Genomic DNA, 110,937 nt, shown 5'->3' with positions numbered 1-110,937 from the left:
TTATAGCACGGCCTACATGCGCGTGCGTTTTGTGTTTTAGTGTTTGTTCTTGCTCCGCACATCAGATTAGCACCATTGGCTACGTACGGTGCGAAAGAAGTTAGTTTAAATTTCTACATCCGTTAAAGGAGTAGATGATGGAAAATGTAAAACTGAAGTCTCGCGTAAGGCAGTGTGGCGCTTACAGAAAGACACGCCTTTAGCTCGTGCAGTTACAGTCGTCTCAAGGAGACGCCACATGAAGATGCGTGAAGGTAATTTAATTTCTGACGGGGAGAAACAGCGGCAACTCGAAATATAAACCATTCTTGGGAGCCTCCCTTAGGTCAGTTCGGCCTTAAATGAGTACTCGGTTCATTGCGAGTGTAGATTCGGGAGACAAAGACGGCTGTGATTCTGCTTACACGACCACTAACAGCACGCTGCTGGCCTTCATAGAGGCTCACTCGCTACGCTTGATGTTCAGAGCTAAAAGTAGCGAATTGAGTCCCCGAAAGAAGATCTGAGCAGGCCATAAAATAAGGGACAATAAACTCAGAATAGTTTTTTACGCTTTTCATCGTCAACGCCTGCTGTTGTATCATTTCAAGCGGCATTGGTTCAACACAAGCATGTAAGAATTGTTTCAATACCACCAGGTAAATTAGTTGCTAGATGTACTGTTAATGTATGAAGTTCATAGTTTAAATAAAAGTAATCTAATGTCCGCGATTTTGAATTATCCGCGGCTGTCCTCCCTGTCAGCACGAATAATCGATAATCTACTTTATTAGCTGACGTCCAAAGAAAATCCTAAATGAATGAAAATCAGGTCTACGATTGTCATTCAATTATAGACCTGATTGAATGAAAATCAGGTCTATCGTCATAATTACAGACCCCTTAATCTGTGATGATGACGAGGAGTGGCCGCTTTCAAATGGGAAAAGTCGACGCTGTCTTTGCGCGTCAGGTGCTGCCTTAGCACTTGTTCTGATCCCATGCCTTGGTTGGGATTTAAAAAAATGTCTGTTTCCCAGTGGAGCCTGGGACGCGTCACGCAGCCGCCCCTACCTGCTGCCGGTGTGCGGACACGCGTCTTGTGTGGAGCATGCCTGCAGGACAAAGGGCGCGGGCTGCGAGTTTGTGTGCCCGACCTGCAAGGTACAGCTACGACAGTCGTATGGCCACGTTGTGTACGAGTGTGTATGTCAGGGTGTTTGTATCTGCCTGCATGTGCACAATAGTGCAGCGGTTAGCGCTACGCTGCGCTACGAACCCGGCGACACGAGTTCGATTCCCGCTCATGGCCGCCAACACTGGTGACGATTATATGAACCAGTCCTGGACTCCCCTAAAGTTGACTCGGCGTCAAATGAGTACCTGGTACAGTGTGTAAACAACGCCACTGGGGAGACAAAGGCGGCTGGGCTTGATGTTGGCCAAACACCCTCTCGTGCCGTGCCGGCCTTCATGGATGCTACTCACTATCGGCACTTGCCCCAACAGTCTGTTAAGGCTACACGGGGGATCTTTGTCTTTTGTATGTGAACGTGTTATCAAAACGCCTCTCGGCTGGTTTCGTGTGAAGTCCCCAGTGGTGTAACTGGGTGCTACTGCAGTGGATAAAACAACCTGCAAATATGAGCCAAAGATTTATTTGTTAACAGTGAAAGCGAAGTTTTTCAGGCATTGTCAAAAACATTTTGCAAGGGACCAGAATGGATGAATCCGAGTCAACGACACAAGATGTCGCTTGCTTCTGTCTGTGATTTGCAGTTACGAGTTTTACTCACTCTGCCACGTTTGCAATAGTTTCCTTGTATTTGGCAAGCAATCGGAGAGGGACAAACGGTGATGCCATCTTTTTGTACGCTTTCTCTTTTTGAAAATGTTGCTGCTTGACATTTTAATGGTACACTACCAAGCTGTCAGTTGAATATGTAGCAGGCTTTCGCGACCAATGTCCATAATCGAGGTTTTTGGGTTAGATTGCGTAAATATAATAAATGTCATTAATCCCGGCACCACCCAATACGGTCATTAGTAAGGTTTGTCACGTAACCCAAAACATGCCAATTCATGACTAGTACAGCTCATCGTTGAAAGTAAAGATGTATGAAGAATACGGAAAATATATTGTTATCCGGCATTCTCAATCTGGAATGCTCTTCACTAACCAGCATCTGTCGTAAACGGCAATGCGAATCTTCCTTCATGTACAGACAGTCCACAGGTTGCAGAATATCTGACTTAGGAAATCTAACCTAATGGGAATGCTTCCATAAATCATGTAACAATAAAACATCGATATGCAGACTTCTTGCGTTAATTACATAAGCGCAAATATTGCAGCACAGTGAGGTTTGCGGATGAATACCGTGGAGCGAGACGTAAGGCGAGGGGCAACCTTACGCCTCGCTTGAGCTCCACGAGGGTTAAGAGGCATTTATTGTCGTCTTATGTAAATCTTTCATTTCGTAGCATTATGTCCATTGCTTTTTTTATATTCTGAAGCTTGTTTTTCCCCATGTTTCTATTGCTAGTTTTCTTCATTTAAGTTTATTTTCATGAGTTTTTTACTGTATGTACTTTATTTAACAAAATTCTACTTCAGTTGCTTATGCACTCAGCCCAGTATCAAGGAGGATATCTGTGTTGTGTCCAGCCCCATGGCAAGGGGGGGGGGGGTATCTGTGTTTTGTCCAGCCCCCTGGCAAGGGGGGGGTATCTGTGTTGTGTCCAGTCTCGTGGCAAGGGGGTATCTGTGTTGTGTCCAGTCTCGTGGCAAGGGGGTATCTGTGTTGTGTCCAGTCTCGTGGCAAGGGGGGTATCTGTGTTGTGTCCAGCCCCGTGGCACGGGGGGTATCTGTGTTGTGTCCAGCCCCGTGGCAAGGGGGGTATCTGTGTTGTGTCCAGCCCCGTGGCAAGGGGGGTATCTGTGTTGTGTCCAGCCCTGTGGCAAGGGTGGGTATTGGTGTTGTGTCCAGCCCCGTGGCAAGGGGGGTATCTGTGTTGTGTCCAGTCTCGTGGCAAGGGGGGGTATTGGTTGGTTGTGTCCAGTCTCGTGGCAAGGGGGTATCTGTGTTGTGTCCAGTCTCGTGGCAAGGGGGGTATCTGTGTTGTGTCCAGCCCCGTGGCAAAGGGGGGTATCTGGTGTTGTGTCCAGCCCCGTGGCAAGGGGGGTATCTGTGTTGTGTCCAGCCACATGGCATAGGGGGGGTATCTGTGTTGTGTCCAGCCCTGTGGCAAGGGGGGGTATTGGTGTTTGTGTCCAGTCCCGTGGCAAGGGGGTATCTGTGTTGTGTCCAGTCTCGTGGCAAGGGGGTATCTGTGTTGTGTCCAGTCTCGTGGCAAGGGGGGTATCTGTGTTGTGTCCAGCCCCGTGGCACGGGGGGTATCTGTGTTGTGTCCAGCCCCGTGGCAAGGGGGTATCTGGTTGTTGTCCAGCCCCGTGGCAAGGGGGGTATCTGTGTTGTGTCCAGCCCGTGGCAAGGGGGGTATCTGTGTTGTGTCCAGCCCTGTGGCAAGGGGGGTATTGGTGTTGTGTCCAGCCCCGTGGCAAGGGGGGTATCTGTGTTGTGTCCAGCCCGTGGCAAGGGGGGTATTTGTGTTGTGTCCAGTCTCGTGGCAAGGGGGTATCTGTGTTGTGTCCAGTCTCGTGGCAAGGGGGTATCTGTGTTGTGTCCCAGCCCCCGTGGCAAGGGGGTATCTGTGTTGGTGTCAGCTCCTGGGCAAGGGGGGTATCTGTGTTGTGTCCAGCCTCGTGGCTAGGGGGGGGTATCTGTGTTGTGTCTAGCCCCCGTGGCTAGGGGCGGTATTGGTGTTTTGCGATGACGCCTACTCACACCTCGTCTCCTTCGTCAGGTCCCCGGCCTCCTTCTACCTGCAGCCCGACGAAGCGCTTGGAAATTTCCTACCCACGTGAGCATGACCGCTCTCCCCCTTGGCTCTGCGGCCCGCTCGGCTCATCTCCGTGTGCGCGATAATGCGTGGTGACAATGTTGATTGCATTTCTCTTTTTTTTATACTAACGCTATAAACTAAACTTTTTTTATTTTAAGTGCTACTGAACTATATAGCTATTTTTCAGAAGTGACCTGGCTACTGTAATAAAAGACTTCGTTGGTCACTGTTGGTCTCCTTTGGCCTTTTTTTTAGTTTCTTTCTCCGCCACCCGCTGGTCCTGTCCGCGGACCAGCGTCGTCTAGCGCGTGCCCCGCACGCGCGACCTCATCGGCTCCTCCACTCTTCCTCACACCCCGCTAGTCCTGACAGGGGACCAGCGTCTCCTCGCGCGCGCCCACGCACGCTCCTCCGTTAGCTCCTCCACTCCCGCACTCCGCTGGCCGACGGCGTGCTGAAGGTCCTTCGGCCACGTGGCCGATGGCGCGGATCTCCTCTCACCACCCAACGTGGCTCAGCCTCTTTACTCCGCAACTCCCCCGATCTCTTCCGAGCTCCCACTTCTATCCTCTCCCCCACGTGACCCTGACTCCTCCCCTTCCGATCGTCAGATACGGCCTTCCCATACTGCCCTGCTGGCTCCACCCCCATTCACCTCGCTTCCAATTGGAGCCGAGGTGAACGCGGCCCCTCCCACACGCCCCCCATACCGGGCTCCGCCCCCCAATAACCCGGGCCGTGTGATTGGGCCAGAGCCCAGCAGCAAACCCCATTTACGCTCTCATTTCACTACAAATAATAGTTCAACGAAGGGGCTTATGTGCAAATTTTAATTAGCCAAATACTATTAAGGCATCTTGAATCTAAATGTAGAGGGGAAAACCAGAGGACCCAGAGAAAATCCACGCGACTGCGGAGGGAACATGCAAACTCCAAATTTACAGCAGGCGTCAGGGTCGGGATGGAACCCACGCCCTCCTGTATACCACGCCACCATGACACTATACTGCCAGCCACCGTCCAACATTCACAAGGTTCAGAAATTCCCTTCGCGGCCTGCGGAACACGCTGCAGATAAAGTTATATAGGGCGGGCACAGAGTACCCACAGTTCCCAGTGTCCACCCCCTACCTACAAGCCTCACCCTTCCCTACCCACAAGCCTCGTCCCTCACCACTCCCTTATCACAATCCTCACCCTTCCCTACTCCCTACCCACAAACCTCACCCATCCCCTACCCACAAGCATACAGGCACCACTCGCGTGGGCGCAACGTGCACAGGTGCAATGCAGGCAGGCCCAATACATAGTGGCATTGCTCAAGATTGCTTTATCAGATCCTCAGTAAGTCTGCACTCCAGCTAACATTGTAGATCGCGGCGCAGACAGCCGAGTTACATGGAAGCGCTAGAGTTTGCTCTACACGGAGCGTTAACGGCCCGCCTCCATTCCGAGCATGCGTGGAAGCGTGCTCAGCAGCGTCAAAGCGAGCCGCCGTGAGTTGGGCAAGAACGTTGACAGCCCTGACCATGTGGAACATGGCTCGTTCAGATGGCGCGGCGACTCTCGATCGCGAGCTTTCACTCTAGCGGCGTTGTGACTCGTTGGGGCCGCTCCGTGTCAATGACCCGCGGCGGTCTCGACTGTTGCCCAGCCCAGGACTCTGGGCCTCAATAGCCTATGCAGAGCCAACGCCCTCCAAAACGTTGACCTGCAGCATGTTGCGTGGCAGAAAGGGAATTGCTGAATGTTACGAGGAATGTTGGACCAGTGGCTCGTGGTATGGACTAGAGCAGGGGTCGGGAACCTTTTGACTGGGAGAGCCATAAAAGCCAAATATTTCTAAATATATTTCATTGAGAGCCATATAGTATTTTTAACGTATAATAAATTAAATATGTCTTACTTTTAATGCGACTTCTGGTGCTGCATGGTTTTGCTGATGGCCTTGTAGTCTGGTTCATACGTGGTGAGGTTGAGCTTCATGCAGGCGTGACCCGTGAAATTTATCTTCAAAACTAATTTCTGTTTACTTTAAAATGACACAGTATTATTAAACAATATCACAAGTATTTAAAATCAGTTCCAAACTGATTTTTTATTATTATTATTTTTTCCAACTCAAAATTGTCTGGGAGCCATATGCCGTCACCGGAAGAGCCATATATGGCTCGCGAGCCATAGGTTCCCGACCGCTGGACTAGAGAAACAAGTTTTCCATTCATGAAAAATGTAACGTGATCTATTTGGTGTTTGAACATCTTAAGACATGTTTTATTGCCAGAAAGGGTAAAACTTATTGTTATTCTTTATACTTCGATGCTGACAACAAGGTCCCATGACAAGTTAAAAAAACAATTCCACAAATGACTAAACTCCCTAAGTCTTCGTAACAGCCGTGCTTCATTGCTTTGTGTAGCAGCGCCACCGTGTGGATGGAGCCTCATAGCACTTGGAGTGTGGCATTTTTTTTATTGTGTGTGGACATCGCGTTGCGGCCTGTGTGTGCGGGGCGTGCAGGCTGAAGGAAATGCTGGAGGAGCGATTTGGTGGGAAGCCTCGGCCGCTCTACCCCGAGCGGTCGCTCGCGCAGGGCGGCCGCGGCGCTGGCGTCTGGCACCGATCTTGTCGAGGGCTCTGTACAGCACAAACCACTGCACCTGGGCCACGGCCCGAATCCAAAGCCTCCGTTCTGACGGTCAGATTCAGGTCTGTTCCCGTAGTCGAGTTCACGTTTAAATTTATGGTGGGCAATGAGTTGATTGAAACCTAGAGATGTAAAATAGCAGACAGGTCACTTCTGTCACCAGGCCTTTTAGCTGCGTTCCCAACCAAGGCTTTTTCTATTTCCACACCTCCGATTAGCACAGTTGGCTATGTACGGTGCGAAAGAAGTTCAACATAAATATTCATAAGTTTGTTTACCCCAAGAAGACCTCAAGCTTTCACGACCATTATCCATAATCGAGGTTTTGGGGTTAGACGACGTAAATATGAATGTGTCGTTCAACCCGCCACTGCCAACAGCCAATTACTGTAGTGAGGTTTGTCACGTAATCAAAACGTGCTAATTCGTTACTAGTTCAGCACACTGGTGTGTTCGAGAGTAAACCCCCAACATTTACAATTCAATACTCTTTGGTTCTTTTGGTAAAGTCACGTAGGTATAAAATAAAATTTACAATTCGAGTACGACGTTTTGTCAGTAATTCCAACTCACATCAACAGGCGATAGCCAGGGTTGTTAAGAGCGAAGCAGGAGGCTTTCTCAAGAGATAAATGTGATGTCTCACTTGTGGGGCAATTAGGCCGAAGGCCGGGGGGGGGGGGGTTATAAATGCATATAAATTACAATGGATATCCAATATCGGTTGGGTTATTCATAGGATAATCAACAGACATACATTCACATTATGCATGCACACCATGCATATCCATCCTGCCGTTTTTGGTTGCAAGAAAGACGGGTTTTTTTTATTCCAGCGTTCAGATAGTTGCCCAGTACCAGTTACGTTGCCATGGCGTGTTGTAGGCTGAAGCATTGACGCTAGAGGATGACCGAAACTGAATTTCTGGTTTCGGCCCAAACCGAAACCAGACCGAAAGTTAAATATTGGCTTTTGGCCGAAACCGAAGCCGAAACCGAAAGTTGAACTTCACTTTCGGCCGAGACCAAAACAGAAAGGTTTATAACCAAAGTTACCGAACACAAGATTTATGAAATACTAGCTTTACTACCCGGCTTCGCCCGGGACTTGGATTCACCACGGCCGGCTGCCTTTGTCTCCCCAGTGGCGATGTTGACACACCACTTACTCGTTTGAGGCTGAGTCGACCTAGGGGAGGCCCAGGACCAGTTCAAATAATCGTCACCGGCGGTGGCCATGAGTGGGAATTGAACTTTGGTCGTCGGGTTTGTAGCGCAGCGCGCGAATCGCTACGCAGTCGCTGCCCCCCCCTACATACACACAGGATAAGGACAAAAATCCACCATGTAGCCTGTGAGACTGTAGGGGGCAAGTGCTGTTAGCGAGTACCTATGAAGGCCGGCATGGCACACGAGGGGGTGGGTGGCCAGCACCACGCCATGTTCGTAGCGCTAAGCGCTACACATGCGCGGGTGACATGACAGATGTGACGTCACAGCTCGCTTGCCGTGCAAAATATATGCATTATTGCACCCCCCCCCCCCCAAAAAATAATACCAAAGTGTATGCATGGTGTACAGTATGGAAAGTACCCACATGGCAAATTTAAAGTTTGTTGCATGTCAGGAAGTACGCTAAACATTTTGAACAGACACATTCACAAATTTTCATTTTTTATATATAGGTCATGATGCAATGCTACTTTAATAAAATATGTATCTAGAACTAATCATTCAGAGCCTGCAGTAAGAGTCGTTAAATATCAAATCTTTAGGTGTTACTTAGTGATTATATCTAAACAAACGAATGTTGTAGTTAAGAAATACCAGTTTTTCCGCATTCTCGCCCAGCAGGTTGCTGTTTCTTGCATCAGAATCGACTTTAGTGATTAACTGCTCCGTTTATTAAGTTTAATTTTCTACTTCACTCAGATTCGTAATTTTGTTATCACTAATTCGCTACGTAACTATTAACTAACTGAATAACAATATTGTCAGATTTCGATTTAAAGCTTTCGTGACTGCAGGGATTCATCTTCTTGGTTCTTTCGGTAAAGTCACATAGAAGGGAAATAATAAAATAATAAAAATAAAACATAATAAAATAATTCTCACGACGTTTCGGCCACAACGCAAGCAGCTGTCCTCAGGTGAAGAATTCTTCATTTTTTTATTATGTTTTATTTTTATTATTTTATTACTTCCCTTCTAAGTGACTTTACCGAAAGAACCAAGAAGAATATTGTCAGACTTCGAATCTCGGTATCAACACGCGTATAGACTGAAGAGAACGCAACACATAAGCCAAGGCGGGCAGGCGGCTGGGAACAGACAACAACGGCACTTTGTTGTCGTCCCGCCAAAGAGACTCCACCCACGGATGCAAAAGCAGGCTGCCGTCTGTTGACATTAACAGACCATCGTTGCGGCTGTAACCTCGCTCCCAAGCTGCTGCTGATGTGTTTTTGCAGCCTATCGCAGGATTGCCTAGCGCCGACTGACCGGCCGATAGGCAGAGAGATAAACGTAGCACTAGCGTTATATTCTAAAAATAGATCTTCGGTTGACCGAAAGTCAATATCAGTTTCGGCCGAAACCGAAAGTAAACCGAAAGTAAAAAATGTACTTTCGGCCGAAACCGAACGTATGTCGAAAGCGGCCATTTGCCAACTTTCGGCACCGAAACCGAATTTCGGTCGGCCTTTACTTTACGCATCACCTCTGTGCGACCGACTGGGGATCGCAGCAACTTGAAAAGGTGATCAAATGTACAAGAGGGGTTGGTATGAATCCTATTGCTATTTGGGACTTACCTTGGAAAAACAAAACCAAGCATGTGTTTATCAAAGGATTATTCAATATTGGGCCAAAAAAGGATTGTTGATTACAGTAGACTCTCCATTTTCCACACTAATGACCGGGAGGATGGCCACGGATAATTCAAAATCGTGGATAATCCCAAATATTCATCTTCCGTGGATCTCTATGCCAAAAACCACTAAAGTATAGTGGTATAAGTTATGTTTAAGTTAAGAAAATTGAGTTGGTTAATGAATTAAACTAAAATTGTAGAACTCACGATAGATCGATGCGCGTGCTCAATGATAACAATTTCCTGCTCCCGCGCAGACGACTCGGCCCACAAAGGGGACAGCAACAGAGCCACGTCAATCAACATCAATCATTGCAATGGACAATTTTACGTGATTGCATTTACTGATCTGACCGAGGTGGTGGCACGTGCCTGTAAACTCATGGGGCTGAAAGGTGGCAGTATAGAAAGTTGGGGCACGTGACTTGTCTGTGCGGCCCTGTGAATGTTGTCCCCTTGTGCTCGTGGGCTTTCGCTCATTACTCAGTGCTGCAAAGCAGTGGCAATGGGAGCCAAGTACAGTAGACTCTCGATTATTCGCGCTAATTAGGGGAGGACGGCTGCACTAAGACCCATAGAATCATACACAGACACACAGCCTCACACAGACACCCATTGACTCACACAGAAACCCAAAGACTCACGCAGGAACAATATACTTGCACAATGACCCATAGAATCTCACACAGACACACAGCCTCACACAGACACCCATTGACTCGCACAGAAACCCAAAGACTCGCACAGAAACAATATACTTGCACAAAGACCCATAGACTAACACAGCGACCCATAGACTCACACAGAGACCCATACACCCACATAGGGACAATATACTTGCACACAGACCCATAGACACCGAGACCCAATGACACACACAGAGAAAAAAATCCCACAGAGACCCATAGACTCACACAGATACCCATAGACTCACACAGAGACCCATAACCTCACACAGACCCATACACCCACACATAGACCCATACACCCACACAGAGACCTATAGACTCAAACATATACCCATAGACACACACAGAGACCCATAGACTCACACAGAGACCCATAAACTCACACAAAGACTATACTAGCCCAAAGACCCATAGAATCACAGGAAGACACATTGGCAAACACAGAGACACAGACTCGCACAGAGACACAGACACCCATTGACTCACACAAATACCCAAAGACTCACACAGGGACAATATACTTGCAAATAGACCCATAGAATCTCACACAGACACACAGCCTCACACAGACACCCATTGACTCACACAGAGACCCATAGACTCACACAGAAACAATATACTTTCACAAAGACCCATTGAATCACACAGAGACACAGACATACATCGACTCATAGATTCACACAGGGACAATATACTTGCACAAAGACCCATATAATCACATAGAGACCCATAGACTCACAGAGACCCATAAACTCACACAAAGACAATATACTTGCACTAAGACCCATAGACTCACACACAGACACACAGCCTCACACAGACACCCATTGACTCACACAGAAACCCAAATACTCACTCACTGGGACAATATACTTGCAATTAGACCCACAAAATATCACACAGACACACAGCCTCACACAGACACCCATAGACTCACACAGATACCCATAGACTCACACAGAGACCCATAACCTCACACATAGACCCATACACCCACACATAGACCCATACACCCACACAGAGACCCATAGACTCAAACATATATCCATAGACACACACATAGACCCATAGACTCACACAGAGACCCATAGCTCACACAAAGACTATATTTGCCCAAAGACCCATAGAATCACAGGAAGACACATTGGCAAACACAGAGACACAGACTCGCACAGAGACACAGACACCCATTGACTCACACAAATACCCATCGAAACACACAGACAATATACTTGCACTAAGACCCATAGAATCACACACAGACATTGACTGACACAGAAACCCAAAGACTCGCACAGGGACAATATACTTGCAAATAGACCCATAGAATCTCACACAGACACACAGCCTCACACAGACATCCCCAAAAATGCAAAATGCATTACGAATCATATTGACTGCCAAAACACATGTGGAAGTAGTTGAATATACAAAGTAATGCCCCACTAGACTCTTAACGGACCCAGCTCCCCCTCAAACTTAACGCGATTCCCCCGCACGCCCCTTCACTCACCAAAGTACTTGTTTCTCTCAGGCGCGTCATCAATCAAATTCTGAGGCGGCATCCCGAGGATCTACACACAATTCACACAGAGACAATGATCACCCATACAGTATTGACACACTTGTGTGGAAAGTTCTGTTTGTGAGCACCTACTGATGATGGCACAGCACCCAAGGCCACACCACAGCAACTATTTTACAAATCACTCCAGGTATTGATTTAATGCTGAGTCGATATTTGAGAGGCCAAGGACTGGTCCAACATTCAACACCACACGGTCAGGGTGCTAACCACTCGGCTACCGCTCCCGATGGTTCTCGCATGCAGGCACGGGGCAGTGTTATTGGCATGGCCCAGCAAAACCGTGAACGCCGCACGTTGCAGAAGTTCACGGATCAATCCCAGTGACTGCCCTGGTGTTTACTGCGGTATTAAACCACAAAATACTATGCACCATCTGCCTCATTCACAGCGGAGGTAATGGGTCCCGTGGCGTCATTTGAAATTGCTTATATGGTTGTGAGAATTTTCATCTGACAATTCAAATTATTTGCAGGTGGTGTAGGGTTACATTTGGCCAATCCGTGGCCTCATGCAATAATCTATCACGAGTCATAACACCAGCTCTAAAAATCTATGCGTTCCGCTCACAGTTACCTTGACAGGTCTACGCCTGAGTAATTGGTTCTGTCATGCGGTTGTATCCAACTCAGTAGCTTGTGTGTGGACAACCATGCAACCAGTCGCGAGCAGTCGTACGCCTCTTTCTCACAGAAGAGACGACTCAAGTGGTCTGCTCAGGGAATTGTAAGGAAGTATTTCCTGTCGCATGTTCAATTGGTCATACCAATTCTGAATATTATTTTAATACCCTTGATGCGGAAATACTCGATGAGAAGTGAAAAACATGGTTAGAAGCAATGACTGAGTTGCGCGATTTCAAGAGCAAATTGGTCATGAAATTGATCACTCAATAACGGAATTGTCAGTGTTACTGCTGTGTGGGCAATACCTCCATATAACACGGGAGCTGGTCGTGTTTGTTGATGGCCGGAAAGAGGATGCGCCCGGTAGCCAACTCGGCCACTGTACACCCCAGCCCCCACATGTCAACCGGGAAAGATGACATGTGGCCCAGGTATGCCTCTGGGGCAAGGTACGCAGGGGAACCAAAAATCTGTGAACCTGTGAATTACAAAATACAAACATAACCAATATAACCTTTAACAGCAACACACAGGCACGAAAAAACATGTATACAAACACATGTACTCACCCATAGGTTTGGACGAAAGGCGGCGGTCGAAAGGCGCGGAGAGAGCAGCAGCAGAAGCAGCAGCAGCAGCATCATCATCGCGTGTGGAGATCAGCCGAGAGGAGTGGATCCGAGCTGTGTATTAGTGGTGGTGTGGTAGTAGTGGTGTTAGTGGTGGTGGAGGTGTTAGTGGTGGTGGGGTTGTTATTGGTGGTGGGGGTGTTAGTGGTGGTGGTTAATGGTGGGATTGTTGTTAGTGGTGGTGTTAGTGGTGGTCTGTTAAGGCTATTACGGGGGAGCTTTGTCTTTGGTGGTGTTCGTGGGGGGAGGGGGGCGTCGGGGTGGGGAAGGTACTGGGGGGGAGGGGCTTACGGGCTGTTGCGTCACGAGGGCGTGCTCACCGGGCCCCGCCCCCACTTCTGGCAATTTTTATTTGTCACAGGCGGCGACTCTGGAGGAAATGTCTCTCATGAAATTGTCTTTTCCGAGACCAAGGTTCTCTGCAAACCTCCCGGCTACCATCAAAGGTTTGTACACGAAGCCATACAAATATACAAACACAGACATAATTTCAACCGTGATGATGGGTACAAACTTAGTAATCATTGGAAAGATGTGATCAACCACGCAAAAAAGACTTAATTACACTTTTTTGGACCATCTTATCTGACAGGCACTATTTTACTTTACTTTACCGAGTGTTAACATCCCCAGTGTTTAACAGTACTCTCTTCATTGTTCAGCCAGCATTGGTATAAACATGGGCATTTTCGTTCTTTTTCTATCATGTGTATCAGGCCTCCCCTCCCCCTCTCTGTCCAATGCGTTGGCGTTGTGCAACAGCAACCGCGTCCACGCCGTCGTCCATTCTTTTGGCCCCGCTCACCTCCCCCTCCCGATGCGTTGTACGTGGCACTCCGTGCCGTCTTTGAGCCCCGCCCCCCTCCCTCCCGATACGTTCCATTCATTGGCTACCACATTCTGATGAGCTCCCCCCCCCTCTCCTCCCCCTCAACTTGCTTTTAAGGGATTACATCTTGAATCATTGCCTCACTTGATGCAGCTAATCCGGCTGTGACGGTCCCACCTGATGACGGAGACTTGTGTTGCCTCCGAAACGTCGTGATTTTTGTTTTATTTTTATTAATTTTGATGTTTTACCTACGTGACTTTACCGGAAAAAAAAACCTGTGAGTGAGTGGTGATGTGAGTGGTGAGGACGTGTGTGTGTCTGTGTAGTGTACTGGCAGGAGGAATGGTGGTGTTAGTGGTGTTACTGATAGTGGTGGTGTGTTGTGAGTGGTGACAATGTGAGTTCATGTCAGAATCAGAATACTTATACTGGAGGAGTCTGATGAGCTATACAGCTTTTTCTCACAGATGTGCAGTGTTGTGGGTGAATGGTTATGATGTAAGCTCGTGTTGATGAAGTGAGTTTCTTGTTAATGATGTGGGTCCGTGTTAATGATGTGGGTTTGTGTTGATGATGTTGGTTAACGGTGAGGATGAGTCTGTGATGTGACGTGACTCGTGTTGAGACCCTGTGTGACCCTCGCCTTCGTCTCCCGCTCTCCACGCAGAGACCCGGACCCTGTGAGAGACGCCGCGAGTTCTGTGCACCCTGCACTGTACGTACCGTGTACCAGTCGGGGAGCGGGCAGTATTATTGCGGTGAACACCACGCTGCCCTCCAAGTTCGACTCCCGCTCACGGCCACCAACACTGCTGACGATTACCTCAGCCGCTCCTGGGCCTCCCCGTGTAGCCGTAGCGAGCAGCACCGATGAAGGCCAGCACGGCACGCGACACCAGTGTTGGTGGCCGTGAGCGGGAATCGAACCCTGGGTGGCAAGGTTCCTAGCGAAGCGCGCTAATCACTACACTACCGCACACACACAGACACACACAAACACACAGACACACACAGACACACAACAACAACCGCCATTCGCCACTAAGTGGCGGTGACGTCACCACGACGCTTGTGCCAGGCCATGTGCACCTTGAGGCCACGTGAAGTGTCGAACGCCCGCTGGCAGGAGGTCATGGGGCAGACCCAGGTGCCACGGGTCGACTGACTGAGATGACTGAGATGGCTGCCTGATGCACCACCTGTGCCCCCTACTGTGCCAACTTGCTGTGCTTTAGCCACCCGGCACTCCGCTCGTTGTTGTGAGCGTCGCTCCTCCGTCCTTCGTTGGTGTTGGAGGGCAACTGCCTCCAACTGCCCAGTAGCGTCCTTCACGAGCCTCCTCCACTGAGGCCGATCTTGACACCGCTGGTACCAGTCATCGACAAGTCCACTCAGCTCCACGTCCTCCTGTACCACATCACTCCATCTTTTCTCTAGCCCGTGCTGCGCCTATTTAGCCCCCTCGATCCGGCCGAACAAAAGCTGTTTAGGTATGCGGTGGCTGGGTATGCAGGCTACATGACCCAGCCAACGCAGCCTTGCCTGCCGGAGGAGCTCACCGATGGGACTTTGCCCAGATCTTTCAAGGATTTGTGAGCTCCTCACACAATCCAGCCTGGTTAAACCCAGGATGGATCGTAGGCAGGCCAGCCTAAATGTTTTTAACTGGCGAAGATGCTCCATTAGGGTGGTCCACGTTTCGCAAGCGTAGAGAAGGGAGGGAATGACTGTGGCCGAGAAGACCTGAAAATTCGAGCGGAGTGACAGACCAGGCAGCTTCCACACAGCGTTACGCAACCGATGAAAAGATATTGCTGTTCGACTGATTCGGAGTGAGACCTCCGCTGCCAAACCGGAGCCGGTCATGAGCACACTGCCCAGGTATGGGAAACTTTCCACTCTCTCCACAACTGCCCCATCACCGATTGAGAGTTGTGGGGGTGGAGTGTCTGATGGTACAAAATACCCAGGCAGGTGCTTAATTTTGGTGGGGCTAATGGTAATGCCCCACCTCTTAGTGGCACATTCCAGTTTCAGCAGAAGCGTCTCTAACTCCTCCTCTGAATGAGCAGCAATTACCAAATCATCGGCATACATAACGTGGTTGACCAATAGGGAGCAATCCCTTGACCGCCCCCGGGCATCAATCAGTCTCCCTTTATATCTGTACCAAATGGAAATTCCCCCGGTACAGCTATTGAAGGCTTCACGAACTACGTGGTCAAAATAGATGTTAAATAATGTGGGAGCCAGAGGACATCCCCGTCGCACCCCAAGGTGTATAGGGAATGGCTCTGACTCCCGGCAACGTAGTTTTACCCGGGCCCACTCACCAACATGAAGGTCCTTAATGATCGTGAGCAGAGGGTCAGGGACTATGAAAGCACGAAGAACAACCCAGAGCCCAGGCCTACTGATGGTATCATAGGCCTTGACCAGATCAATAAAGCAGAGATGTAGGTCTTGTTGGAATTCCCTACACCTCTGCTGTAGCAGACAGACAGAAAATATGGCATATGTGAAAGACCTCCCTTTCCTGAAACCGCATTGGGGCTCCGCAAGCCTCTCAGCGTGCCTAGCAAGGCGATGTTGAATAATCCTTGCCAGGACCTTTCCCGGCATACTGAGGAGTGAGATGCCCCTGTAGTTGTTACAGTCTGTGCGGTCCCCCTTCTTAAAGAGGGGGACCACCAGGGCATATTTCTAGTCCTATGGAACCCGTCCAGTGGTCCAGACTGTTGTTATGATGTCATGTAGGGCAGTCTGTGCACAAACGCCACCCTCCCTCAGCATTTTGCTTGGGAAATCATCTCTGCCCGGTGCCTTTCCTGGTCTCAGACTCTGGATCGCCTTCCGTACTTCCTCAACCAATGGCACCTCAGCCAGCCACTCACAGGGGGTGACTTCCAATATTTGAGGCACCGCAGCCTCAGCAGGGTCATCCCCACTTTGTCCCACGTTGTTTTCCTGGGTAAGGGATTTCCCCTACCCTAGGACCTCACAGAAATGCTCAGAAAATCTGCAAACTTGTTCCTGGGGGTCGGAGATTGGATCACCATTCTTTCCCCTAATGATGGTAATAGGTGTGGCGCTGCAGGTTACTTTTGTCATGAAATTAAAGAGCGATTTGTTCTTGCGGGCCACTGAGGCAGACTCCTATCTCCTCAGCAACCCGTGACCACCACCCATCCTTGCAGCGCCTCACGGCTCTCCGAACCTCCGAGCGAAGGCTGCGGTAAGCCTCCTCATTCTCTGATGTGGGATGCTGTAGACGATTAGAGTGGGCCTTTCGCTTTTTCTCAACCATCCTGAACACCTCCTCTGTCATCCAGGGTGTTTGGGGAGGTCTGGACCACGTTCCCAAAGCAGCCATTGCAGCTGCATGAGTCACAGTCCTAAACCTTGCCCATTTACTCTCGACATCAGGAGTGGGGGACGATGCCAACCCCAGCCGCAAGCGTTGATGAAATTCTCGCTTGCAACTTTCATAAGCTAACTGAGACCAGGCCACCTTAGGTTGGAATGGGGTCTTGGATGTACATCCACCACCGGAGTGGAAGAATGGCAGGCGCATCTTACAGATGACTAGTCAGTCGATGGTCAGAGGGCAGATCAGCTCCACGGTAGGTCCTGGTGTCAAGGACATGGGCTCGCATCCACTGATCCGTCACTATGTAGTCCAGCAGATGTTCTTGCTTGGATCCAGCATGCATCCGTGATGTTGTGTTGATGCGCCGATGCCGGAACAGCGTGTTGGTAATTACAAGATCATTGGCTGCACAAAAATCTAGCAGCCTCCTACCGTTGTTATTGAACTGATCTGGCCCATGCCTTTCAATCACTACAGACCAGGTGCAGACACACAACAACAACCGCCATTCGCCACTAAGTGGCGGTGACGTCACCACGACGCTTGTGCCAGGCCATGTGCACCTTGAGGCCACGTGAAGTGTCGAACGCCCGCTGGCAGGAGGTCACGGGGCAGACCCAGGTGCCACGGGTTGACTGACTGAGATGACCGAGATGACTGGCTAATGCACCACCTGTGCCCCCTACTGTACTAACTTGCTGTGCTTTAGCCACACGGTGCTCCGCTCGTTGTTGTGAGCGTCGCTCCTCCGCCCTCCGTTGTTGTTGGAGGGCGACTGCCTCCAACTGCCCAGTAGTGTCCTTCACGAGCCTCCTCTACAGAGGCCGATCTTGACACTGCTGGTACCAGTCATCGGCAAGTCCACTCAGCTCCACGTCCTCCTGTACCACATCACCCTATCTCTTCTCTAGCCCGTGCTGTGCCCGTTTAGCCCCCTCAATCCGGCCAAACAAAAGCTGTTTAGGCATGCGGTGGCTGGGCATGCGGGCTACATGACCCAGCCAACGCAGCCTTGCCTGCCGGAGGAGCTCACCAATGGGACTTTACCCAGATCTTTCAAGGATTTGTGAGCTCCTCACACAATCCAGCCTGGTTAAACCCAGGATGGATCGTAGGCAGGCCAGCCTAAATGTTTCCAACCGGCAAAGATGCTCCATTAGGGGGGTCCACGTTTCGCAAGCGTAGAGAAGGGAGGGAATGACTGTGGCCGAGAAAACCTGAAGCTTCGTGCGGAGCGACAGACCAGGTAGCTTCCACACAGCATTACGCAACCGATGAAAAGATATTTCCACTTGACTGATTCGGAGTGAGACCTCTGCTGTTACACTGGAGCGGGTCATAAGCATACTGCCCAGGTGTGGGAAACTCTCCACTCTCTCCACTACTGCCCCATCACTGTCCGGCAAAACAACCCCCTACCTCCTCGCGGTGCCTGAATGGGCAACACTGTCGTGGACAGTGCTGTGGGGGGAGAGCCAATGCCCATTGGCCTCTCCCCTCATGGCGTCTGTGACCACCACAGTGGCTAAACGGGGGCTCTGGACGGGTGCGATGGGCTGGTAACCCCTCCACCTTCAATTTATTACCACGAAACTACGAATTAAACATAAATATGTAACTAATAAGCTTGTGCCGGAGGCCCCGGGGGGACAGGCGTCTATAACATCTCCTGGCCAAACCCCAATTGGCGGAGCCAGGAGATTAAATCTTCACCCTCGGGGCTCCTCCAGAAACAACGAAAGCCACTATGGATGGCCACGTGGAATGTTCGAACGCTCACTGCGGAGGAGAGGCTGCCACTCCTTTGTCAGGAGCTGGATCGGTACCGCACACACACACACAGACATACAGACACACAGATGAGACACAACATATATCCGTCCTCGGGCCGTGACGTCATATCCGCTTCCGCCCAGTGTGCCGCTGGAGCCACGCTGCGAGCTGCGTGCTGAGGAGCGCCTCTCTGCACGAAGCCTCCTGGAGCCTCTCCCGGAGCAGTCACCATGGAGGCTCATGGGCTGCGCAGTACCTCACGCACCCTCGTGGCGCTGCTCGTGACGAGCTACGCGTTCCTCACGTCTGGGCCCACGGAGGAGAAGAATTTCTCCCCGAACTGGCTGGTTAACCTGGGGGGAGCCTGGGAGGTCCAACCGCCACAGGCCGGGCAGCCTCTACCTTTCGCCAAAGCGACCGTGGCTGTCCACATCAGCGACCGGCTCGCAGATCACGAAGCCAAGAGGGAGCCTCGAGTCGCTTCCTCTCCCAGCCATGGCGTGGAGGTTCCCCAAGGAGGAGGAGGAGAAGACGACGACCCAGCTCCCTTAGGGTGGAAGACCTTCATGGAGATGCTGCACAGCAGGCCGGTGGCCATCGCCTACGAGGTGGCGAGTGCAGGGATCGCCCTCCTCAGCCTCGGAGTGTGGCTGAAGAATGCAGTGGTGAGTGCCAGCTTCACGATTACACAGACCATAGCGTGGCACCGCAACAGACACCACACGCAGAGCCACCACACGCAGAGACGTATCACGCGTACAGATCACTCGCGTAGATATAAGAATCTCACTCGCATATGTAGTAGGTTCAATGAGACGTAGACGACGTAGTCGGAGGCACACTTATTTATTATAATGTTTCACTCAGCACAGGCCAATGTATACAACACTCGAAGGGGTAATGGCCCCTTCACCCGTCTAACAGGGAGACCCCATTAACTCTAGCCCGGCTAGCCTACTCCCAGGTCCTCCACTCGAGAGCTAGGGGAGGCTAGCTGATCCAGCTCTGGCCAGGCTAGGATCACGGCACCCTTAGCCACCAGACCAGCTCTTACAAGAGCATCGGCTCTGGGCTCTCGGGGCCACGCCACTGGCTTGCCCTGGTCGGTCCTTAGAAGGACAGCGATCCAGGGGAGTCCCAGGGCCTATCTAGCCGGTCTTCACTCTTCACTAGTTAGGCTGAATACTGAACCCCGTGCCCACCGGCTCACCGCCTTATATAGCAACTCCCCCACGAGGGGTGGGGCCGTGGGAGATCACAGCGCCGTTACAGCCCCCCAGGGCTAACCGATGCGGACGTGAATATAAGCATCCTTCCGCGTGCGGGCATAACCACCCCTCGTGTGTTTGTTCACCCTCCCGTAACACCCCTACACATACACCACACACACAAGTATATATGACATCCACACACACATCCTAGACAAAGTCGCAAACACCTTGCTCAATTAATAATGCTTAAATATTATCCACTGCAACTTTAAGGGTGTTTTTTGTTACTGGCAGCGTGGCATTTGGGACATGTGCTGGACTCAGCTGTCCTTGTGCGGCATTGGTGAGTTGCCCTGGTGCGGACAGAACTATTTCCCCAGCCAGTAGAGTCAGAATAATACTATTTATTTATGGTTGAGGAATCCGATGAGCTATGAAGCTCTTTTTCACAGATGTCCAGTCGGGGCTGGTAAGAACATTACAATAACAAATACTACAAAAACATGATAATAGTGCAAAGTACATGAAAGGTTAACAAATCACCCAAAAACAAACAAATAAAACTAAACCATCCCCATCATACAAAGCCCACTGAGGTACTAACTTATTTTTCAGACGGAACCTGGTCACAAATGATAGATCAACAAAGTGACATCATTTGGACATTCATAGCAGCAAAATAATCTAAATTATCGAAATAAATGTTTCTAAATGTGGAGGGAAAAACCAGAGGATCAAACTACGCAGGGCCATGGCACATGACCAATGACTTTTGTTTATTTCCGAGAATCCAGCTGTTAGTCAAGGCTGAACTAAAGAGAGGGAAAGATACTTGTTGTCGTGCTGTACATTACAAATACTTGTGCAATGTTTTCAACAGTGGCGTCCACGACCTCCTGCCATGCCAGCGATGGCCGTCCACACCACCAACCTCCCGAAACAAAAGGCTCGGTCGAACTTGGCCGAAATGGTACCTCAAGCAGCTTCTTCTTTAGGCTGTTGGATGACGGTTCCGCAAGATGGAGAATACCCGTCTCCCTCAAGGTGGACGACCTTGATGAAGATGCTGCACAGTGGGCCGGTGGCCATCACTTACCACGTGGAGAGCACGGGGATCACCATTACCAGCCTAAGAGTCTGGCGGAAGAATCAACTGGTAAGAGAGAGAGAGTGTGCTGGCTTCACTGTCACATAGAGAATCAGCAGGACACCACAACAGACACACACAGAGACACCACACCCAGAGAGGCATCGTGGATATAGATCACTCAGGCAAATGTCATAATCTCACATGCATAGATGACACAAATCAGAATAAGAATATTTATACTGGAGGAATCCGATGAGCTATTAAGCTATTTTTCACAGATGTCCAGGAGAGGCAGGTTAGAACGTTACAACACCAAACAATAAAAAATCACACTCACACCCTCGACAAAGTCGCACACATTTATTACAAGCACACACATTGTTCATGCTGTGGATTACAAATAGTTGTCCGATATTTGCGACTAAAAGGCAAGTACAACACCCGTGTTCAATCAATGGTGGTGGTGTGGTAGATGGCAAGTGAAAAAAAATATTTGAGTGGATGTGACCAACAGGGGAAGAAGGAGACTGCAATCTCTTGCCTCTCATACTGATTTTGTTTCCGGTTTTAAACAGAAGTCATCGCAACGTGGACGAGTTTACCGAAGCCGCCACATGAGAGGATCCATGTGGAAATTGGCTCGGGGCAAGCGCCACCCCATGAAAATCAAGAGGACCCACAGATCCCTCAAGACTCGGCTGGATGGCTGCTCCATGATGAATAGCTCTCTGTGTGAGTCTCTGGGTGAGGGTCTCTGTGTGAGAGTCTCTGTGTGAGAGTCTCTGAGTCTCTGGGTGAGAGTCTCTGGGTCTCTGTGTGAGAGTCTCTGGGTGAGAGTCTCTGGGTCTCTGTGTGAGAGTCTCTGAGTCTCTGGGTGAGAGTCTCTGGGTGAGAGTCTCTGGGTCTCTGTGTGAGGGTCTCTGGGTGAGAGTCTCTGAGTCTCTGGGTGAGAGTCTCTGGGTCTCTGTGTGAGAGTCTCTGGGTCTCTGTGTGAGAGTCTCTGGGTGAGAGTTTCTGAGTCTCTGGGTGAGAGTCTCTGGATGAGAGTCTCTGGGTCTCTGTGTGAGAGTCTCTGGGTGAGAGTCTCTGATTCTCTGGGTGAGAGTCTCTGAGTCTCTGGGTGAGAGTCTCTGGGTCTCTGTGTGAGAGTCTCTGGGTGAGAGTCTCTGAGTCTCTGGGTGAGAGTCTCTGGGTCTCTGTGTGAGGGTCTCTGGGTCTCTGTGTGAGAGTCTCTGGGTCTCTGTGTGAGAGTCTCTGGGTGAGAGTCTCTGAGTCTCTGGGTGAGAGTCTCTGAGTCTCTGGGTGAGAGTCTCTGGGTCTCTGTGTGAGGGTCTCTGGGTCTCTGTGTGAGAGTCTCTGGGTCTCTGTGTGAGGGTCTCTGTATGCGAGTCTCTGTGTCTCTGTGTGAGAGTCTCTGGGTCTCTGTGTGAGAGTCTCTGTGTGAGGGTCTCTGTGTGAGAGTCTCTGGGTCTCTGTGTGAGAGTCTATGGGTCTCTGTGTGAGAGTCTCTGGGTCTCTGTGTGAGGGTCTCTGTGTAAGAGTCTCTGGGTCTCTGTGTGAGGGTCTCTGTGTCAGAGTCTCTGGGTCTCTGTGTGAGGGTCTCTGTGTCAGAGTCTCTGGGTCTCGGTGTGAGAGTCTCTGGGTCTCTGTGTGAGAATCTCTGTTGAGAGTCTCTGGGTCTCTATGTAAGAGTCTCTGGGTCTCTGTGTAAGTCTCTGGGTCTCTGTGTGAGAATCTCTGTGTGAGAGTCTCTGGGTCTCTGTGTGAGGGTCTCTGTGTGAGAGTCTCTGGGTCTCTGTGTGAGAGTCTCTGTGTGAGGGTCTCTGTGTGAGAGTATCTGGGTCTCTGTGTGAGAGTCTGGTTCTGGTGCAAGAAACACAAGAATGAAGCCTGCCAATGCCCCCCTCTGCTCCACGTGGCATGGCACTGCAGCAACTCCCCGCCCGTGTGGGCCCGTGCAGTTGCACCGCCTGCACACGCGGCAGGAGACGTGGCCGCTGGTGGTGTGCCGCGTGCTCGTAGTTTTAGTGGACTGTATCGTCCTTGCCCGCACAGGAAATCAAAGGTAATTGTTTATAGCACGGCCTACATGCGCGTGCGTTTTGTGTTTTAGTGTTTGTTCTTGCTCCGCACATCAGATTAGCACCATTGGCTACGTACGGTGCGAAAGAAGTTAGTTTACATTTCTACATCCGTTAAAGGAGTAGATGATGGAAAATGTAAAACTGAAGTCTCGCGTAAGGCAGTGTGGCGCTTACAGAAAGACACGCCTTTAGCTCGTGCAGTTACAGTCGTCTCAAGGAGACGCCACATGAAGATGCGTGAAGGTAATTTAATTTCTGACGGGGAGAAACAGCGGCAACTCGAAATATAAACCATTCTTGGGAGCCTCCCTTAGGTCAGTTCGGCCTTAAATGAGTACTCGGTTCATTGCGAGTGTAGATTCGGGAGACAAAGACGGCTGTGATTCTGCTTACACGACCACTAACAGCACGCTGCTGGCCTTCATAGAGTCTCACTCGCTACGCTTGATGTTCAGAGCTAAAAGTAGCGAATTGAGTCCCCGAAAGAAGATCTGAGCAGGCCATAAAATAAGGGACAATAAACTCAGAATAGTTTTTTACGCTTTTCATCGTCAACGCCTGCTGTTGTATCATTTCAAGCGGCATTGGTTCAACACAAGCATGTAAGAATTGTTTCAATACCACCAGGTAAATTAGTTGCTAGATGTACTGTTAATGTATGAAGTTCATAGTTTAAATAAAAGTAATCTAATGTCCGCGATTTTGAATTATCCGCGGCTGTCCTCCCTGTCAGCACGAATAATCGATAATCTACTTTATTAGCTGACGTCCAAAGAAAATCCTAAATGAATGAAAATCAGGTCTACGATTGTCATTCAATTATAGACCTGATTGAATGAAAATCAGGTCTATCGTCATAATTACAGACCCCTTAATCTGTGATGATGACGAGGAGTGGCCGCTTTCAAATGGGAAAAGTCGACGCTGTCTTTGCGCGTCAGGTGCTGCCTTAGCACTTGTTCTGATCCCATGCCTTGGTTGGGATTTAAAAAAATGTCTGTTTCCCAGTGGAGCCTGGGACGCGTCACGCAGCCGCCCCTACCTGCTGCCGGTGTGCGGACACGCGTCTTGTGTGGAGCATGCCTGCAGGACAAAGGCACGCGCACGCGCGGGCTGCGAGTTTGTGTGCCCGACCTGCAAGGTACAGCTACGACAGTCGTATGGCCACGTTGTGTACGAGTGTGTATGTCAGGGTGTTTGTATCTGCCTGCATGTGCACAATAGTGCAGCGGTTAGCGCTACGCTGCGCTACGAACCCGGCGACACGAGTTCGATTCCCGCTCATGGCCGCCAACACTGGTGACGATTATATGAACCAGCCCTGGACCTCCCCTAAAGTTGACTCGACGTCAAATGAGTACCTGGTACAGTGTGTAAACAACGCCACTGGGGAGACAAAGGCGGCCGGGCTTGATGTTGGCCAAACACCCTCTCGTGCCGTGCCGGCCTTCATGGATGCTACTCACTATCGGCACTTGCCCCAACAGTCTGTTAAGGCTACACGGGGGATCTTTGTCTTTTGTATGTGAACGTGTTATCAAAACGCCTCTCGGCTGGTTTCGTGTGAAGTCCCCAGTGGTGTAACTGGGTGCTACTGCAGTGGATAAAACAACCTGCAAATATGAGCCAAAGATTTATTTGTTAACAGTGAAAGCGAAGTTTTTCAGGCGTTGTCAAAAACATTTTGCAAGGGACCAGAATGGATGAATCCGAGTCAACGACACAAGATGTCGCTTGCTTCTGTCTGTGATTTGCAGTTACGAGTTTTACTCACTCTGCCACGTTTGCAATAGTTTCCTTGTATTTGGCAAGCAATCGGAGAGGGACAAACGGTGATGCCATCTTTTTGTACGCTTTCTCTTTTTGAAAATGTTGCTGCTTGACATTTTAATGGTACACTACCAAGCTGTCAGTTGAATATGTAGCAGGCTTTCGCGACCAATGTCCATAATCGAGGTTTTTGGGTTAGATTGCGTAAATATAATAAATGTCGTTAATCCCGGCACCACCCAATACGGTCAATTAGTAAGGTTTGTCACGTAACCAAAACATGCCAATTCATGACTAGTACAGCTCATCGTTGGAAAGTAAAGATGTATTAAAATACAGGAAAATATATTGTTATCCGGCATTCTACAATCTGGAATGCTCTTCACTAACCAGCATCTGTCGTAAACGGCAATGCGAATCTTCCTTCATGTACAGACAGTCCACAGGTTGCGAAATATCTGACTTGAGGAAATCTAACCTAATGGGAATGCTTCCATAAATCATGTAACAATAAAACATCGATATGCAGACATTCTTGCGTTAATTACGTAAGCGCAAATATTGCAGCACAGTGATGTTTGCGGATGAATACCGTGGAGCGAGACGTAAGGCGAGGGGCAACCTTACGCCTCACTTGAGCTCCACGAGGGTTAAGGCATTTATTGTCGTCTTATGTAATTCTTTCATTTCGTAGCATTATGTCATTGCTTGTTTTATATGCTGAGAGCTTGTTTTTCCCCATGTTTATATTGCTAGTTTTCTTCATTTAAGTTTATTTCATGAGTTTTTTACTGTATGTACTTTATTTAACACAATTCTACTTCAGTTGCTTATGCACTCAGCCCAGTATCAAGGAGGATATCTGTGTTGTGTCCAGCCCCATGGCAAGGGGGGGGGGAATCTGTGTTTTGTCCAGCCCCCTGGCAAGGGGGGGTATCTGTGTTGTGTCCAGCCCCGTGGCAAGGGGGTATCTGTGTTGTGTCCAGCCCCGTGGCAAGGGGGGTATCTGTGTTGTGTCCAGCCGCATGGAAAGGGGGGGTATCTGTGTTGTGTCCAGCCCCGTGGCAAGGGGGTATCTGTGTTGTGTCCAGCCCTGTGGCAAGGGGGGGTATTGGTGTTGTGTCCAGCCCCGTGGCAAGGGGGGTATCTGTGTTGTGTCCAGCCCCGTGGCAAGGGGGGGTATTGGTGTTGTGTCCAGCCCCGTGGCAAGGGGGGTATCTGTGTTGTGTCCAGCCCCGTGGCAAGGGGGGGTATTGGTGTTGTGTCCAGCCCCGTGGCAAGGGGGTATCTGTGTTGTGTCCAGCCCCGTGGCAAGGGGGGTATCTGTGTTGTGTCCAGCCACATTGCAAGGGGAGGGGTATCTGTGTTGTGTCCAGCCCCGTGGCAAGGGGGGGTATTGGTGTTGTGTCCAGCCCCGTGGCAAGGGGGGTATCTGTGTTGTGTCCAGCCCCGTGGCAAGGGGGGTATCTGTGTTGTGTCCAGCCCCGTGGCAAGGGGGGTATCTGTGTTGTGTCCAGCCCCGTGGCAAGGGGGGGTATTGGTGTTGTGTCCAGCCCCGTGGCAAGGGGGGTATCTGTGTTGTGTCCAGCCCCGTGGCTAGGGGGGTATCTGTGTTGTGTCTAGCCCCGTGGCTAGGGGCGGTATTGGTGTTTTGCGATGACGCCTACTCACACCTTCGTCTCCTTCGTCAGGTCCCCGGCCTCCTTCTACCTGCAGCCCGACGAAGCGCTTGGAAATTTCCTACCCACGTGAGCATGACCGCTCTCCCCCTCGCCTCTGCGGCCGCTCGGCTCATCTCCGTGTGCGCGATAATGCGTGGTGACATGTTTATTGCATTTCTCTTTTTTTTATACTAACTGCTATAAACTAAACTTTTTTTATTTTAAGTGCCTACTGATCTATATAGCTATTTTTCAGAAGTGACCTGGCTACTGTAATAAAAGACTTCGTTGGTCACTGTTGGTCTCCTTTGGCCTTTTATTTAGTTTCTTTCTCCGCACCCCGCTGGTCCTGTCCGTGGACCAGCGTCGTCTAGCGCGCGCCCCGCACGCGCGACCTCATCGGCTCCTCCACTCTTCCTCACACCCCGCTAGTCCTGACAGGGGACCAGCGTCTCCTCGCGCGCGCCCACGCACGCTCCTCCGTTAGCTCCTCCACTCCCGCACTCCGCTGGCCGACGGCGTGCTGAAGGTCCTTCGGCCACGTGGCCGATGGCGCGGATCTCCTCTCACCACCCAACGTGGCTCAGCCTCTTTACTCCGCAACTCCCCCGATCTCTTCCGAGCTCCCACTTCTATCCTCTCCCCCACGTGACCCTGACTCCTCCCCTTCCGGATCGTCAGATACGGCCTTCTCATACTGCCCTGCTGGCTCCACCCCCATTCACCTCGCTTCCAATTGGAGCCGAGGTGAACGGCGGCCCCTCCCACACGCCCCCCATACCGGGCTCCGCCCCCCAATAACCCGGGCCGTGTGATTGGGCCAGAGCCCAGCAGCAAACCCCATTTACGCTCTCATTTCACTACAAATAATAGTTCAACGAAGGGGCTTATGTGCAAATTGTAATTAGCCAAATACTATTAAGGCATCTTGAATCTAAATGTAGAGGGGAAAACCAGAGGACCCAGAGAAAAATCCACGCGACTGCGGAGGGAACATGCAAACTCCAAATTTACAGCAGGCGTCAGGGTCGGGATGGAACCCACGCCCTCCTGTATACCACGCCACCATGACACTATACTGCCAGCCACCGTCCAACATTCACAAGGTTCAGAAATTCCCTTCGCGGCCTGCGGAACACGCTGCAGATAAAGTTATATAGGGCGGGCACAGAGTACCCACAGTTCCCAGTGTCCACCCCCTACCCACAAGCCTCACCCTTCCCTACCCACAAGCCTCGTCCCTCACCACTCCCTTATCACAATCCTCACCCTTCCCTACTCCCTACCCACAAACCTCACCCATCCCCTACCCACAAGCATACAGGCACCACTCGCGTGGGCGCAACGTGCACAGGTGCAATGAAGGCAGGCCCAATACATAGTGGCATTGCTCAAGATTGCTTTATCAGATCCTCAGTAAGTCTGCACTCCAGCTAACATTGTAGATCGCGGCGCAGACAGCCGAGTTACATGGAAGCGCTAGAGTTTGCTCTACACGGAGCGTTAACGGCCCGCCTCCATTCCGAGCATGCGTGGAAGCGTGCTCAGCAGCGTCAAAGCGAGCCGCCGTGAGTTGGGCAAGAACGTTGACAGCCCTGACCATGTGGAACATGGCTCGTTCAGATGGCGCGGCGACTCTCGATCGCGAGCTTTCACTCTAGCGGCGTTGTGACTCGTTGGGGCCGCTCCGTGTCAATGACCCGCGGCGGTCTCGACTGTTGCCCAGCCCAGGACTCTGGGCCTCAATAGCCTATGCAGAGCCAACGCCCTCCAAAACGTTGACCTGCAGCATGTTGCGTGGCAGAAAGGGAATTGCTGAATGTTACGAGGAATGTTGGACCAGTGGCTCGTGGTATGGACTAGAGCAGGGGTCGGGAACCTTTTTGACTGGGAGAGCCATAAAAGCCAAATATTTCTAAATATATTTCATTGAGAGCCATATAGTATTTTTAACGTATAATAAATTAAATATGTCTTACTTTTAATGCGACTTCTGGTGCTGCATGGTTTTGCTGATGGCCTTGTAGTCTGGTTCATACGTGGTGAGGTTGAGCTTCATGCAGGCGTGACCCGTGAAATTTATCTTCAAAACTAATTTCTGTTTACTTTAAAATGACACAGTATTATTAAACAATATCACAAGTATTTTAAAATCAGTTCCAAACTGATTTTTTATTATTATTATTTTTTCCAACTCAAAATTGTCTGGGAGCCATATGCCGTCACCGGAAGAGCCATATATGGCTCGCGAGCCATAGGTTCCCGACCGCTGGACTAGAGAAACAAGTTTTCCATTCATGAAAAATGTAACGTGATCTATTTGGTGTTTGAACATCTTAAGACATGTTTTATTGCCAGAAAGGGTAAAACTTATTGTTATTCTTTATACTTCGATGCTGACAACAAGGTCCCATGACAAGTTAAAAAAACAATTCCACAAATGACTAAACTCCCTAAGTCTTCGTAACAGCCGTGCTTCATTGCTTTGTGTAGCAGCGCCACCGTGTGGATGGAGCCTCATAGCACTTGGAGTGTGGCATTTTTTGTTACTGTGTGTGGACATCGCGTTGCGGCCTGTGTGTGCGGGGCGTGCAGGCTGAAGGAAATGCTGGAGGAGCGATTTGGTGGGAAGCCTCGGCCGCTCTACCCCGAGCGGTCGCTCGCGCAGGGCGGCCGCGGCGCTGGCGTCTGGCACCGATCTTGTCGAGGGCTCTGTACAGCACAAACCACTGCACCTGGGCCACGGCCCGAATCCAAAGCCTCCGTTCTGACGGTCAGATTCAGGTCTGTTCCCGTAGTCGAGTTCACGTTTAAATTTATGCTGGGCAATGAGTTGATTGAAACCTAGAGATGTAAAATAGCAGACAGGTCACTTCTGTCACCAGGCCTTTTAGCTGCGTTCCAACCAAGGCTTTTTCTATTTCCACACCTCCGATTAGCACAGTTGGCTATGTACGGTGCGAAAGAAGTTCAACATAAATATTCATAAGTTTGTTTACCCCAAGAAGACCTCAAGCTTTCACGACCATTATCCATAATCGAGGTTTTTGGGTTAGACGACGTAAATATGAATGTGTCGTTCAACCCGCCACCGCCAACACAGCCAATTACTGTAGTGAGGTTTGTCACGTAATCAAAACGTGCTAATTCGTTACTAGTTCAGCACACTGGTGTGTTCGAGAGTAAACCCCCAACATTTACAATTCAATACTCTTTGGTTCTTTTGGTAAAGTCACGTAGGTATAAAATAAAATTTACAATTCGAGTACGACGTTTTGTCAGTAATTCCAACTCACATCAACAGGCGATAGCCAGGGTTGTTAAGAGCGAAGCAGGAGGATTTCTCAAGAGATAAATGTGATGTCTCACTTGTGGGGCAATTAGGCCGAAGGCCGGGGGGGGGGGGAGGTTATAAATGCATATAAATTACAATGGATATCCAATATCGGTTGGGTTATTCATAGGATAATCAACAGACATACATTCACATTATGCATGCACACCATGCATATCCATCCTGCCGTTTTTGGTTGCAAGAAAGACGGGTTTTTTTTATTCCAGCGTTCAGATAGTTGCCCAGTACCAGTTACGTTGCCATGGCGTGTTGTAGGCTGAAGCATTGACGCTAGAGGATGACCGAAACTGAATTTCTGGTTTCGGCCCAAACCGAAACCAGACCGAAAGTTAAATATTGGCTTTTGGCCTGAAACCGAAGCCGAAACCGAAAGTTGAACTTCACTTTCGGCCGAAACCGAAAGTTTAACTACACTTTCGACCGAGACCAAAACAGAAAGGTTTATAACCAAAGTTACCGAACACAAGATTTATGAAATACTAGCTTTACTACCCGGCTTCGCCCGGGACTTGGATTCACCACGGCCGGCTGCCTTTGTCTCCCCAGTGGCGATGTTGACACACCACTTACTCGTTTGAGGCTGAGTCGACCTAGGGGAGGCCCAGGACCAGTTCAAATAATCGTCACCGGCGGTGGCCATGAGTGGGAATTGAACTTTGGTCGTCGGGTTTGTAGCGCAGCGCGCGAATCGCTACGCAGTCGCTGCCCCCCCCTACATACACACAGGATAAGGACAAAAATCCACCATGTAGCCTGTGAGACTGTAGGGGGCAAGTGCTGTTAGCGAGTACCTATGAAGGCCGGCATGGCACACGAGGGGGTGGGTGGCCAGCACCACGCCATGTTCGTAGCGCTAAGCGCTACACATGCGCGGGTGACATGACAGATGTGACGTCACAGCTCGCTTGCCGTGCAAAATATATGCATTATTGCACCGCCCCCCCCCCCAAAAAATAATACCAAAGTGTATGCATGGTGTACAGTATGGAAAGTACCCACATGGCAAATTTAAAGTTTGTTGCATGTCAGGAAGTACGCTAAACATTTTGAACAGACACATTCACAAATTTTCATTTTTTATATATAGGTCATGATGCAATGCTACTTTAATAAAAAATGTATCTAGAACTAATCATTCAGAGCCTGCAGTAAGAGTCGTTAAATATCAAATCTTTAGGTGTTACTTAGTGATTATATCTAAACAAACGAATGTTGTAGTTAAGAAATACCAGTTTTTCCGCATTCTCGCCCAGCAGGTTGCTGTTTCTTGCATCAGAATCGACTTTAGTGATTAACTGCTCCGTTTATTAAGTTTAATTTTCTACTTCACTCAGATTCGTAATTTTGTTATCACTAATTCGCTACGTAACTATTAACTAACTGAATAACAATATTGTCAGATTTCGATTTAAAGCTTTCGTGACTGCAGGGATTCATCTTCTTGGTTCTTTCGGTAAAGTCACATAGAAGGGAAATAATAAAATAATAAAAATAAAACATAATAAAATAATTCTCACGACGTTTCGGCCACAACGCAAGCAGCTGTCCTCAGGTGAAGAATTCTTCATTTTTTTATTATGTTTTATTTTTATTATTTTATTACTTCCCTTCTAAGTGACTTTACCGAAAGAACCAAGAAGAATATTGTCAGACTTCGAATCTCGGTATCAACACGCGTATAGACTGAAGAGAACGCAACACATAAGCCAAGGCGGGCAGGCGGCTGGGAACAGACAACAACGGCACTTTGTTGTCGTCCCGCCAAAGAGACTCCACCCACGGATGCAAAAGCAGGCTGCCGTCTGTTGACATTAACAGACCATCGTTGCGGCTGTAACCTCGCTCCCAAGCTGCTGCTGATGTGTTTTTGCAGCCTATCGCAGGATTGCCTAGCGCCGACTGACCGGCCGATAGGCAGAGAGATAAACGTAGCACTAGCGTTATATTCTAAAAATAGATCTTCGGTTGACCGAAAGTCAATATCAGTTTCGGCCGAAACCGAAAGTAAACCGAAAGTAAAAAATGTACTTTCGGCCGAAACCGAACGTATGTCGAAAGCGGCCATTTGCCAACTTTCGGCACCGAAACCGAATTTCGGTCGGCCTTTACTTTACGCATCACCTCTGTGCGACCGACTGGGGATCGCAGCAACTTGAAAAGGTGATCAAATGTACAAGAGGGGTTGGTATGAATCCTATTGCTATTTGGGACTTACCTTGGAAAAACAAAACCAAGCATGTGTTTATCAAAGGATTATTCAATATTGGGCCAAAAAAGGATTGTTGATTACAGTAGACTCTCCATTTTCCACACTAATGACCGGGAGGATGGCCACGGATAATTCAAAATCGTGGATAATCCCAAATATTCATCTTCCGTGGATCTCTATGCCAAAAACCACTAAAGTATAGTGGTATAAGTTATGTTTAAGTTAAGAAAATTGAGTTGGTTAATGAATTAAACTAAAATTGTAGAACTCACGATAGATCGATGCGCGTGCTCAATGATAACAATTTCCTGCTCCCGCGCAGACGACTCGGCCCACAAAGGGGACAGCAACAGAGCCACGTCAATCAACATCAATCATTGCAATGGACAATTTTACGTGATTGCATTTACTGATCTGACCGAGGTGGTGGCACGTGCCTGTAAACTCATGGGGCTGAAAGGTGGCAGTATAGAAAGTTGGGGCACGTGACTTGTCTGTGCGGCCCTGTGAATGTTGTCCCCTTGTGCTCGTGGGCTTTCGCTCATTACTCAGTGCTGCAAAGCAGTGGCAATGGGAGCCAAGTACAGTAGACTCTCGATTATTCGCGCTAATTAGGGGAGGACGGCTGCACTAAGACCCATAGAATCATACACAGACACACAGCCTCACACAGACACCCATTGACTCACACAGAAACCCAAAGACTCACGCAGGAACAATATACTTGCACAATGACCCATAGAATCTCACACAGACACACAGCCTCACACAGACACCCATTGACTCGCACAGAGACCCATACACCCACATAGGGACAATATACTTGCACACAGACCCATAGACACCGAGACCCAATGACACACACAGAGAAAAAAATCCCACAGAGACCCATAGACTCACACAGATACCCATAGACTCACACAGAGACCCATAACCTCACACATAGACCCATACACCCACACATAGACCCATACACCCACACAGAGACCTATAGACTCAAACATATACCCATAGACACACACAGAGACCCATAGACTCACACAGAGACCCATAAACTCACACAAAGACTATACTTGCCCAAAGACCCATAGAATCACAGGAAGACACATTGGCAAACACAGAGACACAGACTCGCACAGAGACACAGACACCCATTGACTCACACAAATACCCAAAGACTCACACAGGGACAATATACTTGCAAATAGACCCATAGAATCTCACACAGACACACAGCCTCACACAGACACCCATTGACTCACACAGAGACCCATAGACTCACACAGAAACAATATACTTTCACAAAGACCCATTGAATCACACAGAGACACAGACATACATCGACTCATAGATTCACACAGGGACAATATACTTGCACAAAGACCCATATAATCACATAGAGACCCATAGACTCACAGAGACCCATAAACTCACACAAAGACAATATACTTGCACTAAGACCCATAGACTCACACACAGACACACAGCCTCACACAGACACCCATTGACTCACACAGAAACCCAAATACTCACTCACTGGGACAATATACTTGCAATTAGACCCACAAAATATCACACAGACACACAGCCTCACACAGACACCCATAGACTCACACAGATACCCATAGACTCACACAGAGACCCATAACCTCACACATAGACCCATACACCCACACATAGACCCATACACCCACACAGAGACCCATAGACTCAAACATATATCCATAGACACACACAGAGACCCATAGACTCACACAGAGACCCATAGCTCACACAAAGACTATACTTGCCCAAAGACCCATAGAATCACAGGAAGACACATTGGCAAACACAGAGACACAGACTCGCACAGAGACACAGACACCCATTGACTCACACAAATACCCATCGAAACACACAGACAATATACTTGCACTAAGACCCATAGAATCACACACAGACATTGACTCACACAGAAACCCAAAGACTCGCACAGGGACAATATACTTGCAAATAGACCCATAGAATCTCACACAGACACACAGCCTCACACAGACATCCCCAAAAATGCAAAATGCATTACGAATCATATTGACTGCCAAAACACATGTGGAAGTAGTTGAATATACAAAGTAATGCCCCACTAAACTCTTAACGGACCCAGCTCCCCCTCAAACTTAACGCGATTCCCCCGCACGCCCCTTCACTCACCAAAGTACTTGTTTCTCTCAGGCGCGTCATCAATCAAATTCTGAGGCGGCATCCCGAGGATCTACACACAATTCACACAGAGACAATGATCACCCATACAGTATTGACACACTTGTGTGGAAAGTTCTGTTTGTGAGCACCTACTGATGATGGCACAGCACCCAAGGCCACACCACAGCAACTATTTTACAAATCACTCCAGGTATTGATTTAATGCTGAGTCGATATTTGAGAGGCCAAGGACTGGTCCAACATTCAACACCACACGGTCAGGGTGCTAACCACTCGGCTACCGCTCCCGATGGTTCTCGCATGCAGGCACGGGGCAGTGTTATTGGCATGGCCCAGCAAAACCGCGAACGCCGCACGTTGCAGAAGTTCACGGATCAATCCCAGTGACTGCCCTGGTCTTTACTGCGGTATTAAACCACAAAATACTATGCACCATCTGCCTCATTCACAGCGGAGGTAATGGGTCCCGTGGCGTCATTTGAAATTGCTTATATGGTTGTGAGAATTTTCTTCATTACAAGCAGTTGAGATGAAACAACAATAATTGGCGCGATAAATGCTCGTTCATCTGACAATTCAAATTATTTGCAGGTGGTGTAGGGTTACATTTGGCCAATCCGTGGCCTCATGCAATAATCTATCACGAGTCATAACACCAGCTCTAAAAATCTATGCGTTCCGCTCACAGTTACCTTGACAGGTCTACGCCTGAGTAATTGGTTCTGTCATGCGGTTGTATCCAACTCAGTAGCTTGTGTGTGGACAACCATGCAACCAGTCGCGAGCAGTCGTACGCCTCTTTCTCACAGAAGAGACGACTCAAGTGGTCTGCTCAGGGAATTGTAAGGAAGTATTTCCTGTCGCATGTTCAATTGGTCATACCAATTCTGAATATTATTTTAATACCCTTGATGCGGAAATACTCGATGAGAAGTGAAAAACATGGTTAGAAGCAATGACTGAGTTGCGCGATTTCAAGAGCAAATTGGTCATGAAATTGATCACTCAATAACGGAATTGTCAGTGTTACTGCTGTGTGGGCAATACCTCCATATAACACGGGAGCTGGTCGTGTTTGTTGATGGCCGGAAAGAGGATGCGCCCGGTAGCCAACTCGGCCACTGTACACCCCAGCCCCCACATGTCAACCGGGAAAGATGACATGTGGCCCAGGTATGCCTCTGGGGCAAGGTACGCAGGGGAACCAAAAATCTGTGAACCTGTGAATTACAAAATACAAACATAACCAATATAACCTTTAACAGCAACACACAGGCACGAAAAAACATGTATACAAACACATGTACTCACCCATAGGTCTAGACACATGCACACACAGGTGAAGAGACGCAAACACGTGTGCACACACACAAAACGTCCCCATATAGCCTTTAACAAATTTATCTGGCATTTGCTTTTAGCGAGCACCTAATGAAGGCCTGAACAACACACACGAAGATGGGTGGCCAGCACCACGCCCAGCCACCTTTGTCTTCTAAACTGGTGGTGCCTAGACACCGCACATGGTACTCATTTATGGCTGAGTCAACCTAGGGGAGGCCCAGGACTGGTTCAGATATTCATGAACGCAAATTTTACTACAGTCACCAGGATTGTAGTGCTGTCGACTAACCCCAACACTACGGTTCCTCACTGCATAAACAAAGAAAAGTTCCCCCGTGTAGCCTTAGACATTGTTGGGGCAGGTGCAATTAGTGACCACCTATGAAGTCCAAAACGACACTTGAGGGGGGTGGGTGGCCTGCACCATGCCTTTGTCTCCTGAGTGGCATTGTTTACACACCACACCAGGTACTCATTTGAGACTGAGTCTACCTAGGGGAGGCTCACAACCAGTTCAGAAAATCGCCACTCTCACCTGGGTCACCAGTTTCGTAATGCAGTGTGCTAACCACTACACTACCGCTCCTTGAACTGCATACACACACATTCTCATACTCAGCCACACACTCACGACTCACGTTGGCGTCCCACCAAAAAGCTGTTTTCAAAACTCATCATCCGGATGGTCCCTGCCCCAGGCTCTTTAATCGACATGTTCCTCTAGACGATAGGCAGCAGAAGATATTCACATTCAGAGGTCATGATAAATAATGTCAACTTGTATACGCCAATGCCATGCAGTATTCACTCTATCTGGAAGAGAGAGAACCACTCCGAGGCACGAGGAGGGGCCACAGATGATGTTTCACACCATTGGTGTGATCCACCAACCTGCGGCTCTACAGTGCTGGATTACAGGCATGCACAACTATTCAGCCTGCAGCAGATTGGTCATGTAGCAAAATACCACAATAAATATTAAAAGGGGAATCTGAGATGACACGCTTTTGCCAAGGTTATTCATCGCAACTCAAGAGAATGTTTTCTGACGGATGCCACTGGGGTGCCCTTTCAAATGTATTTAGATGAGATTATTCCAATCTCTAATCTCATATAGAGCACTCTGGGGTGCCCGGCGTAAAGGAGGGCGCTCTTATCATACCTGTATGACGATTGTTACAAGAGGGCCGAACGGAGCTTGTAGCTGTGAGTGTTAGTTAGGCAGAAGCATGCACATGCATGAAGTTGGTAATGCATTCTCATGCGCATGAGCAGCATGGAAACAGGTGGGCAGCTGTCAGGTTAAAGCACAGTTGCTTAATTTCAAAGCGTCCTTTTACTTGCACTGGTTTGTGTCTCCATGATTTGGGCAATGCTTTGTTTCGACATGTCTGCTTTTCTCTAGTGCGAGTCCCTAATAGCAACAAAACTTTAAACTCAAGTTTCACCCATATATAACCCTCTGTACAGTTATCATGACCCGCAGCTACTGACAGTTGGACAGAGCAGATGCATTAACGCTTTGATCAATGGGTATAGGTTCTACGAAGACGAGCCCCGAACGGGAACTCAAATTAATGTTGCAGTTGTGCGGAACCTGGTGTCCACTCACCGGCTGGATATCCCCATGCACGATTCCCTTTGCATGGAGATGAATGAGGAATTTGAGGATGGACTTGGTGAAGAGTTTCACCATTGTCATCTCAATGTGCTGGGGTGCCGTGCAATCAATGGCACTTAACAGACGTCTTCTGTTAAGGAGACAACAACACAAAGTCAGTGCCATCCTTTAAAGGGCTGAGTAAGCAATAAAAATTATTAACAATTATTATACTCGTTTATCCATGGAAGCCTCACTAAATGTAAACACTTTTTTCCTGAGGGTCCTGCCAAGTTTCTCCTGTCGGGGTGACATTGTTCCGATGTGTAATCCCAACTGAGTTATTTTTAAGGTATTTTCTCAGCACTGGCAAATTTGGCCGATGCCAATTAAATTATGTGCGAGTGTTTCGCTATTGGAGGAATGTGGAGAATGGGGATAAATTCCATGCAGAACAAGTGGAGAACAAACTCCACACAGACACTTATCCGAGTCAGCAATCGAACCCAAGCTCTTGGAATGATGCACGAGTGTTACCACTGCCGTCACACTGACGGTTGTCGGTGTGGCTATCGAAAAATTAGCAAGGCTGGAGAAGAAAATGGAGTGGAGCAGCCAGCTTTACATGTCTCTGCTCAGACAGCAGGGTACGTACTTCGGTATGAGCTGCATGACGAGGCAGTTGTGACCCCTGAAGGTGAAAAAGTCGAGGATTCTGACAACGTTGACATCATCATTGGCCCAGCCCTGAAGTTGGAGCAAGATGTGGTACTCCATCCACTGGCTGTGGTCTTCCTCGGCACTAAACAGCGGAAATCCACAGCTTCATATTAATTACAATAATTGACCCTTGTAACAGTTTGTCGCTCGCTCTCAAAGACAGTTGTCCTTCACCGCATCTGCGATTAACAGTGGGCTACGTACAGGCGCGAAAGAAGTTAAACATAAATCCAGAGAAAACCCACACATATGAACACCATAACACTACCCACGTAAATATGGAATTGATTTACTGTCCTGCCTTCTCCATGCAAGCCATTGTGAAGTCTTACCTGAATGACTCTCCACATCTTCACAGCCACTCGGGTGTTGGTCTTGTGGTCACGGCATTTGAAGATCTGGCTGTAAGGTCCGACCACCTTTTTCAGCACCTCATATCGGAAATGGAGATGCTCATGCTCGACCTGCGGTGCAATCACATCAACTAAGTATACTGATCCAATCACTGCTCATTCAGTCACTGAGTATGGATGCAATATATGTGTGGCATGTGTAAGAGTTAGTGTGAATGTGTAGGGTATGTTGTCCGCCTGTTCTGCAGATTATTATGGTGTTTGTCAGTGTGCAGACTTTGTGTGTTCTCCACGTGTTACGTGACCTGAGGAGAGTCGTACCGAGACATAATGGTTGTAGACATCATCGTAGCCATGGTTTTGAGTGCCAAAGCCTTTGTTATGGACTCCGAAATACCAGACGTTATTCACGTTGAGGACCTCGCTTCTCTCGGTGGGGGTCAGGAAATCCCCAAAGAGCTTCAAGATTTCTGCAAACATAAGAACAATGATTAATATTGTCCTATTATAATATTGCTTTGTCAAATAAAACATTTTCGTTTCTTTAATTTGTTCACTAAGCAATGTGGTCGTGTTTTTTTTTAATTGCATTTTTAACCAGTTCCGTATTCCTGTAACATGTGAAGAACAGACTGATAACGAATTTGGTATCACCACCTACAGTGAGGGAAAAAAAGTATTTGATCCCCTGCTGATTATGTACGTTTGCCCACTGACAAAGAAATGATCAGTCTATAATTTTAATGGTAGGTTTATTTGAACAGTGAAAGACAGAATAACAACAACAAAATCCAGAAAAACGCAGAGCCGGGCTCTGCTTGAACCGATGCCGTGAGCCCAGCAGCTGTGTAGAAGCCCGCGGCTGTGGGCCGCCTTTGTCTCTCCCCCGCCACTGCTGACGTGTCCACGCCACGTGAGGTTCTCACCTTCAGGCTGAGTGGACCTCGAGGAGGCCCAGACAGCGAACCGCTTCAGAAGTTGGCGCCACTCGCCCCGGCGGAAGCAGCAGCGGGGGAGGGTATGGGGGGGAGGGGGTATGGGGGGGGGGGTATGGGGGGGAGGGGTATGGGGGGGAGGGGGGTTGGGGGGGGAGGGGGTATGGGGTGGGAGGGGTATGGGGGGGAGGGGTATGGGGGGGGAGGGGGTATGGGGGGGAGGGGGTATGGGGGGGTGTAGGGGGGGGAGGGGGGGAGGGGGGGTATGGGGGGAGGGGGTATGGGGGCGAGGGGGTATGGGGGCGAGGGGGTATGGGGGGGAGGGGGTATGGGGGAGAGGGGGTATGGGGGGGGCGGGGGGTATGGGGGGGGCGGGGGGTATGGGGGGGGCGGGGGGTATGGGGGGGGCGGGGGGTATGGGGGGGGCGGGGGGTATGGGGGGGGCGGGGGGTATGGGGGGTATGGGGGGGGCGGGGGGTATGGGGGGGGCGGGGGGTATGGGGGGGGCGGGGGGTATGGGGGGGGCGGGGGTATGGGGGGGGCGGGGGGTATGGGGGGGGCGGGGGGTATGGGGGGGGCGGGGGGTATGGGGGGGGCGGGGGGTATGGGGGGGGCGGGGGGTATGGGGGGGGCGGGGGGTATGGGGGGGGCGGGGGGTATGGGGGGGGCGGAGTTGATAGGCGGTGACGTCACGAAGCGCGTGGTGCCCTGGCCCCGCCCCCCACTTGCCTCTGGCAGTTTGGACGAAAGGCGCGGAGAGAGCAGCAGCAGAAGCAGCAGCATCATCATCGCGTGTGGAGATCAGCCGAGAGGAGTGGATCCGAGCTGTGTATTAGTGGTGGTGTGGTAGTAGTGGTGTTAGTGGTGGTGGGGGTGTTAGTGGTGGTGGGGTGTTAGTGGTGGTGGGAGTGTTAGTGGTGGGGGTGTTAGTGGTGGTGGTTAATGGTGGGATTGTTGTTAGTGGTGGTGTTAGTGGTGGTCTGTTAAGGCTATTACGGGGGAGCTTTGTCTTTGGTGGTGTTCGTGGGGGGAGGGGGGCGTCGGGGTGGGGAAGGTACTGGGGGGGAGGGGCTTACGGGCTGTTGCGTCACGAGGGCGTGCTCACCGGGCCCCGCCCCCACTTCTGGCGATTTTTATTTGTCACAGGCGGCGACTCTGGAGGAAATGTCTCTCATGAAATTGTCTTTTCCGAGACCAAGGTTCTCTGCAAACCTCCCGGCTACCATCAAAGGTTTGTACACGAAGCCATACAAATATACAAACACAGACATAATTTCAACCGTGATGATGGGTACAAACTTAGTAATCATTGGAAAGATGTGATCAACCACGCAAAAAAGACTTAATTACACTTTTTTGGACCATCTTATCTGACAGGCACTATTTTACTTTACTTTACCGAGTGTTAACATCACCAGTGTTTAACAGTACTCTCTTCATTGTTCAGCCAGCATTGGTATAAACATGGGCATTTTCGTTCTTTTTCTATCATGTGTATCAGGCCTCCCCTCCCCCTCTCTGTCCAATGCGTTGGCGTTGTGCAACAGCAACCGCGTCCACGCCGTCGTCCATTCTTTTGGCCCCGCTCACCTCCCCCTCCCGATGCGTTGTACGTGGCACTCCGTGCCGTCTTTGAGCCCCGCCCCCCTCCCTCCCGATACGTTCCATTCATTGGCTACCACATTCTGATGAGCTCCCGCCCCCTCTCCTCCCCCCTCAACTTGCTTTTAAGGGATTACATCTTGAATCATTGCCTCACTTGATGCAGCTAATCCGGCTGTGACGGTCCCACCTGATGACGGAGACTTGTGTTGCCTCCGAAACGTCGTGATTTTTGTTTTATTTTTATTAATTTTGATGTTTTACCTACGTGACTTTACCGGAAAAAAAAACCTGTGAGTGAGTGGTGATGTGAGTGGTGAGGACGTGTGTGTGTCTGTGTAGTGTACTGGCAGGAGGAATGGTGGTGTTAGTGGTGTTACTGATAGTGGTGGTGTGTTGTGAGTGGTGACAATGTGAGTTCATGTCAGAATCAGAATACTTATACTGGAGGAGTCTGATGAGCTATACAGCTTTTTCTCACAGATGTGCAGTGTTGTGGGTGAATGGTTATGATGTAAGCTCGTGTTGATGATGTGAGTTTCTTGTTAATGATGTGGGTCCGTGTTAATGATGTGGGTTTGTGTTGATGATGTTGGTTAACGGTGAGGATGAGTCTGTGATGTGACGTGACTCGTGTTGAGACCCTGTGTGACCCTCGCCTTCGTCTCCCGCTCTCCACGCAGAGACCCGGACCGTGTGAGAGACGCCGCGAGTTCTGTGCACCCTGCACTGTACGTACCGTGTACCAGTCGGGGAGCGGGCAGTATTATTGCGGTGAACACCACGCTGCCCTCCAAGTTCGACTCCCGCTCACGGCCACCAACACTGCTGACGATTACCTCAGCCGCTCCTGGGCCTCCCCGTGTAGCCGTTGCGAGCAGCACCGATGAAGGCCGGCACGGCACGTGACACCAGTGTTGGTGGCCGTGAGCGGGAATCGAACCCTGGGTGGCAAGGTTCGTAGCGAAGCGCGCTAATCACTACACTACCGCACACACACAGACACACACAAACACACAGACACACACAGACACACAACAACTGCCATTCGCCACTAAGTGGCGGTGACGTCACCACGACGCTTGTGCCAGGCCATGTGCACCTTGAGGCCACGTGAAGTGTCGAACGCCCGCTGGCAGGAGGTCATGGGGCAGACCCAGGTGCCACGGGTCGACTGACTGAGATGGCTGCCTGATGCACCACCTGTGCCCCCTACTGTGCCAACTTGCTGTGCTTTAGCCACCCGGCACTCCGCTCGTTGTTGTGAGCGTCACTCCTCCGTCCTTCGTTGGTGTTGGAGGGCGACTGCCTTCAACTGCCCAGTAGCGTCCTTCACGAGCCTCCTCCACTGAGGCCGATCTTGACACCGCTGGTACCAGTCATCGACAAGTCCACTCAGCTACACGTCCTCCTGTACCACATCACTCCATCTTTTCTCTAGCCCGTGCTGTGCCTGTTTAGCCCCCTCGATCCGGCCGAACAAAAGCTGTTTAGGCATGCGGTGGCTGGGTATGCAGGCTACATGACCCAGCCAACGCAGCCTTGCCTGCCGGAGGAGCTCACCGATGGGACTTTGCCCAGATCTTTCAAGGATTTGTGAGCTCCTCACACAATCCAGCCTGGTTAAACCCAGGATGGATCGTAGGCAGGCCAGCCTAAATGTTTTTAACCGACGAAGATGCTCCATTAGGGTGGTCCACGTTTCGCAAGCGTAGAGAAGGGAGGGAATGACTGTGGCCGAGAAGACCTGAAAATTCGAGCGGAGTGACAGACCAGGCAGCTTCCACACAGTGTTACGCAACCGATGAAAAGATATTGCTGCTCGACTGATTCGGAGTGAGACCTCCGCTGCCAAACCGGAGCCGGCCATGAGCACACTGCCCAGGTATGGGAAACTTTCCACTCTCTCCACAACTGCCCCATCACCGATTTAGAGTTGTGGGGGTGGAGTGTCTGATGGTACAAAATACCCAGGCAGGTGCTTAATTTTGGTGGGGCTAATGGTAATGCCCCACCTCTTAGTGGCACATTCCAGTTTCAGCAGAAGCGTCTCTAACTCCTCCTCTGAATGAGCAGCAATTACCAAATCATCGGCATACATAACGTGGTTGACCAATAGGGAGCAATCCCTTGACCGCCCCCGGGCATCAATCAGTCTCCCATTATATCTGTACCAAATGGAAATTCCCCCGGTACAGCTATTGAAGGCTTCACGAACTACGTGGTCAAAATAGATGTTAAATAATGTGGGAGCCAGAGGACATCCCCATCGCACCCCAAGGTGTATAGGGAATGGCTCTGACTCCCGGCCACGTAGTTTTACCCGGGCCCACTCACCATCATGAAGGTCCTTAATGATCGTGAGCAGAGGGTCAGGGACTATGAAAGCACGAAGAACAACCCAGAGCCCAGGCCTACTGATGGTATAATAGGCCTTGACCAGATCAATAAAGCAGAGATGTAGGTCTTGTTGGAATTCCCTACACCTCTGCTGTAGCAGACAGACAGATAATATGGCATATGTGAAAGACCTCCCTTTCCTGAAACCGCATTGGGGCCCCGCAAGCCTCTCCTCAGCATGCCTAGCAAGGCGATGTTGAATAATCCTTGCCAGGACCTTTCCCGGCATACTGAGGAGTGAGATGCCCCTGTAGTTGTTACAGTCTGTGCGGTCCCCCTTCTTAAAGAGGGGGACCACCAGGGCATATTTCTAGTCCTATGGAACCCGTCCAGTGGTCCAGACTGTTGTTATGATGTCATGTAGGGCAGTTTGTGCACAAACGCCACCCTCCCTCAGCATTTTGCTTGGGAGATCATCTCTGCCCGGTGCCTTTCCTGGTCTCAGACTCTGGATCGCCTTCCGTACGTCCTCAACCAATGGCACCTCAGCCAGCCACTCACAGGGGGTGACTTACAATATTTGAGGCACCGCAGCCTCAGCAGGGTCATCCCCACTTTGTCCCACGTTGTTTTCCTGGGTAAGGGATTTCCCCTACCCTAGGACCTCACAGAAATGCTCAGAAAATCTGCAAACTTGTTCCTGGGGGTCGGAGATTGGATCACCATTCTTTCCCCTAATGATGGTAATAGGTGTGGTGCTGCAGGTTACTTTTGTCATGAAATTAAAGAGCGATTTGTTCTTGCGGGTAACTGAGGCAGACTCCTATCTCCTCAGCAACCCGTGACTTGCCCAAAGACCCATAGAATCACAGGAAGACACATTGGCAAACACAGAGACACAGACTCGCACAGAGACACAGACACCCATTGACTCACACAAATACCCATCGAAACACACAGACAATATACTTGCACTAAGACCCATAGAATCACACACAGACATTGACTCACACAGAAACCCAAAGACTCGCACAGGGACAATATACTTGCAAATAGACCCATAGAATCTCACACAGACACACAGCCTCACACAGACATCCCCAAAAATGCAAAATGCATTACGAATCATATTGACTGCCAAAACACATGTGGAAGTAGTTGAATATACAAAGTAATGCCCCACTAAACTCTTAACGGACCCAGCTCCCCCTCTAACTTAACGCGATTCCCCCGCACGCCCCTTCACTCACCAAAGTACTTGTTTCTCTCAGGCGCGTCATCAATCAAATTCTGAGGCGGCATCCCGAGGATCTACACACAATTCACACAGAGACAATGATCACCCATACAGTATTGACACACTTGTGTGGAAAGTTCTGTTTGTGAGCACCTACTGATGATGGCACAGCACCCAAGGCCACACCACAGCAACTATTTTACAAATCACTCCAGGTATTGATTTAATGCTGAGTCGATATTTGAGAGGCCAAGGACTGGTCCAACATTCAACACCACACGGTCAGGGTGCTAACCACTCGGCTACCGCTCCCGATGGTTCTCGCATGCAGGCACGGGGCAGTGTTATTGGCATGGCCCAGCAAAACCGCGAACGCCGCACGTTGCAGAAGTTCACGGATCAATCCCAGTGACTGCCCTGGTCTTTACTGCGGTATTAAACCACAAAATACTATGCACCATCTGCCTCATTCACAGCGGAGGTAATGGGTCCCGTGGCGTCATTTGAAATTGCTTATATGGTTGTGAGAATTTTCTTCATTACAAGCAGTTGAGATGAAACAACAATAATTGGCGCAATAAATGCTCGTTCATCTGACAATTCAAATTATTTGCAGGTGGTGTAGGGTTACATTTGGCCAATCCGTGGCCTCATGCAATAATCTATCACGAGTCATAACACCAGCTCTAAAAATCTATGCGTTCCGCTCACAGTTACCTTGACAGGTCTACGCCTGAGTAATTGGTTCTGTCATGCGGTTGTATCCAACTCAGTAGCTTGTGTGTGGACAACCATGCAACCAGTCGCGAGCAGTCGTACGCCTCTTTCTCACAGAAGAGACGACTCAAGTGGTCTGCTCAGGGAATTGTAAGGAAGTATTTCCTGTCGCATGTTCAATTGGTCATACCAATTCTGAATATTATTTTAATACCCTTGATGCGGAAATACTCGATGAGAAGTGAAAAACATGGTTAGAAGCAATGACTGAGTTGCGCGATTTCAAGAGCAAATTGGTCATGAAATTGATCACTCAATAACGGAATTGTCAGTGTTACTGCTGTGTGGGCAATACCTCCATATAACACGGGAGCTGGTCGTGTTTGTTGATGGCCGGAAAGAGGATGCGCCCGGTAGCCAACTCGGCCACTGTACACCCCAGCCCCCACATGTCAACCGGGAAAGATGACATGTGGCCCAGGTATGCCTCTGGGGCAAGGTACGCAGGGGAACCAAAAATATGTGAACCTGTGAATTACAAAATACAAACATAACCAATATAACCTTTAACAGCAACACAGGCACGAAAAAACATGTATACAAACACATGTACTCACCCATAGGTCTAGAACCATGCACACACAGGTGAAGAGACGCAAACACGTGTTGCACACACACAAAACGTCCCCATATAGCCTTTAACAAATTTATCTGGCATTTGCTTTTAGCGAGCACCTAATGAAGGCCTGAACAACACACACGAAGATGGGTGGCCAGCACCACGCCCAGCCACCTTTGTCTTCTAAACTGGTGGTGCCTAGACACCGCACATGGTACTCATTTATGGCTGAGTCAACCTAGGGGAGGCCCAGGACTGGTTCAGATATTCATGAACGCAAATTTTACTAGTCACCAGGATTGTAGTGCTGTCGACTAACCCCAACACTACGGTTCCTCACTGCATAAACAAAGAAAAGTTCCCCCGTGTAGCCTTAGACATTGTTGGGGCAGGTGCAATTAGTGACCACCTATGAAGTCCAAAACGACACATGAGGGGGGTGGGTGGCCTGCACCATGCCTTTGTCTCCTGAGTGGCATTGTTTACACACCACACCAGGTACTCATTTGAGACTGAGTCTACCTAGGGGAGGCTCACAACCAGTTCAGAAAATCGCCACTCTCACCTGGGTCACCAGTTTCGTAATGCAGTGTGCTAACCACTACACTACCGCTCCTTGAACTGCATACACACACATTCTCATACTCAGCCACACACTCACGACTCACGTTGGCGTCCCACCAAAAAGCTGTTTTCAAAACTCATCATCCGGATGGTCCCTGCCCCAGGCTCTTTAATCGACATGTTCCTCTAGACGATAGGCAGCAGAAGATATTCACATTCAGAGGTCATGATAAATAATGTCAACTTGTTATACGCCAATGCCATGCAGTATTCACTCTATCTGGAAGAGAGAGAACCACTCCGAGGCACGAGGCGGGGCCACAGATGATGTTTCACACCATTGGTGTGATCCACCAACCTGCGGCTCTACAGTGCTGGATTACAGGCATGCACAACTATTCAGCCTGCAGCAGATTGGTCATGTAGCAAAATACCACAATAAATATTAAAAGGGGAATCTGAGATGACACGCTTTTGCCAAGGTTATTCATCGCAACTCAAGAGAATGTTTTCTGACGGATGCCACTGGGGTGCCCTTTCAAATGTATTTAGATGAGATTATTCCAATCTCTAATCTCATATAGAGCACTCTGGGGTGCCCGGCGTAAAGGAGGGCGCTCTTATCATACCTGTATGACGATTGTTACAAGAGGGCCGAACGGAGCTTGTAGCTGTGAGTGTTAGTTAGGCAGAAGCATGCACATGCATGAAGTTGGTAACGCATTCTCATGCGCATGAGCAGCATGGAAACAGGTGGGCAGCTGTCAGGTTAAAGCACAGTTGTTTAATTTCAAAGCGTCCTTTTACTTGCACTGGATTGTGTCTCCATGATTTGGACAATGCTTTGTTTCGACATGTCTGCTTTTCTCTAGTGCGAGTCCCTAATAGCAACAAAACTTTAAACTCAAGTTTCACCCATATATAACCCTCTGTACGACAGTTATCATGACCCGCAGCTACTGCCAGTTGGACAGAGCAGATGCATTAACGCTTTGATCAATGGGTATAGGTTCTACGAAGACGAGCCCCGAACGGGAACTCAAATTAATGTTGCAGTTGTGCGGAACCTGGTGTCCACTCACCGGCTGGATATCCCCATGCACGATTCCCTTTGCATGGAGATGAATGAGGAATTTGAGGATGGACTTGGTGAAGAGTTTCACCATTGTCATCTCAATGTGCTGGGGTGCCGTGCAATCAATGGCACTTAACAGACGTCTTCTGTTAAGGAGACAACAACACAAAGTCAGTGCCATCCTTTAAAGGGCTGAGTAAGCAATAAAAATTATCAACAATTATTATACTCGTTTATCCATGGAAGCCTCACTAAATGTAAACACTTTTTTCCTGAGGGGGTGACTTACAATATTTGAGGCACCGCAGCCTCAGCAGGGTCATCCCCACTTTGTCCCACGTTGTTTTCCTGGGTAAGGGATTTCCCCTACCCTAGGACCTCACAGAAATGCTCAGAAAATCTGCAAACTTGTTCCTGGGGGTCGGAGATTGGATCACCATTCTTTCCCCTAATGATGGTAATAGGTGTGGTGCTGCAGGTTACTTTTGTCATGAAATTAAAGAGCGATTTGTTCTTGCGGGTAACTGAGGCAGACTCCTATCTCCTCAGCAACCCGTGACCACCACCCATCCTTGCAGCGCCTCACGGCTCTCCGAACCTCCGAGCGAAGGCTGCGGTAAGCCTCCTCATTCTCTGATGTGGGATGCTGTAGACGATTAGAGTGGGCCTTTCGCTTTTTCTCAACCATCCTGAACACCTCCTCTGTCATCCAGGGTCTTTGGGGAGGTCTGGACCACGTTCCCAAAGCAGCCATTGCAGCTGCATGAGTCACAGTCCTAAACCTTGCCCATTTACTCTCGACATCAGGAGTGGGGGACGATGCCTACCCCAGCCGCAAGTGTTGATGAAATTCCCGCTTGCAACTTTCATAAGCTAACTGAGACCAGGCCACCTTAGGTTGGAATGGGGTCTTGGGTGTACATCCACCACCGGAGTGGAAGAATGGCAGGCGCATCTTACAGATGACTAGTCAGTCGATGGTCAGAGGGCAGATCAGCTCCACGGTAGGTCCTGGTGTCAAGGACATGGGCTCGCATCCACTGATCCGTCACTATGTAGTCCAGCAGATGTTCTTGCTTGGATCCAGCATGCATCCGTGATGTTGTGTTGATGCGCCGATGCCGGAACAGCGTGTTGGTAATTACAAGATCATTGGCTGCACAAAAATCTAGCAGCCTCCTACCGTTGTTATTGAACTGATCTGGCCCATGCCTTTCAATCACTACAGACCAGGTGCAGACACACAACAACAACTGCCATTCGCCACTAAGTGGCGGTGACGTCACCACGACGCTTGTGCCAGGCCATGTGCACCTTGAGGCCACGTGAAGTGTCGAACGCCCGCTGGCAGGAGGTCACGGGGCAGACCCAGGTGCCACGGGTTGACTGACTGAGATGACCGAGATGACTGGCTAATGCACCACCTGTGCCCCCTACTGTACTAACTTGCTGTGCTTTAGCCACACGGTGCTCCGCTCGTTGTTGTGAGCGTCGCTCCTCCGCCCTCCGTTGTTGTTGGAGGGCGACTGCCTTCAACTGCCCAGTAGCGTCCTTCACGAGCCTCCTCTACAGAGGCCGATCTTGACACTGCTGGTACCAGTCATCGGCAAGTCCACTCAGCTCCACGTCCTCCTGTACCACATCACCCTATCTCTTCTCTAGCCCGTGCTGTGCCCGTTTAGCCCCCTCAATCCGGCCAAACAAAAGCTGTTTAGGCATGCGGTGGCTGGGCATGCGGGCTACATGACCCAGCCAACGCAGCCTTGCCTGCCGGAGGAGCTCACCAATGGGACTTTACCCATATCTTTCAAGGATTTGTGAGCTCCTCACACAATCCAGCCTGGTTAAACCCAGGATGGATCGTAGGCAGGCCAGCCTAAATGTTTCCAACCAGCAAAGATGCTCCATTAGGGGGGTCCACGTTTCGCAAGCGTAGAGAAGGGAGGGAATGACTGTGGCCGAGAAAACCTGAAGCTTCGTGCGGAGCGACAGACCAGGTAGCTTCCACACAGCATTACGCAACCGATGAAAAGATATTGCCACTTGACTGATTCGGAGTGAGACCTCTGCTGTTACACTGGAGCCGGTCATAAGCATACTGCCCAGGTGTGGGAAACTCTCCACTCTCTCCACTACTGCCCCATCACTGTCCGGCAAAACAACCCCCTACCTCCTCGCGGTGCCGGATGGGCAACACTGTCGTGGACAGTGCTGTGGGGGGAGAGCCAATGCCCATGGGCCTCTCCCCTCATGGCGTCTGTGACCACCACAGTGGCTAAACGGGGGCTCTGGACGGGTGCGAGGGGCTGGTAACCCCTCCACCTTCAATTTATTACCACGAAACTACGAATTAAACATAAATATGTAACTAATAAGCTTGTGCCGGAGGCCCCGGGGGGACAGGCGTCTATAACATCTCCTGGCCAAACCCCAATTGGCGGAGCCAGGAGATTAAATCTTCACCCTCGGGGCTCCTCCAAAAGCAACGAAAGCCACTATGGATGGCCACGTGGAATGTTCGAACGCTCACTGCGGAGGAGAGGCTGCCACTCCTTTGTCAGGAGCTGGATCGGTACTGCACACACACACACAGACATACAGACACACAGATGAGACACAACATACATCCGTCCTCGGGCCGTGACGTCATATCCGCTTCCGCCCAGTGTGCCGCTGGAGCCACGCTGCGAGCTGCGTGCTGAGGAGCGCCTCTCTGCACGAAGCCTCCTGGAGCCTCTCCCGGAGCAGTCACCATGGAGGCTCATGGGCTGCGCAGTACCTCACGCACCCTCGTGGCGCTGCTCGTGACGAGCTACGCGTTCCTCACGTCTGGGCCCACGGAGGAGAAGAATTTCTCCCCGAACTGGCTGGTTAACCTGGGGGGAGCCTGGGAGGTCCAACCGCCACAGGCCGGGCAGCCTCTACCTCTCGCCAAAGCGACCGTGGCTGTCCACATCAGCGACCGGCTCGCAGATCACGAAGCCAAGAGGGAGCCTCGAGTCGCTTCCTCTCCCAGCCATGGCGTGGAGGTTCCCCAAGGAGGAGGAGGAGAAGACGACGACCCAGCTCCCTTAGGGTGGAAGACCTTCATGGAGATGCTGCACAGCAGGCCGGTGGCCATCGCCTACGAGGTGGCGAGTGCAGGGATCGCCCTCCTCAGCCTCGGAGTGTGGCTGAAGAATGCAGTGGTGAGTGTGTGGTGCCACAGCGACGGGGCCGCTCTGCCGAGCCAGGGAGCCGCCCGGCTTCCCCCACCGCACTGCCCCCCATCACCCGCCCCACATAAGCACACACCCGCACGCATCCCCCCCCCCCATAGAGCTGGAAGGGAAGGTTACCTGATCGACCGGTTTTTATCCGAGAGACCCTTATCGGGATTAATTCTCACGGTTTCCGGAGATCAGGGAATTGGATGACCTCCCCCATGCTACGTGGTACCGCGGCGCTGCTGCCGGCCTTAATATGGTGTGGTCGCGGCGTGGGGCATTCGGCCACCGCGGTTGAGGCGCATTTCCCCCCACACACACCCCCACGAGTCGACGGGGCAAGCAGGGGAGGCATGAGACAGCATGAATAGCGGGGTCACAGGGGCTGTTGCGCATAGTCATGGAGGGTTTGGATAATTGCGCTTGAGCGCGCAGGCCCCATTGTTAGGAAGGGTAAGGGAGTAATTAGGATGTACGCCGCCAACGTCGCGCACTGATTAGCATATCAACAGCGCCCGGGAACCGCCGTGCGCGGGCTTGGGGTGCACGAGCCCATTGTTCAGCGCAGCATCCCCTTTGAGGTAGGGAGGATAAATAGAGGAGCGGAGAGGGGAAATCGCCCCTTCTCTCCAGGCCAGCGGACCAGCAGGAGTTCCAGCCAGCGACCCGGACGTCCGTGCGACGCATCGAGGTACGCTGTTAGCGCAGAGAGCAGCGAACCTCCGCGGGCACCAAACAGTGAGTGGGGAGGTGAAGTAGGGTATCGTAAGCCGATAAATAGGGAATAGGTACAGGTTTAGTGGAATAGGCCAGCCTCGTCGACTCACTGATTCCACATCAATTCGCAGGTGGCATATAATAAATCATTAATAGCGAAGCGTGGTCTCGCGTGATCTTGTCGTGCAGTGTGAGCGTGTGGGTGCGCTGTGTGCACAGTGGTTCGCCACGTGAGTGAGCGCTGCGCGGAGCTGAGCGCGCGGGTTGCGCGTGGGTACGCAGTGATTCTGTGGTGCTGCGGCTCGCCTCGGGGGAGCGCTGCGCAGAGCGGTGCGAGAGTGGGTGTCGCGTGTGTTCACTCCGTGTGTGATACAGGTGCGCGAGTATAACGTGAGTTGAGTTGGAGTGCGTGGAGCGGCGTGTGTGTGGGCGTGCGTGCGTAATCGGCGTCCCCCAGGTGCGCGCTCATAACGTGAGCGGCCAGCAGGCGGCGAGCGCTGCGCAGAGCGGCGCAAGAGTGGGTATCGCGTGTGGAGCTGTATGCGTGTGTGCGCGCACGTTCACTACGTGTATAATACGGATGCGCATTGGGAACGTGCCGCACAGGGCTATACTGCGAGCACGGCGTTTGATCGACGATGATGTGCGCACGTATGCTCGCAGCGTGGGAGCGCGGCGCGAGGCTGTAACCGTAGGGGCGTCGCGTTCGAATGCCGGCGAAACCGTAGCGGGTAATAGGGAGGTGGGGTAACGTAAACGAATAGGGGATGCAGGCGGGAGGGACCCCGGGGGCCGACGGGACCCCGGGGGCCGACGGCCCCCACAAATTGGTGTCAGAAGCGGTACGGACCCCCGCGTTACCTCACGCTAAAATAAGACTAATATTTACCGGCCGGGGGGCCCCTTCGTGGAAGGCATTCGCCCGCAATCTCTTAGGGGCCAAGGAAATTAATGGATGGACGGACGCGCAGGCAGTACGTCAACTTAATATGAATCTTGATGGGCGGGCAGCCGATTTTGTAGAAGCGTTACCCGCGAGCGCACAGACACAGCTAGAGGAGCTGATGCGCCGACTCGATCAGCGTTTTGGCACGCGTGACGAGGAGGAAGCAAAATCGGCCTTAGAGGCGCGCCGGCGCCAACCTGGCGAAGATCTACGTGATTACGCCGAGGATGTGCGCGAGTTAACAAAGATCGCACGCCCGGGGTACGCAACTGATGTTATTGAGGAACTGGCCGCCGAGAAAATCCAGCGGTACCTGTCTCGCACGGCGTGTTGGCAGCCAGACATGAGCTGCCCACGTCTTCCCTTTAACACCCTTGTCGAGCGCGCACGTAAGTGTGAAAGAATTCACAGCGAACGCGCGCAGCTCCGGGGGCTGGGACGAGAGCACGCCATTGCGAGCCTGCTCTCGGAAGACGAGGAGGAGGAACAGGAGCTCGCGAGGACGGTAAGGGGCCGGGAAAGAGAGCCTCCAGTGTCCCGCGAGACAACCCCGGGATGGGTTGCCGGTATACAAACGGGTATAAAGGATGTCTCCGGCCAGGTAACCCAGGTACGCGAGGAAACGAATAAAAATATGACCCAACTGCAATCCTCCGTTGAGACCATCCGATCCGAGATGGGGGAACTAGACTCCACGGTAGGAGGGCTAACTGGAAGGATAGCGCGACTAGAAGCAGAGTATGAGCAGCAGCGCACTGGGGGAGGAGGGAGTGGGCAGCGAGCCCATTACGGAGCCGCCACCCCTCCCCGGGCATGTTATATGTGCGATCGCCGAGGGCATCTAGTGAGGGACTGTCCTCAGGTCGCCCGAGCTAGACAAGAGCTAAGGTCAAACACTAAGGCCCCCCTAGAGAGGGGACCACCGGGGGGCGAAATCGACGTAGCCCCGACACAAACAAGCTGTGAGAATAATGGCGAGCGAGTGATCTCCACACAGGTTCCAGCAACAACGCCCACAGAAACGGTGACTCCTGGCGACTGGCTGCGGGAGCTGGTGGCGGGGATCACGGGGGCCACGTCGCTGGTGGAAGGGGAGGTAAACGGAGTGCGTACCCGAATCCTGCTGGACACGGGGGCGGTGGCCTCGCTCGTGAGCGCAGCGCACTGCAGCGCGATCGGGGTCGACGTGCGTCACCTGCAGGTACCGGACCGCGCGCTGCACACGGCGAGCGGAGCCGGAATGGGGCTGCTGGGGAGAGCCACCCTAGAGGTCCGCATAGGCAGCCAGGTGTGCACGCAGGAGTTCTACGTGTCGAGTGCGTTGTGTCACGAGTGTATCGCAGGCACCGACCTCCTAGAACGGTTGGGACTCAACGTGCAACCCCGCCAGCGATGCGCCACCATGGAGAGCAACGGCGAGCGGATACCGTTCCTGGGACGAGAACCAACGCGCCGCCGCTTTGCACCTGTGGCCGCTATCCTGGCGACGGCAGTCACCATCGGCCCGCTCACCGAGATGCTGGTGCCGGTGGCAACATCCCCCACCGACCCCGCGCTCCGACCATCAGGGGAGGTAATGCTAACTCCTCACCCGGAGTTGGCAAAACGGTATGGGATAGTGGGATCCGCCACGTTGGTAAACGCAGATGGGGACCGATTGTTTATGCGGATGTTTAACCCCCACAATACCCCAGCGATACTGCGACGGCGCACCCCGATAGCCACAGTACACCCCCTGCACGCACGCCACTCTAACGACTCGGTGTTCGCACTCTGGGCTGAGGACCCCGGTCGTCCTGAGGGTGAGCAGGGCCTGGCCTGGCGAGTCGGCCCGACTCCCCGAGCCGAGGTCGTTCCCCTGCTCGACGCGTTACATGTACCATGGGCGGACTTACCTAAGGGAGGGGCCGATCGGCTGCGCGAGTTACTGCGGGAGTATGCCGACGTGTTCAGCGAACACGACTCGGACGTGGGTCGGACCGACCTGGTTAAGCATAAAATTGACACCGGTGCAGCCCGACCCATCAAACTCCCTGCGTACCGTGTGGGCGCACCCGAACGCGCCCAAATCAAAGAGGCAGTTGGGGACATGCTTCGCGATAACATAATTCAGCCCTCGGCGAGTCCCTGGTCAGCCCCGGTGGTACTAGTAACGAAAAAGGATGGGTCAACCCGGTTCTGCGTCGATTACCGTAAACTAAATGCAGTCACGCTCGGCGATGCCTTCCCCATACCTCGCATCGACGACACCTTCGACAGTCTCGCAGGAGCGCGGTATTTTTCCACCCTCGATCTGGCGTCCGGTTACTGGCAGGTGGAGATGACGGAGGAGGATCGGCCAAAAACAGCATTCACCACCCCGATGGGCCTGTTTGAGTTTCGAGTGTTGCCGTTCGGACTCACTAACGTGCCCGCGACGTTCCAGCGGTTGATGGAGTTGGTGATGCGGGGCTTGCAGTGGGAACAGTGCCTGATTTACTTGGACGATGTGATAGTGTTCAGTAGATCTTTGTCTGAGCATTGGTCCAGGCTTCGAGAGGTGTTCCAGCGACTGCGAGCGGCTCATCTCAAGCTCAAGCCACGTAAGTGTTACATCGCACAACGCGAGGTGGGGTACCTCGGGCATCGCGTCAGCGAGGCAGGCGTGCACACCGATCCGGAGAAGGTACGCGCCGTAGTGGAGTGGCCACGGCCAAGGAATCTGACGGAGATCAGATCATTTTTGGGGCTCGCCACCTATTATCGTCGATTTGTAAAGGGATTCAGCGAGATTGCACGCCCCCTCACCCAACTCACCTCCCCTAAGCACCCCTATCAGTGGACGGGGGCCTGCCAGACGGCCTTCACCACTCTCAAAGATCACCTCACCCACGCCCCCACCCTCGCTTTCCCCGATTTTACCACCGATTTTATTTTGGACACCGACGCCTGCAGCAGCGGGCTGGGCGCGGTGTTGTCACAGGTACAGGATGGGACGGAACGAGTCATCGCGTACGCCAGCCGGACCTTGAGTGGGGCCGAGCTGAACTATTGCGTGACCCGCCAAGAGTTGTACGCCGTGATTTTCGCATGCAAACAGTTCCGGCCGTATTTGTACGGCAGGAGATGTCGCGTACGCACTGACCATTATGCTCTGCAGTTTCTTCTTACATTCAAGGAGCCGCGGGGGCAGATGGCCCGGTGGTTGGCGCAGTTGCAGGAGTACAACCTGCAAATCGAGTATCGGGCTGGCCGGACGCATGCAAACGCGGACGCCTTGTCGAGGCGACCCACGGTGTACGCCGAGACGAGGGCGGAGGAGGCCTGCCCGTGTTTCACGGGGGGACGCTGCCGGCAGGCAACGGACCCCCGAGAGGCCGCGGCCACTGACCCCCCCCCAGCGAGAGAGAGTGCAGTGTGCGCCACGGAAACCCTCACAGGTGGCACTGAGGATCCCGTCGACCGCCCGGCAAGCGCGGGACCCGCGGCTCGGGACCCGATTGGACGGATCCAGGAGGACGTCGGCTGCGCCTTCCCGGGCCTAAACGACGAGCAGCTGAGACAGACCCAGCAGCGAGATCCGGATCTGGCGGCAGTGGAGGCGGCACTGCGGGAGGAAAAGAGCGCCCTACCAGGACCCTGGAGCGGTTTGTATGCCCGGTTGTGTGTGCAGAACGGAGTGGTACGGGAGTTAACCGAGGCCGGCCAGCCGGGGTGCATCTGTGTTCCTGCCCAGGTGCGACCCCAGCTGCTACGGCTGGTGCATGACCACCCACTCGGGGGCCACGATGGGGAACGACGTACTCGAGAGACCCTGCGTCGCCAGTATCTCTGGCCCAAATTGGCACAAGACGTGGCGGCCTGGGTACAGGGCTGCCGCGCCTGTCAGCAGTGCGGGCCGAAACCGGCACGATACCAGGTACCCCTAAGGCCGTTCCGCGTCAGCCGCACGAATCAGCTGGTCGGGATCGACCTACAGGGGCCATTCCCGCGATCCCATCGAGGCAACCGATATATCCTAGTCACAGTAGAGTATTTCACCCGCTACCCCGTGGCAGTGGCCATCCCTGAAAAAACGGCCTTGGTGGTGGCCCGGGCATTTGTGGAACACTACGTACTTAAGCACGGGATCCCAGAACGAGTCCTCACCGACCAGGGTAGCGAGTTCGAGGCCGAGTTGTTCCAGGCACTGTGCCGAGAGTTCGGAATCCAGAAGGACCGAACCACAGCGTACCACCCCCAGGCGAACGGGATGGTGGAGCGCATGAATCAGACCTTATCGGGGAAACTCAAACGTATGGCGGCCGCAAATCAACGGGATTGGGATGAACACCTCCCCTACGCCCTTTTCGCCTACGCCACCACCGTACACACGTCGACGGGAGTGATCTCCACACAGGTTCCAGCAACAACGCCCACAGAAACGGTGACTCCTGGCGACTGGCTGCGGGAGCTGGTGGCGGGGATCACGGGGGCCACGTCGCTGCTGGAAGGGTAGGTAAACGGAGTGCGTACCCGAATTCTGCTGGACACGGGGGCGGTGGCCTCGCTCGTGAGCGCAGCGCACTGCAGCGCGATCGGGGTCGACGTGCGTCACCTGCAGGTACCGGACCGCGCGCTGCACACGGCGAGCGGAGCCGGAATGGGGCTGCTGGGGAGAGCCACCCTAGAGGTCCGCATAGGCAGCCAGGTGTGCACGCAGGAGTTCTACGTGTCGAGTGCGTTGTGTCACGAGTGTATCGCAGGCACCGACCTCCTAGAACGGTTGGGACTCAACGTGCAACCCCGCCAGCGATGCGCCACCATGGAGAGCAACGGCGAGCGGATACCGTTCCTGGGACGAGAACCAACGCGCCGCCGCTTTGCACCTGTGGCCGCTATCCTGGCGACGGCAGTCACCATCGGCCCGCTCACCGAGATGCTGGTGCCGGTGGCAACATCCCCCACCGACCCCGCGCTCCGACCATCAGGGGAGGTAATGCTAACTCCTCACCCGGAGTTGGCAAAACGGTATGGGATAGTGGGATCCGCCACGTTGGTAAACGCAGATGGGGACCGATTGTTTATGCGGATGTTTAACCCCCACAATACCCCAGCGATACTGCGACGGCGCACCCCGATAGCCACAGTACACCCCCTGCACGCACGCCACTCTAACGACTCGGTGTTCGCACTCTGGGCTGAGGACCCCGGTCGTCCTGAGGGTGAGCAGGGCCTGGCCTGGCGAGTCGGCCCGACTCCCCGAGCCGAGGTCGTTCCCCTGCTCGACGCGTTACATGTACCATGGGCGGACTTACCTAAGGGAGGGGCCGATCGGCTGCGCGAGTTACTGCGGGAGTATGCCGACGTGTTCAGCGAACACGACTCGGACGTGGGTCGGACCGACCTGGTTAAGCATCAAATTGACACCGGTGCAGCCCGACCCATCAAACTCCCTGCGTACCGTGTGGGCGCACCCGAACGCGCCCAAATCAAAGAGGCAGTTGGGGACATGCTTCGCGATAACATAATTCAGCCCTCGGCGAGTCCCTGGTCAGCCCCGGTGGTACTAGTAACGAAAAAGGATGGGTCAACCCGGTTCTGCGTCGATTACCGTAAACTAAATGCAGTCACGCTCGGCGATGCCTTCCCCATACCTCGCATCGACGACACCTTCGACAGTCTCGCAGGAGCGCGGTATTTTTCCACCCTCGATCTGGCGTCCGGTTACTGGCAGGTGGAGATGACGGAGGAGGATCGGCCAAAAACAGCATTCACCACCCCGATGGGCCTGTTTGAGTTTCGAGTGTTGCCGTTCGGACTCACTAACGCGCCCGCGACGTTCCAGCGGTTGATGGAGTTGGTGATGCGGGGCTTGCAGTGGGAACAGTGCCTGATTTACTTGGACGATGTGATAGTGTTCAGTAGATCTTTGTCTGAGCATTGGTCCAGGCTTCGAGAGGTGTTCCAGCGACTGCGAGCGGCTCATCTCAAGCTCAAGCCACGTAAGTGTTACATCGCACAACGCGAGGTGGGGTACCTCGGGCATCGCGTCAGCGAGGCAGGCGTGCACACCGATCCGGAGAAGGTACGCGCCGTAGTGGAGTGGCCACGGCCAAGGAATCTGACGGAGATCAGATCATTTTTGGGGCTCGCCACCTATTATCGTCGATTTGTAAAGGGATTCAGCGAGATTGCACGCCCCCTCACCCAACTCACCTCCCCTAAGCACCCCTATCAGTGGACGGGGGCCTGCCAGACGGCCTTCACCACTCTCAAAGATCACCTCACCCACGCCCCCACCCTCGCTTTCCCCGATTTTACCACCGATTTTATTTTGGACACCGACGCCTGCAGCAGCGGGCTGGGCGCGGTGTTGTCACAGGTACAGGATGGGACGGAACGAGTCATCGCGTACGCCAGCCGGACCTTGAGTGGGGCCGAGCTGAACTATTGCGTGACCCGCCAAGAGTTGTACGCCGTGATTTTCGCATGCAAACAGTTCCGGCCGTATTTGTACGGCAGGAGATGTCGCGTACGCACTGACCATTATGCTCTGCAGTTTCTTCTTACATTCAAGGAGCCGCGGGGGCAGATGGCCCGGTGGTTGGCGCAGTTGCAGGAGTACAACCTGCAAATCGAGTATCGGGCTGGCCGGACGCATGCAAACGCGGACGCCTTGTCGAGGCGACCCACGGTGTACGCCGAGACGAGGGCGGAGGAGGCCTGCCCGTGTTTCACGGGGGGACGCTGCCGGCAGGCAACGGACCCCCGAGAGGCCGCGGCCACTGACCCCCCCCCAGCGAGAGAGAGTGCAGTGTGCGCCACGGAAACCCTCACAGGTGGCACTGAGGATCCCGTCGACCGCCCGGCAAGCGCGGGACCCGCGGCTCGGGACCCGATTGGACGGATCCAGGAGGACGTCGGCTGCGCCTTCCCGGGCCTAAACGACGAGCAGCTGAGACAGACCCAGCAGCGAGATCCGGATCTGGCGGCAGTGGAGGCGGCACTGCGGGAGGAAAAGAGCGCCCTACCAGGACCCTGGAGCGGTTTGTATGCCCGGTTGTGTGTGCAGAACGGAGTGGTACGGGAGTTAACCGAGGCCGGCCAGCCGGGGTGCATCTGTGTTCCTGCCCAGGTGCGACCCCAGCTGCTACGGCTGGTGCATGACCACCCACTCGGGGGCCACGATGGGGAACGACGTACTCGAGAGACCCTGCGTCGCCAGTATCTCTGGCCCAAATTGGCACAAGACGTGGCGGCCTGGGTACAGGGCTGCCGCGCCTGTCAGCAGTGCGGGCCGAAACCGGCACGATACCAGGTACCCCTAAGGCCGTTCCGCGTCAGCCGCACGAATCAGCTGGTCGGGATCGACCTACAGGGGCCATTCCCGCGATCCCATCGAGGCAACCGATATATCCTAGTCACAGTAGAGTATTTCACCCGCTACCCCGTGGCAGTGGCCATCCCTGATAAAACGGCCTTGGTGGTGGCCCGGGCATTTGTGGAACACTACGTACTTAAGCACGGGATCCCAGAACGAGTCCTCACCGACCAGGGTAGCGAGTTCGAGGCCGAGTTGTTCCAGGCACTGTGCCGAGAGTTCGGAATCCAGAAGGACCGAACCACAGCGTACCACCCCCAGGCGAACGGGATGGTGGAGCGCATGAATCAGACCTTATCGGGGAAACTCAAACGTATGGCGGCCGCAAATCAACGGGATTGGGATGAACACCTCCCCTACGCCCTTTTCGCCTACGCCACCACCGTACACACGTCGACGGGACAAACCCCGTTTTTAATGATGTTCGGCCGTGAGTCTCGTTTACCCGCAGATCTGCTATTCGGCGTCCCTTCCCCCCAGCCGGAGGAGGGAAGCCGCCCCGTGGAACACCTGTTGGAGACCCTACGAGAAGCCCGAGGCCGAGCATACCCGCAAGGGGAAGCCGCGCATCGGCGGCAGGAACAGGGCACCCAACCCCGCATGGAACCCCCCTTATTCCTGACAGGTGCTAAGGTGTGGCTACACACCCCTCGCGTCGGGGCCGGGCAGGTGGGGAAACTGACGACCTACTGGCGGGGACCCTGGACCGTGGTGCGACAGATCTCCCCCTGGACGGTACTAATTGATGGCGGGGAGAGGGGTCGAGAGACGGTGGTCAATGTCCGCCGCTTAAAACCGTGGAAAGCGGCCCCGGCGAGAGAGAACCCCGTCACCCGAAGGCCCCGAAATCCCGGAGTACCCGCATCCCCCGTGCCCGGGGGCCTCGCGCAGTATATGGGCCCCACGGAGCCCAGGGCTCCGAGGGGCCCCGGGCGGGGCCGGGGGCGACGAGGACGGCGACCCTTAAACCCCACCGCCTCTGAGTTTGTTCCCCAGCCCGCAGGTGCCAGCGGCCGAGGGGAGCCGTTGGAATGGAGGAGGAGACCACCGCCGGAGCCCCAGGAGACGGAGCCGCCACCCCCGAGGCCAGCCACAAGGGCCGGGCGAATCCCGCGGACCCCGCGGCGATACCTCGTGGGGGCAACCCAGGCGAGGTGCTCAAGTCAACCCGGGACGGGGACTGGCACCCCGGGGGGCTATGTGGTGCCACAGCGACGGGGCCGCTCTGCCGAGCCAGGGAGCCGCCCGGCTTCCCCCACCGCACTGCCCCCCATCACCCGCCCCACATAAGCACACACCCGCACGCATCCCCCCCCCCCCCCCCATAGAGCTGGAAGGGAAGGTTACCTGATCGACCGGTTTTTATCCGAGAGACCCTTATCGGGATTAATTCTCACGGTTTCCGGCGATCAGGGAATTGGATGACCTCCCCCGTGCTACGTGGTACCGCGGCGCTGCTGCTGGCCTTAATATGGTGTGGTCGCGGCGTGGGGCATTCGGCCACTGCGGTTGAGGCGCATTTCCCCCCACACACACCCCCACGAGTCGACGGGGCAAGCAGGGGAGGCACGAGACAGCATGAATAGCGGGGTCACAGGGGCTGTTGCGCATAGTCATGGAGGGTTGGGATAATTGCGCTTGAGCGCGCAGGCCCCATTGTTAGGAAGGGTAAGGGAGTAATTAGGATGTACGCCGCCAACGTCGCGCACTGATTAGCATATCAACAGCGCCCGGGAACCGCCGTGCGCGGGCTTGGGGTGCACGAGCCCATTGTTCAGCGCAGCATCCCCTTTGAGGTAGGGAGGATAAATAGAGGAGCGGAGAGGGGAAATCGCCCCTTCTCTCCAGGCCAGCGGACCAGCAGGAGTTCCAGCCAGCGACCCGGACGTCCGTGCGACGCATCGAGGTACGCTGTTAGCGCAGAGAGCAGCGAACCTCCGCGGGCACCAAACAGTGAGTGGGGAGGTGAAGTAGGGTATCGTAAGCCGATAAATAGGGAATAGGTACAGGTTTAGTGGAATAGGCCAGCCTCGTCGACTCACTGATTCCACATCAATTCGCAGGTGGCATATAATAAATCATTAATAGCGAAGCGTGGTCTCGCGTGATCTTGTCGTGCAGTGTGAGCGTGTGGGTGCGCTGTGTGCACAGTGGTTCGCCACGTGAGTGAGCGCTGCGCGGAGCTGAGCGCGCGGGTTGCGCGTGGGTACGCAGTGATTCTGTGGTGCTGCGGCTCGCCTCGGGGGAGCGCTGCGCAGAGCGGTGCGAGAGTGGGTGTCGCGTGTGTTCACTCCGTGTGTGATACAGGTGCGCGAGTATAACGTGAGTTGAGTTGGAGTGCGCGGAGCGGCGTGTGTGTGGGCGTGCGTGCGTAATTGGCGTCCCCCAGGTGCGCGCTCATAACGTGAGCGGCCAGCAGGCGGCGAGCGCTGCGCAGAGCGGCGCAAGAGTGGGTATCGCGTGTGGAGCTGTATGCGTGTGTGCGCGCACGTTCACTACGTGTATAATACGGATGCGCATTGGGAACGTGCCGCACAGGGCTATACTGCGAGCACGGCGTTTGATCGACGATGATGTGCGCACGTATGCTCGCAGCGTGGGAGCGCGGCGCGAGGCTGTAACCGTAGGGGTGTCGCGTTCGAATGCCGGCGAAACCATAGCGGGTAATAGGGAGGTGGGGTAACGTAAACGAATAGGGGATACAGGCGGGAGGGACCCCGGGGGCCGACGGGACCCCGGGGGCCGACGGCCCCCACAAGTGCCAGCTTCACGATTACACAGACCATAGCATGGCACCGCAACAGACACCACAGGCAGAGCCACCACACGCAGAGATGTATCACGCATACAGATCACTCGCGTAGATATAAGAATCTCACTCGCATATGTAGTAGGTTCAATGAGACGTAGACGACGTAGTCGGAGGCACACTTATTTATTATAATGTTTCACTCAGCACAGGCCAATGTATACAACACTCGAAGGGGTAACGGCCCCTTCACCTGTCTAACAGGGAGACCCCATTAACTCTAGCCCGGCTAGCCTACTCCCAGGTCCTCCACTCGAGAGCTAGGGGAGGCTAGCTGATCCAGCTCTGGCCAAGCTAGGATCACGGCACCCTTAGTCACCAGACCGGCTCTTACCAGAGCATCGGCTCTGGGCTCTCGGGGCCACGCCACCGGCTTGCCCTGGTCGGTCCTTAGAAGGACAGCGATCCAGGGGAGTCCCAGAGCCTATCTAGCCGGTCTTCACTCTTCACTAGTTAAGCTGAATACTGAACCCCGTGCCCACCGGCTCACCGCCTTATATAGCAACTCCCCCACGAGGGGTGGGGCCGTGGGAGATCACAGCGCCGTTACAGCCCCCCAGGGCTAACCGATGCGGACGTGGATGTAAGCATCCTTCCACGTGCGGGCATAACCACCCCTCGTGTGTTTGTTCGCCCTCCCGTAACACCCCTACACATACACCACACACACAAGTATATATTACATCCACACACACATCCTAGACAAAGTCGCAAACACCTTGCTCAATTAATTATGCTTAAATATTATCCACTGCAACTTTAAGGGTGTTTTTGTTACTGGCAGCGTGGCATTTGGGACATGTGCTGGACTCAGCTGTCCTTGTGCGACGTTGGTGAGTTGCCCTGGTGCGGACAGAACTATTTCCCCAGCCAGTAGAGTCAGAATAATACTATTTATTTATGGTTGAGGAATCCGATGAGCTATGAAGCTCTTTTTCACAGATGTCCAGTAGGGGCTGGTAAGAACATTACAACAACAAATACTACAAAAACATGATAATAGTGCAAAGTACATGAAAGGTTAAAAAATCACCCAAAAACAAACAAATAAAGCTAAACCACCCCCATCATACAAAGCCCACTGAGGTACTAACTTATTTTTCAGACGGAACCTGGTCACAAATGATAGATCAACAAAGTGACATAATTTGGACATTCATAGCAGCAAAATAATCTAAATTATCGAAATAAATGTTTCTAAATGTGGAGGGAAAAACCAGAGGATCAAACTACGCAGGGCCATGACACGTGACCAATGACTTTTGTTTATTGCCGAGAATCCAGCTGTTAGTCAAGGCTGAACTAAAGAGAGGGAAAGATACTTGTTGTCGTGCTGTACATTACAAATACTTGTGCAATGTTTTCAACAGTGGCGTCCGCGACCTCCTGCCATGCCAGCAATGGCCGTCCACACCACCAACCTCCCGAAACAGAAGGCTCGGTCGAACTTGGCCGAGATGGTACCTCAAGCAGCTTCTTCTTTAGGCTGTTGGATGACGGTTCCGCAAGATGGAGAATACCCGTCTCCCTCAAGGTGGACGACCTTGATGAAGATGCTGCACAGTGGGCCGGTGGCCATCACTTACCACGTGGAGAGCACGGGGATCACCATTACCAGCCTAAGAGTCTGGCGGAAGAATCAATTGGTAAGAGAGAGAGAGTGTGCTGGCTTCACTGTCACATAGAGAATCAGCAGGACACCACAACAGACACACACAGAGACACCACACCCAGAGAGGCATCGTGGATATAGATCACTCAGGCAAATGTCATAATCTCACATGCATAGATGACACAAATCAGAATCAGAATATTTATACTGGAGGAATCCGATGAGCTATTAAGCTATTTTTCACAGATGTCCAGGAGAGGCAGGTTAGAACGTTACAAGAACAAACAATAAAAAATCACACTCACACCCGCGACAAAGTCGCACACATTTATTACAAGCACACACATTGTTCATGCTGTGGATTACAAATAGTTGTCCGATATTTGCGACTGAAAGGCAAGTACAACACCCGTGTTCAATCAATGGTGGTGGTGTGGCAGATGGCAAGTGAAAAAAAATATTTGAGTGGATGTGACCAACAGGGGAAGAAGGAGACTGCAATCTCTTGCCTCTCATACTGATTTTGTTTCCGGTTTTAAACAGAAGTCATCGCAACGTGGACGAATTTACCGAAGCCGCCACATGAGAGGATCCATGTGGAAATTGGCTCGGGGCAAGCGCCACCCCATGAAAATCAAGAGGACCCACAGATCCCTCAAGACTCGGCTGGATGGCTGCTCCATGATGAATAGCTCACCAACACTTAACAGCGCACCCACCAACAGCACCACTCCTACCAACACCAGCACTCCTACCAACAGCACCACTCCTACCAACACCACCATGACAAACCCCACCCCGACCAACATTGCTATCTCGACTAACACCATCACACTTTCAAATACCACCACCTCTACCAATGCTATCCTGACTAACACCACCACCTCTTCCAACCCTACAAACCCTACCAACAACATCTTCTCCACCTTCACCACCACCAGGACCGACACCATTACCCCAGCTGAGCGTGAGTGGTGTCACCTCATGATCATGGCACGCACCAATGCCCGCTGCACTACAATAAGCTCAATTATCCCCACCAGCCCAACCACCAACTCCCCCGCTCCTACCAACTCCACCACCTCGACCAATCCCACGCCTACCAACATTACCTCCTCTACCCTCACTACCACTCCCAGCCACATCACCCCAGCTGAGTATGTGTCCAGCCTCATGATCATGAGAGAAAAGAGATCACTCTTCATGGCCCGGATCAATGCCTGCTCCACCACTCCTACCAACTCCACCACCTTTAGAATCCGCACACCCACCAACACTACCACCCCTCCCAACACCGCTACCCTGACCAAACGCAACTACTCCGACGAACACCACCACTCCTACCAAAACCAACCCTACCAACGCCAACCCTATCAACACCAACCCTACCAACACCATCCCTACCAACACCATTATTCTTACTACTACCCCTACCAACACCAACCCTACCAGCACCAATCCTACCAACACAATGACTCCTACCAATACGACCACCCCAACCGACACCATCACTCTTCCCAACAACAGTCCTATCAACGTTACCTATCCTACAAACGCCAACTCTATAAACACCTTGACCCCTACCAACACCACCACCACCCCAAATAAGAAATAATACAAAATAAATAACATTACAACATCGCTGCACCCTTTGCATGTTAGCGTGCTGCGCTACGAAGCCAGCGACCTGAGTTAAATTTCCGCTCATGGCCAACACCAGTGATCGACTCAGTCTCAAATTAGTGCCTGGTACTCATTTAGCTGAGGCTACCTCGCATGCCAGTCTGTTAAATCTTTACGGGGGATCTTTGTCTTTGACATATCTGTGGGCTAGAGTGTAGCTTGATTTATTGTTCATGTGAGGGATGCGCTTTGCCTGCAGCCGCCACTACATCTCCGCTCATGTGTGTTTAGCCGTGTCAGTGACGCGCCACGATGTCGCTACTGCTGCTGTCACTGTCACGACCCGGTCGGTGCAGGGTGCTCTGGGACGAAATAAAAAAGTGGCACGACGATTATCGCTGCTACTTCAGCAGATCAAGAACGGTTCTCATGGAGTCATCAAAATGCACCTGAAATCACAGCTGACCATCTCAATCACATCTGTGAAATGTCAACGGTGGTGTCCGTTGCCCCTGCTGTGAGTGGTGGAGATGTCCTTGAGCAGTGGTGATGTCCCTGAGTGGCGGTGGAGATGTCCCTGAATATTGGTGGAGTCTGTACAACGCGGCTGCTGTATTCGTGATTAAAGAACCTGAGCCGAGCGTGCTTGGTGGAGCTCAGCAGAAGGTGATGAGCCGGAGGTGTGAACTGAAAGTTCGAGCTCAAGGCGTGAGCTCAAGGTGTGAGCTCGAGGTATAAGCTGGTGATGCGGTCTGGAGGTGAGCACGCGGTGTCCCTGTGCTCACAAGCGTGGTGCGGGAGGTGGCCCGAACTAAACTTTTTATTTACCAGGTAAGGCCCACTGGTCCAATAGCTCTTTTTCAGAAGCTACCTGGTCACAAATAATATCTCAATGAAGTGGCTCATCATCTGAAAATATATGTCAAATACTAGAAACGTATGTTTCTCAATGTGGAGGGGAAAACCAGAGGAGCCGTAGAAGAATCTACGCGACCACGGAGAAAACACGCAAACTCCAAATATACAGGTGTCGGGGTCGGAATCGAACCCACGTCTCCCTGTATACCAGGCGAGGTAGTTGACATCTCTCAATAACTGCCTCCTCATAGCCGTATCTCCACAAAAACAATGCGAGTGGTTCTACTCATCCCGTCAGCCTTCTGAGAGTAGATCTCAGCAGCATCATTGATTCAACACAAGCAGCATCCTGGTGAGGATTGGACACTTGGTGACTAATCAGCAGTCAGGCTTGCTTGAACCAACACTGATGAATTGCCAGGTCCTCTTGGCAGGGACCCACTCTGATAGACATGGATCAAGTTCAGCAAATAACTCTGTCACGCACTGGCTCGAGCCTGGCCCTGCGGATGTCACTGGAGTGCATGGATACACGGCACCCTCTCCTGGGTGAATCTCTGGCTGCGATGGCAGTGGCGCACGAACACAATCCCGAATTAAACAAAATCAACACATTCGTTAATAACCCGGCGGCCTTTAAAGAAGAACACATACAGGCGACGCTACGGACAATGGCCTTCCTGTCCAAGCCGGCAGCTCGCCACTTCAACAGTTGGGACGACTGCCCCGAGTGTCGGTGCGTGGCCTCTACCCGCGGCCTCTGCTCATGGTGGAGGTGGCAATGAGACCAAAACCTCATGAGCTAAATGACCTAAGGGGCTGTCCATAAATGACGTCACGCGATTTTGGACGACTTTTGACCCCACCCTCCCTCGTCACACGGCGTCACGAAAAGTCAGACCCCCCCCCCTCAAATATGACGTCACAAAGCTCTGCCCCCCATCCCCCCACAAAAAATAAAACACGCTTCAAATAGCTTTAAAGTATTGTCATTGTAGTGCGTATTTAATGTGCCGCTGCACTATGATGTTGTAGGATAAAACATTTATTAAAAGTATATTTAATTAAGTAGAACGTGTTGACTATATTTATTTAAAGTTACGCATTTTGATGTGACGTCACATTTCTCAACCCCCCCCCCCTCGTCACACATCGTCACAAATGTCTGACTCCCCCCCCCCCCCTAGGTGCGTAACGTAATTCAAGGACGTCCTCTAAATAACCTAACCAACATGGACGTCCTCTCAATAACCTAACCAACATGGACGTCCTCTAAATAACCTAACCAACATGGACGTCCTCTAAATAACCTAACCAACATGGACGTCCTCTAAATCAGTGCTCCCCAACCTTTTTGGCACCAGGGACCGGTGTCATGGAAGACAATTTTTTCACGGACGGGGGGGGGGGTCATGATTGGGTCTTTCCCCCTTTTCAAAGAAGCTGACTGAGACAAGTGCGCAGTGCGGGAAAGAGGCGCTCACCTCTTGCTGTGCGGCTCGGTTCCTAACAGGCCACGGACCGGTACTGGTCAGCGGCCCGGGGGTTGGGGACCCCTGCTCGTCTCAATGAGCTCACCAACACGGACGCCCGATCAGTAATCTCCACCGCCGCCGTGTGGCCACGTGGTACAACTGCAGTGCCACAGTGCGGGCGAGGCAGCTGCGGCACTCTGCGCTGTCTTCGCCGAGGGGGTCCGAGGGGGGTTGGGGGGGGGCTCTGGGGTGCATCCCGGGGGGGTCAGGAGGGGTGCGGGCACCTCATCGCGTGCCGCTTTCAGATGCGCTTCTGCGGCCATCGCTCTTCCTTCCGATATTTGGAAGACATTGGAGCTCTGCACTTTTAAATGTCTTTGACAACCCATTTCTTTAGAACTGCTTTTTGTGTTTAGTTTGTTGTTCTTCACCAGCAGCCAGCACCTCCGATTATCGCGGTTGGCTACGTACGGTGCGATAGAAGTTCAACATACATGTTGTATGTTAGTGCTGTATGTTGTGCATTGGTGTTGCAGCCAGTCAGAAACCGGCGCGACCAACAATATCCCCAAGCTCTGTGGTCCTACATTGGGATAATTTGTCGATACCGCGTTGGCAGTGGTGCACAAATAAAACTCAATGAACACATTCGTTAATACCACGGCTGCCTTAAGAGGAAAATATATCATGGGCGATGTTTGAGGCAATGGGCCCCATTGCATGGCATATGTTTGCCCAGTTCCATTCAAGAGCGAGTATGCATGTGAGGGGAGAGAACCAACGCGTGCGAGGGGGAAACATTAAATCCCCTCGAGATGGAAATGTCTCCGCTTGCTGCGCTTCCAGACCCTGGATAGGCCAGGAGATGGCGACCTTAGCGACCACGGGGAGTTTCACAACATTTGTGTGGTGATCCACACGTGCACATACACACAGACTCACACACTCACACAGACTCACTCACTCACACAGACTCACTCACTCACACAGACTCACACACTCACACAGACTCACTCACTGACACAGACTCACTCACTCACACAGACTCACTCACTCACACAGACTCACTCACTCACACAGACTCACTCACTCACACACTCACACAGACTCACACACTCACACAGACTCACACACTCACACAGACTCACTCACTCACACAGACTCACACACTCACACAGACTCACTCACTCACACAGACTCACTCACTCACACAGACTCACTCACTCACACACTCACACAGACTCACACACTCACACAGACTCACTCACTCACACAGACTCACTCACTCACACAGACTCACTCACTCACACACTCACACAGACTCACACACTCACACAGACTCACACACTCACACAGACTCACTCACTCACACAGACTCACACACTCACACAGACTCACTCACTCACACACTCACACAGACTCACACACTCACACAGACTCACTCACTCACACAGACTCACTCACTCACACAGACTCACTCACTCACACACTCACACAGACTCACACACTCACACAGACTCACACACTCACACAGACTCACTCACTCACACAGACTCACACACTCACACAGACTCACTCACACACTCACACACTCACCACAGACTCACTCACACAGACTCACACACTCACACAGGACTCACTCACTCACACAGACCTCACACACTCACACAGACTCACTCACACAGACTCACACACTCACACAGACTCACTCACTCACACAGACTCACACACTCACACAGACTCACTCACTCACACAGACTCACACACTCACACAGACTCACTCACAGACTCACACACTCACACAGACTCACACACTCACACAGACTCACTCACTCACACAGACTCACACACTCACACAGACTCACTCACTCACTCACACTCACACAGACTCACTCACACAGACTCACACACTCACACAGACTCACTCACTCACACAGACTCACACACTCACACAGACTCACTCACACAGACTCACACACTCACACAGACTCACACACTCACACAGACTCACTCACTCACACAGACTCACACACTCACACAGACTCACTCACTCACACAGACTCACACACTCACACAGACTCACTCACAGACTCACACACTCACACAGACCACTCACTCACACAGACTCACACACTCACACAGACTCACTCACTCACACAGACTCACTCACACAGACTTACTCACTCACACAGACTCACACACTCACACAGACTCACTCACTCACACAGACTCACTCACTCACACAGACTCACACAACTCACACAGATTCACTCACTCACACAGACTCACTCACTCACACAGACTCACTCACTCACACAGACTCACACACTCACACAGACTCACTCACACAGACTCACACATTCACACAGACTCACACACTCACACAGACTCACTCACTCACACACTCACACAGACTCACTCACTCACACAGACTCACTCACTCACACAGACTCACTCACACAGACTCACACACTCACAGACTCACACACTCACACAGACTCACACACTCACACACTCACACAGACTCACTCACACAGACTCACACACTCACACAGACTCACTCACTCACACAGACTCACACACTCACACAGACTCACTCACACAGACTCACACACTCACACAGACTCACACACTCACACAGACTCACTCACTCACACAGACTCACACACTCACACAGACTCACTCACTCACACAGACTCACTCACTCACACACTCACACAGACTCACACACTCACACAGACTCACTCACTCACACAGACTCACTCACTCACACAGACTCACTCACTCACACACTCACACAGACTCACACACTCACACAGACTCACACACTCACACAGACTCACTCACTCACACAGACTCACACACTCACACAGACTCACTCACTCACACACTCACACAGACTCACTCACACAGACTCACACACTCACACAGACTCACTCACTCACACAGACTCACACACTCACACAGACTCACTCACACAGACTCACACACTCACACAGACTCACACACTCACACAGACTCACTCACTCACACAGACTCACACACTCACACAGACTCACTCACTCACACAGACTCACACACTCACACAGACTCACTCACAGACTCACACACTCACACAGACTCACACACTCACACAGACTCACTCACTCACACAGACTCACACACTCACACAGACTCACTCACTCACACACTCACACAGACTCACTCACACAGACTCACACACTCACACAGACTCACTCACACAGACTCACACACTCACACAGAATCACTCACACAGACTCACACTCACACAGACTCACACACTCACACAGACTCACTCACTCACACAGACTCACACACTCACACAGACTCACTCACTCACACAGACTCACACACTCACACAGACTCACTCACAGACTTACACAGACTCACTCACTCACACAGACTCACACACTCACACAGACTCACTCACTCACACAGACTCACTCACTCACACAGACTTACTCACTCACACAGACTCACTCACTCACACAGACTCACACACTCACACAGACTCACTCACTCACACAGACTCACTCACTCACACAGACTCACACACTCACACAGATTCACTCACTCACACAGACTCACTCACTCACACAGACTCACTCACTCACACAGACTCACTCACACAGACTCACACATTCACACAGACTCACACACTCACTCACTCACACACTCACACAGACTCACTCACTCACACAGACTCACTCACTCACACAGACTCACTCACACAGACTCACACACTCACAGACTCACACACTCACACAGACTCACACACTCACACAGACTCACTCACTCACACAGACTCACACACTCACACAGACTCACTCACACAGACTCACTCACTCACACAGACTCACACACTCACACAGACTCACTCACACAGACTCACACACTCACACAGACTCACTCACACAGACTCACACACTCACACAGACTCACTCACACAGACTCACACACTCACACAGACTCACTCACACAGACTCACACACTCACACAGACTCACTCACTCACACAGACTCACACACTCACACAGACTCACTCACTCACACAGACTCACACAGACTCACTCACTCACACAGACTCACTCACTCACACAGACTCACACACTCACACAGACTCACACAGACTCACTCACTCACACAGACTCACTCACTCACACAGACTCACACACTCACACAGACTCACTCACACAGACTCACACACTCACACAGACTCACACACTCACACAGACTCACTCACTCACAGACTCACTCACTCACACAGACTCACACTCACACAGACTCACACTCACACAGACTCACTCACACAGACTCACTCACACAGACTCACACACACAGACTCACACACTCACACAGACTCACTCACTCACACAGACTCACTCACTCACACACTCACACAGATTCACTCACTCACACAGACTCACATACTCACACAGACTCACTCACTCACACAGACTCACACACTCACACAGACTCACTCGCAGACTCACACATTCACAAAGATCCCCCGTATATCCTGAACAGACTGTTGGGGCAAGTGCTGTTAGCGAGCACCTATGCACGGCACACGAGGGAGTGGGTAGCCAGGACCACGCCCGGCCGCCTTTGTCTCCCTAGTGACGATGTTTACACAAAGCGCCGCGCTAACCGCTGCACCGCCGCTCCCCACTGTTACAGTGCAGCACTGTCCCCAGGTAAGATGGCCGCCCGCCCCCACGTGACTCGGCGTGCGCACTCGGCACGTGGTGTCAGCACCACGTGGTGTCACCCAGCGCGCGCGGTCTCGCGCCGCCATCACTGCTCACGGAGTCGCTGCCGCGTGAGTCTCTGGGCCTCTGTGTGAGTCTCTCTGTGAGAGTCTCTGTGTGAGTCTCTGTGAGAGTCTCTGGGTGAGAGTCTCTGGGTGAGAGTCTCTGGGTGAGAGTCTCCGAGTCTCTGTGTGAGAGTCTCTGAGTCTCTGGGTGAGAGTCTCTGAGTCTCTGTGTGAGAGTCTCTCTGTGTGAGTCTCTGTGTGAGGGTCTCTCTGTGTGAGAGTCTCTGAGTCTCTGGGTGAGAGTCTCTGAGTCTCTGTGTGAGAGTCTCTGGGTCTCTGTGTGAGAGTCTCTGGGTGAGAGTCTGTGTGAGTCTCTGTGTGAGAGTCTCTGAGTCTCTGGGTGAGAGTCTCTGGGTGAGAGTCTCTGGGTCTCTGTGTGAGAGTCTCTGGGTGAGAGTCTCTGGGTCTCTGTGTGAGAGTCTCTGGGTAAGAGTCTCTGGGTCTCTGTGTGAGAGTCTCTGAGTCTCTGGGTGAGAGTCTCTGAGACTCTGTGTGAGAGTCTGTGTGAGTCTCTGTGTGAGAGTCTGTGTGAGTCTCTGTGTGAGAGTCTCTGAGTCTCTGGGTGAGAGTCTCTGGGTCTCTGTGAGAGTCTCTGGGTCTCTGTGTGAGAGTCTCTGGGTGAGAGTCTCTGGGTCTCTGTGTGAGAGTCTCTGAGTCTCTGTGTGAGAGTCTCTGGGTGAGAGTCTCTGGGTCTCTGTGTGAGAGTCTCTGGGTGAGAGTCTCTGAGTCTCTGGGTGAGAGTCTCTGAGTCTCTGTGTGAGAGTCTCTCTGTGTGAGTCTCTGTGTGAGGGTCTCTCTGTGTGAGAGTCTCTGAGTCTCTGGGTGAGAGTCTCTGAGTCTCTGTGTGAGAGTCTCTGGGTCTCTTCTCTGAGTCTCTGGGTGAGAGTCTCTGAGTCTCTGTGTGAGAGTCTCTGGGTCTCTGTGTGAGTCTCTGTGTGAGAGTCTGTGTGAGGGTCTGTGTGTGTGAGTCTGTGTGAGGGTCTCTGGGTCTCTGTGTGAGTCTCTGTGTGTGAGGGTCTCTGGGTGAGAGTCTCTGAGTCTCTGTGTGAGTCTCTGTGTGAGAGTCTCTGAGTCTCTGTGTGAGAGTCTCTGTGTGAGTCTCTGGGTCTCAGTTGTGAGTCTCTGTGTGAGAGTCTCTGGGTCTCTGTGTGAGGGTCTCTGTGTGAGGGTCTCTATGTGAGAGTCTGTGTGAGGGTCTCTGTGTGAGAGTCTCTGGGTCTCTGTGTGAGGGTCTCTGGGTCTCTGTGTGAGAGTCTTTGGGTCTCTGTGTGAGAGTCTCTGGGTCTCTGTGTGAGGGTCTCTGTGTGAGAGTCTCTGTGTGAGGGTCTCTGTGTGAGAGTCTGTGTGAGGGTCTCTGTGTGAGAGTCTGTGTGAGGGTCTCTGTGTGAGAGTCTCTGGGTCTCTGTGTGAGGGTCTCTGTGTGAGGGTCTCTGTGTGAGAGTCTCTGTGTGAGGGTCTCTGTGTGAGAGTCTCTTGTGTGAGGGTCTCTGTGTGAGGGTCTCTGTGTGAGAGTCTGTGTGAGGGTCTCTGTGTGAGAGTCTCTGGGTCTCTGTGTGAGAGTCTCTGGGCCTCTGTGTGAGTGTCTCTGTGTGAGAGTCTCTGGGTCTCTGTGTGAGAGTCTCTGGGCCTCTGTGTGAGTGTCTCTGTGTGAGAGTCTCTGGGTCTCTGTGTAAGTCTCTGGGTCTCTGTGTGAGAGTCTCTGTGTGAGAGTCTCTGGGTCTCTGTGTGAGGGTCTCTGGGTGAGAATCTCTGGGTCTCTGGGTGAGAGTCTCTGGGTCTCTGTGTAAGTCTCTGGGTCTCTGTGTGAGAATCTCTGTGTGAGAGTCTCTGGGTCTCTGTGTGAGAGTCTGGTCCTGGTGCAAGAAACACAAGAATGAAGCCTGCCAATGCCCCCCTCTGCTCCACGTGGCATGGCACTGCAGCAACTCCCCGCCCGTGTGGGCCCGTGCAGTTGCACCGCCTGCACACGCGGCAGGAGACGTGGCCGCTGGTGGTGTGCCGCGTGCTCGTAGTTTTAGTGGACTGTATCGTCCTTGCCCGCACAGGAAATCAAAGGTAATTGTTTATAGCACGGCCTACATGCGCGTGCGTTTTGTGTTTTAGTGTTTGTTCTTGCTCCGCACATCAGATTAGCACCATTGGCTACGTACGGTGCGAAAGAAGTTAGTTTAAATTTCTACATCCGTTAAAGGAGTAGATGATGGAAAATGTAAAACTGAAGTCTCGCGTAAGGCAGTGTGGCGCTTACAGAAAGACACGCCTTTAGCTCGTGCAGTTAGTCGTCTCAAGGAGACGCCACATGAAGATGCGTGAAGGTAATTTAATTTCTGACGGGGAGAAACAGCGGCAACTCGAAATATAAACCATTCTTGGGAGCCTCCCTTAGGTCAGTTCGGCCTTAAATGAGTACTCGGTTCATTGCGAGTGTAGATTCGGGAGACAAAGACGGCTGTGATTCTGCTTACACGACCACTAACAGCACGCTGCTGGCCTTCATAGAGGCTCACTCGCTACGCTTGATGTTCAGAGCTAAAAGTAGCGAATTGAGTCCCCGAAAGAAGATCTGAGCAGGCCATAAAATAATGGACAATAAACTCAGAATAGTTTTTTACGCTTTTCATCGTCAACGCCTGCTGTTGTATCATTTCAAGCGGCATTGGTTCAACACAAGCATGTAAGAATTGTTTCAATACCACCAGGTAAATTAGTTGCTAGATGTACTGTTAATGTATGAAGTTCATAGTTTAAATAAAAGTAATCTAATGTCCGCGATTTTGAATTATCCGCGGCTGTCCTCCCTGTCAGCACGAATAATCGATAATCTACTTTATTAGCTGACGTCCAAAGAAAATCCTAAATGAATGAAAATCAGGTCTACGATTGTCATTCAATTATAGACCTGATTGAATGAAAATCAGGTCTATCGTCATAATTACAGACCCCTTAATCTGTGATGATGACGAGGAGTGGCCGCTTTCAAATGGGAAAAGTCGACGCTGTCTTTGCGCGTCAGGTGCTGCCTTAGCACTTGTTCTGATCCCATGCCTTGGTTGGGATTTTAAAAAATGTCTGTTTCCCAGTGGAGCCTGGGACGCGTCACGCAGCCGCCCCTACCTGCTGCCGGTGTGCGGACACGCGTCTTGTGTGGAGCATGCCTGCAGGACAAAGGCACGCGCGGGCTGCGAGTTTGTGTGCCCGACCTGCAAGGTACAGCTACGACAGTCGTATGGCCACGTTGTGTACGAGTGTGTATGTCAGGGTGTTTGTATCTGCCTGCATGTGCACAATAGTGCAGCGGTTAGCGCTACGCTGCGCTACGAACCCGGCGACACGAGTTCGATTCCCGCTCATGGCCGCCAACACTGGTGACGATTATATGAACCAGTCCTGGACCTCCCCTAAAGTTGACTCGGCGTCAAATGAGTACCTGGTACAGTGTGTAAACAACGCCACTGGGGAGACAAAGGCGGCCGGGCTTGATGTTGGCCAAACACCCTCTCGCGCCGTGCCGGCCTTCATGGATGCTACTCACTATCGGCACTTGCCCCAACAGTCTGTTAAGGCTACACGGGGGATCTTTGTCTTTTGTATGTGAACGTGTTATCAAAACGCCTCTCGGCTGGTCTCGTGTGAAGTCCCCAGTGGTGTAACTGGGTGCTACTGCAGTGGATAAAACAACCTGCAAATATGAGCCAAAGATTTATTTGTTAACAGTGAAAGCGAAGTTTTTCAGGCATTGTCAAAAACATTTTGCAAGGGACCAGAATGGATGAATCCGAGTCAACGACACAAGATGTCGCTTGCTTCTGTCTGTGATTTGCAGTTACGAGTTTTACTCACTGCCACGTTTGCAATAGTTTCCTTGTATTTGGCAAGCAATCGGAGAGGGACAAACGATGATGCCATCTTTTTTGTACGCTTTCTCTTTTTGAAAATGTTTGCCGCTTGACATTTTAATGGTACACTACCAAGCTGTCAGTTGAATATGTAGCAGGCTTTCGCGACCAATGTCCATAATCGAGGTTTTTGGGTTAGATTGCGTAAATATAATAAATGTCGTTAATCCCGGCACCACCCAATACGGTCAATTAGTAAGGTTTGTCACGTAACCAAAACATGCCAATTCATGACTAGTACAGCACATCGTTGGAAAGTAAAGATGTATTAAAATACAGGAAAATATATTGTTATACGGCATTCTACAATCTGGAATGCTCTTCACTAACCAGCATCTGTCGTAAACGGCAATGCGAATCTTCCTTCATGTACAGACAGTCCCCAGGTTGCGCAAGATCTAACTTGAGGAAATCTAACCTAATGGGAATGCTTCCATAAATCACGTAACAATAAAACATCGATATTCAGACATTCTTGCGTTAATTACGTAAGCGCAAATATTGCAGCACAGTGAGGTTTGCGGATGAATACCGTGGAGCGAGACGTAAGGCGAGGGGCAACCTTACGCCTCGCTTGAGCTCCACGAGGGTTAAGGCATTTATTGTCGTCTTATGTAATTCTTTCATTTCGTAGCATTATGTCATTGCTTGTTTTATATGCTGAGAGCTTGTTTTTCCCCATGTTTCTATTGCTAGTTTTCTTCATTTAAGTGTATTTCATGAGTTTTTTTACTGTATGTACTTTATTTAACACAATTCTACTTCAGTTGCTTATGCACTCAGCCCAGTATCAAGGGGTTATCTGTGTTGTGTCCAGCCCCATGGCAAGGGGGGGGGGGGGTAGTCTGTGTTTTGTCCAGCCCCGTGGCAAGGGGGTATCTGTGTTTTGTCCAGCCCCATGGCAAGGGGGGGTATCTGTGTTGTGTCCAGCCCCGTGGCAAGGGGGTATCTGTGTTGTGTCCAGTCACATGGCAAGGGGGGTATCTGTGTTGTGTCCAGCCCTGTGGCAAGGGGGGGTATCTGTGTTGTGTCCAGCCCCGTGGCAAGGGGGGGTATCTGTGTTGTGTCTAGCCCCGTGGCAAGGGGGGGTATCTGTGTTGTGTCCAGCCCCGTGGCAAGGGGGGTATCTGTGTTGTGTCCAGCCCCGTGGCAAGGGGGGTATCTGTGTTGTGTCCAGCCCCGTGGCTAGGGGGGTATCTGTGTTGTGTCCAGCCACATGGCTAGGGGGGGTATCTGTGTTGTGTCCAGCCCTGTGGCAAGGGGGGGGGTATCTGTGTTGTGTCCAGCCCCGTGGCAAGGGGGGGGGGGTATCTGTGTTGTGTCCAGCCTTGTGGCTAGGGGGGGTATCTGTGTTGTGTCCAGCCCCGTGGCTAGGGGGGGTATCTGTGTTGTGTCTAGCCCCGTGGCTAGGGGCGGTATTGGTGTTTTGCGATGACGCCTACTCACACCTTCGTCTCCTTCGTCAGGTCCCCGGCCTCCTACCTGCAGCCCGACGAAGCGCTTGGAAATTTCCTACCCACGTGAGCATGACCGCTCTCCCCCTCGCCTCTGCGGCCGCTCGGCTCATCTCCGTGTGCGCGATAATGCGTGGTGACATGTTTATTGCATTTCTCTTTTTTTATACTAACTGCTATAAACTAAACTTTTTTTATTTTAAGTGCCTACTGAACTATATAGCTATTTTTCAGAAGTGACCTGGCTACTGTAATAAAAGACTCCGTTGGTCACTGTTGGTCTCCTTTGGCCTTTTATTTAGTTTCTTTCTCCGCACCCCGCTGGTCCTGTCCGCGGACCAGCGTCGTCTAGCGCGCGCCCCGCACGCGCGACCTCATCGGCTCCTCCACTCTTCCTCACACCCCGCTAGTCCTGACGGGACCAGCGTCTCCTCGCGCGCGCCCACGCACGCTCCTCCGTTAGCTCCTCCACTCCCGCACTCCGCTGGCCGACGGCGTGCTGAAGGTCCTTCGGCCACGTGGCCGATGGCGCGGATCTCCTCTCACCACCCAACGTGGCTCAGCCTCTTTACTCCGCAACTCCCCCGATCTCTTCCGAGCTCCCACTTACATCCTCTCCCCCACGTGACCCTGACTCCTCCCCTTCCGGATCGTCAGATACGGCCTTCCCATACTGCCCTGCTGGCTCCACCCCCATTCACCTCGCTTCCAATTGGAGCCGAGGTGAACGGCGGCCCCTCCCACACGCCCCCCATACCGGGCTCCGCCCCCCAATAACCCGGGCCGTGTGATTGGGCCAGAGCCCAGCAGCAAACCCCATTTACGCTCTCATTTCACTACAAATAATAGTTCAACGAAGGGGCTTATGTGCAAATTTTAATTAGCCAAATACTATTAAGGCATCTTGAATCTAAATGTAGAGGGGAAAACCAGAGGACCCAGAGAAAAATCCACGCGACTGCGGAGGGAACATGCAAACTCCAAATTTACAGCAGGCGTCAGGGTCGGGATGGAACCCACGCCCTCCTGTATACCACGCCACCATGACACTATACTGCCAGCCACCGTCCAACATTCACAAGGTTCAGAAATTCCCTTCGCGGCCTGCGGAACACGCTGCAGATAAAGTTATATAGGGCGGGCACAGAGTACCCACAGTTCCCAGTGTCCACCCCCTACCCACAAGCCTCACCCTTCCCTACCCACAAGCCTCGTCCCTCACCACTCCCTTATCACAATCCTCACCCTTCCCTACTCCCTACCCACAAACCTCACCCATCCCCTACCCACAAGCATACAGGCACCACTCGCGTGGGCGCAACGTGCACAGGTGCAATGCAGGCAGGCCCAATACATAGTGGCATTGCTCAAGATTGCTTTATCAGATCCTCAGTAAGTCTGCACTCCAGCTAACATTGTAGATCGCGGCGCAGACAGCCGAGTTACATGGAAGCGCTAGAGTTTGCTCTACACGGAGCGTTAACGGCCCGCCTCCATTCCGAGCATGCGTGGAAGCGTGCTCAGCAGCGTCAAAGCGAGCCGCCGTGAGTTGGGCAAGAACGTTGACAGCCCTGACCATGTGGAACGTGGCTCGTTCAGATGGCGCGGCGAGCTTTCACTCACTCTAGCGGCGTTGTGACTCGTTGGGGCCGCTCCGTGTCAATGACCCGCGGCGGTCTCGAACCTTTTTGACTGGGAGAGCCATAAAAGCCAAATATTTCTAAATATATTTCATTGAGAGCCATATAGTATTTTTAACGTATAATAAATTAAATATGTCTTACTTTTAATGCGACTTCTGGTGCTGCATGGTTTTGCTGATGGCCTTGTAGTCTGGTTCATACGTGGTGAGGTTGAGCATCATGCAGGCGTGACCCGTGAAATTTATCTTCAAAACTAATTTCTGTTTACTTTAAAATGACACAGTATTATTAAACAATATCACAAGTATTTTAAAATCAGTTCCAAACTGATTTTTTATTATTATTATTTTTTCCAACTCAAAATTGTCTGGGAGCCATATGCCGTCACCGGAAGAGCCATATATGGCTCGCGAGCCATAGGTTCCCGACCGCTGGACTAGAGAAACAAGTTTTCCATTCATGAAAAATGTAACGTGATCTATTTGGTGTTTGAACATCTTAAGACATGTTTTATTGCCAGAAAGGGTAAAACTTATTGTTATTCTTTATACTTCGATGCTGACAACAAGGTCCCATGACAAGTTAAAAAAACAATTCCACAAATGACTAAACTCCCTAAGTCTTCGTAACAGCCGTGCTTCATTGCTTTGTGTAGCAGCGCCACCGTGTGGATGGAGCCTCATAGCACTTGGAGTGTGGCATTTTTTGTTACTGTGTGTGGACATCGCGTTGCGGCCTGTGTGTGCGGGGCGTGCAGGCTGAAGGAAATGCTGGAGGAGCGATTTGGTGGGAAGCCTCGGCCGCTCTACCCCGAGCGGTCGCTCGCGCAGGGCGGCCGCGGCGCTGGCGTCTGGCACCGATCTTGTCGAGGGCTCTGTACAGCACAAACCACTGCACCTGGGCCACGGCCCGAATCCAAAGCCTCCGTTCTGACGGTCAGATTCAGGTCTGTTCCCGTAGTCGAGTTCACGTTTAAATTTATGCTGGGCAATGAGTTGATTGAAACCTAGAGATGTAAAATAGCAGACAGGTCACTTCTGTCACCAGGCCTTTTAGCTGCGTTCCAACCAAGGCTTTTTCTATTTCCACACCTCCGATTAGCACAGTTGGCTATGTACGGTGCGAAAGAAGTTCAACATAAATATTCATAAGTTTGTTTACCCCAAGAAGACCTCAAGCTTTCACGACCATTATCCATAATCGAGGTTTTTGGGTTAGACGACGTAAATATGAATGTGTCGTTAAACCCGCCACCGCCAACACAGCCAATTACTGTAGTAAGGTTTGTCACGTAATCAAAACGTGCTAATTCGTTACTAGTTCAGCACACTGGTGTGTTCGACAGTAAACCCCCAACATTTACAATTCAATACTCTTTGGTTCTTTTGGTAAAGTCACGTAGGTATAAAATAAAATTTACAATTCGAGTACGACGTTTTGTCAGTAATTCCAACTCACATCAACAGGCGATAGCCAGGGTTGTTAAGAGCGAAGCAGGAGGATTTCTCAAGAGATAAATGTGATGTCTCACTTGTGGGGCAATTAGGCCGAAGGCCGGGGGGGGGGAGGTTATAAATGCATATAAATTACAATGGATATCCAATATCGGTTGGGTTATTCATAGGATAATCAACAGACATACATTCACATTATGCATGCACACCATGCATATCCATCCTGCCGTTTTTGGTTGCAAGAAAGACGGGTTTTTTTTATTCCAGCGTTCAGATAGTTGCCCAGTACCAGTTACGTTGCCATGGCGTGTTGTAGGCTGAAGCATTGACGCTAGAGGATGACCGAAACTGAATTTCTGGTTTCGGCCCAAACCGAAACCAGACCGAAAGTTAAATATTGGCTTTTGGCTGAAACCGAAGCCGAAACCGAAAGTTGAACTTCACTTTCGGCCGAAACCGAAAGTTTAACTACACTTTCGACCGAGACCAAAACAGAAAGGTTTATAACCAAAGTTACCGAACACAAGATTTATGAAATACTAGCTTTACTACCCGGCTTCGCCCGGGACTTGGATTCACCACGGCCGGCTGCCTTTGTCTCCCCAGTGGCGATGTTGACACACCACTTACTCGTTTGAGGCTGAGTCGACCTAGGGGAGGCCCAGGACCAGTTCAAATAATCGTCACCGGCGGTGGCCATGAGTGGGAATTGAACTTTGGTCGTCGGGTTTGTAGCGCAGCGCGCGAATCGCTACGCAGTCGCTGCCCCCCCCTACATACACACAGGATAAGGACAAAAATCCACCATGTAGCCTGTGAGACTGTAGGGGGCAAGTGCTGTTAGCGAGTACCTATGAAGGCCGGCATGGCACACGAGGGGGTGGGTGGCCAGCACCACGCCATGTTCGTAGCGCTAAGCGCTACACATGCGCGGGTGACATGACAGATGTGACGTCACAGCTCGCTTGCCGTGCAAAATATATGCATTATTGCACCGCCCCCCCCCCCAAAAAATAATACCAAAGTGTATGCATGGTGTACAGTATGGAAAGTACCCACATGGCAAATTTAAAGTTTGTTGCATGTCAGGAAGTACGCTAAACATTTTGAACAGACACATTCACAAATTTTCATTTTTTATATATAGGTCATGATGCAATGCTACTTTAATAAAATATGTATCTAGAACTAATCATTCAGAGCCTGCAGTAAGAGTCGTTAAATATCAAATCTTTAGGTGTTACTTAGTGATTATATCTAAACAAACGAATGTTGTAGTTAAGAAATACCAGTTTTTCCGCATTCTCGCCCAGCAGGTTGCTGTTTCTTGCATCAGAATCGACTTTAGTGATTAACTGCTCCGTTTATTAAGTTTAATTTTCTACTTCACTCAGATTCGTAATTTTGTTATCACTAATTCGCTACGTAACTATTAACTAACTGAATAACAATATTGTCAGATTTCGATTTAAAGCTTTCGTGACTACAGGGATTCATCTTCTTGGTTCTTTCGGTAAAGTCACATAGAAGGGAAATAATAAAATAATAAAAATAAAACATAATAAAATAATTCTCACGACGTTTCGGCCACAACGCAAGCAGCTGTCCTCAGGTGAAGAATTCTTCATTTTTTTATTATGTTTTATTTTTATTATTTTATTACTTCCCTTCTAAGTGACTTTACCGAAAGAACCAAGAAGAATATTGTCAGACTTCGAATCTCGGTATCAACACGCGTATAGACTGAAGAGAACGCAACACATAAGCCAAGGCGGGCAGGCGGCTGGGAACAGACAACAACGGCACTTTGTTGTCGTCCCGCCAAAGAGACTCCACCCACGGATGCAAAAGCAGGCTGCCGTCTGTTGACATTAACAGACCATCGTTGCGGCTGTAACCTCGCTCCCAAGCTGCTGCTGATGTGTTTTTGCAGCCTATCGCAGGATTGCCTAGCGCCGACTGACCGGCCGATAGGCAGAGAGATAAACGTAGCACTAGCGTTATATTCTAAAAATAGATCTTCGGTTGACCGAAAGTCAATATCAGTTTCGGCCGAAACCGAAAGTAAACCGAAAGTAAAAAATGTACTTTCGGCCGAAACCGAACGTATGTCGAAAGCGGCCATTTGCCAACTTTCGGCACCGAAACCGAATTTCGGTCGGCCTTTACTTTACGCATCACCTCTGTGCGACCGACTGGGGATCGCAGCAACTTGAAAAGGTGATCAAATGTACAAGAGGGGTTGGTATGAATCCTATTGCTATTTGGGACTTACCTTGGAAAAACAAAACCAAGCATGTGTTTATCAAAGGATTATTCAATATTGGGCCAAAAAAGGATTGTTGATTACAGTAGACTCTCCATTTTCCACACTAATGACCGGGAGGATGGCCACGGATAATTCAAAATCGTGGATAATCCCAAATATTCATCTTCCGTGGATCTCTATGCCAAAAACCACTAAAGTATAGTGGTATAAGTTATGTTTAAGTTAAGAAAATTGAGTTGGTTAATGAATTAAACTAAAATTGTAGAACTCACGATAGATCGATGCGCGTGCTCAATGATAACAATTTCCTGTATAGAAAGTTGGGGCACGTGACTTGTCTGTGCGGCCCTGTGAATGTTGTCCCCTTGTGCTCGTGGGCTTTCGCTCATTACTCAGTGCTGCAAAGCAGTGGCAATGGGAGCCAAGTACAGTAGACTCTCGATTATTCGCGCTAATTAGGGGAGGACGGCTGCACTAAGACCCATAGAATCATACACAGACACACAGCCTCACACAGACACCCATTGACTCACACAGAAACCCAAAGACTCACGCAGGAACAATACACTTGCACAATGACCCATAGAATCTCACACAGACACACAGCCTCACACAGACACCCATTGACTCGCACAGAAAGCCAAAGACTCGCACAGAAACAATATACTTGCACAAAGACCCATAGACTAACACAGCGACCCATAGACTCACACAGAGACCCATACACCCACATAGGGACAATATACTTGCACACAGACCCATAGACACCGAGACCCAATGACACACACAGAGAAAAAAATCCCACAGAGACCCATAGACTCACACAGATACCCATAGACTCACACAGAGACCCATAACCTCACACATAGACCCATACACCCACACATAGACCCATACACCCACACAGAGACCTATAGACTCAAACATATACCCATAGACACACACAGAGACCCATAGACTCACACAGAGACCCATAAACTCACACAAAGACTATACTTGCCCAAAGACCCATAGAATCACAGGAAGACACATTGGCAAACACAGAGACACAGACTCGCACAGAGACACAGACACCCATTGACTCACACAAATACCCAAAGACTCACACAGGGACAATATACTTGCAAATAGACCCATAGAATCTCACACAGACACACAGCCTCACACAGACACCCATTGACTCACACAGAGACCCATAGACTCACACAGAAACAATATACTTTCACAAAGACCCATTGAATCACACAGAGACACAGGCATACATCGACTCATAGATTCACACAGGGACAATATACTTGCACAAAGACCCATATAATCACATAGAGACCCATAGACTCACAGAGACCCATAAACTCACACAAAGACAATATACTTGCACTAAGACCCATAGACTCACACACAGACACACAGCCTCACACAGACACCCATTGACTCACACAGAAACCCAAATACTCACTCACTGGGACAATATACTTGCAATTAGACCCACAAAATATCACACAGACACACAGCCTCACACAGACACCCATAGACTCACACAGATACCCATAGACTCACACAGAGACCCATAACCTCACACATAGACCCATACACCCACACATAGACCCATACACCCACACAGAGACCCATAGACTCAAACATATATCCATAGACACACACAGAGACCCATAGACTCACACAGAGACCCATAGCTCACACAAAGACTATACTTGCCCAAAGACCCATAGAATCACAGGAAGACACATTGGCAAACACAGAGACACAGACTCGCACAGAGACACAGACACCCATTGACTCAAACAAATACCCATCGAAACACACAGACAATATACTTGCACTAAGACCCATAGAATCACACACAGACATTGACTCACACAGAAACCCAAAGACTCGCACAGGGACAATATACTTGCAAATAGACCCATAGAATCTCACACAGACACACAGCCTCACACAGACATCCCCAAAAATGCAAAATGCATTACGAATCATATTGACTGCCAAAACACATGTGGAAGTAGTTGAATATACAAAGTAATGCCCCACTAAACTCTTAACGGACCCAGCTCCCCCTCAAACTTAACGCGATTCCCCCGCACGCCCCTTCACTCACCAAAGTACTTGTTTCTCTCAGGCGCGTCATCAATCAAATTCTGAGGCGGCATCCCGAGGATCTACACACAATTCACACAGAGACAATGATCACCCATACAGTATTGACACACTTGTGTGGAAAGTTCTGTTTGTGAGCACCTACTGATGATGGCACAGCACCCAAGGCCACACCACAGCAACTATTTTACAAATCACTCCAGGTATTGATTTAATGCTGAGTCGATATTTGAGAGGCCAAGGACTGGTCCAACATTCAACACCACACGGTCAGGGTGCTAACCACTCGGCTACCGCTCCCGATGGTTCTCGCATGCAGGCACGGGGCAGTGTTATTGGCATGGCCCAGCAAAACCGCGAACGCCGCACGTTGCAGAAGTTCACGGATCAATCCCAGTGACTGCCCTGGTCTTTACTGCGGTATTAAACCACAAAATACTATGCACCATCTGCCTCATTCACAGCGGAGGTAATGGGTCCCGTGGCGTCATTTGAAATTGCTTATATGGTTGTGAGAATTTTCTTCATTACAAGCAGTTGAGATGAAACAACAATAATTGGCGCGATAAATGCTCGTTCATCTGACAATTCAAATTATTTGCAGGTGGTGTAGGGTTACATTTGGCCAATCCGTGGCCTCATGCAATAATCTATCACGAGTCATAACACCAGCTCTAAAAATCTATGCGTTCCGCTCACAGTTACCTTGACAGGTCTACGCCTGAGTAATTGGTTCTGTCATGCGGTTGTATCCAACTCAGTAGCTTGTGTGTGGACAACCATGCAACCAGTCGCGAGCAGTCGTACGCCTCTTTCTCACAGAAGAGACGACTCAAGTGGTCTGCTCAGGGAATTGTAAGGAAGTATTTCCTGTCGCATGTTCAATTGGTCATACCAATTCTGAATATTATTTTAATACCCTTGATGCGGAAATACTCGATGAGAAGTGAAAAACATGGTTAGAAGCAATGACTGAGTTGCGCGATTTCAAGAGCAAATTGGTCATGAAATTGATCACTCAATAACGGAATTGTCAGTGTTACTGCTGTGTGGGCAATACCTCCATATAACACGGGAGCTGGTCGTGTTTGTTGATGGCCGGAAAGAGGATGCGCCCGGTAGCCAACTCGGCCACTGTACACCCCAGCCCCCACATGTCAACCGGGAAAGATGACATGTGGCCCAGGTATGCCTCTGGGGCAAGGTACGCAGGGGAACCAAAAATCTGTGAACCTGTGAATTACAAAATACAAACATAACCAATATAACCTTTAACAGCAACACACAGGCACGAAAAAACATGTATACAAACACATGTACTCACCCATAGGTTTGGACGAAAGGCGGCGGTCGAAAGGCGCGGAGAGAGCAGCAGCAGAAGCAGCAGCAGCAGCAGCAGCATCGCGTGTGGAGATCAGCCGAGAGGAGTGGATCCGAGCTGTGTATTAGTGGTGGTGTGGTAGTAGTGGTGTTAGTGGTGGTGGGGGTGTTAGTGGTGGTGGGGTTGTTATTGGTGGTGGGGGTGTTAGTGGTGGTGGTTAATGGTGGGATTGTTGTTAGTGGTGGTGTTAGTGGTGGTCTGTTAAGGCTATTACGGGGGAGCTTTGTCTTTGGTGGTGTTCGTGGGGGGAGGGGGGCGTCGGGGTGGGGAAGGTACTGGGGGGGAGGGGCTTACGGGCTGTTGCGTCACGAGGGCGTGCTCACCGGGCCCCGCCCCCACTTCTGGCGATTTTTATTTGTCACAGGCGGCGACTCTGGAGGAAATGTCTCTCATGAAATTGTCTTTTCCGAGACCAAGGTTCTCTGCAAACCTCCCGGCTACCATCAAAGGTTTGTACACGAAGCCATACAAATATACAAACACAGACATAATTTCAACCGTGATGATGGGTACAAACTTAGTAATCATTGGAAAGATGTGATCAACCACGCAAAAAAGACTTAATTACACTTTTTTTGACCATCTTATCTGACAGGCACTATTTTACTTTACTTTACCGAGTGTTAACATCCCCAGTGTTTAACAGTACTCTCTTCATTGAACAGCCAGCATTGGTATAAACATGGGCATTTTCGTTCTTTTTCTATCATGTGTATCAGGCCTCCCCTCCCCCTCTCTGTCCAATGCGTTGGCGTTGTGCAACAGCAACCGCGTCCACGCCGTCGTCCATTCTTTTGGCCCCGCTCACCTCCCCCTCCCGATGCGTTGTACGTGGCACTCCGTGCCGTCTTTGAGCCCCGCCCCCCTCCCTCCCGATACGTTCCATTCATTGGCTACCACATTCTGATGAGCTCCCCCCCCCTCTCCTCCCCCTCAACTTGCTTTTAAGGGATTACATCTTGAATCATTGCCTCACTTGATGCAGCTAATCCGGCTGTGACGGTCCCACCTGATGACGGAGACTTGTGTTGCCTCCGAAACGTCGTGATTTTTGTTTTATTTTTATTAATTTTGATGTTTTACCTACGTGACTTTACCGGAAAAAAAACCTGTGAGTGAGTGGTGATGTGAGTGGTGAGGACGTGTGTGTGTCTGTGTAGTGTACTGGCAGGAGGAATGGTGGTGTTAGTGGTGTTACTGATAGTGGTGGTGTGTTGTGAGTGGTGACAATGTGAGTTCATGTCAGAATCAGAATACTTATACTGGAGGAGTCTGATGAGCTATACAGCTTTTTCTCACAGATGTGCAGTGTTGTGGGTGAATGGTTATGATGTAAGCTCGTGTTGATGATGTGAGTTTCTTGTTAATGATGTGGGTCCGTGTTAATGATGTGGGTTTGTGTTGATGATGTTGGTTAACGGTGAGGATGAGTCTGTGATGTGACGTGACTCGTGTTGAGACCCTGTGTGACCCTCGCCTTCGTCTCCCGCTCTCCACGCAGAGACCCGGACCGTGTGAGAGACGCCGCGAGTTCTGTGCACCCTGCACTGTACGTACCGTGTACCAGTCGGGGAGCGGGCAGTATTATTGCGGTGAACACCACGCTGCCCTCCAAGTTCGACTCCCGCTCACGGCCACCAACACTGCTGACGATTACCTCAGCCGCTCCTGGGCCTCCCCGTGTAGCCGTAGCGAGCAGCACCGATGAAGGCCGGCACGGCACGCGACACCAGTGTTGGTGGCCGTGAGCGGGAATCGAACCCTGGGTGGCAAGGTTCCTAGCGAAGCGCGCTAATCACTACACTACCGCACACACACAGACACACACAAACACACAGACACACACAGACACACAACAACAACCGCCATTCGCCACTAAGTGGCGGTGACGTCACCACGACGCTTGTGCCAGGCCATGTGCACCTTGAGGCCACGTGAAGTGTCGAACGCCCGCTGGCAGGAGGTCATGGGGCAGACCCAGGTGCCACGGGTCGACTGACTGAGATGACTGAGATGGCTGCCTGATGCACCACCTGTGCCCCCTACTGTGCCAACTTGCTGTGCTTTAGCCACCCGGCACTCCGCTCGTTGTTGTGAGCATCGCTCCTCCGTCCTTCGTTGGTGTTGGAGGGCAACTGCCTCCAACTGCCCAGTAGCGTCCTTCACGAGCCTCCTCCACTGAGGCCGATCTTGACACCGCTGGTACCAGTCATCGACAAGTCCACTCAGCTCCACGTCCTCCTGTACCACATCACTCCATCTTTTCTCTAGCCCGTGCTGCGCCTGTTTAGCCCCCTCGATCCGGCCGAACAAAAGCTGTTTAGGCATGCGGTGGCTGGGTATGCAGGCTACATGACCCAGCCAACGCAGCCTTGCCTGCCGGAGGAGCTCACCGATGGGACTTTGCCCAGATCTTTCAAGGATTTGTGAGCTCCTCACACAATCCAGCCTGGTTAAACCCAGGATGGATCGTAGGCAGGCCAGCCTAAATGTTTTTAACCGGCGAAGATGCTCCATTAGGGTGGTCCACGTTTCGCAAGCGTAGAGAAGGGAGGGAATGACTGTGGCCGAGAAGACCTGAAAATTCGAGCGGAGTGACAGACCAGGCAGCTTCCACACAGCGTTACGCAACCGATGAAAAGATATTGCTGTTCGACTGATTCGGAGTGAGACCTCCGCTGCCAAACCGGAGCCGGTCATGAGCACACTGCCCAGGTATGGGAAACTTTCCACTCTCTCCACAACTGCCCCATCACCGATTGAGAGTTGTGGGGGTGGAGTGTCTGATGGTACAAAATACCCAGGCAGGTGCTTAATTTTGGTGGGGCTAATGGTAATGCCCCACCTCTTAGTGGCACATTCCAGTTTCAGCAGAAGCGTCTCTAACTCCTCCTCTGAATGAGCAGCAATTACCAAATCATCGGCATACATAACGTGGTTGACCAATAGGGAGCAATCCCTTGACCGCCCCCGGGCATCAATCAGTCTCCCATTATATCTGTACCAAATGGAAATTCCCCCGGTACAGCTATTGAAGGCTTCACGAACTACGTGGTCAAAATAGATGTTAAATAATGTGGGAGCCAGAGGACATCCCCGTCGCACCCCAAGGTGTATAGGGAATGGCTCTGACTCCCGGCAACGTAGTTTTACCCGGGCCCACTCACCAACATGAAGGTCCTTAATGATCGTGAGCAGAGGGTCAGGGACTATGAAAGCACGAAGAACAACCCAGAGCCCAGGCCTACTGATGGTATCATAGGCCTTGACCAGATCAATAAAGCAGAGATGTAGGTCTTGTTGGAATTCCCTACACCTCTGCTGTAGCAGACAGACAGAAAATAATGGCATATGTGAAAGACCTCCCTTTCCTGAAACCGCATTGGGGCTCCGCAAGCCTCTCCTCAGCGTGCCTAGCAAGGCGATGTTGAATAATCCTTGCCAGGACCTTTCCCGGCATACTGAGGAGTGAGATGCCCCTGTAGTTGTTACAGTCTGTGCGGTCCCCCTTCTTAAAGAGGGGGACCACCAGGGCATATTTCTAGTCCTATGGAACCCGTCCAGTGGTCCAGACTGTTGTTATGATGTCATGTAGGGCAGTCTGTGCACAAACGCCACCCTCCCTCAGCATTTTGCTTGGGAGATCATCTCTGCCCGGTGCCTTTCCTGGTCTCAGACTCTGGATCGCCTTCCGTACTTCCTCAACCAATGGCACCTCAGCCAGCCACTCACAGGGGGTGACTTCCAATATTTGAGGCACCGCAGCCTCAGCAGGGTCATCCCCACTTTGTCCCACGTTGTTTTCCTGGGTAAGTGATTTCCCCTACCCTAGGACCTCACAGAAATGCTCAGAAAATCTGCAAACTTGTTCCTGGGGGTCGGAGATTGGATCACCATTCTTTCCCCTAATGATGGTAATAGGTGTGGCGCTGCAGGTTACTTTTGTCATGAAATTAAAGAGCGATTTGTTCTTGCGGGCCACTGAGGCAGACTCCTATCTCCTCAGCAACCCGTGACCACCACCCATCCTTGCAGCGCCTCACGGCTCTCCGAACCTCCGAGCGAAGGCTGCGGTAAGCCTCCTCATTCTCTGATGTGGGATGCTGTAGACGATTAGAGTGGGCCTTTCGCTTTTTCTCAACCATCCTGAACACCTCCTCTGTCATCCAGGGTCTTTGGGGAGGTCTGGACCACGTTCCCAAAGCAGCCATTGCAGCTGCATGAGTCACAGTCCTAAACCTTGCCCATTTACTCTCGACATCAGGAGTGGGGGACGATGCCAACCCCAGCCGCAAGCGTTGATGAAATTCTCGCTTGCAACTTTCATAAGCTAACTGAGACCAGGCCACCTTAGGTTGGAATGGGGTCTTGGATGTACATCCACCACCGGAGTGGAAGAATGGCAGGCGCATCTTACAGATGACTAGTCAGTCGATGGTCAGAGGGCAGATCAGCTCCACGGTAGGTCCTGGTGTCAAGGACATGGGCTCGCATCCACTGATCCGTCACTATGTAGTCCAGCAGATGTTCTTGCTTGGATCCAGCATGCATCCGTGATGTTGTGTTGATGCGCCGATGCCGGAACAGCGTGTTGGTAATTACAAGATCATTGGCTGCACAAAAATCTAGCAGCCTCCTACCGTTGTTATTGAACTGATCTGGCCCATGCCTTTCAATCACTACAGACCAGGTGCAGACACACAACAACAACCGCCATTCGCCACTAAGTGGCGGTGACGTCACCACGACGCTTGTGCCAGGCCATGTGCACCTTGAGGCCACGTGAAGTGTCGAACGCCCGCTGGCAGGAGGTCACGGGGCAGACCCAGGTGCCACGGGTTGACTGACTGAGATGACCGAGATGACTGGCTAATGCACCACCTGTGCCCCCTACTGTACTAACTTGCTGTGCTTTAGCCACACGGTGCTCCGCTCGTTGTTGTGAGCGTCGCTCCTCCGCCCTCCGTTGTTGTTGGAGGGCGACTGCCTCAAACTGCCCAGTAGTGTCCTTCACGAGCCTCCTCTACAGAGGCCGATCTTGACACTGCTGGTACCAGTCATCGGCAAGTCCACTCAGCTCCACGTCCTCCTGTACCACATCACCCTATCTCTTCTCTAGCCCGTGCTGTGCCCGTTTAGCCCCCTCAATCCGGCCAAACAAAAGCTGTTTAGGCATGCGGTGGCTGGGCATGCGGGCTACATGACCCAGCCAACGCAGCCTTGCCTGCCGGAGGAGCTCACCAATGGGACTTTACCCAGATCTTTCAAGGATTTGTGAGCTCCTCACACAATCCAGCCTGGTTAAACCCAGGATGGATCGTAGGCAGGCCAGCCTAAATGTTTCCAACCGGCAAAGATGCTCCATTAGGGGGGTCCACGTTTCGCAAGCGTAGAGAAGGGAGGGAATGACTGTGGCCGAGAAAACCTGAAGCTTCGTGCGGAGCGACAGACCAGGTAGCTTCCACACAGCATTACGCAACCGATGAAAAGATATTGCCACTTGACTGATTCGGAGTGAGACCTCTGCTGTTACACTGGAGCGGGTCATAAGCATACTGCCCAGGTGTGGGAAACTCTCCACTCTCTCCACTACTGCCCCATCACTGTCCGGCAAAACAACCCCCTACCTCCTCGCGGTGCCTGAATGGGCAACACTGTCGTGGACAGTGCTGTGGGGGGAGAGCCAATGCCCATTGGCCTCTCCCCTCATGGCGTCTGTCACCACCACAGTGGCTAAACGGGGGCTCTGGATGGGTGCGATGGGCTGGTAACCCCTCCACCTTCAATTTATTACCACGAAACTACGAATTAAACATAAATATGTAACTAATAAGCTTGTGCCGGAGGCCCCGGGGGGACAGGCGTCTATAACATCTCCTGGCCAAACCCCAATTGGCGGAGCCAGGAGATTAAATCTTCACCCTCGGGGCTCCTCCAGAAACAACGAAAGCCACTATGGATGGCCACGTGGAATGTTCGAACGCTCACTGCGGAGGAGAGGCTGCCACTCCTTTGTCAGGAGCTGGATCGGTACCGCACACACACACACAGACATACAGACACACAGATGAGACACAACATATATCCGTCCTCGGGCCGTGACGTCATATCCGCTTCCGCCCAGTGTGCCGCTGGAGCCACGCTGCGAGCTGCGTGCTGAGGAGCGCCTCTCTGCACGAAGCCTCCTGGAGCCTCTCCCGGAGCAGTCACCATGGAGGCTCATGGGCTGCGCAGTACCTCACGCACCCTCGTGGCGCTGCTCGTGACGAGATACGCGTTCCTCACGTCTGGGCCCACGGAGGAGAAGAATTTCTCCCCGAACTGGCTGGTTAACCTGGGGGGAGCCTGGGAGGTCCAACCGCCACAGGCCGGGCAGCCTCTACCTCTCGCCAAAGCGACCGTGGCTGTCCACATCAGCGACCGGCTCGCAGATCACGAAGCCAAGAGGGAGCCTCGAGTCGCTTCCTCTCCCAGCCATGGCGTGGAGGTTCCCCAAGGAGGAGGAGGAGAAGACGACGACCCAGCTCCCTTAGGGTGGAAGACCTTCATGGAGATGCTGCACAGCAGGCCGGTGGCCATCGCCTGCGAGGTGGCGAGTGCAGGGATCGCCCTCCTCAGCCTCGGAGTGTGGCTGAAGAATGCAGTGGTGAGTGCCAGCTTCACGATTACACAGACCATAGCGTGGCACCGCAACAGACACCACACGCAGAGCCACCACACGCAGAGACGTATCACGCGTACAGATCACTCGCGTAGATATAAGAATCTCACTCGCATATGTAGTTGGTTCAATGAGACGTAGACGACGTAGTCGGAGGCACACTTATTTATTATAATGTTTCACTCAGCACAGGCCAATGTATACAACACTCGAAGGGGTAACGGCCCCTTCACCCGTCTAACAGGGAGACCCCATTAACTCTAGCCCGGCTAGCCTACTCCCAGGTCCTCCACTCGAGAGCTAGGGGAGGCAAGCTGATCCAGCTCTGGCCAAGCTAGGATCACGGCACCCTTAGCCACCAGACCAGCTCTTACAAGAGCATCGGCTCTGGGCTCTCGGGGCCACGCCACTGGCTTGCCCTGGTCGGTCCTTAGAAGGACAGCGATCCAGGGGAGTCCCAGGGCCTATCTAGCCGGTCTTCACTCTTCACTAGTTAGGCTGAATACTGAACCCCGTGCCCACCAGCTCACCGCCTTATATAGCAACTCCCCCACGAGGGGTGGGGCCGTGGGAGATCACAGCGCCGTTACAGCCCCCCAGGGCTAACCGATGCGGACGTGAATATAAGCATCCTTCCGCGTGCGGGCATAACCACCCCTCGTGTGTTTTTTCACCCTCCCGTAACACCCCTACACATACACCACACACACAAGTATATATGACATCCACACACACATCCTAGACAAAGTCGCAAACACCTTGCTCAATTAATTATGCTTAAATATTATCCACTGCAACTTTAAGGGTGTTTTTTGTTACTGGCAGCGTGGCATTTGGGACATGTGCTGGACTCAGCTGTCCTTGTGCGGCGTTGGTGAGTTGCCCTGGTGCGGACAGAACTATTTCCCCAGCCAGTAGAGTCAGAATAATACTATTTATTTATGGTTGAGGAATCCGATGAGCTATGAAGCTCTTTTTCACAGATGTCCAGTCGGGGCTGGTAAGAACATTACAATAACAAATACTACAAAAACATGATAATAGTGCAAAGTACATGAAAGGTTAACAAATCACCCAAAAACAAACAAATAAAACTAAACCATCCCCATCATACAAAGCCCACTGAGGTACTAACTTATTTTTCAGACGCAACCTGGTCACAAATGATAGATCAACAAAGTGACATCATTTGGACATTCATAGCAGCAAAATAATCTAAATTATCGAAATAAATGTTTCTAAATGTGGAGGGAAAAACCAGAGGATCAAACTACGCAGGGCCATGGCACATGACCAATGACTTTTGTTTATTTCCGAGAATCCAGCTGTTAGTCAAGGCTGAACTAAAGAGAGGGAAAGATACTTGTTGTCGTGCTGTACATTACAAATACTTGTGCAATGTTTTCAACAGTGGCGTCCACGACCTCCTGCCATGCCAGTGATGGCCGTCCACACCACCAACCTCCCGAAACAAAAGGCTCGGTCGAACTTGGCCGAAATGGTACCTCAAGCAGCTTCTTCTTTAGGCTGTTGGATGACGGTTCCGCAAGATGGAGAATACCCGTCTCCCTCAAGGTGGACGACCTTGATGAAGATGCTGCACAGTGGGCCGGTGGCCATCACTTACCACGTGGAGAGCACGGGGATCACCATTACCAGCCTAAGAGTCTGGCGGAAGAATCAACTGGTAAGAGAGAGAGAGTGTGCTGGCTTCACTGTCACATAGAGAATCAGCAGGACACCACAACAGACACACACAGAGACACCACACCCAGAGAGGCATCGTGGATATAGATCACTCAGGCAAATGTCATAATCTCACATGCATAGATGACACAAATCAGAATAATAATATTTATACTGGAGGAATCCGATGAGCTATTAAGCTATTTTTCACAGATGTCCAGGAGAGGCAGGTTAGAACGTTACAACACCAAACAATAAAAAATCACACTCACACCCTCGACAAAGTCGCACACATTTATTACAAGCACACACATTGTTCATGCTGTGGATTACAAATAGTTGTCCGATATTTGCGACTGAAAGGCAAGTACAACACCCGTGTTCAATCAATGGTGGTGGTGTGGTAGATGGCAAGTGAAAAAAAATATTTGAGTGGATGTGACCAACAGGGGAAGAAGGAGACTGCAATCTCTTGCCTCTCATACTGATTTTGTTTCCGGTTTTAAACAGAAGTCATCGCAACGTGGACGAGTTTACCGAAGCCGCCACATGAGAGGATCCATGTGGAAATTGGCTCGGGGCAAGCGCCACCCCATGAAAATCAAGAGGACCCACAGATCCCTCAAGACTCGGCTGGATGGCTGCTCCATGATGAATAGCTCTCTGTGTGAGTCTCTGGGTGAGGGTCTCTGTGTGAGAGTCTCTGTGTGAGAGTCTCTGAGTCTCTGGGTGAGAGTCTCTGGGTCTCTGTGTGAGAGTCTCTGGGTGAGAGTCTCTGGGTCTCTGTGTGAGAGTCTCTGAGTCTCTGGGTGAGAGTCTCTGGGTGAGAGTCTCTGGGTCTCTGTGTGAGGGTCTCTGGGTGAGAGTCTCTGAGTCTCTGGGTGAGATTCTCTGAGTCTCTGGGTGAGAGTCTCTGGGTCTCTGTGTGAGAGTCTCTGGGTCTCTGTGTGAGAGTCTCTGGGTGAGAGTCTCTGAGTCTCTGGGTGAGAGTCTCTGGGTGAGAGTCTCTGGGTGAGAGTCTCTGGGTCTCTGTGTGAGAGTCTCTGGGTGAGAGTCTCTGATTCTCTGGGTGAGAGTCTCTGAGTCTCTGGGTGAGAGTCTCTGGGTCTCTGTGTGAGAGTCTCTGGGTGAGAGTCTCTGAGTCTCTGGGTGAGAGTCTCTGGGTCTCTGTGTGAGGGTCTCTGGGTCTCTGTGTGAGAGTCTCTGGGTCTCTGTGTGAGAGTCTCTGGGTGAGAGTCTCTCAGTCTCTGTGTGAGGGTCTCTGTGTGAGAGTCTCTGGGTCTCTGTGTGAGAGTCTATGGGTCTCTGTGTGAGAGTCTCTGGGTCTCTGTGTGAGGGTCTCTGTGTAAGAGTCTCTGGGTCTCTGTGTGAGGGTCTCTGTGTCAGAGTCTCTGGGTCTCTGTGTGAGGGTCTCTGTGTCAGAGTCTCTGGGTCTCGGTGTGAGAGTCTCTGGGTCTCTGTGTGAGAATCTCTGTTGAGAGTCTCTGGGTCTCTATGTAAGAGTCTCTGGGTCTCTGTGTAAGTCTCTGGGTCTCTGTGTGAGAATCTCTGTGTGAGAGTCTCTGGGTCTCTGTGTGAGGGTCTCTGTGTGAGAGTCTCTGGGTCTCTGTGTGAGAGTCTCTGTGTGAGGGTCTCTGTGTGAGAGTATCTGGGTCTCTGTGTGAGAGTCTGGTTCTGGTGCAAGAAACACAAGAATGAAGCCTGCCAATGCCCCCCTCTGCTCCACGTGGCATGGCACTGCAGCAACTCCCCGCCCGTGTGGGCCCGTGCAGTTGCACCGCCTGCACACGCGGCAGGAGACGTGGCCGCTGGTGGTGTGCCGCGTGCTCGTAGTTTTAGTGGACTGTATCGTCCTTGCCCGCACAGGAAATCAAAGGTAATTGTTTATAGCACGGCCTACATGCGCGTGCGTTTTGTGTTTTAGTGTTTGTTCTTGCTCCGCACATCAGATTAGCACCATTGGCTACGTACGGTGCGAAAGAAGTTAGTTTAAATTTCTACATCCGTTAAAGGAGTAGATGATGGAAAATGTAAAACTGAAGTCTCGCGTAAGGCAGTGTGGCGCTTACAGAAAGACACGCCTTTAGCTCGTGCAGTTAGTCGTCTCAAGGAGACGCCACATGAAGATGCGTGAAGGTAATTTAATTTCTGACGGGGAGAAACAGCGGCAACTCGAAATATAAACCATTCTTGGGAGCCTCCCTTAGGTCAGTTCGGCCTTAAATGAGTACTCGGTTCATTGCGAGTGTAGATTCGGGAGACAAAGACGGCTGTGATTCTGCTTACACGACCACTAACAGCACGCTGCTGGCCTTCATAGAGGCTCACTCGCTACGCTTGATGTTCAGAGCTAAAAGTAGCGAATTGAGTCCCCGAAAGAAGATCTGAGCAGGCCATAAAATAAGGGACAATAAACTCAGAATAGTTTTTTACGCTTTTCATCGTCAACGCCTGCTGTTGTATCATTTCAAGCGGCATTGGTTCAACACAAGCATGTAAGAATTGTTTCAATACCACCAGGTAAATTAGTTGCTAGATGTACTGTTAATGTATGAAGTTCATAGTTTAAATAAAAGTAATCTAATGTCCGCGATTTTGAATTATCCGCGGCTGTCCTCCCTGTCAGCACGAATAATCGATAATCTACTTTATTAGCTGACGTCCAAAGAAAATCCTAAATGAATGAAAATCAGGTCTACGATTGTCATTCAATTATAGACCTGATTGAATGAAAATCAGGTCTATCGTCATAATTACAGACCCCTTAATCTGTGATGATGACGAGGAGTGGCCGCTTTCAAATGGGAAAAGTCGACGCTGTCTTTGCGCGTCAGGTGCTGCCTTAGCACTTGTTCTGATCCCATGCCTTGGTTGGGATTTTAAAAAATGTCTGTTTCCCAGTGGAGCCTGGGACGCGTCACGCAGCCGCCCCTACCTGCTGCCGGTGTGCGGACACGCGTCTTGTGTGGAGCATGCCTGCAGGACAAAGGCACGCGTGGGCTGCGAGTTTGTGTGCCCGACCTGCAAGGTACAGCTACGACAGTCGTATGGCCACGTTGTGTACGAGTGTGTATGTCAGGGTGTTTGTATCTGCCTGCATGTGCACAATAGTGCAGCGGTTAGCGCTACGCTGCGCTACGAACCCGGCGACACGAGTTCGATTCCCGCTCATGGCCGCCAACACTGGTGACGATTATATGAACCAGTCCTGGACCTCCCCTAAAGTTGACTCGGCGTCAAATGAGTACCTGGTACAGTGTGTAAACAACGCCACTGGGGAGACAAAGGCGGCTGGGCTTGATGTTGGCCAAACACCCTCTCGTGCCGTGCCGGCCTTCATGGATGCTACTCACTATCGGCACTTGCCCCAACAGTCTGTTAAGGCTACACGGGGGATCTTTGTCTTTTGTATGTGAACGTGTTATCAAAACGCCTCTCGGCTGGTTTCGTGTGAAGTCCCCAGTGGTGTAACTGGGTGCTACTGCAGTGGATAAAACAACCTGCAAATATGAGCCAAAGATTTATTTGTTAACAGTGAAAGCGAAGTTTTTCAGGCATTGTCAAAAACATTTTGCAAGGGACCAGAATGGATGAATCCGAGTCAACGACACAAGATGTCGCTTGCTTCTGTCTGTGATTTGCAGTTACGAGTTTTACTCACTCTGCCACGTTTGCAATAGTTTCCTTGTATTTGGCAAGCAATCGGAGAGGGACAAACGGTGATGCCATCTTTTTTGTACGCTTTCTCTTTTGAAAATGTTGCTGCTTGACATTTTAATGGTACACTACCAAGCTGTCAGTTGAATATGTAGCAGGCTTTCGCGACCAATGTCCATAATCGAGGTTTTTGGGTTAGATTGCGTAAATATAATAAATGTCGTTAATCCCGGCACCACCCAATACGGTCAATTAGTAAGGTTTGTCACGTAACCAAAACATGCCAATTCATGACTAGTACAGCTCATCGTTGGAAAGTAAAGATGTATTAAAATACAGGAAAATATATTGTTATCCGGCATTCTACAATCTGGAATGCTCTTCACTAACCAGCATCTGTCGTAAACGGCAATGCGAATCTTCCTTCATGTACAGACAGTCCACAGGTTGCGAAATATCTGACTTGAGGAAATCTAACCTAATGGGAATGCTTCCATAAATCATGTAACAATAAAACATCGATATGCAGACATTCTTGCATTAATTACGTAAGCGCAAATATTGCAGCACAGTGAGGTTTGCGGATGAATACCGTGGAGCGAGACGTAAGGCGAGGGGCAACCTTACGCCTCGCTTGAGCTCCACGAGGGTTAAGGCATTTATTGTCGTCTTATGTAATTCTTTCATTTCGTAGCATTATGTCATTGCTTGTTTTATATGCTGAGAGCTTGTTTTTCCCCATGTTTCTATTGCTAGTTTTCTTCATTTAAGTTTATTTCATGAGTTTTTTACTGTATGTACTTTATTTAACACAATTCTACTTCAGTTGCTTATGCACTCAGCCCAGTATCAAGGAGGATATCTGTGTTGTGTCCAGCCCCATGGCAAGGGGGGGGGGGTATCTGTGTTTTGTCCAGCCCCCTGGCAAGGGGGGGTATCTGTGTTGTGTCCAGCCCCGTGGCAAGGGGGGTATCTGTGTTGTGTCCAGCCCCGTGGCTAGGGGGGGTATCTGTGTTGTGTCTAGCCCCGTGGCTAGGGGCGGTATTGGTGTTTTGCGATGACGCCTACTCACACCTTCGTCTCCTTCGTCAGGTCCCCGGCCTCCTTCTACCTGCAGCCCGACGAAGCGCTTGGAAATTTCCTACCCACGTGAGCATGACCGCTCTCCCCCTCGCCTCTGCGGCCGCTCGGCTCATCTCCGTGTGCGCGATAATGCGTGGTGACATGTTTATTGCATTTCTCTTTTTTTTATACTAACTGCTATAAACTAAACTTTTTTATTTTAAGTGCCTACTGAACTATATAGCTATTTTTCAGAAGTGACCTGGCTACTGTAATAAAAGACTTCGTTGGTCACTGTTGGTCTCCTTTGGCCTTTTATTTAGTTTCTTTCTCCGCACCCCGCTGGTCCTGTCCGCGGACCAGCGTCGTCTAGCGCGCGCCCCGCACGCGCGACCTCATCGGCTCCTCCACTCTTCCTCACACCCCGCTAGTCCTGACAGGGGACCAGCGTCTCCTCGCGCGCGCCCACGCACGCTCCTCCGTTAGCTCCTCCACTCCCGCACTCCGCTGGCCGACGGCGTGCTGAAGGTCCTTCGGCCACGTGGCCGATGGCGCGGATCTCCTCTCACCACCCAACGTGGCTCAGCCTCTTTACTCCGCAACTCCCCCGATCTCTTCCGAGCTCCCACTTCTATCCTCTCCCCCACGTGACCCTGACTCCTCCCCTTCCGGATCGTCAGATACGGCCTTCCCATACTGCCCTGCTGGCTCCACCCCCATTCACCTCGCTTCCAATTGGAGCCGAGGTGAACGGCGGCCCCTCCCACACGCCCCCCATACCGGGCTCCGCCCCCCAATAACCCGGGCCGTGTGATTGGGCCAGAGCCCAGCAGCAAACCCCATTTACGCTCTCATTTCACTACAAATAATAGTTCAACGAAGGGGCTTATGTGCACATTTTAATTAGCCAAATACTATTAAGGCATCTTGAATCTAAATGTAGAGGGGAAAACCAGAGGACCCAGAGAAAAATCCACGCGACTGCGGAGGGAACATGCAAACTCCAAATTTACAGCAGGCGTCAGGGTCGGGATGGAACCCACGCCCTCCTGTATACCACGCCACCATGACACTATACTGCCAGCCACCGTCCAACATTCACAAGGTTCAGAAATTCCCTTCGCGGCCTGCGGAACACGCTGCAGATAAAGTTATATAGGGCGGGCACAGAGTACCCACAGTTCCCAGTGTCCACCCCCTACCCACAAGCCTCACCCTTCCCTACCCACAAGCCTCGTCCCTCACCACTCCCTTATCACAATCCTCACCCTTCCCTACTCCCTACCCACAAACCTCACCCATCCCCTACCCACAAGCATACAGGCACCACTCGCGTGGGCGCAACGTGCACAGGTGCAATGCAGGCAGGCCCAATACATAGTGGCATTGCTCAAGATTGCTTTATCAGATCCTCAGTAAGTCTGCACTCCAGCTAACATTGTAGATCGCGGCGCAGACAGCCGAGTTACATGGAAGCGCTAGAGTTTGCTCTACACGGAGCGTTAACGGCCCACCTCCATTCCGAGCATGCGTGGAAGCGTGCTCAGCAGCGTCAAAGCGAGCCGCCGTGAGTTGGGCAAGAACGTTGACAGCCCTGACCATGTGGAACATGGCTCGTTCAGATGGCGCGGCGACTCTCGATCGCGAGCTTTCACTCTAGCGGCGTTGTGACTCGTTGGGGCCGCTCCGTGTCAATGACCCGCGGCGGTCTAGACTGTTGCCCAGCCCAGGACTCTGGGCCTCAATAGCCTATGCAGAGCCAACGCCCTCCAAAACGTTGACCTGCAGCATGTTGCGTGGCAGAAAGGGAATTGCTGAATGTTACGAGGAATGTTGGACCAGTGGCTCGTGGTATGGACTAGAGCAGGGGTCGGGAACCTTTTTGACTGGGAGAGCCATAAAAGCCAAATATTTCTAAATATATTTCATTGAGAGCCATATAGTATTTTTAACGTATAATAAATTAAATATGTCTTACTTTTAATGCGACTTCTGGTGCTGCATGGTTTTGCTGATGGCCTTGTAGTCTGGTTCATACGTGGTGAGGTTGAGCATCATGCAGGCGTGACCCGTGAAATTTATCTTCAAAACTAATTTCTGTTTACTTTAAAATGACACAGTATTATTAAACAATATCACAAGTATTTTAAAATCAGTTCCAAACTGATTTTTTATTATTATTATTTTTTCCAACTCAAAATTGTCTGGGAGCCATATGCCGTCACCGGAAGAGCCATATATGGCTCGCGAGCCATAGGTTCCCGACCGCTGGACTAGAGAAACAAGTTTTCCATTCATGAAAAATGTAACGTGATCTATTTGGTGTTTGAACATCTTAAGACATGTTTTATTGCCAGAAAGGGTAAAACTTATTGTTATTCTTTATACTTCGATGCTGACAACAAGGTCCCATGACAAGTTAAAAAAACAATTCCACAAATGACTAAACTCCCTAAGTCTTCGTAACAGCCGTGCTTCATTGCTTTGTGTAGCAGCGCCACCGTGTGGATGGAGCCTCATAGCACTTGGAGTGTGGCATTTTTTGTTACTGTGTGTGGACATCGCGTTGCGGCCTGTGTGTGCGGGGCGTGCAGGCTGAAGGAAATGCTGGAGGAGCGATTTGGTGGGAAGCCTCGGCCGCTCTACCCCGAGCGGTCGCTCGCGCAGGGCGGCCGCGGCGCTGGCGTCTGGCACCGATCTTGTCGAGGGCTCTGTACAGCACAAACCACTGCACCTGGGCCACGGCCCGAATCCAAAGCCTCCGTTCTGACGGTCAGATTCAGGTCTGTTCCCGTAGTCGAGTTCACGTTTAAATTTATGCTGGGCAATGAGTTGATTGAAACCTAGAGATGTAAAATAGCAGACAGGTCACTTCTGTCACCAGGCCTTTTAGCTGCGTTCCAACCAAGGCTTTTTCTATTTCCACACCTCCGATTAGCACAGTTGGCTATGTACGGTGCGAAAGAAGTTCAACATAAATATTCATAAGTTTGTTTACCCCAAGAAGACCTCAAGCTTTCACGACCATTATCCATAATCGAGGTTTTTGGGTTAGACGACGTAAATATGAATGTGTCGTTAAACCCGCCACCGCCAACACAGCCAATTACTGTAGTGAGGTTTGTCACGTAATCAAAACGTGCTAATTCGTTACTAGTTCAGCACACTGGTGTGTTCGAGAGTAAACCCCCAACATTTACAATTCAATACTCTTTGGTTCTTTTGGTAAAGTCACGTAGGTATAAAATAAAATTTACAATTCGAGTACGACGTTTTGTCAGTAATTCCAACTCACATCAACAGGCGATAGCCAGGGTTGTTAAGAGCGAAGCAGGAGGATTTCTCAAGAGATAAATGTGATGTCTCACTTGTGGGGCAATTAGGCCGAAGGCCGGGGGGGGGGGGGGGGAGGTTATAAATGCATATAAATTACAATGGATATCCAATATCGGTTGGGTTATTCATAGGATAATCAACAGACATACATTCACATTATGCATGCACACCATGCATATCCATCCTGCCGTTTTTGGTTGCAAGAAAGACGGGTTTTTTTTATTCCAGCGTTCAGATAGTTGCCCAGTACCAGTTACGTTGCCATGGCGTGTTGTAGGCTGAAGCACTGACGCTAGAGGATGACCGAAACTGAATTTCTGGTTTCGGCCCAAACCGAAACCAGACCGAAAGTTAAATATTGGCTTTTGGCCGAAACCGAAGCCGAAACCGAAAGTTGAACTTCACTTTCGGCCAAAACCGAAAGTTTAACTACACTTTCGACCGAGACCAAAACAGAAAGGTTTATAACCAAAGTTACCGAACACAAGATTTATGAAATACTAGCTTTACTACCCGGCTTCGCCCGGGACTTGGATTCACCACGGCCGGCTGCCTTTGTCTCCCCAGTGGCGATGTTGACACACCACTTACTCGTTTGAGGCTGAGTCGACCTAGGGGAGGCCCAGGACCAGTTCAAATAATCGTCACCGGCGGTGGCCATGAGTGGGAATTGAACTTTGGTCGTCGGGTTTGTAGCGCAGCGCGCGAATCGCTACGCAGTCGCTGCCCCCCCCTACATACACACAGGATAAGGACAAAAATCCACCATGTAGCCTGTGAGACTGTAGGGGGCAAGTGCTGTTAGCGAGTACCTATGAAGGCCGGCATGGCACACGAGGGGGTGGGTGGCCAGCACCACGCCATGTTCGTAGCGCTAAGCGCTACACATGCGCGGGTGACATGACAGATGTGACGTCACAGCTCGCTTGCCGTGCAAAATATATGCATTATTGCACCCCCCCCCCCCCCAAAAAATAATACCAAAGTGTATGCATGGTGTACAGTATGGAAAGTACCCACATGGCAAATTTAAAGTTTGTTGCATGTCAGGAAGTACGCTAAACATTTTGAACAGACACATTCACAAATTTTCATTTTTATATATAGGTCATGATGCAATGCTACTTTAATAAAATATGTATCTAGAACTAATCATTCAGAGCCTGCAGTAAGAGTCGTTAAATATCAAATCTTTAGGTGTTACTTAGTGATTATATCTAAACAAACGAATGTTGTACTTAAGAAATACCAGTTTTTCCGCATTCTCGCCCAGCAGGTTGCTGTTTCTTGCATCAGAATCGACTTTAGTGATTAACTGCTCCGTTTATTAAGTTTAATTTTCTACTTCACTCAGATTCGTAATTTTGTTATCACTAATTCGCTACGTAACTATTAACTAACTGAATAACAATATTGTCAGATTTCGATTTAAAGCTTTCGTGACTGCAGGGATTCATCTTCTTGGTTCTTTTGGTAAAGTCACATAGAAGGGAAATAATAAAATAATAAAAATAAAACATAATAAAATAATTCTCACGACGTTTCGGCCACAACGCAAGCAGCTGTCCTCAGGTGAAGAATTCTTCATTTTTTTATTATGTTTTATTTTTATTATTTTATTACTTCCCTTCTAAGTGACTTTACCGAAAGAACCAAGAAGAATATTGTCAGACTTCGAATCTCGGTATCAACACGCGTATAGACTGAAGAGAACGCAACACATAAGCCAAGGCGGGCAGGCGGCTGGGAACAGACAACAACGGCACTTTGTTGTCGTCCCGCCAAAGAGACTCCACCCACGGATGCAAAAGCAGGCTGCCGTCTGTTGACATTAACAGACCATCGTTGCGGCTGTAACCTCGCTCCCAAGCTGCTGCTGATGTGTTTTTGCAGCCTATCGCAGGATTGCCTAGCGCCGACTGACCGGCCGATAGGCAGAGAGATAAACGTAGCACTAGCGTTATATTCTAAAAATAGATCTTCGGTTGACCGAAAGTCAATATCAGTTTTCGGCCGAAACCGAAAGTAAACCGAAAGTAAAAAATGTACTTTCGGCCGAAACCGAACGTATGTCGAAAGCGGCCATTTGCCAACTTTCGGCACCGAAACCAAATTTCGGTCGGCCTTTACTTTACGCATCACCTCTGTGCGACCGACTGGGGATCGCAGCAACTTGAAAAGGTGATCAAATGTACAAGAGGGGTTGGTATGAATCCTATTGCTATTTGGGACTTACCTTGGAAAAACAAAACCAAGCATGTGTTTATCAAAGGATTATTCAATATTGGGCCAAAAAAGGATTGTTGATTACAGTAGACTCTCCATTTTCCACACTAATGACCGGGAGGATGGCCACGGATAATTCAAAATCGTGGATAATCCCAAATATTCATCTTCCGTGGATCTCTATGCCAAAAACCACTAAAGTATAGTGGTATAAGTTATGTTTAAGTTAAGAAAATTGAGTTGGTTAATGAATTAAACTAAAATTGTAGAACTCACGATAGATCGATGCGCGTGCTCAATGATAACAATTTCCTGCTCCCGCGCAGACGACTCGGCCCACAAAGGGGACAGCAACAGAGCCACGTCAATCAACATCAATCATTGCAATGGACAATTTTACGTGATTGCATTTACTGATCTGACCGAGGTGGTGGCACGTGCCTGTAAACTCATGGGGCTGAAAGGTGGCAGTATAGAAAGTTGGGGCACGTGACTTGTCTGTGCGGCCCTGTGAATGTTGTCCCCTTGTGCTCGTGGGCTTTCGCTCATTACTCAGTGCTGCAAAGCAGTGGCAATGGGAGCCAAGTACAGTAGACTCTCGATTATTCGCGCTAATTAGGGGAGGACGGCTGCACTAAGACCCATAGAATCATACACAGACACACAGCATCACACAGACACCCATTGACTCGCACAGAGAAACCCAAAGACTCGACAGAAACCCAAAGACTCGCACAGAAACAATATACTAGCACAAAGACCCATAGACTAACACAGCGACCCATAGACTCACACAGAGAAAAAAATCCCACAGAGACCCATAGACTCACACAGAGACCCATAACCTCACACATAGACCCATACACCCACACATAGACCCATACACCCACACAGAGACCTATAGACTCAAACATATACCCATAGACACACACAGAGACCCATAGACTCACACAGAGACCCATAAACTCACACAAAGACTATACTTGCCCAACGACCCATAGAATCACAGGAAGACACATTGGCAAACACAGAGACACAGACTCGCACAGAGACACAGACACCCATTGACTCACACAAATACCCAAAGACTCACACAGGGACAATATACTTGCAAATAGACCCATAGAATCTCACACAGACACACAGCCTCACACAGACACCCATTGACTCACACAGAGACCCATAGACTCACACAGAAACAATATACTTTCACAAAGACCCATTGAATCACACAGAGACACAGACATACATCGACTCATAGATTCACACAGGGACAATATACTTGCACAAAGACCCATATAATCACATAGAGACCCATAGACTCACAGAGACCCATAAACTCACACAAAGACAATATACTTGCACTAAGACCCATAGACTCACACACAGACACACAGCCTCACACAGACACCCATTGACTCACACAGAAACCCAAATACTCACTCACTGGGACAATATACTTGCAATTAGACCCACAAAATATCACACAGACACACAGCCTCACACAGACACCCATAGACTCACACAGATACCCATAGACTCACACAGAGACCCATAGCTCACACAAAGACTATACTTGCCCAAAGACCCATAGAATCACAGGAAGACACATTGGCAAACACAGAGACACAGACTCGCACAGAGACACAGACACCCATTGACTCACACAAATACCCATCGAAACACACAGACAATATACTTGCACTAAGATCCATAGAATCACACACAGACATTGACTCACACAGAAACCCAAAGACTCGCACAGGGACAATATACTTGCAAATAGACCCATAGAATCTCACACAGACACACAGCCTCACACAGACATCCCCAAAAATGCAAAATACATTACGAATCATATTGACTGCCAAACACATGTGGAAGTAGTTGAATATACAAAGTAATGCCCCACTAAACTCTTAACGGACCCAGCTCCCCCTCAAACTTAACGCGATTCCCCGCACGCCCCTTCACTCACCAAAGTACTTGTTTCTCTCAGGCGCGTCATCAATCAAATTCTGAGGCGGCATCCCGAGGATCTACACACAATTCACACAGAGACAATGATCACCCATACAGTATTGACACACTTGTGTGGAAAGTTCTGTTTGTGAGCACCTACTGATGATGGCACAGCACCCAAGGCCACACCACAGCAACTATTTTACAAATCACTCCAGGTATTGATTTAATGCTGAGTCGATATTTGAGAGGCCAAGGACTGGTCCAACATTCAACACCACACGGTCAGGGTGCTAACCACTCGGCTACCGCTCCCGATGGTTCTCGCATGCAGGCACGGGGCAGTGTTATTGGCATGGCCCAGCAAAACCGCGAACGCTGCACGTTGCAGAAGTTCACGGATCAATCCCAGTGACTGCCCTGGTCTTTACTGCGGTATTAAACCACAAAATACTATGCACCATCTGCCTCATTCACAGCGGAGGTAATGGGTCCCGTGGCGTCATTTGAAATTGCTTATATGGTTGTGAGAATTTTCTTCATTACAAGCAGTTGAGATGAAACAACAATAATTGGCGCGATAAATGCTCGTTCATCTGACAATTCAAATTATTTGCAGGTGGTGTAGGGTTACATTTGGCCAATCCGTGGCCTCATGCAATAATCTATCACGAGTCATAACACCAGCTCTAAAAATCTATGCGTTCCGCTCACAGTTACCTTGACAGGTCTACGCCTGAGTAATTGGTTCTATCATGCGGTTGTATCCAACTCAGTAGCTTGTGTGTGGACAACCATGCAACCAGTCGCGAGCAGTCGTACGCCTCTTTCTCACAGAAGAGACGACTCAAGTGGTCTGCTCAGGGAATTGTAAGGAAGTATTTCCTGTCGCATGTTCAATTGGTCATACTAATTCTGAATATTATTTTAATACCCTTGATGCGGAAATACTCGATGAGAAGTGAAAAACATGGTTAGAAGCAATGACTAAGTTGCGCGATTTCAAGAGCAAATTGGTCATGAAATTGATCACTCAACGGAATTGTCAGTGTTACTGCTGTGTGGGCAATACCTCCATATAACACGGGAGCTGGTCGTGTTTGTTGATGGCCGGAAAGAGGATGCGCCCGGTAGCCAACTCGGCCACTGTACACCCCAGCCCCCACATGTCAACCGGGAAAGATGACATGTGGCCCAGGTATGCCTCTGGGGCAAGGTACGCAGGGGAACCAAAAATCTGTGAACCTGTGAATTACAAAATACAAACATAACCAATATAACCTTTAACAGCAACACACAGGCACGAAAAAACATGTATACAAACACATGTACTCACCCATAGGTCTAGACACATGCACACACAGGTGAAGAGACGCAAACACGTGTGCACACACACAAAAACGTCCCCATATAGCCTTTAACAAATTTATCTGGCATTTGCTTTTAGCGAGCACCTAATGAAGGCCTGAACAACACACACGAAGATGGGTGGCCAGCACCACGCCCAGCCACCTTTGTCTTCTAAACTGGTGGTGCCTAGACACCGCACATGGTACTCATTTATGGCTGAGTCAACCTAGGGGAGGCCCAGGGACTGGTTCAGAGTTCATGAACGCAAATTTACTACAGTCACCAGGATTGTAGTGCTGTCGACTACCCCAACACTACGGTTCCTCACTGCATAAACAAAGAAAAGTTCCCCCGTGTAGCCTTAGACATTGTTGGGGCAGGTGCAATAGGACCACCTATGAAGTCCAAAACGACACTTGAGGGGGTGGGTGGCCTGCACATGCCTTGTCTCCTGAGTGGCATTGTTTACACACACACCAGGTACTCATTTGAGACTGAGTCTACATAGGGGAGCTCACAACCAGTTCAGAAAATCGCCACTCTCACCTGGGTCACCAGTTTCGTATGCAGTGTGCTAACCACTACACTACGCGTCCTTGGAACTGCATACAACCACATTCCATACTCAGCCACACACTCACGACTCACGTTGGCGTCCCACCAAAAAGCTGTTTTCAAAACTCATCATCCGGATGGTCCCTGCCCCAGGCTCTTTAATCGACATGTTCCTCTAGACGATAGGCAGCAGAAGATATTCACATTCAGAGGTCATGATAAATAATGTCACTTGTAATACGCCAATGCCATGCAGTATTCACTCTATCTGGAAGAGAGAGAACCCCGAGGCACGAGGAGGGGCCACAGATGATGTTTCACACCATTGGTGTGATCCACCAACCTGCGGCTCTACAGTGTGGATTACAGGCATGCACAACTATTCAGCCTGCAGCAGATTGGTCATGTAGCAAAATACCACAATAAATATTAAAAGGGGAATCTGAGATGACACGCTTTTGCCAAGGTTATTCATCGCAACTCAAGAGAATGTTTCTGACGGATGCACTGGGGTGCCCTTTCAAATGTATTTAGATGAGATTATTCCAATCTCTAATCTCATATAGAGCACTTTGGGGTGCCCGGCGTAAAGGAGGGCGCTCTTATCATACCTGTATGACGATTGTTACAAGAGGGCCGAAAGGAGCTTGTAGCTGTGAGTGTTAGTTAGGCAGAAGCATGCACATGCATGAAGTTGGTATGCATTCTCATGCGCATGAGCAGCATGGAAACAGGTGGGCAGCTGTCAGGTTAAGCCACAGTTGCTTAATTTCAAAGGTCCTTTTACTGCACGGGTTGTGTCTCCATGTGGGATTTGGGCAATGCTTGTTTCGACAGTCTGCTTTTCTCTAGTGCGAGTCCCTAATAGCAACAAAACTTTAAACTCAAGTCACCATATATAACCCTCTGTACGACAGTTATCATGACCCGCAGCTACTGACAGTTGGACAGAGCAGATGCATTAACGCTTTGATCAATGGGTATAGGTTCTACGAAGACGAGCCCCGAACGGGAACTCAAATTAATGTTGCAGTTGTGCGGAACTGGTGTCCACTCACCGGCTGGATATCCCCATGCACGATTCCCTTTGCATGGAGATGAATGAGGAATTTGAGGATGGACTTGGGAAGAGTCACCATTGTCATCTCAATGTGCTGGGGTGCCGTGCAATCAATGGCATTAACAGACGTCTTCTGTTAAGGAGACAACAACA

General features: G+C 51.0%; 2 protein-coding genes and 1 long non-coding RNA gene across 4 annotated transcripts; all 3 read left to right on the top strand.

The window, feature by feature from the left end:
- The first annotated feature begins 3,844 nt into the window (after positions 1 to 3,844).
- LOC133338993 (uncharacterized) lies at positions 3,845 to 13,379 on the top strand. Its single transcript, XR_009754645.1, has 3 exons — positions 3,845 to 3,903; positions 6,406 to 6,594; positions 13,295 to 13,379. It is a non-coding gene; the product is annotated as an uncharacterized LOC133338993 (long non-coding RNA).
- Positions 13,380 to 19,036: 5,657 nt separating this feature from the next.
- On the top strand, positions 19,037 to 65,134 carry LOC133338976 (uncharacterized). 2 transcript variants are annotated; one of them, XM_061547104.1, is made up of 11 exons: positions 19,037 to 19,573; positions 21,000 to 21,275; positions 21,785 to 21,941; positions 24,302 to 24,434; positions 26,755 to 26,811; positions 29,320 to 29,508; positions 40,589 to 40,673; positions 41,728 to 42,000; positions 50,263 to 50,784; positions 63,987 to 64,262; positions 64,772 to 65,134. In XM_061547104.1, exons 1-7 carry the CDS (start codon positions 19,139 to 19,141, stop codon positions 40,617 to 40,619), a joined length of 1,278 nt encoding a protein of 425 aa, XP_061403088.1. In that variant the 5' UTR covers positions 19,037 to 19,138; the 3' UTR covers positions 40,620 to 40,673; positions 41,728 to 42,000; positions 50,263 to 50,784; positions 63,987 to 64,262; positions 64,772 to 65,134. The 2 variants fall into 2 exon arrangements, with proteins under 2 accessions (XP_061403088.1, XP_061403087.1); XM_061547103.1 differs by lacking the exons at positions 40,589 to 40,673; positions 41,728 to 42,000; positions 50,263 to 50,784; positions 63,987 to 64,262; positions 64,772 to 65,134 and having other exon boundaries at positions 29,320 to 30,372.
- Positions 65,135 to 74,639: 9,505 nt separating this feature from the next.
- Positions 74,640 to 103,605, top strand: LOC133338991 (uncharacterized). Its single transcript, XM_061547131.1, has 13 exons — positions 74,640 to 74,653; positions 74,943 to 75,075; positions 76,101 to 76,227; positions 78,383 to 78,436; positions 80,771 to 80,959; positions 87,594 to 87,678; positions 88,731 to 89,003; positions 93,354 to 93,875; positions 95,302 to 95,577; positions 96,087 to 96,243; positions 98,478 to 98,604; positions 100,326 to 100,382; positions 102,890 to 103,605. The coding sequence occupies exons 8-13, from the start codon at positions 93,441 to 93,443 to the stop codon at positions 103,140 to 103,142; spliced, it is 1,305 nt and encodes a 434-aa protein (XP_061403115.1). The 5' UTR covers positions 74,640 to 74,653; positions 74,943 to 75,075; positions 76,101 to 76,227; positions 78,383 to 78,436; positions 80,771 to 80,959; positions 87,594 to 87,678; positions 88,731 to 89,003; positions 93,354 to 93,440; the 3' UTR covers positions 103,143 to 103,605.
- Positions 103,606 to 110,937: the final 7,332 nt, after the last annotated feature.

The sequence above is a fragment of the Lethenteron reissneri genome, unplaced genomic scaffold (assembly GCF_015708825.2).
Source record: "Lethenteron reissneri isolate LAM-NWPU_2019-01 unplaced genomic scaffold, ASM1570882v1 scaffold_1639, whole genome shotgun sequence".
In the NCBI taxonomy this organism is placed as follows: domain Eukaryota; kingdom Metazoa; phylum Chordata; class Hyperoartia; order Petromyzontiformes; family Petromyzontidae; genus Lethenteron; species Lethenteron reissneri.
This window is presented reverse-complemented; position numbering and strand designations above follow the sequence as displayed.

Bases quoted from the DNA above. Each gene is read 5' to 3' on its own strand.
- LOC133338976 (XM_061547103.1), top strand. From the start codon at position 19,139: ATGGAGGCTCATGGGCTGCGCAGTACCTCACGCACCCTCGTGGCGCTG. The intron at 21,942-24,301 runs GTGAGTCTCTGG...TCTGTTTCCCAG, and splicing joins CATGATGAATAGCTCTCTGT to TGGAGCCTGGGACGCGTCAC. The intron at 24,435-26,754 runs GTACAGCTACGA...CTCCTTCGTCAG, and splicing joins TTGTGTGCCCGACCTGCAAG to GTCCCCGGCCTCCTTCTACC.
- LOC133338991 (XM_061547131.1), top strand. From the start codon at position 93,441: ATGGAGGCTCATGGGCTGCGCAGTACCTCACGCACCCTCGTGGCGCTG. The intron at 96,244-98,477 runs GTGAGTCTCTGG...TCTGTTTCCCAG, and splicing joins CATGATGAATAGCTCTCTGT to TGGAGCCTGGGACGCGTCAC. The intron at 100,383-102,889 runs GTGAGCATGACC...CGGGGCGTGCAG, and splicing joins CTTGGAAATTTCCTACCCAC to GCTGAAGGAAATGCTGGAGG.